The following is a 141358-nucleotide window of genomic DNA, read 5'->3' on the forward strand; positions in this document are numbered from 1 at the left end:
AGCATGGGGAGAGGAAGGGCTCTGGCCCCAGGGGGTTTCCAAGCACTCCCACTCCACCCCCCAGGAGCAAAGCCAGGTGAGTTGAGATTCAAACCCTTTGCCCCCAAGCTCTTACCTGGGATGGGGTCAGCACAAGAGGAAACACCTCCATCCTCTGGGTACTGGACCCTCAGTGCTGGGCTAACAGGAAGCCAACATTCCTTCCTTAACAACCTGCTTCCCCAAAGGCTGGGGGGGGGGGGGGGGACGGAGGTGCCAAAGCACAGGACTCCTGGGTTCCACTCCCAGCTCTGGGAGGAGAGTGGGGTCGAGTGGGGAGGGGGGCAGTTGGAAGTCAGGATTCCTAGGTTCTATGCTACTGATCTAACACTGAACATCCCCGCTCTAAAGTGGGAATAATCTTGCTAGATTTCACTCCCCTCCCAGAGCTGGGGACAGATTCCAGGAGCCCTGACCCCAAACCCTCGCCCTAACCACTAGCCCACATTCCCCTCCCAGAGCCAGGCACAGCACCCAGAAGTCCTGACTCCCAGCCTCCTCCCAAAAGCACTACTCATCTCTCGGCTGTCCTAAGCTCTGCCCTCCCCCTCCCATCCTGAAAGGGTCCAGAAATATGAACCGATTGGTGTTTCTCTTGTTTTTAAGCTTTTTTTTTTTATTTTAAAAAAAAGGAAGGTGGGGGGAGGGGAGGGTGCGATATTAAAAAGCGACTGACTCTGGGTAGCAACCATTGATATGTGTAAAAAAAAAAAATTCTTTTTACCCCACCCCCCACCCCAACCAGAGAATAAAAAGGATCCCCTGTTAAAACCTTCCCCTGATGCAGGGCACCCCCCAGTGCCCCACCCACCCCCAAAAAATCCCTCACCCACCCCATCCAGACGGCAGGGAGACCAGATGTTGGGGGGGGGAGGGGAGATCAAACCAGAGTGCCATGTCCTGAGTCGGGGGTGGGGGGTGGGGGGCAGAGCTAAAAGAGGCCCTCACCAAAGTCCACAGACATCTCCTGGGCATGAAATGAGCGAAAAATCCACCTCTCCCACCTGCCCCCAGCTTGAAATGGCCAACGCTGCTACGATGTGAGACTAACCAAGCGAATAAACACACAGTGGAGGAGCCAGGGGGGCAGTGTTGGGCACTGATTCCCCCCTCCCCCCCAAAAACACCCCTGTAAACCCCTCCTCCGAATCCTATGCCTTCACTCCCTCCCCACCACAGTTTTTTCTACCCCTCCCCAACCACTTGGGGGTTAATCACGAGAGGTGGGAGGACGCAGCTAGGATGCCAGGGTCATTTCCATCTCCTCCCCCCTGCACCAAAAGCCCCAGGCTGATTGACACCCCCCCATTCATCTGTTTCTATGCAGACAGAGGGACGCTGGGAGGGCTGATTCCCAAGGCACCCGGGGAAGGGGTGCAGCAGGCAGGGAGGGGACCGGCAGGAGGCAGTGGCTGCTGGCACAGTCCCGCTCGGCCCCAGCTGCGACCCTCCTCTCCCTGCTCAGCCCAGGAAGGAATCCACCTCGTCCTCCTCGAAGTGGCTTTGCTGCAGCACCTTGATGTGGTACTCGTAGATCTTCAGCGCGGGGCCCAGGCGGATGGACAGTCCGGTCAGGACGTCTGTGCGCTGCATGAGCAGCAGGGACTTCCCGTCTATCTCCTGCAAGGGGCGACAGAGGAAGGGTTAACAGGGATGACGGGCTGGGGAATGGGACATGGGGCCTTTCTCCTCTCGGGGACTGGTTCTCTCCACACATTGCTCCCTGCCTCTGAGATGGCAGCTGCCCCCACCCCTGAGCACTAACCCAGGGGTGCCAGAACAGGAGGGGCCAAGGCCCGTCCACTTTTCACCACAGGCCCGGCTCCCTGCCCCTCCTCTTCCCTGAGGCCCTGCCCCCTGACCAGGCCAGGAGCTAGAGCCCAGCCAGGTAAGAGCGGCCCCGGGGCAACTGTGAGGAACCTGGGCCCCTCCACCTGCCCAGAGTGGGGGGGCCAAGAGGAGCACCCGACCCGTGTCCCCATCCCCCGGGCCCCCCGCCCAGAGCAAATGGAGGGTCCGTGCCCAGACAGCTGTTATCAAGGCCCAGCTGCAGCTCTTCAGCCCCCGAGGCGCCACCCCCAAGCCAGGCCTGAAGCCAGGGGCTCAGGCTTCCCGGCCCGGCTCCAGCTTCTGGCTTGGCTGGGGGGTGGGTCCTCAGGGGGAAGGGGAGGGGCCATGGAGGGGATGGGGCCACAAGCCCCCCCACACTCCCACACACTTTTAGGAAGAATCCATCAGCCCTGCACTGACCTGCTCCTGAAAGGCAGATGCCTGCTCTGCAAATCCAGCCTCCGTGAAATAATCCACCACGTCCGTCACTGTCCACTCCACGGGGTCTGAGGGCTTCTCCTTCTTCACCGAGCTGGGCAGGGGAAGGGGAACAGAGTGATCAGGGTCCCGGCCACAACCCTCACCTCCCAGGCAGACACAGCCCCCGACCTGCCTTCATCACCAGGCCTGAGCTCCCCGGCCCCATCCCCTCCCACACCCGCACCAAGGGGAGTCCCCTGACATCTCGAGGGGAGGGGGCTGAGAGCCAGTCCCTCTCTGCAACAGGGGTCCTCAGGCAGCCAAGGGCTAATGGAGGCAGGAAGGGAATGGGGGAGCTGCCAAAGCATGGAGGGCCTCGGCCCTGCCATGGGGGTGGCAGGCCCTGAAGGCTCCCACTGGGGTGGGGGCACTGGTGCAGCCAGGAGTCGCTGGGGCTGGCGGAAGCAGCAGGGAAACATGTCACATGTGGAGATTTAAGGACCCAGCCGCGGGGGGTGGGGTGGGGTGGGGGGGGCTGATAACCAGGGGGACGGGGACATCTTAGAGTCTGACCTGCTCACACAGGGCTCACAGATTAAGTACCAGCCCCAGCACTGGGCAGAAGGAGCACCCCCTGGTTGCAGCGAGGGGGACGGGCAGGCAAGAAGCCAGTGAGCGCAGGACTTACACGCAGCTGAACAGTGTCCCATCCGCTGCCTGGACGCCGGGCCGCCCGGGGGACAAGGGCACAGGGGGGTCCGCGCCCGCAACGGCTGGAGAGACTGCAAGCAGGAGAGAATGAGAGAGAGATGTCAGGCATGGCACAATCACAGACAGGGCTTTCACCTCCCCATGGAACACGAGGAAACTGGCCCACCGCAGCCCTTGGCTCCCCTGATCTCCTCCAGCCCGACTGATGCCCCTCAATCTTGTCCCATAGTCCTGGTTTTCCTCCCGCCCCTAAGGTTCTGCTGATGCTCCTCAATGCTGACCTGCAAGTCTCTGCTATCCCAGCCCTGGGCTCCCCCTTCCCAGTTCTTCCAATGCCCCTCAATCCCATCTTGCAGCCCCCTGGATATTCCAGTTCCAGAGTTGTCCCCAAATGCAGACAACCAGCCCAGCTGAGCAGAATTTCGCAACATCCCCAAGGCTGAGACCTGCCAAACTCATTTCATGAGTGACCTCAGCCACTGCACCTCATCAGCCTCACCCCACCACAACAGACCCTTGGGTCACTCTTACCCCCTTTCCCTAAGAGAAATTCCAGCCCCTGGCGTCCCCCCACTCCAATACCTGCTCTGTCTGGCTGCCCGTAGGAGCCCCCTTCCTTCTTGCCCATCCCGAACTGCTGGCAGGCGCTCTCCCCAGGGGAGCAGGCCTTGGCATGACGCCTCTCGCTGCCTTCGCGGTGGGGGCGCTCGGAGCCCTTGTCCGGGGAGTGCTCTTCCGGGGGGTGCAAGTCCCTGGCGTGGCCACCCCCCATGGGACAGTCCTTCCCACCACGCCTGCTGTCCTTACAGTCCCCGTTCATCTGGCTCTGCTCAGCGGGGGCTGCTTTGCCGTCACTCTCCAACCCAGCCCCGGCGCCCGCCCCCTCGTAGTCCGGAGCCTCGGAGCCCTCCGACATGGTGGAAGCCTCGTCATCCTCCTCTTCCTCCTCCCCCTTCTCCTCCGATGGCTCCTCCCCGGCCTTCTGCGGGCACCAAGAATCCAGAGTTAGAGACCCCAGGAAGCTGCTCCCCTGTGCCCTGCACAGGGCATCTTCTGGGCACAGCTGGGGCTCCTGGTTTTACCCACCATTGGGCCCCATCTAGCCACTTTTCCTGACTCGGGACCCCCTGGTAACCCAGCCCTGGGCTCCCCACCTCCATCAGCTCTGCTGATGCCCCTCAGTCTCGACCCACAGCCCCCTGATATCCCAACCATGGGGTTCCCCCCGCCACAGCTCTGCCAATGCCCCTCAATCCTGCCTGCAGCCCCCTGCTAGTCCAAATCTGGGTCCCCCCCAGCTCTGGAGGTGCTCCTTGATCCCAACCCCCACAGCCCTCCACCCCCACTATTCCAGTCCCCATACTCCCTTCTCTAGCACTCTGCCTGCTCTAGTGTTAGGCAACTCTTAGACAGGGCCGGTTCCAGGCACCAGCTGAGCAAGCAGGTGCTTGGGGCGGCCAAGGGGAAGGGGTGGCACGTCGGGCTCTTCGGCGGCGGGTCCCTGTCCCTCTCGGAGGGAAGGACCTGCCACCGAATTGCTGCTGAAGAAGAAAGCGGTGCGCTGGAGCTGCCGCCGATCGCGGCTTTCCCCACCCCCCGCCGCTTGGGGCGGCAAAAACCCTGGAGCCGGCCCTGCTCTTAGGGTACAGGGCTAAGCATCTAACCACAGCGAGTTGGTGACAGCATAAAAATCGACCCTCAAACAGGAAGCTGCTGGGCTAACAAACTACCTCATCAGAAGAGACTTCCTCCTGGAGAGTGCCAGCTGCCACGGCAACCCCTCTGCTGGAGCAGACTACCGGGCGCATGTCCAGCTGGACCCATTCTTAGAAGCACCAGGACCACTTTGACTGTGGCAGCACTGGACTGAGGGAAGAGTTTGTTGTAAACAAAGAACTTAACATGAGCTTTGGGGGTAGAGATAGGTCAGAGGCAGCATGGTCCAGTGGATGTGGCACCAGCCTAGGAGTCAGGAGACCTGGGCTCTAGTCCCAACTCTGAAACTGGCCTGCCAGGTGGCCTTGGGCAAGTCACTGCCCTGCGCCTCAGTTTCCCCAGCTGTAAAACAGGGATAATCCTTCCTTTGTCTGTCTAGATTATAAATTCTCGGGGGCAGGAACTCTCTCCCCCCACAGGCCTGTGCAGCACTCTGCACAATGGTGGCTCCCTAATCTCAGATGGGGGCCTGTGCAGCACCCAGCCTGAAGGAGCCCACTCCCCCCGCCCATCTCAGCTGAGGCATCTAGGCGCTAATCTAACTCCAACAAAAAATGTCTGAAGCAAAATCAGGAGCTCCCAATTTAGTTTTAACAGAGCCTGTTAAAATAGCTCGTTAGGATTTAGAAGATAATTACACCCCCACGCCCCTCTGCTTTTAAAAGGAGCAAAAATATATTTTTTTTTAAATAGAAAATAAACCTCCCCCCGCTTTGTTCTTTTACAACCATCGCGGCAAAAACAGAGCGAAAGTCCAAGTTCTTCAGCAAAATCTGTCTCTCCTTTCATCAGGGGCCTCCCCCCCGCACATTGCCTGCACAAGGAGGCCATGCCAGAGATGCCTGGTTTGTTATTGCCGGGCTGCCAGCCAGGCCCGTGCGGAGTGCTCTCATTATAGTTATATTATGGTAGTGCCCAAAGGTCCCAGTTAGAACTGGGCTGGGCACTGCACAAAGAGAACACAGCCACCCCCAAAACACAGACAGAGATTTTAGGGTTGCCTGGCAGGGCTGCATCAGGGGCCCTGGATTGTTAAAAGATGGGAAGCAAAGGATAGGATCAGATGGTCAGTTTTCACGGTGGAGAGTGGTAAATAGCGGGGTCCCCCACGCATCTGTACTGGGACCCGTTCTGTTCAACATATTCAGAAATGATCTGAAAAAGGGGGCAAACAGTGAGCTGGCAAAGTTTGCAGATGATACAAAATTACTCAAGGTCCAAAGTTGACTGGAAAGAGTTTCAAAGGGATCCCACAAAACTGGGTGACTTGGCAACAAAATGGCAGATGAAATTCAATGTTGATAAATGTAAAGTAACACATTGGAAATCAATCCCAACTGTACAGATACAAAATGATGGGGTCTAAATTAGCTGTTACCACTCAAGAAAGATCTTGGAGACATCATGGATAGTTCTCTGAAAACATCCACTCAATGTGCAGGGCTGTCAAAAAACTAACAGGTTAGGAACCATTAGCAAAGAGAAAGATAGTAAGAGAGGAAATATCACAACGCCGCTATATGAATCCATGGTGCACCCACACCTGGAATACGGCATGCAGTTTTGGTTGCCCCATCTCAAAAAAGATTCGTTAGCATGGAGAAGTGCAACAAAAATGATTAGTGACGAAGAGTCCTGTGGCACCTTATAGACTAACAGACGTATTGGAGCATAAGCTTTCGTGGGTGAATACCCACTGCGTCTGACGAAGTGGGTATTCACCCACAAAAGCTTATGCTCCAATACGTCTGTTAGTCTATAAGGTGCCACAGGACTCTTTGTTGCTTTTTACAGATCCAGACTAACAAGCTACCCCTCTGAAAAATGATTAGGGGGCTGAAACAGCTTCTGTATGACAGATTAAAACACCCGGGACGGTTCGGTTTAGAAAAGAGACTAAGGGGGAGGGGAGATATGATAGAGGTCTATACAATCAGGAGTGGTGTGGAGAAAGTGAATGCAGAAGTATTATCAACTTCTTCACATAATGCAAGAACCAGGGGTCACCCAAAGAAATTAACAGGGAGCAGCTTTAAAACAAACCCAAGGAAGTACTTCACACAACACACAGCCAACCTGTGGAACTCGTGGTCAGGGAATGTTGTGGTGGCCGAAAGTGTAACTGGGCTTAGAAAAGAATGAGATAAGTCCATAGAGGATAGGTCCAGCAATGGCTATTAGCCAAGATGGTTAAGGAGGCAGCCCCATGCTCTGGGTGTCCCTAAGCCTCTGACTGCCAGAAGCTGGGACTGGCAGACAAGGGATGGATCACTCGCTAATTGCCCTGTTCCGTTCAGACAGGTTACTGGGCTAGATGGACCACTGGGCTGACCCAGGAAAGCTGTTCTTATGGTAAGGCTGTGCTGGGCCCCTCATTGGTTGCCAGGGGGCTGGGCCCGGCGCCCATGAGCGGTTGCCGGGAAGCTGCTTGCAGGTGGGTTGTTCCTGGATGCTTTGCTGTGAGAGTAGCACTCCTGGAGGCTGTATGAACAGACCCATCCATCACACAGACCATCCAGCCCAACGCGTCGCAGCCAGGGCGGGCGTCACCACCCGGGATCTCGCTGGGACAGGAGGCCCCAGCAGATCAGAAGCTACAGCAGCGCTCGCACCCTAAACTGGAACAATCCTGGACCTCACCCAACTCGCTTCCCACAGCAGCTTTCATTCTAAGCTCCTTTGACTGGTACTGCCCATGGTCCCTCCCACCCCAGATGCCCCATGGTGTGCCAGGCAGTCCTGCCTCTCGATACCTTGCATGTCCTGTGACTCCCCAGGCATGTGCCTGTACAGGAGTAAAAGAGGCAGCCCCAGGGCCTAGTCATTGGTGCCTTCCCTGGAAACAAGCACCAGAGTACTGCCTGACCCCTAACTCCCAGGCATCCCTGCCCCAAGCAGCCCTGATCCCTTTACTCCATGTGCAGCCCCTTCCTATGTACCCCACCCCCGCCCAGCCATCATTATCTTGGGCAGCCCTTTCCACCCCACCCTCAGGTCCTATCCCAAGCACCCAAAGCCAACCCTTTTCTGAGCTAAACCTGCCGTGGGGCCCAGGGCACTGCCCCCTGCTCACTGCCCCTCCCCCCCCTCCGGGACCAGAGCACCGCTCACTCCCCCACCCCAGACACAGCCCCTCCCACACGGGGAACCGCTCACTCCCCCCGCCCCTCCCAGACATTGCCCCTCCCCCCACCAGGGCATCGCTCACTCCCCCCGCCCCCAGACACTGCCCCTCCCCCCCGGGCCAGGGCACCGCTCACTCCCCCCCCCACCCCCAGACACTGCTCCTCCCCCTCCGGGGCACCGCACCCCCTCGCCCCACCCTGGTACTCGCGTGCGACTTGCCCCAGGCTTCCCGCCCCAGCCACTGCCCCTCCTCCCGGGTCACCGCTCACCCTCCAACTCCTGCCCGTCCCTCCGGGGGTCGGGGCGCCGCTCACCCCCACCCCGACACTCGTGCCACCTGCCCCAGGCCCTCCCCCCGTGCTCACCTTGCTCCGGTGCGCCCTGGCGTGGGGGGCGCGGCCCTGGGGCCCCCTTTCCGCCCGGGCCAGGGCGATGCTGCCGAAGCGGGTCCTTTCCAGCCTCCCGCGGGCCACTTCCTCCTCTAGCAGCCCCTGGACTCGGCCCCGGGTCACCCGGCCGCCCCCGGCCGCGCTCCCATCCCCGCCCAGGTAGCGCACAATCTCCCGCAGGCTGACCGGGGAGCTGCGCTCGGGGGCCTCCTCTTCTGGGGCCGGGGGCGCAGGGGGCGGCGGCCGCTCCCGGCCGGTCCTACGAGGCGGCGCGGCCGGCTCGGCGCGGGGCGCTACCCGGTGGGAGCGGGGCGCGGCGGGGACCGGTGCCCGCGGGGAGCGGGGCGCTGCAGGGGACGCTCCGGGCGGGGAAGCGCGGTGGGGGCGGGATGCGCCCCCGGGGCGCTGGGCCGGGGCCGGGGCCCCCCGGCGGGGCGGCTGGACGCGGGCGGCGTTGCGGTAGGAGATGCTGCCTTTGTAGCTGACTCTCAGCACCGCTCGCTGCTGGATCAGCTTCTCCAGCTCGGCCCGGGTGCGCTCGGGCTCCGGCCCGTGTCTCCGCCGCACCATGCGGCAGATGCGCTCCAGGTCCGGCCGCGCCTTGCGGGAGCGCAGCGAGTCGATGGTGTCCAGGATCCACTCCTGGTAGCGGGGCGCCTCCTGCCCCGGCGGGGGCGGCGGGGGCCCGGCCATGCCGCCGCCTCCTTGTTCGCCCGGCCGGGGCCGCTACCGCCTCGCTGCCTCCCCTCCCCCGGGGGCTGCGTCCGCTGCACCGGCTCCTTCCGCGGGCCTTCTAGGAGCGGCTGCACGGTCCCGGCTCCTCTGGCGCTCCCCGCTGCACCGGCTCGGCGCGCCGCCCCCTGCCCGCGCGGGGTCGCTACTCCTCCCCCGGGCGCGATCCCACGGCCGGGCTCCCCGGGCGCTGCCGCGGCTGCAGCTGGAGTCGGTGGCGCGCGGGCTGGTCCCAGGCAGGCAGCGCGAGCCCCTCCCTCCCCGCCGCACGCGCCGCCGCCCGGGACCCGCAGCCCCTCGCGCGGCTTAAGGAGGCGCCGCTGCCCGCAACCTCCCTTCCCCCGGCCGCTTAAGGTGGAGCCGGCGAGTTCTGAGTCCTGCGTGTGTCTCGGCACTCCGCCCTCCAGGCCGGCCCCTCACCCCGCCTTTCTGACCTCCAACAACAGTCCCCACCGCTCACCCATCCCCCTCTTCAACCCCCCCCAGCATTCATCCCCACCACGTCCCCTCACCCCGACCGACAGCAAACTCTTCCCCATCCCCTTCCTGCTCCCTTCCCCACACCTGCCTCCATCGCACCGCAGTCCCTGCCCCCTTTGCCCCCTCCCGGGGAGCTGAGCTAGTCCCCATCACCCCACTTCCCACACGGGGGAGCTGGGCCCATGTCCCTCCTTGCAACTGGCTTTGGTGGCGCTGCAGAGCGGCACTGGTGGAGGCTTCGTCACCCCTTTAGGGTATGGGGGAGTCATGGGGTGCTTCCACTCCCCCCCCCCAACAACCCAGGGCTCAGGCGAAGTAACCCTGGGTCCATCTAGCGGGGGTGCAGCTAAGCAAGGCTGGCTCAGAAGGGTGGGGAACAGAGCACAGAGGTGCTCTATTCCTCTAGGGGGTGCCCATCAGGTGGGGGGCAGGAATGGGACACAGGAGCCTTTCTCCCCTAGGGGGCACTACTGGTAGCAATTGAACTCTTACCCGCTGCCCCCCATTCTGCTCCCTCAGGGGCCCCCTTGCTGCAATTCATTCTGGCTCCCAGCAGATGAACCACCATAGCCTCGGATGCAAGCAACTCACATTAGCTCTCTTGGTTACGACCTGGTTAGTCACACACAGGCTCAAATGAGCCAGGGAGCCTGAACTCCTAAGCGCGGGGGGTGGGGGGGAACCCTTCTGGTGAGACACAGGACCACACGGCCCAAGTCCCAGACAGCTGCCAGGGCCCAGGACTGTAGCAGCAAAAGCCTGAAAGCCCTTGCAGGGCCCTTGCTGCTTGCCCGCTCCCCTGGTGGCAGGATTTTGCAGCACAGCTGGCAGACCAGCATCAGTCGCTTTGCCTCTCTGCACGGCTGGCCGGCGACAGCTGAAAACGCCACGGAGCCCTTCACCATGAGGGTGCAGCCCCATGGCTGTTGGGTTGGATTTGCAGATCTGGAGCTACCTGGCAGTCAGACCTGGCTCTCAGATAGCCGGGGCCTAGATTCCCAATTGACATCATGCCATTGGCATCACCTTGTGTCAATCGGCACCACTCCATTAGAGTCAACAGAGATGAAAGACTGATGCCAGCTGAGGATCTAGTTTCTTATCTGGCTACCAGCCCCAACCAACGGCCCGTGGCCTGAGGGATGGTGCCAGGCACAGCTCTGTGCGGGACATCTTGGGGTATGAGGCTCCAGCCAGGCACAATGGAAGTGGGGGGCTGGGGTGAGAACAGCAGCCTTGGTTATCATCACTTTATAGATGGGGAAATGAGGCAGAGAGAAGGGCTCAGGTCACACAGTTGGTGGCACAGAACCCGGGAGTCCTGACTTCCAAGCCCCACCTGACCCTAACTCCCAGAGCCCACTCCCCTCCCAGAGCCAGGACTAGAACCCAGGAGTCCTGACTCCCAGCTCCAGTTGCCCTGGCCTTACTCAGTAGATCCCATCACAGAGCTGGGAATAGAACCCAGGAGTCCCAGCAGTCCCAGCACACAACCCCACCTCCACACTCATGCACCCCACTTTAACCACTAGAACATGGGCCCTTGGCATTGCTGGAAATAGTAGCCAGTCACATGATCAGTTCTATGCCCTCTGACATGGGGGGTGGATTAAGGAGCGGCCATGCTTGAAGCTGCCCTGCTGGGCTAATCATGGAAGGCATCCAAAATGGTGGACAGGGACAGTCTGCAGAGATGTAGCTGACGTAGACGGGGTGGAGAAAAGGACTTGGAGAATCTAGACTCCTGGGTTCTATTTCCAGCAGCAGGAGAGGAGTTGTGTCTAGTGGTTTGGGGAGGGGCTGGAAGCCAGGACGCCTGGGTTGTGTGTGTGCTCCACTCTGTAAGAGGGGGATAATACCTGACACACACATTAAAGACAGTCAACGTGCAATCTCTCTGATTTTTAAAAAAGGAACTATAAGTAGTTTAGGCCCAATGCCCGCCCCCACCCCAAAATCCTCTGTCAATTTTTACAGCCATGTTTCCCTTTTTAGGCACCCCCCACTCATTCAAGACCCACACCAGACAAACAGGGGGAATCTGCCCATAGACGGACAACAACAGAGACCAGAGAAAATGCTGCAAAGCATAAACTGGGCAAACTAGGAAGGCTATTTGCCTTGCTCCCATAGTTGCAGTGATGCCAACCCCAACTGGTGAAAAATAATGATGGGCCTCAAACCAAGTCTTGAGATTGGCGTCAAAATCATGAGATTTTATAAATACCTGGCAGGGTGTTTTTATTCACTTTCTGCTATGGGGACTTTTAAAAGGTCACCTGGTTCAAGCTTTTCTCTGCAGTGAAGAGGGTGAGACAGGGAGGGTTTTTCCACTTGAGAAAATTAACTGAAAGAGCTACAGTAGCACATAGCGACTCCAGTCAAATTTCCCCATGCAGACAAGCCCTAATTGCTTTTTAATCAAACTTTCCTGATTTGGTGACTGGTACTTTAAGAAAAAAAAAAATCCCCACACACAAATAGTGTCAGCCTAGTGCCCAAAGCACAAAGGTTGCTACGAGTAACAATATGAAGGTTACATTAAAAAATTGCAGCCGTGCTCCTTTGTACAGGCAGTGGCGGCTCGAGGCAGAGCTGGGCGGGAGTTTTATGCCAGAAAATGCGGATTTATAGACAACAAAACTTTTCAAGGACAGATTGGTTTCAATGAAAGGTTTCTCAGGTCAAAACGAGACCCTGCCCAGTATCCCAGTGATTTGTGTACTCACCTCTGCTGTAGAAGACCCAGGTTCAAGGTCCTGCTCTGACTCACTCCAACGTAGAATAGGAACAAATTTGAAACCCTCCAATTCTTTCACAAAACACAATCGGTTTTCAGCCCCATCGCACTTGGAACCCCCTTGTGCAAGGGGTTGTACAGAAGGGCTCATCACTTACATTTTATTCCTGATAAACTGCCTTTAATTAACAGGGGTTTCCTCTCTTCCCCCCCCCCAGGAATTAGCTGGTGTCTCATTACCTGATCCCCTTTGGAAGCAGATTCACACACATGGAAGGAGTTTCCCTGCAATAAGGAAGGTGCGCACATATCCACATTTAGTTGGAAGTATTCTGCTTCTGGCAATCCCCCCGCTGCTAGCGCACTGCATTCCTGCACACCGGGGTCGGCCTGCCTGTTCAACTCTCCTGCACCGGCCTCAGAAATGGCTAGATTATCGATTCAGACAGGACCACTGCGAGCACCTCGTCTGACCTGCGTAACACAGGCCACAGGACTTCTCTGAATCAACTCCTGTTGGAATTGGAGCAGATCGTTTAGAAAAACCTCCCATCTCGATTTAAACAACGTCAGTGATGAAAAATCCACCACTATGCTTGGTGAATTGTTCCAATGGCTAATTACACCCCGGTTAAAAATCTGCCCTTTTTCCCAGTCTGAATGTTTTTAGTTTCAGCTTCCAGCCATGGGCTCTCCTTAGACCTTTGTCTGCTAGCGGGACTGGCCCATTATCACAGAGTTATTCCCCTAGGTACTTCGAGACAGGGATCACGGCACCCCTTAACCTTCGCTTTAAGAAGCTCCTTGTGTCTCAGCATAAGGCAGGTTTCCCCCACATTTAATCATTCTCATGGCAACTCTCTGCCCCTCTCCAATTTTTCACCTTCCTTCTCGAATTGTGGGCACCACTGACCTGGCCATGGCATTCCAGCAGCTATCGCCTCCCCACCAGACACAGCGATAAAATAACCTCTCCGCTGCTGCCTGCGATGCCCGTTTATCCATCGACCAGATGCCACCTCCCCATTTAAGCGCGGATGCTCATCCCTTTGGGCTGCCAACTCAAGGCAAGTTCAGGTACCACTAATGGCAGCCGCCAGCCCCCCACCCCCGCCACATCCCTGAACTCCTTGGGCCTCCGGGGAGAGGAACAGCTCCCGGCTCATCATAGCAACAACAACTGTCCCCTAGAGCCGAACAGCCCACACTCCAGTCTGATTTTATTTTTTTTAAACAAAACTTTATTGGTAATTTTCAGAGTAGCAGCCGTGTTAGTCTGTATCCGCAAAAATAACAGGAGTACTTGTGGCACCTTAGAGACTAACAAATTTATTAGAGCATAAGCTTTCGTGGGCTACAACCCACTTCTTCGGATGCATATATGCATCCGAAGAAGTGGGTTGTAGCCCACGAAAGCTTATGCTCTAATAAATTTGTTAGTCTCTAAGGTGCCACAAGTACTCCTGTTATTTTTATTGGTAATTGTTTCAAATATGTTTACAACAAAGCACACTGTTAAAGAGGAAGTGGGGGCTGGGGGGGGTTGTTTTGTTTTTTCCAGTGAAACAAGGTTTGTCGGAGGACACAGACGTGTTTCCCGGGGCAGGGCGGATGATCCCCACCCTCTAGATGGGACTCTCAAGCTTCTTTGTGGGAAAGGGGGATTTTTGGGGGAGGGCTAGCCACAGGGCTCCCCCCCCTGCTCCTGACAGCGCTCATGTATTTATAATATATATAATTTATCTATTAAACCAAAAGAAGCTCACACACCTCCGCCCCGGAGAGAAACAAAAAATTCAACCAGCTGGTGAATACACACAGTGGGAGACAGGCTAGGGGGTTAGAAGAGGACCACCACACTGATGCACTGCATTGGGGGCGGGGAGGATAAGTAAAGAATCAGACAGGAGGAAAAGTAAATGAATAGAACAAGAGCCCCCTTCCCCCTCAAATAAAGCAGGATCATGGCTAGGTATCAGCACCCCCCTCCCAGCTGATCTCTCATTGGAGGGGCTAATCATGGCTTAACACCCCTCCAACCTGACCACAGATCTAATAGGGTCACTCCCTGGGGGGGCCAGTTCAGAGTCCGGTGTGTGTGTGGGGGAGGGGGGAAAGAGAGATCAGGGCCTAGTTGGTATCCTGTGTTCCTTGCCTCCTCCCCATTTTCTGGTTTCTCCTCCCGCCTTGTCATCTTAAAATGTAAATCGACTGCATAAAATCAGAGGTGCAGAATGGAGCCCCAGGAGGATTGTGGGTAAAGGGAACCCTCCCCCCCCACCAAAAAAATCCGTTAAGGTTATTTCTGCAGGGCACCATTTGGCCTACGGGGGGAGGGAGGGAGAAGAGTGTATAAGCCCCCACTGACCTGGGGGGAAATAACCAAGTGCCCCAGAACCAGAGCCTACCTGCAACCCCCACCCCAACACACAAGAGGACAGACCAAAGAAGGGGTGGGGGTGGGGGGCTGCTCACATTCACAGCCTAGATTCAAAAGGCAGCATTTTATTTCCAAAGGGAGCTAAAAATCCAAAACCCACCAGCGAGATTCCCTCTCCCAGCACCTCCATTCCACCCCATAACCGACCCCCAGATCTTCCCCCGCCGGCCCCGCAGAGAGCAGCGGGGGTGGGGAAATACCATCAGTTTCTACCTGAAAAAAACAGCTCTCTCTTTTTTTCCTTGCTAAAACCTGGACACATTCAAAGCTTGGAGAGTTAGAATTCCTGGCGGGGGAGGAGGAGAAGGGAGGTGTCACCATGGATGGTGGGGGCTGATGTAGGGTAAGTTAGCCCAGCCCAGCCCCACGTCTGGATTTTTAAAACCTCCCCCCCACACACACACATCCCCAAACGGAAAATAAGGTTTAATGTACTTTATTTTTTAATAATAAATAATAATAAAAAAAGCCCAACCCCCACGTTTATAAAATGAGAAGATTTCCCTCCTTCTTCCTCTTTCCAGAGTGGAAGTGGGGGGGGGGGGCGCGGAATTTTGTCTCCCCCTTGGGAGGTGGGGGGATTCAAAGCTATTCCGGAAGCCAGGATGTTGATCTGCCATGTTGGTGGGTGTTGAGGCAGCTTTGCTCCACACCCTGCTCACAGAAGCCTTTGCAAATAGCCATGAAGATCTGGGGGGGGATTTGATGGCAAAATACGCCCCCCGCACCCCCTTCAAAAACTAAAAGCCACCAATAAAGCCAGCCAGGATGGTGGGGGTGCAGCACGTGTGGATTGAGAGGCAGTGTGGGGGTAACCGGATCAGTGTGAGGGGGTGGATAGTAACCAGTGGGAGCAGTGTGTGTGTGTGTGTGTGTGTGGGGGGGGAAATCTGTTTAAACCCCAGGTGACAGGGGGGATGAGGAGAGCTGCTGGGGGGGGGGGGGGGGGGCTGCAGGCTTGTGATGGTGGGAGGGGGGGAAGCATGTGCAAGTGTGTGTGTGGGGGAAGATATGGGGTGCACGTGGGATAAATTAGACTCCTGCCCTTCTCTACTATCATTTAGTTAGTACAGGTTTAGAATAAGGGGTGTCCTGCTCCCCCCTGTAGCGAGGTGAGACTCACCCCTGCGGCGCCTCCTGCTGGTCGTCTCGGGAATTAGCTTTTCCAGCGGTCAGAGCGCCCTTTGCAGGCTGATGTCCTGCTTGCCACTGGGCCCCCGTGCCCCTCCTGGACCCCAGTACCCCTTTCTCTTGGAGGCTTCCCCCTAGCAGTACCCCACTGTCTCGCTAGATCTCCCCTCCACTATTCCCACCTCGCCTCAGTATATGGCTACTGCCAGTCACCATCTAGCCCCTGCTCACTGGGGCAGACAGCAGTATAATTGCCACTCATCACCGGCAAGGAAGGTTTGGACCTGCTGCCTCCGCCTACCCTGGAACTGCCCCTGCAACCCCAGTACCTATTTGGCCTAACACTAGGCCTGCAGCCGGGGGGGGTTTCCAGGCCGGAGATCCCCATCTCCTATGACCTTCCCCCAGCCCTGCTCCAGTCTAAGTACCTGCTCAGCTCCTAGCAGCCAGGTCTCTCCCTCTCAACAGGCTAGAGAGAGTCTCTGGCCCACTGCCCTCTTATAAGGGCCAGCTGGGCCCTCATTAAGCCAGCCACAGCTGTGGTCAGCTACCCACTCAGCCTCCCCAGCTGTTCTTAATCCCTTTTACCCTGCTGCAGCCCTGTCCAGGGCTGCTTTTACCCTTTCAGGGCCAGAGTGGGGTGATCACCCTGCTACACCCCCAAACCAGATCCAGGCAAATCCCTACCCCCCACCCACAAAAATAAGACACACAGGCAAGGAACTCTGGTCTTTCCGCTGATCAACTCCAACCCCGCCCCCACCTGCTCCGCGCGCGCCCTCCTGGGGGGCACTGGCCCTAGAACTCCGCAAACTCCTTGGCGCACTTCTCAGTGATCGAGACCCAGATCACCTCTTCCTCGTAGTCGAAGTTACTCGTGTCGCCGGGGCCTTTGCACTTTGGTATAAAGGGAGCTTCCACCTGCAAAGGGAGGGGAGGGAGAGGTTGGGGACGAGGTGAGGGATCAATTTGTATCCCCCCCACTCCTGGATCTGCTGGGGGGCACGATCAGGCCCCAACTTTATAACAAGGCAGAGAAGGATCAGCCCCCCCCCCAATCCAGCCAGAAACCCTCACACTTTGCAATCATCGAAGGGGAGCCCATGACCCCGCTTAGGAGCCCAGGATCAGGGCCCCCAGCACTCTTAAGGGATACAGGATCGGGACCCTTAGCAACCAGATGAGGGACGCAGGATCAGCGTCTCCTCAAGCCCCCTTTTATCTAGCCTGAATCCCCTCCTCTCACTTTGCAATCAGGGAAGGGCAAGGGGTCATGAGCCCCTTGGATCCCCGTAAGAGCCCCCACTTGCATCATCAGTAGGGTTTTAATCAGGACCTTCAGCACAGCCGTCTCCCACCTGAGCTAGAAGAATAACACCATTAGCTGGCAGCAGCAGTAGTAGGCTGTTATCCTCAGGGGGTGTGGACAGGACCATGCTTTTGACACCATGTTACAAACAGGTGACTGAGGGCTCCCTACTTTAAATCAATGCTGGGTAAGCATATCTCCCCCTAGTGGTTGGACCCAGCCACAACACCCTGCTACAGAGTCCCAGTAACCAATGCGCTCCTAGAGGCCTGGGCACTGATAATCCCAGGTTCAATTCCTGCTGATGAAGGCTGCATGCATGTGGAAGTTATACAGGCTCTCCTCTGCCCACCGCCACCCTCCTACCTTCCTCTGGTAGTCGGTGGTAGCAAACAACTCGTGGTTCTTGATGTCATTGACTCCGTTCTTGAGGATGCCAAAGCGTTTGGTGAGGTCCACCTACAGCAGGTTCTGGAGCAGGTCCTTCAGGTCCGAGCTGAAGTGAGAAGGGAACGGGACCCAGGGTGGGGAGGAGAAACAGAGGTCTGGCTTTTACCTGCCCTGCCCTCATGGCTAGATTCATAGATACACCTAATAATGTACAGTCCCTAGCAGAGGGAGATCATGGGCTACACCTGGGCACCTAGGCACTACCGTAATACACCTAGTAATGTACAGTCCCATAGCACAGGGGGGCCCTGGGCTACCCCTGGGCACCTAGGCACTACCATAATACACGTAATACGTACATCACCTAGCACAATGGGGTCCTAACCCATGACTGGGGCTTGTAGGCACTATTGTAATACACCTAATAATAAATAACAAGCCCTTTAAAAACACTCCAGGACAACGAGTGGACAAGAAGTGGGGGCGCTACTGAGGACTGACACAGGAGCTGAAATGGTTAATTAGCAGCCGCCCCCCAGCTCTTATTGAGTATTTTTCCTCCACAGATCTCAAAGCAGGGCTGCCGCATCACTATCCTCGTTTTACATAAGGGGAAACTGAGGCACAGAGAGAAGTGACTTGCCTAAGGTCACTCAGCAGGCTGGTAGGAGAACCAGGAACAGAACCCACTAGACCACACAACTTTGTTTTTTTAAACCCCACTAGGTTTAAAGCTGACCGTGTCCAACATGAGTGCTTGGAGATCCTTGGCAAGAAGGCGCTGGGGTGGGCAGAGGAATATTATGGGCTCTTGGTTACTATGGCGATGAGTGCTCTACCAGTGCCTGGAGATGACTGATGTGTCTAAGGAATGTTTAGTCTTGCAACGTAGCAGGGTTGTGGAGGGTTTTGCAACTCACAACAGTGTATAAGAAAACCAAAGACACCTGTTCTAGGAGTCCCCATGAGAGTTACAGGGAGCACAATGGTGGTGGGGTGGGGGATGGAGTCCATGTGTTGGGGAAATAGGGGTACGTGGTGAGGGAGGGTCTATGTGTGGGGGACACAATGGGGAGGATGTCCATGTGTTGGAGAATAGGGGTACGTGGCAAGGGTGGGTCTATGTGTGGGGTGCAGGGGGAATGGGGTACATGACAGGGAGGATGCCCGGACGCCCAGGGCACACCAGTCCACTGCCTCGTTATAACCCTGCTTGGGGAAAGCAGGCCAGGGTCACGCACCGAACACTTGGGGGGCGGGAGGAACGACCTGGTGGCCAGGGATCAGCTAGAGATCAGGCAGTGGACAGGCTAGGGTGACCAGATGTCCCGATTTTATAGGGACAGTCCTGATTTTTGGCTCTTTTTCTTACATAGGCACCTATTACCCCCCACCCCCTGTCCAGATTTTTGACATTTGCTATCTGGTCATCCTAAGACAGGCCCTCCCCAGCTCACCTTGCTGAGGATGATCTCGGGAGCCAGGTATTCCGGGGCCCCACACAGAGTCCAGATCCGGTCTTTCACCCGCTTGGCAAAACCAAAATCCGTCACCTGCAGCCAAAACAGAGAGGGGAGAAGCTGGATCAGCCCGGAGGCTGTGACAGCAGGAGGGGAAGGGGGCGGAGCAGATGATTGATGTATTCTGGCCGTGTTACGTTTCTGGGGGTGTCTTGGCTTTGGCAAGGGGATGGCAGCAGAGAGAGACTTGGGCAGGGAGGAAGTCACTGCAGGGAGCCAGGAGCCAGCTCTGGGATGGGAAGGGAAGGAGTGGGGGAGGGGCGGCAGCGTCACCTTGATATAGCCCTGCTGGTCTATCAGGAGATTCTTTGGCTTCAGGTTTCGGTAGATGAGATCCATTGAGTGCAGATACTCAAAGGTCAGGATGATCTGAGCAATGTAGAACCGGGCGTGAGATTAACTGCAATGAGGTGGGAGGAGAACGTGGGCATCCCGGGCCAGATCTGCCCCTCAGCCAGCCCAGCACCCTCAGCCCCCTGCCGCCCCCACCTTCACCTTCCTTATAGATTAGGGTTACCATTCGTCCGGATTCCCCCGGACATGTCCGGCTTTTAGAGTTAAAAATAGCGTCGGGGGGAATTTGTAAATGTCCGGACTTCCCTCCCCCCCATGCAGAGCACGCGCTGCTGACAGGGCAGCCGGCCGGATGGTGCCACTTACATGGGGCTCCGACAGCCAGAGAGAGCCCCTCCTCCCCCCTGCAGCAGAGATCACTCCCTCCCTCCCTCCCTCCCTGCATTCGCAGATCACCAGCCGGCCGTTCGCACCGGCAGTCTGGAGCTCCTCCCCCTTCTCCTCCTCCCCGGCACGCTGGTCTGAGCGGCAGAGTAAGGGGGACAGGTGGTCGGAGAAGGGGCAGGGAGGTTCTGGAGGGGGCAGTCAAGAGACGGGGGGGGGGGGGGGGTTGGGTGTTCGGGGGGGCTTTCTGGGGGTGGGGGTGTGGATAAGGTTTTGGGCAGTCAGGGTACAGGTAGGGGGTAGGGTCCTGGGGGGGGCAGTTAGGGTGGGGGGTCTCAGGAGGGGGCAGTTAGGGGACAAGGAACAGGGAGGCTTAGGTAGGGAGTGGGGTTCTGGGGGGCAGTTAGGAGCAGGGGTCCCAGGAGGGGGCAGTCAGGGGACAAGGAGCGGGGGGGGGTTGGGAGTTCTGGGGGGGCTGTCAGGGGGCAGGGGTGCGGAGAGGGATCGGAGCAGTCAGGGGACAGGGAGCAGAGGGGTATAGATGGGTCGGGAGTTCTGGGGGGGCTGTCAGGGGGTGGGGAGTGGTTGGATGGGGCGTGGGAGTCCTGGGGGTCTGTCTGGGGGTGGGGGTGTGGATAAGGGTTGGGGCAGTCAGGGGACAGGTAGGGGGGTAGGGTTCTAGGGGGCCAGTTAGGATGGGGGGAGGGTCTCAGGAGGGGGCAGTCAGGGAACAAGGAGCAGGGAGGCTTAGGTAGGGGGTGGAGTCCTGGGGGGCAGTTAGGGGCAGGGGTCCCAGGAGGGGGCAGTCAGGGGACAAGGAGCAGGGGGAGGGTTGGGGGTCCTGAGGGGGGCGGGAAGTGGGAGGGAGTGGCAGGGGCAGGGCTAGCGCAGGACAGGGGTGGGGCTCCTCCCATCCTCTTTTTTGCTTGCTGAAATATGGTAACCCTATTATAGATCCCTGACTCCATCTACCCTGGCAACCCCAGGCAAGATGCCCCAACACTTCTAGGCCTGGTGGCCCCATCTGCCCAAGCCAGACCACTAGCCCTAGCACACACATCCTAACCACCATTGCTAGACCCCTAACTCCATCCAGCCTGGCAACCCAGGGGAAGCCCCTCCCAGACCAGCATCTCCCCCTAGCCTCAACACACACACCCATGGACCCCCAGCTCCATCCAGCCTGACTCCATCTAGCCCTGGCATTCCTGGCCACTGACTGTGGCTAGTACTGGCAGAAGACCTCAGCAGCCCTCCCCATGGGGAATCCCTTCCTGACCAGCCCAGCTGGGGATCAGGTCACGCCCTGCAGCATGAGGATCAAAGCCAGCGTCGCTGCAGATGCTGCTAGTGGATAAAAGGTCTAGTTCTCTACTGAACTAAATCCCAAATTCACAGCTGTGGAAACTGAGGCACAGAGTGAGTCTCCCCCCTTCCCACAAGGAGTGAATGGCAGAGGCAGGAATAGGACCCAGGAGTCCCGACTCCTAGTCCCTCTGCTCTAAGTGCTAGATCCCACTGTCCTCCCTGAGCCAGGGATACAACCCAGGAGTCTAACCGCCACCCAGCTCTAACCATTAGCGACACTGTCCCCAACATTGGCTCCCGTGGCAACACTCACCTGAACCTCCCGATCCACCATAGGTGGGAGAACATCTCCCTGCCCGGGATATATTCCATCGCCATGTACAGATTGGAGTTATCCTACAAGGAAATGCAGCAGCAACGGAGTGCAAAGGACAGAGCCACTCCGACCCCTCGTCAGTGCCTGCGACACCGGGATGAAGCTGCTCACCACACCCCTGGTCCTTTATTAGTCCCATCCCTTTCAGGACGCTAACCCCACACGTCTCCAGGGAGCCTGATGCACTGGCCTGGCTTCCACATAGCACACAATGCACTGCACCCGCTGCCTGCGAGATAACAGCCTACTACTGCCGCCAGCTGCTGCTGTTACTCTTTTAGCTCAAGGGCCAGAGGGGCTGCGCTGTGGTGCCGAAGGTCCCAGGCACACACCTGCAGTGGGAGTTGCTGCACAGATGCGGCTGGGGAATAGACTCACTAATGAGAGGACGCGATCTTTATTTGCTTGGAGTATTTAGCGCTAGAGCCCTAGGAAATCCAACCCCTCCCCACGCCTCTGGTCTAGGGGCAGGGACGGGCAGGCCCAAGAGGGATTTCCCAGCTGCGACGTCTATGATCAAAGGGGAAACCCAACCTGCCGCCAGGTCCGACACCCCAGAGGAGCAGAAGCAGGAAGTGAAACTTCTCAAAAGCAGAGTGTGAAATTGACCAGGCTGGCTTCATCCTCCCTCGCGTCTGCAAAGTCAAAGAGCAGCCTCCGAAGTAACTCCGCTAGTGAGACCCTACCTGACTCAGCACCCGCGCACGCACCAGTGGAGACCACTGCCCCTGCCCTCGAGCCCAGGGTCAATTTCCAGCTAGCCCTGGAGAGAGGGTCCAGGCGGGGCATGGGCTGAGCACCCCATGCTGTATGGCCGGAGGCCTTTTTTTGCAGCCAGATTAGGAGAGCAGGAGCCAAGAAGCAGAAAGTCACATCCTCACATTCCATCTAAATTATATCAGAACAATGTCATACCGGGCTGGTAAGAAGGCTCCTGTCCTAATAGTGCCCAGCATCACCAGGCAAAGAAACAGATCTTAGGATGCTCAAAGGAATCACTTAGCAGCAGTGTGGGTGTGAAATCTCTACCTCTTGATTTTTTCCCCTTGCTGGTCCCCACTTCTCTATTGTTTATCTGTCTGGTTCTTTGATAGTTTCTGTTACATAACTAATTTTGCCAGGTGTACATCAGCTAAGGTGGTGGCGTACGACTGGGTAAAGAATTGTTTCACACTACGTTAGGATTGGTCAGAGAATTATTTTGTAATACTTGATGGGTTAAGGTAGAGCTAAACAGGACTCAAGTTTCACTATATAAATTGGGGTCCAAAAGGAAGTTCTTGGGAACCAACTCCAGGACACAGCCCAAGACCAGAGCTGTGTGACCTCAACACTCTGCCAATGACACCATGCAGAAGCTGGAGTACCAGGACGACCTGATCCTGACTGGCCAGCAGGGAAAATTCATCTGCCTTATTGGGAGTGATGGGCATTGTATGCACAGCGTGTGTATTCTGTTCTGGTAACTGTGATGAAGTGGGGGGTTTTCTTGGGTTTTTCAATGGTTTGCATGTAGAGGGGGTGGGACTCAGTTTCCCCGGGTGTTACTGGTTTAACGAGGTGATGGGAGAGGGAGTTTGTTGTTACAGAGGACCAGGGACAGAACTTGGGACCCCAGCCTATGGCCTGGAGAATGGATACCCCAGCGACTGGTGACCAGGAGTCCCAGCTCGGGAGTTCTGGTTCTGGCCAGTGGGAAGATAATGGGCCGTGAAGAGAGGACCCCAGTGACCTGACCAGGCGGTTCCAGCCACAGGACAGCTGAAAGGAGAGGAGACCCAGGCGACCATGTTTACCAGGACAGAAGACAAAGGACAGAGGCGGAACTTGGGGGAGGTGATATCAGATGCCCAGCTGGGAAGCAGGGGGGCTCTGGGCTGGAGAGGGAGAGCAGGCAGAGCCCACCTGGATGCAGGGGAGACTTGGATGTGCTGTGCTGAGGGAGGGCAGGCCCGAGGGCCCTGAGAGTTTCCTATGCCGTGTTCAGACGCTCAGTAAACCCTCCTGTTTTACGCTGGCTGAGAGTCACTCTGGTCTAGAGAACAGGGTTGCATTATTCCCTCTGGGAGTGGAGGCCCTGGGGGTTCAGAGCGAGTGGACTCCCTGAGGGGGCCCACGGCGAGAGACAGGTGTGCTAAGGCTCAGAGAGGTGCGGTTCCAGGAGCTGGAGGGGCTTAACCCCTGAGAGAGACTGGACCACCGAGAAGGGCTGTCACACTGAAGGGGGTTCCCCCAGGGACTGCACGGGGCCAAGAGTGGGCACAATCTGTGAGTCCGTGACAGTAACTGTTAATAAACAGAGGTTAAGGATATTTCTGTGTGAGGCTCTTTCCCTGGGAAAAGACCCTGCAAACCCGCAGAGTGTGAGGTGATGCCCTGAGCCCACGAACGGTGAGGCTAGGAGCCTAAATTAAGAGGGTTACACCTTGAGCCCCAGGAGCAGGGTAAAGGTGGGTGCCCTAGAGCAGTGGTCATCCCAGGGGGTGCGCAAGAGAATCCTTGGGGGTGCGTGTCAGGAGGAGTGCTTCTTTTTTTTTTTTTTGGCTTCGGCGCCGTAGGGGGTGCGCGATCAGAAAAGTTTGGAGACCACTGCCCTAGAGCGTATGGGGAACAATGCCTGAACCCTGCTGTCTCTAAGAGGATGAAGGGAGCTCAGACTTGGCAGAGTGGCCCGTCCCTGGTCTCCCTGCTCAGGCAGTTCTGGTCTGTGTGACATGGACCTTCCTGACCCTCTACCAACTAAACAGGCCCCAACACCCTAGTGGTACCTTCATGGGGCCCAGTCAGCACGTACCAGGCCAGACTCCTAGCTCAGCGGGGTAAATCCAGCGCAGTCGCATTGATTTCAACAAAATTCTCCCACATTTACACCCGCGGATTCAGGGATTTATTTTACGCTGTCGTAGGAGAATCGATTGGCTCAGCGAGCCAGCCTGTGTAACAGAGGCCGCTGGCCCCACTGCTACTGTGTCACCCGAGAGCTACATGGCACGGAGCAGGGGTGACATTTCCTTTGTAGCAGCTTCTGCGGACAAGGGTCCAGAGATCAAAGCTATTTAACCCTAGAACGATGAGGGGCCCCAAGAAAACGACTCTGCCAGCACTGCCTGCTGCTAACACGCCCATCACCCTAGCCTCCGGGCTCCCGCAGGGGCTGCGATTTACCCTGCAGCCTTCTCTGAGCTGACGACTCTTCGTCGCTACAACCCATTAACCTCAGGCTGACAGACAGGAGACAGGTCTCTCTTCAGAGCCAGCCCCTCTTTAATCAGGCCGGCCACAGGGGGTGCTGTGGAGCTCGAAGGCACAACTATCTTTGCTCTCCCCCCTACACACAGGGTGTAGCTCACAGGCCCAAAGATCCAGGTTCAGAGAAGAGGGTCCAAGCCACATTGCTGGGGCCTGAATTTTAGCTGTCACAGAAACTCCATCAGGAGGAAATGATCCCACGTGATGGTTTCAAAGTCTCCACAAAGCCAATTGTGTGTGAAGTTAGGACTTCCTCTGAGATTCCCCCCTGCAAGCCAGAGCTCATGCCCTAGGGCCAGCGCAAGGGAGGCAGAAACTGAAACTGACTAGGAGCGAAAGCAAAACTGACCAGGTTGCGGGGGAGGGAGGGGAGAGAAGTATCACTGTTCAAAACCTAGAGTCAAAAGCAGAACAGAAGAGACTGAAAAAGGGGAATGATCCAAACTGATTTTTCTTAGCTCCAAACCTGATCCCAGACGTCACGCCAGGAACGTTTGTTCTCAGGATACAAGAGATGCATACTGTGCCCTTCGACCCCTTCAGCACAGCTTTGGTTTTAAATCAGAAGAGAATCGAGGGGATTGTGGGAGGCGGGGGGGAGACACACAACTCAGGGCCGGGCTGGCAAGCAAAGGACACCTATCTTGAAAGAATACTCTAGCTTGACGAGGAATTCAAAGTTGACGACCTGGAGGATGCATTTCTCGTTGAGGGTGTGCTCAATTTGTTTCAGCTTCACTACCTGGGAGAGAAAAGGAAATAGCAACATCAGATCTTCCTCTGCTGGCGCAGCACCCCCTGCGCCTCCCACACACTCCCCCTCTCCTGCATCCCCACGCAGGGTTCAGCTCCAAATCCCTCCCCCGCACTGGGGATTCCACGGCCCCAGGCCAGATCTCCATGGCAGCCCCCAGCATCTCACCTTCTGTTTATCCAGAATCTTCATGGCATAGTGATTCCCGGTCTCTTTGTGTTTCACCAGCATCACCCTCCCAAATGAGCCCGTGCCCAAGTTCTTGATTTGTTCAAACTGATCCAAACTGGCTGTGTTCTGGAAGGGGAAAAACAAACCTGATGGGGGCCCAGACTGGTCCTGGGGGCATCAGGAAGGAACCTGCCTGTGACAGTGGGATTTGCACTGCAAGACTGGACGGGTCTTTAATGACCATGAGGGGTCAGAGCTTCGGATTTTATAGCTCACCAGAAATGCAGCCCCTCCAGGGTCAGCACTGAGTGTGACGAGAGAGCGCCCCCTACTGAGCCCCCCACTCCCTGCAGCACAGCACCCCCTAGCATCGCACTGGGGTTGTTCTTGAGAACATTGATATGAAGTAGATGTCACATTTCACCACCAGAGGGCACCACAGGAAACCACTACGTTTTTAATGAGACACAGAAAAGGGATTCTCTGCTCCTTGGGCAGAACCAAAATCCAGTTCCAGACAGGCGACCAGCCCAACTCCATTCAGAGGGGGCTGGTGCACGTTAGAGGCAGGGGAGGGAATGGGAGTCAGGACTCCTGGGTTCTAGCCCTCGATCTGTGAGGAGAGGGAGTGAAGTGTATTGGTCAGAGGGCAGGAGACTAGGAGTCAAAAGATCACTTCCTAGTTCTGCCACCAACTTCCTATACCCTTGACCCTCTGGGCCTCAGTTTCCGCATCTGTGCCATGGCGTTAATGACAGAGGGTGTGCAGGAGGACTAGCAAAGTGACAGTGCTGCAGAACCACCCCAGGCAGCATTTCCAGTGGGGACAGACCAAGGGCTGACCCCAAAAGCTTTTCCGGCACCTACAAACTGAGGCACTGCGCTCAAGCGCAGGCAGCAAATGGAGGCCCTTTGAACAGGGTCCTGTTAACACAACCCCTAAGAGCCAATCTGGGGCTGGGCTGGACGACCACGCTGGGGCCTTGGGAGGAGGATGGGGGAGGGGGAGACAGGCTGGATCAGGAGTCCCACATGGTTAGTGTCCCCCTTCCCCAGCAGAGTGGAGTTGAACCTACAGAGTTCTTGGCCCTCCAGTTACCAGAGGGAAGATTTGGGGGAGGGGGGGGGAAAGAGCAACATGGTCCACTCCGCCCCGCCCCCCAGGAGCAAAAATAACCCCAGACCCTCAGCGGAGGCTGTGTGGCAAGGAGGCTCAGTGATGGGGAAAGAGATCCAGGGGGGTGACTGCAGAGTAATCAGCCTGGGGCTGCAGAGGCCTTGATTGGGGGGGTGAGGGGTGATCTGGGTTGGGGTACAGTACCTGGGAGGGGTTCTCCCATTTCTTGAGGAAGTCTTCTTTGGCTTTGGCTAGGAACTCCTGCATTGTAAGGGAAACAGAGAGGGAGCAGCATGAGGCGCCAGGAGGGGTGGGGCACCCAGTCTGGTGGACAGAGCTCCCCTTTCAGCCCCCCCTGCCACGCCCCGCTCAGCAAAGAGGCATGCAGGCACAAAGGGGGTGGGGATTTTAAGCGTATCAGAAGGATGGCGGTGCCTGATTGGCCACAAAGGGCGGCTCAGCTGGGGAATGGCTAGAGAGAGGTCCATGTGGGGGCACTCCCGCAACACCCCCACCCCCACCCCCAGGCCTGCCCCTGGACACACCGAACAGCCCCGTTAGGGAGGGGTAATGCAGCCCCCAGTGCCTACCAAAGGGGGCGCACTTGTGCCTCTACCCCCCCGCTGAACATACCACTCGGGGGTGCCTGTTCCACGCCCGCAACACACAACCTGCACCCCACAAGGACACACTCGTAAAACCCTCCAGTCACATGACGTTAAGAGGCGTGGATCACGTTGCCCTAATGGGAGGATACGGGATCTACTACTGCTGCCAGCAAAAGGGGTGAAGGGGGAGGAGATTCCCCCTTAGCTCAAAGGGCAGAGGCCTGTGTGTAGCCTTTTCTCAACCATGCAGGCAGCACCCACCAATGACACCAACAGCCCACAAGGGGGCGCTACACACACACACACACACACACACACACCCACCCCCTGCAGAAAGCAGCCAGGAAAAATCGCAAACCCCAGTTGGGCTTTGCCCACAAAGGGGTTAAAACAACCAGCCACAGCCTCCACAGCAGCAGCCTGGGAACAACAAGTGCCCAGCTCTCTGACATCCAACCAGGTGATCCCTCCTTCGCCAGCCGGGCTCCCTGTCCTTGTGGCCAGATCCCAGAACCATGGGAGGGGGGATGGGGATTGGAGCAATCTGCAGCATCTGGAGGGATATTTGGTACCGAGAGCCCCTTGTATCTTCACTGCTTCCTGCTGCTCCCGACAGGGACAAGTCCCGCAGCTCTTAATAGTGCAAGAGATGCCCAAGGGGTTTGAATGGCTGCAGCAGGGAGGCCAAGCAGGGAGCAGCAGCAGGAAGTGGCTTTGAACCCAGAGCTCACCCCTGCCCCCACCATCACAGGCAAGTCTCCCCCACACCAGAGGTGTATAAAGTTAATTTCCTCCCCCGGGGATCACTGGTGCTCAAGACGCCAGGGAGGGGACAAGCTAAAAGCCTAGATCCAGATCTGGGTGGTGCAGTTCTTGGGGTCACAGATGCACAACCCTGGAATCAACTCCCTGCCACCCCACTCTCACCACGACAACTCACTCCCTTCCCAGAGCTGGGGAGAGAACCCCAGGCGCCCTAGCTCCCAGCCCCCCACTTGAATCACTAAATAGCAACACTTCTGTGGAAACCCGGCACCACCATGCTCCAGTCCTGTCCCTGCCCTAAAGAAAGGGCTGAGAAATAGGCCAGGCGAGGCCCTGAAATGCACCAGCAAAGCAGGACAACATCCTACAGACGTGACTGATTCACTGCCGGAGGGAAGGAGACCAAGATTTTGGGGATTCCCCTGATCCCACAGGATAGGGCAGGGCAGCCCTGAAAGGGTTCCGGGGACCAGCTATTTGCTGGCTAACTACCCCTGCCCACACCCCCCTTCGCCCTGTCGCCCCCACACCCAATCTCCCGTGGAGCCCCACAGAGGGGGGCTGAATTCACATCTGCGTCTCCCAGCCACGCGCAGGAGACGCAGCTCAGTCTGTCTGACCGACTTTCACTTTGTCTCCTACTCTCTCTGGATTATTTACAGAAACAGGCTTAGCTCACCAGCCACTGTCTCCCGCCATCGAGCCCAGCCCTGGGGGGGAGGAGGGGGGAAGCAGGGCCTTTAAAAAGTTTTGTCAAACTAGCCCCCCCTCCCCCAAATAGGGGGAAAATGGTGTTACATTTTGTAACCCCGGCCTTCGTGCAACACAGTTGTTTTTCATAGGGACTTGGCCCTGATCCTGCAACGGGCTTTCAGAAACAAGGCTATTCTGTTCTCGCTAGGTTCTTATTCTGCTCTTATCACCCCAGTATCTGAATGCCTTCCAGTCGTGCATTAAGCGATGTGACTGCACATCTGTCACGTGGTTTGTTCTCTCATCTTCTCCCTGGAAGGAGAAGTGGGGTGTCTTGTTGTTTGAGAGGTTCTGGTAGGTCAAAGAAAGGTGTCTGGATTTGGGATGGTCCCTGGTTCATGTGGCAGGTAGTTCCACAGTCTATAACCAGACCCTGCACAGATGAACTTCACCATGGAGGTAGGTGCCATTGTACCAAGGAAAAAACGGTTACCTACCTTATGTAACTGTTGTTCTTTGAGATGTGTTGTTAAAGTCCATTACACATTAGGTGTGCGTGCGTCGCGTGCACGGACGTCGGAAACTTTTTCCCTCAGCGGCTCCCGTCGGGCCGGCAGGGTCCCCTCCCTCCCGCCAGAGTGGCGCCCCGCTCTAGCGTATATATAACCCTGTGGGCCCGACCCTCCCTCGGTTCCTTCTTGCCGGTGACTCTCACAGAGGGGAAGGAGGGTGGGAAGTGTAATGGACGTAAACAACACATCTCGAAGAACAACAGTTACAGAAGGTAGGTAACTGTTTTTTCTTGAACAATCTCTCGAAGAAGAAAAACAGTTACCTACCTTCTGTAACTGTTGTTCTTCGAGATGTGTTGTTCACGTCCATTACACATTAGGTGACTCACAAGCTTACCATTGGAGGAGGGTAGGAGTCAAGGAACAATTGATTGAAGCACAGCCCTGCCGACCACCGCGTCCTCTCTGGTCTGATGATGGATTGCGTAATGGGCTGTGAACGTATGTACCGATGACCAGGTGGCCGCTTTACAGATTTCCTGGAGTGGAACCTGCGCCAAGAAAGCCGCCGAGGACGCTTGGGCCCTAGTCGAGTGAGCCCTGATCGCCGGGGCTGGTACGTTGGCGAGCTCATAGCACGTGCGGATGCAAAGCACAATCCATGCTGACAAGCGTTGAGCCGAGATAGGCTGGCCTTTCATTCTCTCCGCAATGGCAATGAACAGTTGTGTCGACTTGCGGAATGGTCTGGTCCGTTCCAGATAGAATGCCAAGGCTCTACGGACATCGAGGGTATGCAGACTGCAGTGGCTTGGGCCCGTATGGGGCTTGGGGAAGAACACCAGTAAACAAACGTCCTGCCCCATATGAAATTGCGTGACCACCTTAGGAAGGAATTTGGGGTGCGGCCTCAGTTGCACCTTATCCTTATAAAAAACTGTATAAGGGGGTTCCGATACCCTCCTAGCTGATGTGATGGCCACTAGAAACGCTACCTTCCATGAGAGGTGCATGAGGGAGCAAGAGGCTAGGGGTTCAAAGGGCGGTCCCATGAGTTTAGTTAGGACCAGGTTAAGGTTCCATGCAGGGACCGGCGGGCGCGAGTAGGGAAACACCCTCTCCAGCCCCTTGAGGAATCGAACTACTGTGGGGTTGGAGAATACCGAAAACCCCAACTCTCCCGGGTGGAACACCGATATGGCGGCCAGATGCACTTTAATTGAGGCGGGGGTGAGCCCTTGATGCTTGAGGTGCAGCAAGTAGTCCAGTATTGATGGGACGGAGGCCCGGAGAGGCTGTATGAGATTATGCTCGCACCAGAGAGAGAATCTCTTCCATTTGGCAAGGTAGGTCGCTCTTGTGGAGGGCTTCCTACTACCAAGAAGAATTTGCTGGACCTGCTGAGAGCACCTATGCTCCGTATCATTTAGCCAGAGAGATACCACGCCATGAGATGTAGCGACGGTAGGTTCGGGTGGAGTAGGCGACCCCGGTCCTGCGTGACGAGGTCACGATGGAGGGATAGGGTAATCGGGGCGGTCAAGGACAGTTCCAGCAGGGTCGTGAACCAATGCTGGCGTGGCCACGCCGGTGCGATGAGGATGACTGTCGCCTTGTCCCTGCAGGTCTTGAGCAGGACCCTATGAATGATCGGGAATGGTGGGAAGGCATACCTCAGGCTCCCGCCCCACTGAATCGCGAAGGCATCTGCCAATGAGCCCGGGCTGAGGTTCTGGAATGAACAAAACTGAGGGCATTGGCTGTTGTCCTTGGTGGCGAAGAGATCCACCTGGGGAAACCCCCACCTCTGGAAGATAGAATGCAGGACGTCCTTTCTCAGCGTCCATTCGTGCATGTGGTACGACCTGCTGAGGCGGTCTGCTAACCCGTTTTGGACCCCTGGGAGATATGCTGCCAGTAGTTGGACTGAATGGGCTATACAGAAGTCCCATAGGAGGAGCGCCTCGTGACAGAGGGGAGAGGATCGGGACCCGCCCTGCTTGTTTATGTAGAACATGGCGGTAGTGTTGTCCGTCAGAACTGACACGCTGTGGCCTTCTATGGTAGCGTGAAAGGTCTGGCAGGCGAGGCGAACTGCCCTCAACTCCTTCAGATTGATGTGGAGCAACTTTTCTTCCCTGGACCATAAGCCCTGGGTCCGCAGGTCCCCTAGGTGCGCCCCCCAGCCCAGGTCCGACGCATCTGTCACTAACGTCAGGGTGGGTTGTGGTGTGGCGAAAGGGACCCCTTCGCAAACTTGCTGCTGATCGAGCCACCAGCGGAGGGAGTTCGACACCCGAGCTGGGATTGTCACTACTAGGTCCAAGGGGTTTCTGTTGGGGCGATACGATTGGGCTAGCCACAACTGTAACGGTCTGAGTCTTAGGCGGGCATGTCTGACTACGTGTGTGCAAGCCGCCATGTGCCCCAGGAGTTGCATACAGCATCTGGCCGTGGTCGTGGGAAATTGTTGGATGGAGCTTACGACCCTTTGAATGGCCAGGAATCTGGAAACTGGAAGACTTGCCCGTGCCACCACCGAGTCCAGGACTGCTCCTATGAAATCCAGTCTCTGCGTGGGGATCAGTGAGGACTTGGGTACATTGACCAGTAGACCGAGCTTGTGGAACACCTGTAACACCAGTGCCACGTGGGAGCAGACCTCGTCCTCTGACCTGCCCGCGAGGAGCCAGTCGTCCAAGTACGGGTATACCCGCATCTTTCTTTTTCGAAGAAAGGCTGCCACCACGGACATGCATTTCGTGAACACTTGCGGGGCCGTTGCTAGGCCGAACGGTAAGACCGCAAATTGGAAATGGTGTTGGTTGATGGTGAAGCGCAGGAACCGCCAGTGGGCAGGGCGGATGGCGATGTGAAAGTACGCATCTTTCATATCGAGGGCAGCATACCAATCCCCCGGATCCAGGGATGGGATAATAGCGCCAAGGGAGACCATACGAAAACGTGCCTTGACCAAAAATTTGTTTAGTTTGCGGAGGTCCAAGATAGGACGGAGGCCCCCTTTTGCTTTGGGAATAAGGAAATATCTGGAGTAAAACACTTTCCCCCTTAGGTCCGGAGGGACCTCTTCCACCGTTCCTACTTTGAGGAGGGCCCGCACCTCCTGCATAAGGAGTTGCTCGTGAGAGGGGTCCCTGAAGAGGGACGGGGAGGGGGGTGAGAGGGAGGGGGCGAGGAGAACTGAAGGGTGTATCCCGCCTCCACCGTGCGAAGGACCCAGCGGTCCGATGTTATACGGGACCAAGCACGGTAAAAATGGGACAAGCGATCCCTGAAACATAGGGGAGGATCCGGTATAAGGGTCGGTACGCTGTCCTCGATTGCAGCTTCAAAACCCTTGCTTATTTCCCGGCTGCGGCTTGCCTTGGCCTTGGCTTTGGCCCTGGTTAGGCGTGTTGTTCCGTCTACGCCTGTTATCCCTGCCCCTTCTGCGGTACGGTTCCTGTCTAGGACGAGGGTGGTATTGCCTCTGCGGTGGTTGGGGCTTAAAGGGTTTCCTCTGTGTCACTGGGGTGTGCATTCCCAACGACTTGAGGGTTGCTCAAGAGTCTTTGAGGCTGTGTAATCTGGCATCCGTCTGGTCTGAGAACAAGCCTGACCCCTCGAACGGGAGGTCTTGCAAGGTGTTTTGCACCTCTGGGGGAAGGCCGGAAGCCTGTAGCCATGCTGAGCGCCTCATCATCACTCCTGACGTGATTGTCCTGGCAGCTGCGTCCGCGGAGTCAAGGGAGGCCTGCAGAGAGGATTTGGCTACTGCCTTCCCTTCGTCCACTAAGGCAGCGAACTCGGGTTGTGAACCCTGGGGCAGGGAGTCCTTAAACTTGGAGACTGATGCCCAAGAATTGAAATTGTGTCTGTTCAGAATCGCTTGTTGGTTAGCGATCCTCAACTGGAGGCCCCCGGACGAGTAGACCTTCCTACCAAATAAGTCCAAGCGCTTTGCCTCCTTGGCCTTGGGGGCCGAGGCTTGCTGGCCATGCCGCTCTCGTTCGTTGACCGCAGAAATGACCAGCGAACAGGGTGTTGTGTGAGAAAAGAAGAAGTCGAACCCCTTGGAGGGGGTGAAGTACTTCCTCTCTACGCCTTTCGCAGTTGGTGCACTGGAGGCCGGTGTTTGCCATACTGTCTTATAGTTAGACTGTACTGTTTCTATGAGCGGGAGTGCGATCCTGGAGGGGCCTTCCGGGCTTAGGATGTCAACCATGGGGTCCTCCTGCTCTACCGTCTCCTCCGCCTGCAACCCCAGATTGAGGGCTACTCAGCGGAGCAGTTCCTGGTGCGCCCGATGGTCAATCGGGGGAGGGCCGGACACTGTCGTGCCCGCCACGGCTTCATCTGGTGAGGAGGAAGAGGTTAGGGCCTTCTGTGCATACTCCTCTTCCTGCAACTCCTCACCGACTGGGCGCTCCTCTGGGGTCTGTCCTATAGTGTGGGTCTGAGTCGGCTCTTTCTCGCTCCGGTGGTCTGGAGACCGTGGCCTCCTTGCGAGAGGAGGGGCGCCCCTGCGGGGAGCGGGTCCGGTGTCCCGAGGGGCCAGATCTCGAGGTCCTGGACGGGGGGCCTTGCTGGTGGTAGGCCCAAGGGGTCCAGAATGGCCATTGTCCTGGCTGGCCCCACTGTGGGTGCCAAGCGGCTTCGTGTTCCCTCCCTTACCCTGTGGGTAAATCTGCTGGACTGGCCCGAGTCTGCCTCCGAAACCACGGACGGTGACCTGGATGGCCACGGTGGTGCCGTGGGACGGTGCCGGTCCGGGGTCGAAGAGTAGTACCTCCGTGACCGGGCCCGGGAGTAGCGTCTTGCCGACCTGGACCTGGACCGGTACCGGTGACCTCGGGACCAGGAACGACTGCGAGTGGTCAGTCTTGGGGATCGCGTGGCTGACACATCCCGGTGCCTACTCAAGTAGGGCTGCTGGGTCGGTGCCGGGCGCTTATTGGGGCCCGACGGCTGTGCGGCCCTCTGCGCCGAGGGTAGCCGGGAGTCCACCGAGGCGGAGCTCGACCGGGATCGGCGCCGTGAATGGTGCCGAGATGGTGACCGTGATGGGCGCACCATTGCCGGCTTGCCTCTGGATGGCAGTCTTGGCAGATTATCTTTGGCTTGGAGGGGGCCCTCAGCGGACAATTCGATGAGGTCCTTTGCTGCCTCAAATGTGTCCGGGGTGGAGGGCTGTTCCAAAAGCTCCTCCAGTCCTTCCTCCTCACTCAATGCACCTATCCCGGGGCTCGACGGGCCTTTCGGCGCCGGAGCCACTGGCACCGGGATCTGTCCTGGGGCCGCCACGCTCTTAGGCGCACTCGAGGTCTTTGCGGGCGCTACCCTCTTATGTGGGGAGCGTCCTCGGGCCTTGGGTTGGCCCTTCGATTTTGCCGGCGAAGATGACCGGTGCCGGGGGCGGTCCTGCTGTGTCGGTGCTGTAGGCTTAGGGTGCCCCGCCGGTGCCGGATCACAAACCGATGCCGGGGCACTCCGCACCGAAGTTGACGGTGCCGCGGCCTGATGCGTCGAAGTGGAGGGCTGTAATGCAGCCTCCATGAGCAGCTGCCTAAGGCGAAAGTCTCTTTCTTAGTCCTGGGCTTGAAGGCCTTACAGATCTTGCAGCGCTCTTTTTGGTGTGCTTCCCCCAGGCAACGGAGGCACGAGTCGTGGGGATCGCTTATCGGCATAGGCTTGCGGCACGTGGCACAAGCCTTGAAGCCTTGGGCGTGCGGCATCCCCGCCGCCCAGGGCCGGTGTCGGGATTGACCAAACACCTAAAACAAAGGAGCTTAACTACTACTAAAGAACTGATAACTGCCTAAGAGTAACACTAACTACTAATGCTAAGGGACACTCTCAAGCGAGAGACAGAGTTGTTCCAACGCCGTCACAGATGGTAAGAAGGAACTGAGGGAGGGTCGGGCCCGCAGGGTTATATATACGCTAGAGCGGGGCGCCGCTCTGGCGGGAGGGAGGGGACCCTGCCGGCCCGACGGGAGCCGCTGAGGGAAAAAGTTTCCGACGTCCGTGCACACGACGTGCGCACACCTAATGTGTAATGGACGTGAACAATCACTCGAAGAAGAAGTAGAGTTGTCAGCCATTATCTTTCTGCTAAAGTCGTACGCTCATTTAGATCCCCCTTGGCGCAGGCCACGGAGTGGCTTGAAGATGGGGACCGAGAACTTGAACTTGCTTTGAAAGGCAGAGGCTCTGAGGTGAAGCATGAGGTTGGAAACTGCTACTCAGAAGCTGGTGTGCATTAGGTTTCTGTAATCACAAAAGTTGGGCCTAAAACTTGTCATGTCTCTTTAAGAGCAGTCTGCCCTCTGATTAGGAGACTCAGCTTTCTTCACCAAGGCAACAGACCAGCGTGCTTTGCCACCTGCGGGTGAGGAAAGAGGCGATCGCAGGCAGCAAGGGGTTGCCAAGAAGCAGAGTCTCAGTTACCCAAGGTCAGAGAGGAGCCAGCTCTGTTTCAGATCGTTAAAACTCCTCCTCTCAGCTAGAGTCCTGTGAGCTTTCTCCCCCCCCCCACAGCGCCACCTAGCTGCAGCGGGTAAACAGAGCGCAGACCAGGAGGGTCAGCTCGTGGGGGGAGCGAGGGGGTTGCACATCTTTGCGACACGGATCCTAGGTGGGAATCAGGCTCCAGGTCGGCAGAGCAATTTAGTCTAACTCACAGCACTTTGAGATGCCAACTGGTTTCACGCAGGGGCTGCTGGCCTGGTTCCTAATGGGAATTGCCCCGATTTCTAGTGCCAGTCCAGTAGCAGCCTCAGATGAGGAGGAAGCAGGGTCTGGCACCAGGGGCCCCTCGCCCCAGCCACCGGGAGGGTCCCTCCAGGGCAGACAGCGCACGGATGGCAGACCTGCTGGGGTTCTCGGCTGGGAGAGCCAGGGCTGCTGATCTAGTGTGAAATTAACCAAGGGCAACAATACAAAGCCTGGATGTCTGAGACAAAGAGGTGGGTGGGAACCAGCAGAGGGAGATTTGGTTGCTACTGGGCAGTGATTTATGAGGAGTCTGCTCACCTCCAGCCAGTCAACAGTTACTCCAGATCACAGCTGGATGGGCGGCTGTGGTGTAACTAACACACAGAGGGTCCGTCCCCTTTAACAGGCAGCAGCTAGCAAAGAAGGCAACACCCCCATAGGCCCCTCCTACTCCCTCCTGACAGTTTCCAGACCCAGCATGGGTTTGCTAACTGCTGATGCTCCACCCAGGAGCTTCTGCAGCGGTGCCCGCAATGCAAAGCAGAGCAAACCCCCGATGCCCTGCCCGGTATCAGTGCCTTGCTCTGCTGGGTCAGAGAAGTGGGCAGAAGCAGCGTTAACCAGTGGATCAGACCCTGGCCTGGGAATCAGGAGACCTGGGTTCTAGTCCTGGCTCTGACACTGACTTGCCATGAGACCCTGGCGAGGTCCCTTTGTGCCTCAGTTTCCCCATTCGTACACCGGGGATGATAGCCCTGCCTCACAGGCAGGTTGTAAGGATAAATGCATTGACTGAGGTGCTCAGATGCTACAGTGATGGGCCCTCAGAAGTACCTTAGATCAAGAGAATAAACCCATGAGTCCTGGTTCCTAGCCCCCCTGCTCTAACCACTAGACCCCACTCCCCTCCCAGAGCCAGGGAGGAAAACCCAGGAGTCCCGACTCCTGGTGCTACCAAACTGTGGCACGTGGTCCTCCCTCACTAGGCTATCAAGAAGTCAAAGCTTCCCCCCCACGCCATGCCCGCTTGATCTGGAGGCAGCCCTCGGAAGGCCGAGACAGCAGAGGGTTAAAGGTGCCAGAGAAGCCGCTGGCACCAGGTGCTTTACAATCTGCTATTTTAATCCTGGCTGCCCTGGCAAGGCACTATTGTTATAACCTTGTTTGAACATCCAGCCCAGGGCCTGGGATTGGCGGGCGGGTCAGAGATAGCTCATCCCTGCATCCTCCCTCCCCTCCCCCGCCGAGCTATCCCAGAGCCCCCAGTACAGACGGCAGAGCCACTTAGTGTCGCGTGGGGACTTTCAAATCCCCCATGGGAATCCCACACACCCAAAACTATGGCCAGGGCCACCGAGTCGGGATGTGACCTCGACCCAAGCGGCTGTGCAGTTAATTCAAGAGTATGAACTGATCAACGCCCAGGTAACACTTGACAGGCTGCAAATAGGGAGGGGGGGGGATAAAAGAAGGGAATGAGGGAAAGAAAGAGGGAGCGTGAAAGAGAAGGAGGAAGTGAAAGTGGATGAGAAGGAAAGAGTGAGACAGGATGTCAGAGAGGAAGTGTAAGTGACACATGAGAGGGCACAAATATGTCCCAGCAGCACAGGGAAGTAGCCATGACTATCCCACGGAGGGGAGCCAGTGGGTCCTTGTCCCACTCAGGGCAAAGAGATCCGAGCGCCCAGCCTCCCACCCACACCAAAGATCTGCAGCGATCAAGGACCAGGCGTTTGGCCTGCAGCTTCCCGGGCGCCGTGGGAGGAACGGGAGGTGCCATACACCAGGGACTGGCCTTTGGAATGGAAGGAGAGTGGGAATAGAGAGGGGAAGAAAGACAGAGAGGGAGTAATGAGGAAGAGAAGAATCCATAGACCCCACTCCCTTCCCAGAGCTGGGGACAGAACCCAGGAGTCCTGACGCCCAGGCCCCTGCTCTAACCGTTAAACCAGTATGGAAGACTGGGAGCCAGGACTCCTGGGTTCCATAGCCAGCTCCGCCCCCAATCCTGCGAGACTTTAGACACAGACCCCCCTCTGTGCGCATCAGTTTCCCCCCCATCACAAAACAAAGACAATCTCTCCCTTCAGAGGGGTTGTCTGTGTGGGGAGATTAACTACCATCGGCAGAACAGCGAGAGCCAATGGAGCAGCGCATGCCGCAGAAACTGATTTGGACGCCCGGCGCAGACACTCAGCGAGGAGAGAAGTCACACTCAGCTTGGCGGGTTTAGCCCTCCTGACATAAGAGCTGCCATCTCCAGACCCCACATCCCACCCCGTGCCTCCACAGCGCCACCATCAGCTCAGCATGGCAAGAGGCTCGCGTGGCCAGCGCAACACGGCCAATGGCTCAGGAGTGGCAGGAAGACGAGCCCCTTGACGTCAAGCTGCTGCCAGCAGTGACTGGGAACCGAGAGCTCCTAAGGCCTCATCTGCTGGGTGAGCTTCCCCCTCATCTCGACCGTGCCCCACAGGGAACCTCTCCGGGGGGAGCTGGGCAGACCAGACTCAATCCGTGGTCTCCCCACAGAAGCCACCACAAACTTCAATGGCGCCTACATCACAGGAGACCCCCTCCACCCGCATCCCCACTAGGACTCAGACGCTGCATCTCTTTTCCCCAGCACCGAATCACAGCAGCCCAACCCCCGGGGATCTGGGGCTGCATGTGGTCCTACCTACCCCCAGGGCTCCCATCCCAACTCACTCTGCTCATTCCAGGCGGCAGTGTGCTCGGACACATGGGCCGTCTCGCTGCGCGGGCCCCCAGTAGAAGATCCGCCCAGCCAGACTCTCCAGCTTCTGAAGCGGTGACATCTTAGCGCCTTTGTTCCTACTGGGGTTGGGGCAGGTCATTTCTGCTCCATGGCTCATGTTTCCCTTCATTTATTTATCTCCCTCTCTCCCCGGCCCTCACAACCAGAGTCGACGCGAAGCTTGGCCCCGATCCAGGAATCCTCCAGCCTTGGCCATTTCCCAGCAGCGGAGAAGACAGCAGGATCAGGTACTAGAGGAACAGCCCCAAGCCTCAGCAAAACTCCTCCACTCCCGACAGAGACAGGGGGCTTGAGCTGATTGCTCTTGACTTCTAACCGGGAGAGAGAATTTCCATCCAACAGCTCCCCCGCCCTGCAGCAGCCCCAGAGCGTGGCTGTCAACTCAGAGACCGGCACGCGACTCTTCAGGGCCGGCCAGTCACATCCATGCACACTCCTCCCTGCCTCTCGCTCGAGGCGGGGAAGATCCAGGGACTTGGAAACGGTTTCTTCTCTCCCACATCTGTCCGGAGAGCTGGCTTCCCTGGTGGAGGGAATGGAGCCGGAGTAGGGGAGTCTAGTCACTTACGCAGCCAGCCAAGTCAGTTTCACTTCCTGGAGGGTGAGGGGAGGACAAATTCTGCTTCAGAACTGATGGGATGGGTTTGCCAGAACAATGGCCAGTGGCAAGGGAAAAACACCCACACAGCAGGGCTTAAAACAGCGCCCTGGCTCTCCGCTCCTCTCAAATCCTTCGGCCGAAAGCAGCGGGAGAGGCTCCCTCTGGCTTCACTGCCGATCCTGCATGCATTGGGGGGCAGACCCCTGGAAAAAACACCATTCTACAAGTACAGTGCCCCCCGGGCCAAGCCACTAGGGCTGCAAAGGAAATCGGGGAGGTGGGGGGGTGGGCTTGTGGCTCATGTGAGGCCTGAGTCAGAGGGGTGTAGGTCCTTAAATCCACTGCTGGGGTCCTGCTCGCAGAGACGAACAGCAGGGGGTTGCAGCGCATCGAAGGGGGCTCTCCAAGCGGCGTTCAAAGAGACCCACATTCGGAAACCCTCGGCCCTCAAAGGCACCCTACAGCAGCACCCCAGGGAGGAGATCTCGAAGCACCACGGGGTTTGACTCTCGTGTCGTGCAGTCCCAGGTGGTACCGACCGCCAGCAGGGGAGGGACCCAGGGCTAGTCTCCTGGAGGTTTCTTTACTTTGCCTTTCCCAAACAAGCGCTGCTGCGCTCCTTGACCTTGGGAGCGGGAAGCTACTTTCAGCAGAAGCCAGGGAGGGATAGCTCAGTGGTTTGAGCATTGGCCTGCTAAACCCACGGTTGTGAGTTCAATCCTTGAGGGGGCCACTTAGGGATCTGGGGCAAAATCAGTACTTGGGCCTGCTAGTGGAGGCAGGGGGCTGGACTCGATGACCTTTCAAGGTCCTTTCCAGTTCTAGGAGATAGGATGTCTCCATTAAAGAAGCCAGAGAGAGCCGGATAGCGCTCTGGGGGAGAAGCAAGAGGGTGGGATGGGGAAGGAGGAGACCCTTCCTTGCGAGTCAATTTCCAAACAGCCGGGGTCTGCAGAGACCGGGACTCCACAGGCAGGAGGGAATCTGGAAAGGAAACTGCTCACTATGGGTGCAACGGACGAGGGGGCTACTGTGTCAGCCCCCCAAAGGCATGGAGGAGGTAATGGACCAGCCGGCCGAACAAGTTCACCCAGAGGAAGAGCTGGATCCAGAACTGGAAGTCAAAATCTGAGCCTTCCTCAATCCCACGAAGGTCGCTGGGTCTGTCTGAGCTCCATGCCGCCGCCCCCGGTGACGCAGACTTCGGCTCCTGGCTGCCGGGATCCTGACTCAGGCTCCCCTCCTTATCTATGCCACCCGAGGCTCATCCATGGCTGCACGGCTTCCAACCAGACCTCCGGGACCCTTTTTTGGGGGGGAGAAAGGGGATGGGGGACGGGACCGGACCGGGCGCGGGGGGAGAAATGTCTGGACAGTAGCAGGGTGGGAAGCAGCCAGTTTCACTCCTGTCGCTTCCCAGGCTCAGGGCTCAGCCTGCCCCGGTGAGGAGCGCGCTAGGTATTGTTTCAGCAAGCGCCCCATGGGAGCAGCCTCAAAGGGGGAGGGAGAGCAGAGCCAGGGCTGGGCACGCCGCCAGGCATCGGCTCCCTGCTCCACATCTGCTCTCAGCTGCTCCATCAGCTGCTGCAGACCAGCGCTCCCCGGGAATCTCAGCACATGGGCCCATGCGGCAGGACAGGAGGGTGGAATCCCATGAAACCTGGCCTGGCAGCTCCCTCATCTCAGGAGGGGTTTGTGTGTGTGTGTGATCTACAGCATCTCTAGGGCAGCAGATCAAACCCAGTCCAATGTGAAATTAATTTGGCAGGTCTCAATCCAACTCCCAGAGGGAGAGACCTCGCCGTCACAGAATCATCCCAGACAGACAGGACTCCTGGGTTCATTCTCATCATTAGACCATGCTGCATCCCCAAGCCAGGACTAGAACCCAGGAGTCCTGACTCCCAGCCCCCATTCTAAACACACACAAACACACACGCCCCATCCCAGCCCCCACTCACTGCATAAGAGGAAAGGCCATGTTAGCTGCTCCTATCCCTTTTGGAGAGAGAGGCTGGTAAGGGGCAGATTAGTTTCCGGGCTCCCATTCCAGCCCCTTTCAGGCCTTACCGTCATGGGATTAGGGGTGGGGTGGGGTCTCCCCACACAGTTCCCACATGGGAGGGAGATGGTTTTGTGATGGGGAGGCCCCTCCCTCGGGGAATTGGACTGACACCTGTCAAACACCTTTCACATTGCAGTGGGTTTGAGCGGGGCTACTAGGAGTCAGGACTCCCGGGTTGGAGGGCTGAGAGTCTGATCTTACCGGCTCATCTGGTCTTCGTCAATACAGCCAGTTGGGGGCAGCTGAGGTCAGTGCTGCTCACGCGTGCAACAGGATCGGCTTCTTTGAGCTGTGTCTGGGTGAACGGAAGCCTTGACGTTGACCGGCCAACAAGAGCAGATCAGCTAAACTGCTGGGCGGGAAGGTCTGCGCCAGCTGCTGCACGCTCAGCACCCCCGGGGTGGGTCTTGAGACAGCCCCTCCCATCTGGGACCTGTGCTGGAGCTTCCCCCCTCCCTCGCCCCCCCATCACTATAAGGCCTAAAAGGGGGTTGATTGGAAGCCACTCTCCATGGAAGGGACTGGAGCAGGCCATCAGTGCCCTTCCTCGAGAGCTGGAGCCTAAACCCCTTTCCATGTAACCTGGGGTGCTCAAGGTGTTCAGGTCAGAACAATTCCATTGCCAGCCCTGTCTGAAGGCACCAGCAGAGGGAATTAACTGGTTGATCGGGGTGGGGGTAACAGATATGTAGCTGAGTCCGCACTCCCGAAGGGCTGCCTCCCCCATGCCAATCCGACAGGCTGGCGAGAGCGGCGCCCAAAGGGTTAACCTTGTGCAGGTGCAGCTTTGGCAGGACCAGGGGAATTTTCTGCCATCTCAGGTGGTGGGTCCCGCAGGCGCAGCACGAAAGGTTTACAATATTCCAGCGTGAGCATTAAAAATCATCCACCTGCAGCCAGCAACGAGCAGCAGCAGGAGGGACAAACGGACCCAGCAGATGGCATTTTGCCCTCCTCAGCAATCAGAGCACCATGGCCCGGCCACAGATGGTGACCCCAGGGCAGTCAGCCTCATAGTGCAGCACCAGTGAGAGCCCCACTTGGTACACCCGGTCTAACCAAGGGCTTGTCTGCTCTGGCAGCCTGAGGCTCATTAGTCGTTCATTTCAGCAGTGGAATCCCTGCTCCACCCCAGAAGTGGGCGAATCAGGGAAGTGTTGAATGTTCATTGCCTGAACAGCCCTGTGCACCCAAGGAGGCACCACTGGGAGTACAGGCCATTTAACCCAGACAGGTTCATTTTGGCCTAGCAGGCAAGCCAACCCGCTTCAGAAGCCACCGCAGGGACTCATGATCTTTGAACAACTGAAGCCCACCCACGCAGTTGCAAGTGGAGAATATACACATCTCGCCCCCCTTAACCCTGCTTCTGCTCCCCCAACAGCAGCCAGCTGGGTCTGTGAACAGCAGGGAGAAGGGAAGATGTAACACACCAAGGGGGGGGGCGGGGAGGCAAGAGACAGCATGAAATATAGATCTAGGCTCTGCACAGAACCCTCCACTCCCTACGTTACAGCCAGCTTTCTGTCACCATTTACCAGGGGCTGGGGCGGATTCTCCAGCACAGGCAATTTTCAAAACAAACGTGGATGCTTTTCTAAGAGATCTGCTCTAAGTCAAACGGGCAAGTCCTATGGCCTGTGCCACGCTGGAGGTCAGACTAGCACAGTGGTTTTCAACCTTTTTTATTTGCGGACCCCTAAACAATTTCAAATGGAGGTGCAGACCCCTTGGAAATCTTAGACACTGTCTGCAGACCCCCAGGAGTCTGCCGACTACAGGCTGAAAACCACCGGACGAGATGAACACGGTGGTCTCTGCTGGCTTTGGAATCGCTGACAGACGGCCTTGTGCTAAAGGCAGGGGACTGGGATTCAGGAGATTTGGGTTCCATTCCCAGTTTGGACACTGACTTCAGGCAACCTTGGGTGAGTCATTTCAACTCAGCTCCCTGTCTGTAAAATGGGGCTATGAATCCCTCCATTGTCTCTTTAGAGTCAAAGCTCTTTAGGGCAGAGACTCTTTCTAGGTGTCTGAGGGCCTCGGATCGGGTCATCACGTGCTACTGTAATACAAACCCATCCAATTCTTAACCAGGTAAAGACTAACCAGAAGGAACGCAGGAGCTTCTGTTCTTCCTGTCTCATCCCACAAGAGCCAAGGGACACTCAAATAGAATTAAAAGGTAGGGAATTCAAAACCAATAAGAGGAAACACTTTTCAATTAGCCTGTGGAACTCACCACCACATGAACTTGAGACCAAAACCAGCCTGGACAGTCACATGGATAAAGACTATCCAGGGCTAGAATTTAAATTACAACAATAATTCTGGAATGGATATTAAACCTTGTGCTTCAGGGTTTAAGCTGAACTACTAGACATCAGGATGAGACCTATGGCGGTGGAAAGTTACCCCCCCACCCCCAACTGTTACTGTGGGGTTCTTTACCCTTCCTCTGCAGCCTCTACTGCGGATGCTACATGGACCTCAGGGCTGACCCAGTCTGGCAATTGCTACATTCAGGTTATTTTTCCACATTGGCTGTCACTGCCCCGGGACATTAGGGGATCATGAAGGAGAAGCTGCTTGATGGGATGGCACAATGGGAACAGAGGGCCCATGGGAATCTCCTCAACCCCACACTATCAAAAGTCTGAGGTAACACTGAGCTCTTAATTAGCACTTTTCATCCGCAGCTCTCAAAGTGCTTCATAAAGGAGGCTCAGTATCACAAGCCCCATTTTACAGATGGGGAAACTGAGGCACGGGGAAGGGACTTGCCAAAGGTCATAGCTGGGAATAGAACCCAAGTCTCCCAAGTCCCCTATGCACTAGGCAGCACTGCCTGCCAAAGCAGCTTGCAAGGTCACAATGCTGCACTGTTTGGTTTGCAGGGGAAGGTTTAAAAAACAAACTGTTCTCTTTGGAATTTCTTAATTTCTAGGGACTTTGGGGTATGTAACAACCTTGTTTTACAGCCCCTAAATTCAAGGTCTAAATCAACCCCAGCCCTGTCTACACAGGGATATGTCCCTTCCTCTACCCCACCCAAAAAATTCTAACCAGTTTTAAAACCAGCTGGAGCCAGAGCATTGACCAGGCTCTGACAGCTCCAACCATTGGTTAAGGTGGGCCTGGGCAGCCTGGGCCGTGCCAGGACTCCAGCCACTTTTCAGAACCAGTGAAAAGTTTGGGGGGAGGGGGAATTTTCACTGGTCTTCAAATAAATCTCTCTAAAATCTTTCCGTGCAGCGAGACAATTCATAGGTGCACTGAGTTTAGCGATCCCTTCTGGCCTTAATGACCATCATCATTCTAGACTGACCTCCTGCAGAACCCAGGCCAGGGCGTTCCACCCAGTCACACCTGAATCCAGCCCAACAAATTGTAGTGGAATAAGAGCAGATCTTTTAGAAAGAAACATCTAGCCTGGATTTAAAGACTCCAAGTGATGGAAGGTTCACTGCATCCCTTGGTAAGCTGTTTCCATGGTCAATTCCACTCTGTTAAAAATTTGCTCTTTATTATTCCCAGTTTGAATTTCTCAAGCATCAACTTCCAAAGGATGAATTGAATTGCCTTCATCTACTAGATGAAAGAGCCCCTGCTATCAGAAATCTTCTCCTATTGTATTTATCGATAGTGATCAAGCCACCTTCTCTTTGTTAGACTGAACAGATTGAGCCTCTTACCTCTCTCACTCAGACCTAGTAGATCTTTTCTGAGCCCACTCTACTCCTCACCCCACATCTGATTTAAAGCACACACACCAGAATGGGACACAGTTCGATGGTGAAAGGCTAGAAACAGATTGTGCAACTGGCCAGATGAATTTCCCTGTCCCACGCTCAGTCAGATGCAAGAGAACATTAACCAAACAGCATCAACTGTGACCATCGGTAACATTTTTAGACACTAGGACACATGTATATGAGTTTTATCTTGACAGAGTCCCTTGACTTTCCTCAGCATGCCTGTCACAAGAGACAGAGGATCCAGAATCCTCTTACACTGGGGCTGGAAAAATGATCTTAAGTAATAGCATAACATGCTTGTGAAAAGGGTATCACATCTAGCATGTGGCCCGCATAGAGGATGACAGCTTACTAGTGCTACCAGCTAATAGCTATCACCCCTTCAGGTGACATGGTAGAGGACCTCACTTGAACACTGAGAATCCTGGGTTCAAACCCTGCCAGGACGGGGTTTGCTATAACATCACCCCTGCTGAGAACTAAAGGACTGTCCCAGAAATCAGAATTCTCGCACTGGAGTAGTTACAGGGGACAGATTCTCCGACAGGTCATGCTGGTGTAACCGCCAAGGTACCAGGGCAATAGAGGCACCCCCCAGCAGAGTTACACAGGTGCCACAAAAGAATTTGAACCCACAGTTTTGATATTTACTAACGGAGACCAGATCATGAAGCAAACCCCTCCGGGAGGCAACATAACTAAGAGCTGCACTCATCTCCTCTAGACAATTCAGTCTCTTGTCCCTTTTCCCTTCCGCCTCCCCCCCAAATCAGTCAGTTCCGTGTTCCTGCCCCTGACTCCACACATCTCATACACTTCCCCTCACATCCTGCTCGCCCCTGAGGAGGGAGCAGCTGGGGGTGGTTGAGTCCCAGGGAGGATGGGACCTGGATTGTGACTCAAGAGACTGAAGTTCAATTCCCAGCTCTGCCTACAGCTCCTTGTGTGACCTAGGGAGAGTCACTTCCCCCGCCCTGCTCCGTGCTTCAGTGTCCAGATCTGTGAAATAGGGATAATACTCTCTTGCCTCACTGCAAGGATCAAGTCTGTTAATGACCGTGAGGGGCTCAGATCCTATGTCAATGGGAGCCAGACAAACCCCTAGATCAGTCCACACACACACCTTCCCAACCCCCAATACAGACCATCGGCACTTAACAATCCCATTGGAAGGCACTGCCCTCAAGATCATGGTTCAAATCACTGGAGGAAAGAAGAGACCATTCCTGCCCCACCCCCAGCCATGTACCCCTGACCCATCCCGAGCCGCAAAATTCATTTGAAGACTCACCACCCTCCATCAAGAAATTCAGTCTCAAGGCCCCACCCCTTTCTGGGAGGCTCCTCCCACAACCCTACGCCAGGACATCACAGAGATGAAAGCATGTTCTCATGGCAACCACCAATTCCAATTTTTTTAAATCCAAACCACTTAATTTTCCTCCTTTTAATTATTTAGTGGATTTAGTGCTGGGATTGGGGCCTGACTCCCAGCCCTGGAGAATGAGGCTTCTGGGTCCCCCCTAAAACAGGGGTAGGAGGGCATCCCACCACCCCCGCACACAGATGAGGGCTCGGTCCCAAGGGGCCCATCCAATCCTTGGTCTCTCTGCCAGCCAGGGGCCCAGTCAGTGCCGATGGGGTGGTGACACTGGACATCCATGCCACTCGGACTGACCCGAGACCCAAACCCTTTCCAGGGGCCAGTGAACGGGGCATCATAGGGGACCTCGGGCCAGCCCTGACCTGCCAACACAGGGTACGAGTGACGGAAGCGACCCATATCCTATGGGGCAGAACAGGGCCTGGGGCATGGGAATAACCAGCGCCCCCTAGAGGGGAAAGGCCCTGTGTCCGCATATGTGTCCCATTCCCCACCCCGGCAGGACCTTGGCCCCTACCCCGGCTCACCTCTAGCCTCCATCTTGCTGGCCCAGCCTGTGGCCTCCTCTGCACTTGGCCTATGGCTCCTCGGCAGGGCCAGTCCACCCGGGCCCTGTGCCTGCCACTGCAGGGGGCGAGAGAGGCACTCGCTCTCAGCCAGGGTTCCCGGCACTGCCAAGCGTGGGGCAGACTGACCCCACCAGGGAGCCGTAGCTGGGGGACGAGGGTGGGGGCCACCCAGGATCTGAGCCCTCTGGGATTCCATACACGGGTGTGGGCAGGCCAGGGGAGCCAATGGGGGGTGGGGGTAAGGGCTTGGCCCCATGTGGCCTGGAGGGCCGAGGCCAGGGGATCTGCCCCTGCACAGGGCTGGGAGGGCGACAGATTTAAAGCAGAGGAAACTCCAAGCGATACGAGGGGCAAGCAGACACCCCTTGGAAGCGACACAAACCTCATGGGCTGCAGTTCGGGGCAGGGGCAGCAAGTGGCGTAAAAAAATCCTTTCCCCTCCCCTCCAGACAGTGTGTTTGTGTTTGTCCTACCAATGGACGGGCCATTGCTGTCAGACAGACGGCAGCAGCAATCTCACGTGATGCGGGTTTGCCACAGGGCGATCGCTGCTCTCTGCCTCAGGAAGATCGGTGCCAGGCTGGCATTCTTCCCCTGCCTTTCAACCAAACTCCCTCCAAGAACCGAGTGCTTCACTCAAGCCAGCCGATTTCTCTCTCTAGCATCCACTTACCCCTCAAGTTTTATTTAACCAGATCTTTCGTGTCATAGAGGGAGGCTGGTGCAATGGTTAGCGTGCTAGCCTGGGACTTGGGAGATCCTGGCTCAATTCCCTGCTCTGCCCCAGACTAACTTTGGGCAAGTCACTTAGTCTGTGCCTCAATTTCCCCATGCTACAGAGGGGGATGATAGCACTTCCTTGCCTCACTGGGAAGGCTGGAAGATAAATATATTTCCAGTTGTGAGGCGCTCGGATACTATAACAACCGGAGCCAGATAAGGACCTTAGACAGAAAGATAACACACTTCCTTATTGTCCAGACATTTTTATCCCCTCATTTCTTCTTCGACAGCATTAAAGAAAAAGCAGCTCAGCAGCTCTTAGTCATTTTAAGATCATTAATTTTATCTCCCTGTCCATCAACGAGACTTAATGCACCTCTGCTACGTACCTATTTTACTCCTGAGGTCTGCAAAAGCCCCGTTTTCCCTTAACCCTTTTTGTGATTATCTGCTCCGGCTGCCTCTCCAGAGATCTCCTCAACCTTTCCTCATCACTCAAGAGTCAGAGTTAAACCCTGGTGTGATTCCATTCTGCCTCACTGAAATACCCACCACAATTCAACTGGGATTTCTTCATCTTCACTTCCTGTCCTAAATTCCTAGGCCCGCACCCTCCCATCCCGTTACACTGTAGCTGCTCACAGCGAGGAAGCGAGAGGGTGCAGGGGGAAGGTGCAGTGCAGGCAAAGGGGAGGGGTCGCCAGTTTGATCCCTCCTGGGACTCACTCAGGCATGTCCCGAGAGGTCAGAGGCCCTGGTGGCTCAGTTTGCCCAATGCCAGCAATCGCCTCAAGGCTCACACAGACCCTGATTCATCCCAACAGAGCCAGAGTAGGGTGGGCAGCCATTTATATACTAATCCTGCACCACACCCAGGGGGCAGATTGTCCAATTGCCACCCCAGGCAGAGCGACTCCCAGCTCAGCCACACCCTCAGGCAGCCAAAGGGGAGGAGACAAGCACCCACTGCCCTTGCACTGTTGCTCAATGCAAGCATCTTTGATCTATGCCCAATATGGCCCAGTTTGCCCAGCTGAAAGCAACTGCTCCAAGATGGGGAGAGCTTAGATACATGCTCAGGGCTGGTCTTCACTGCACGGTTAACTCAGGTGCAGCCCTTAACTTGAGTTGCCTCCAGTCCACCCACAAGTCGGCTGGCCCGAGAGAGGCTATGGGCTACAGTGCGAGTTAGCCCAACTCATCAGCTGCAAAGACAACTGCTCTGTAGGGTAGACACAGGCCAACCTCCCTCGAGTGCCACTAGTCCTCCAACGGCGTCCCACGATTCCCTCCTGCCAGAGGGACAGAGGTGGCCAGAGAGGACAGACGAGTTCTCCAAGAAGTCACTGGGAAAATCCATCCAGCGGCTCAGTTTACTGCAGTTCTAAGAGCCACGGAAGGTGCTCACAGGAGTCCTAGAGACGCACACGAGCGAGGATGCAGAAGCTCGCTTGTTCGACTGCAGCAGGGCCGCTCGCACTCGAACAAATGAATGCTGTCGCTGAGACAGCCCCTCGACGGGTCTGAGCCAGAGCACCCTCCCCATCCCACCAGCACACAACCCAGCAGCGAGCCCGGCGGGTTTTCCATTACATACAGACGCCCCATCGAGAGCTGCGGAAGGTCCCCATTTAACCCCAGAACAGGGACATTGCAGGCAGCGCAGACCTCCCCACACCCCAGCCTCCTCCAACATGCATCAAACCCTGCAAGGATTGCAGGCCAGCTCCCCTCGAGGGCCCCAAGGCCTCCCCACATGTCCCCCACGTGTGCCCAGAACACACTTCACTAGGAAAGAAGCTTCCCCCACACACCCTGCTCAATCCCTAATGAAAGGCTCAGATGATCCTAGAAATTAGAGTCACTTCGTGCCAGATCTGCCCCTGCATCTCAGCTCCTAAGATCTCCAGCTGATGTTCACAGTGTTGCTTATGGCCTAAAAAGCCCTCCATGGCCTGGAACCAGCTTTCCTGTGTGGGCCTCCCCCACTCCATACTGCTCCAGCTGCTGGCAGTAGTGTACCCAAACTATCAGGAAGGGGGTGGCTGACAGGGAGTTCTTTTCTACGTCACCAAGACTGTGGAAAGTGCTCCCCACCCCAATGACCATCTGGAAAAGTGAGAGCCTCCCCCCTCCCCCCCCAGCCAAGATGAGAGGGTCTGGGGAGTGGGGTGGCCACCTCTGAGGTACAAGAAATGGGACACCCAGTATGACCCTGAGCCCATAAAATTGGCCAGCTGGCCCTGCATACTGGACCGATTTCCCAGGACAGCTACTTCAAAAAAATGGGGAAACCTGGACCAGTGGCAACCCCAGCAGGGAGAGGGCTGAGGGTTTGCTTCCTAGATGAAAGGGCAGAAGGGAGCCCTGGGCAGCAGCTGCCAGGCTCAGTTCCGGCTGGACCGATCATGTAACGCTGCCGCGTTTGAAGCTGTAATGTTGATGGTGTAGTACGGCCTAGAACCTTGGACAGGTGTCTTTTTAAAAGTGAAATATGTAAGGGCGGCGCCGGCCCTGTCCCAGGCACATTTAATAATTAACTTGTGAGAGGAAATGCCCGTCTCCCCGGGGAATCGCTCGGTGGGAGCCAGCCGATGGCAGGAGCACACGCACGCTGGGAGATCAGCTCCCTGGGCATCGCTCTATGGGCGATCGGGGGGTGAAAATTCCACTGTGCAAATCCCAGAGGCGGCTGCCTCAGGCGAGCCCAACGCTGAGGCTCCAGCAGATTTCCAAATTTGGGAGTTTCTGATCCCAAAGCGCCCCCTACAGGCTAAGGCCTGCAACCAGCATAGGAAGGCACTCAGCGGGGTAAGCTGCTCCGGGCAGAAAGACATGGCCACATGGTAGATGCCTCCCGGGTTCACACTATGATGTGGCTGCCGAGAGCTTGTTTGCCACGGGAAGGACCCTGCCAGCCCTGTGCAGACGCCAAGGAGAAGAGCCTGGCGTGATGCAGGGGGCTCCACGGGGAGCACAGCAGCGTCAGGGGAGGCAGTAGCCATTTCTCAGCTGTGGTGAGCAGTGCTGAACACCAGGGGGGAAATTCAGGGCTCCTGGGTTCTATCCCCAGCTCTGGATCTAGTGGGGCAGCCTGACCCCGCACACCCAACAAAACAAGGCTCACCAGTCAGAAACCAGCCTGGGAACTGACCTCCAAGCCCAGTGCAAAGAGGCCCACAGGTGGCAGTGCTACAGCCCGTCTGCCACAGCACAGGGAACCCCACAATCACCTCCTTACCACTGCCCGCCCCCTCCACTGGGAGCTGGTTAGAACCAGGCTTCTGCTGCAGACCTGGCTGCCAGGCGAAACTGAGCAGCGGTGGCAGGAAACAGACATTTTCAGCAGATGCTGCTCAGTTCTCTTGGGACGGTGGCTGCCCATGGTCGGGGAGACGGACAAGTCACCCCCCTCCACCAACAGTGACATCTCAATGGACACAGGAACCCCCTAATCCCAGACTGGCAGAGGCTAGACTCAGAGAACGTCACTAAGGGGTTACTGCACCTGCCTCTGAGCCAGCTGGGAGATAGGCGACTGGCACATGCACAGTGGTATACTGGGCAATCCAGCGTGGCACTGCCCGCAGCCCTGACTCTGCAAACCCTTATGCCACATGTGGAGCATTACTCATGGGAGGAGAGTTACGCCCCTGTGTCCTTGCAGGATCGGAGCCCAAGTTCCTCTCAGAAAATGGATATAAAACAACATAAAAAGCTCAGACGGTGCTTTCACCGAGTCAATGGGCCAGAGGCGCAGGTAGCGTGAATCGCATGGCTGTATTGTCTTGAAAACTGCATTACACCAGCCGAAGATCTGGTCCCATTGACTCCAATGGACCGAGGGTGATTTGCACCAGCCGGGGAGCCGGCCCTGTATCTCCAAGGCTTAACTTTGTTTTCTTAAGTACCACCAGGCCCAAGGGAGCAGCCGACTGTGGCCCAGCAGCCCTGGTGCAGGCCATCGCCCAGGGGTGCTGAGAGGAGCATCCAGCTCGTGCCAAGGTCACCATTCGCCGCACACTAATCCCAGCGTGCTCTGCCTTAGGGGGGAAACTCCGACCCGTCCAGGCCTTGTCCCAGCCCTTCTGCTTCTAAACTTCACCTTTTCTATTTTGGCTGTCAAGAGGAGGAAGCCAGGAACACCTGTGCTCACAGGGCAGGTTAGCAAGGCAGTCCAGGGGTCGGCTCAGCCAGCGGAGAGGTTAATCGACCTTCATTACATGGAGAGTCTTTAAACCACAGGGACTGGCTCAGCCCCAAGGTCCATCTAGCCCAGGATCTTCTGACAGCTGCCAGCACCAGCTGCTTTGGAGAAGGTGCAAGACCCCTGTCGAGATGAGATCACCTGCCAGAGGGGAGATGCCTCCTTGCCTCTGTCAGAGGGCAGCTCATGCTCTGAAGAGAGAAGGTCAATAGCCTTTCCAGCCACCTTGGTTAGTTTTCTTACCCCTCACTATCATCACTCTGTCCACCTAAATGTCGTATTGGGTTCAGAATCCTGGTCTCTCTCAGAAACACAACATGGTATGACAGTCAGGTGGCAGTGAGTTCCACAGGTTAATAGCACAACAGGACATCCCCTTTGCTCAGTTTTCAATTCGCTGACATTTTGGCAAATGCTTGTGCCTCACAAGGCAGGCTGAGCAGAGGAAGGGTGGTCCAGTGGTTAGAGCGCTTATCCTGCCTGACCTGGGTTTGAATCTCAGCTCCCGCCAGACTCCCTGAGGGTGTGTCTACACTGCAATAAAAGACGTGTGGCTCAGCCGCAGCTGGCTCAGGGGCTAAAAACTGCACTGTAGACATTCGGGCTGGAGCCGGGCTCTGAACCCCAGCGAGCAGGGAGAGGTTCAGGGAGCGAGGCCTCTCACTGCACCTGTGCAGTACCTGGGACTGATCTCAGCATGGTGCTACCACAATTCAAAAATCACCGCTGGGCACAGAGTGGGGTCTAGTGGGTTAGAACAGGGGGTGAGGCGGAGGGTCAGAATTTCTGGGTTCTGTTCCCAACCACAGGAGGGCAGTGGGGTCCAAGGGTTAGAGAAGCACAGAACTAGGAGCCAACTGGGACTGGCCTCTGCCACCAACTTGCTCTTTGACCTCAGGCAAATCACTGCACCTGGGAGCCTCAGTCTTCCCCACCCTCCTCCCCCGTTTGTGAACAGCCACTGACCCCCTCCCCCCCCCCCCCCCCCCCCCCGCCTATGCACACTGGGGCCTAACGCTGACAGACGCTGCCGGGCGCGGGGACAGCTCCAGGTCCGATCGCAACAGATGCCCTCTTCCCCTCACAGACACCACTGGATGGTCCCATTTTATACTGCCAGCCTGCTCCTCCCCTTTACAGCACCAGCCCCCGATCAGCAAACATTCATTTACTAGCAAATTTTGGGGAGCCAAGACCACGACCCCTAGGGCTGGTGCTCCCTGAACCAGCCGGACAAGTTGCAGGCAGCGCTACCAGTGGGACTTGCATCCAGGCAATGCAAAGGGAGACGGGATCAGCTAACTGTTCTCAGCTTATGGCTAGAGAGGGGTGAGGGGAAACAGCAATTAAGAGGGGATGTGTAGGAGTGGGAAGATGAAGGAAGATGGGGGACCCCAACAAAACCACCCCTGCAAATGCGTCCAACACCTGGTTGGAGAGATCAGGCTGCAATACCCCAGGGCAGTGGGCCTCAACCTTTTTTCATTTACAGACCCCTAAACATTTTTGAATGGCGGTGCAGGCCCCTTTGGAAATTTTAGCCCATGGGGCTCCGCAGACCACAGGTTGAAAACCACTGCCCTAGGGTCCCCACAGCCCCAACCTGCCCCCTCCCCCTGGGGCATAGGGCCAGAAAGAGACAACTCAAATGTGAATGGAGAAGGGTATCCTAGATCAGTGGTTCTCAAACTCGGGTCACTGCTTGCTCAGGGAAAGCCCCTGGCGGACCAGTTTACCTGCTGCGTCCGCAGGTTTAGCGGATCGCAGCTCCCAGCGGCTGCGGTTCGCTGCTCCAGGCCAATGGGAGCTGCTGGAAGCGGTGCAGGCCGAGGGACTTACTGGCCGCCGCTTCCTGCAGCCCCCATTGGCCTGGAGCGGCAAACCGCGGCCACTGGGAGCTGCAATCAGCCGAACCTGCGGACGCGGCAGGTAAACAAACCAACCCCACCTGCCAGGGGCTTTCCCTGAACAGCTGGAGTTTGAGAATCACTGGTCTAGACAGACCCCTCCAGACACACGATGAGGTGCGGTGGGTGGGGGCACAGGCAACAGCAAAGTGCAGCAGTGTGGGGCATGGAGGAATAGGGCAGGGGTACACCGGTGGGAAAGCGGCTCTAGGGCTATGGGCTCACGGGGCGGGGGGGAATGCAGCCAGGCCAGCACAGAGCTGCTGGGTGTCCCAGGCAGGGTGAAAGGGGGGGGTGTCCCCACAACAGCCTGTCCTCTCCACACTCACCCTGCCTGGATTCACCAGGCCTTTCTCTAGGGTTACCATATTTCCACAAGCAAAAAAGAGGACACGGGGGGGGGGAGGGGGAAGAGAGGAGCCCCGCTCTAGCCCTGCCCCGCCCCATCCACTTCCTCCCACTTCCCACTCCCTGATTGCCCCCCTCAGAACCCCCAACCCCCCCTCCTGGGACCCCTGCCACTAACTGCCCCCTAGGACCCCACCCCCTATCTAAGCCGCCCTGCTTCTTGTCCCCTGATTGCCCCCTCCTGAGAACCCCCTACGACCCTACCTGTCCCCTGACTGCCCCGACCCTTATCCACACCCCCACCCCATATTCACACCCCCGCCCCCAGACAGACCCCCGGGGACTCCCATGCCCTATCCAACTGCTCCCCGCCCCCTGACAGGACCCTCAGAACTCCTGACCCATCCAACCCCCTCTGCTACCTGCCTGCCTCGACCCCTCTCCACACCCCTGGCCCCCTGACAGCCCCCCCAGAACCCCAGACCCATCTAACCCCCCCTGCTCCCTGTCCCTGACTGTCCCAACCCCTCTCCACACCCCTGTCCCCCTGATAGCCCCCCCACAAACTCCCAACCCATCCAACACCCCCTGCTCCGTCCCTGACTGTCCCAACCCCTCTCCACACCCCTGCCCCCCTGACAGCCCCCCCAGAACCCCAGACCCATCTAACCCCCCTGCTCCCTGTCCCTGACTGTCCCAACCCCTCTCCACACCCCTGCCCCCCTGATAGCCCCCCCACAAACTCCCAACCCATCCAACACCCCCTGCTCCCTGTCCCTGACTGTCCCAACCCCTCTCCACACCCCTGCCCCCCTGACAGCCCCCCCAGAACCCCATACCCATCTAACCCCCTCCTGCTCCCTGTCCCTGACTGTCCCAACCCCTCTCCACACCCCTGCCCCCTTGACAGCCCCCCCCAAACTCCTGACCCATCCAACCCCCCCCTCCCTGTCCCCTGACCAGGGCCGGCTTTAAAGAGCCCAGGAATTGGGCTGCACTCCGGCCGGGGTTGCGGGGCTTGGGGCCATAAGAACATAAGAAAGGACGTACTGGGTCAGACCAAAGGTCCATCTAGCCCAGTATCTGTCTACCGACAGTGGCCAATGCCAGGTGCCCCAGAGGGAGTGAACCTAACAGGCAATGATCAAGTGATCTCTCTCCTGCCATCCATCTCCATCCTCTGACGAACAGAGGCTAGGGACACCATTCTTACCCATCCTGGCTAATAGCCATTTATGGACTTAGCCACCATGAATTTATCCAGTCCCCTTTTAAACATTGTTATAGTCCTAGCCTTCACAACCTCCTCAGGTAAGGAGTTCCACAAGTTGACTGTGCACTGTGTGAAGAAGAACTTCCTTTTATTTGTTTTAAACCTGCCGGAGGTGCTCGGCCGGGGCTGGGCCGGCGCTGCTGGGGCCCGAGCCGGGCCGGGGGTGCTCGGCCGGCGCGCTCGGCCGGAACCAGGGCTGGCGCTGCTGGGGCCCGAACCTGGCCGGGCCGGCACCGCTGGGGCCCGAGCCGGGCCGGGGGTGCTCGGCCGGGGCTAGTCCGGCGCGCTCGGCCGGAACCAGGGCTGGTGCTGCTGGGGCCCGAGCCGGGCCGGGGGTGCTCGGCCGGAACCGGGGTCGCCGCCCTGGGGCCGGAACCTGGGCCGGAGCCGCTGGGGCCGCCGCTCGGCCTGCTTCTTTTCAGACTTCCCGGGAAGATCTGATTCGCGGGAAGCAGGGGAGGGGGAGGAGCAGGTGGGCGGAGCGTTCAGGGGAGTGGAGGAGGGGGAAGACAGCTGCGGGGCCGGACAGCGTGGTAAGGCTGCAGGGGATGGGGGGAGCCGGGAAGCAGCTTTGGGTGCCCAGCGGCGCTTGGCCGCTGCTTTTCTGTCTATAAATAGCCGACTGGGGGAAATCCCGGTCATTTGTAGATTTTTAAAAATTCCCCCCCCCCCCACCCCACGGCTATTTATAGACGAAAAGCTGGACATGTCCGGGGAAATCCGGACATATGGTAGCCCTACTTTCTCCAGAGCTGCTAAGACCTGCTCCCCCAGGCCCGGGCACACTGCTCTCCCCAGCCCAGTACCGCCTAACGCAGGGCGGGTCCCGTATTCACCACTACCACCCCTCGATCCCCGATCCCCCGCCCTCACTGTTTCCCCCCCCCCCGCACTCCTCCCCCCAGGCCCCGCGCTCTCCCCCCCCCCCCGACCCCGAACTCTCTCCATCCCTCCCAGGGCCCCCCGATCCCCCCACCAGGCCTCCCATTCCCGGCTCCCCCCGGATCCTGCACTCCCCCCACTCCCCGCTCCCCCCGGGGCCCCAATCCCCGCACCAGGCCTCCCATTCCCTGCTCCCCCCCTCGCGTCCCGCACTCCCCCCACTCCCTGCTCCCCCCGGGGGTCCCGATCCTCCCGCCGAGTCCCGCGCTCTCCCCACTCCCTGCTCCCCCCGGGGGTCCCGATCCCCCCGCCGAGTCCCGCGCTCTCCCCACTCCCTGCTCTCCCCGGGGGCCCCGATCCCCCCGCTGGGTCCCGCGCTCTCCCCACTCCCTGCTCCCCCCGGGGGTCCCGATCCCCCCGCCGAGTCCCGCGCTCTCCCCACTCCCTGCTCTCCCCGGGGGCCCCGATCCCCCCGCTGGGTCCCGCGCTCTCCCCACTCCCTGCTCTCCCCGGGGGCCCCGATCCCCCCGCTGGGTCCCGCGCTCTCCCCACTCCCTGCTCCCCCCGGGGGTCCCGATCCCCCCGCCGAGTCCCGCGCTCTCCCCACTCCCTGCTCTCCCCGGGGGCCCCGATCCCCCCGCTGGGTCCCGCGCTCTCCCCCCCCCCGACCCCGAACCCCCCGCCAGGCCCCGCGCTCTCCCCACCCCCCACTCACCGCTCTCCAGTTCGCCGCCCTTCTTGGCCGTGGCCGCGTTGCCCGCAGGAGGCTAGACTGGAGCCGCCGAGACCGGTATCGCCTCCCCTCCCCCAGCGGCGGTGGTTGTGGTTGTGGTTGTTCCTCGGACTCAGGACCCCGCCCCAGCCCAGCGCCCATTGGCCGAGCAAGGCAACCTGGCGCACCAATGGCCGACTGCCGCCACCACAGGCGCCAACTTTTGTTGGCACGGGTGGGTGCTCGCGCCCCCCCCGCCCCGGCTCCGCCCCCTCCCTGCCCCTTTGGATCCCTCCCCAAATCCCCGCCCTGGCCCCGCCTCTTCCCCAAGCGCTGCATTCCCCCCCCCCCCCCACAGCTGTTTCCCGGCGCAAGCGCTCGGAGTGAAGCAGGACGCTGCAGCCCGCTCATGGGAGGAGGCGGAGGTGAGCTGGGGTGGGGAGGGAATGGACCAAGGGGTGTGGATGGAGGGACGGGGAGGGTGGAGGGATGGATAATGGGAGCTTCCACCTGAAAAGGGAGGGGAGGGGAAGGGGGGTTGGGGACGAGGTGAGGGGTCAACATTTGTATACCCCCTCCCCCACACACACACTCCTGGGTCTGCCAGGGGAGCACGATTAGGCCCCACCTTTATAACCAGGCCAGGATCAGCCCCTCCCCCCCCGCCACTATCCAGCCAGAACCCTCAGTGTTTGCAATCATGGAAGCGGGAGCCCATGACCATGCTTAGAGCCCAGAATCAGGGCCCCCAGCATCCTCCTTAAGAGCCCAGAATCAGCGCCCCCAGCACTCTTAAGGGAAACAGGTTCAGGCCCCTTAGCAACCAAGTGAGGGATGCAGAATCAGCGCCTCCTCAAGCCCTCTTTTATCTAGCCAGAACTCCCTCCTCTCACTTTCCAATCAGGGAAGGGCAGGGGGTCATGAGCCCCTTGGATCTCCATAAGAGCCCCCACTTGCATCATCAGTAGGGTTTTAATCAGGACCTTCAGCACAGCCCTCTCCCACCTGAGCTAGAAGAATAATGCCATAAGCTGGCAACAGCAGTAGTAGGCTGTTATCCTCAGGGGGTGGGGACAGGACCATGCTTTTGACACCATGTTACAAACAGGTGACTGAGGGCTCCATACTTTAAACCAGTGGTCTCCAAACTTTTTTGATCACGCGCCCCTATCAATAAAATTTTTTTGAGCACGTATCCCCTGCCGTGCCGAAGCAAAAAAAAAAAAAAAAAAAAAACCCGCTTGGACTCCTGCCTGATGCACTCCTCCTGCCACGCACCCCCAAGGATCCTCTTGCATAACCCCTGGGGTGTGCATCCCCTACTTTGGAGACAACTGCTTTAAACAAACGCTGGGTGAGCAAATCTCCCCCTGGTGGTTGGACCCAGCCACAACACCCTGCTACAGAGTCCCAGTAACCAATGCGCTCCTAGAGGCCTGGGCACTGATGATCCCACGTTCAATTCCTGCTGACGGAGGCTGCATGCATGTGGAAGTTACCCAGGCTCTCCTCTGCCCGCCGCCAACTGCCACCGCCCTCCTACCTTCCTCTGGTAGATGGCGATCCAATCAGTGGTAGCAAACCACTTGTGGTTCTTGATGTCGTTGACCCCGTTCTTGAGGTTGCCAAAGCGTTTGGTGAGGTCCACCTGCAGCAGGTTCCGGAGCAGGTCCTTCAGGTCCGAGCTGAAGTGAGATGGGAACTGGACCTGCAGTGGGGAGGAGAGACAGAGGTCTGGCTTTTACCTGCCCTGCCCTCGTGGCTAGATTCATAGATACACCTAATAATGTACAGCCCCTAGCACAGAGGGGTCCTGGGCTATGCCTGGGTGCTGAGGCACTACTGTAATACACCTAGTAATGTACAGCCCCTAGCACAGGGGGTCCTGGGCTACGCCTGGGGCGCCTAGGCACTACCAAAATACACCTAATATGTACATCACCTAGCACAATGTGGTCCTGACCCATGACTGGGGCTTGTAGGCACTATCGTAATACACCTAATAATAAATAACAAGCCCTTTAAAAACACTCCAGGACAATTAGTGGACGAGAAGTGGGGGTGCTACTGAGGACTGACGCAGGAGCTGAAATGGTTAATTAGCAGCTGCCCCCCAGCTCTTATTGACCATTTTTCCTCCACAGATCTCAAAGCAGGGCTGCCGCTTCACTATCCTCATTTTATATAAGGGGAAACTGAGGCACAGGGAGACGTGACTTGCCCAAGGTCACTGAGCAGGCTGGTAGGAGAACCAGGAACAGAACCCAGGCCTGTTGAGTTCCCCACTAGCTTTAAAGCTGACCGTGTCCGACACGAGTGCTTGGAGATCCTTGGCGAGAAGGCGCTGGGGTGGGCAGAGGAATATTATGGGCTCTTGGTTACTATGGTGATGAGTGCTCTACCAGTGCCTGGAGATGACTGATGTTGTTTAAGGAATGTTTAGTCTTGCAACGTAGCAGGGTTGTGGAGGGTTTTGCAACTCACAACAGTGTATAAGAAAACCAAAGGCACCTGTTCCAGGAGTCCCCATGAGAGTTACAGGGAGCATAATGGTGGTGAGGTGGGGGATGGAGTCCATGTATTGGGGAAATAGGGGGATGTGGTGAGAGAGGGTCCATGTGTGGGGGACACAATGGGGAGGATGTCCATGTGTTGGAGAACAGGGGTATGTGGCAAGGGAGGGTCTATGTGTTGGGATGCAGGGGGAATGGGGTACATGACAGGGAGGATGCCCACGTGTTGGGGATTGGGGGAGCATGGGAGGACGTGAGCATGTCGGGGGCGCAGCGTGTGAGCATCTCTCTGATCAGTCACTGAGACTTGGCACCCCCCCTTTAGCTGGCGAAACCCCCCCCCCAAAAAAATCACACAAGTGTCCCCTCCCCCAGCCCAAATACTTTGCCACAGACAATCTTCTTGTAGAGCTGAATGGGTTGGTCCGCGAAGAATGGGGGGTAACCAGCTGCCATCTCGTAGATGAGGACACCGAGGGCCCACCAGTCCACAGCCCTGTTATAACCCTGCCCATGGAAAGCAGGCCAGGATCACGCACCGAACATTTGGGGGGTGGGGGGAACCACCTGGTGGCCATGGATCAGCTAGAGATCAGGCAGGGGACAGGCCCTCCCCAGCTCACTTTGCCGAGGATGATCTCAGGGGCCAGGTATTCCGGGGTCCCACACAGAGTCCAGGTTTGGCCTTTCACCCGCTTGGCAAAACCAAAATCCATCACCTGGAGCCAAAACACAGAGAGGGGAGAAGCTGGATCAGACTGGAGGCTATGACAGCAGGAGGGGAAGGGGAGGGAGCAGATGATTGATGTATTCTGGCCATGTTACATTTCTGGGGGTGTCTTGGCTTTGGGAAGGGGATGGCAGCAGAGAGAGACTTGGGCAGGGAGCAGATCACTGCAGGGAGCCAGGAGCCAGCGTTGGGATGGGGAAGGGAAGGAGTGGGGGTGGGGGGCGGTGGGGGCAGCCTCACCTCGATGTAGCCCTGCTGGTCTATCAGGAGATTCTCTGGCTTCAGGTCTCGGTAGATGAGATCCAGCGAGTGCAGATACTCAAAGGTCAGGACGATCTGAGCAGCGTAGAACCTGGCGTGAGGTTCACTGCAATGAGGTGGGAGGAGAACGTGGGCATCCCGGGCCAGATCCGCCCCCTCTCAGCCAGCTCAGCACCCTCGGCCCCCTGCTACCCCCACCTTCACCTTCCTTATAGATCCCTGCCTCCATCTACCCTGGCAACCCCAGGCAAGATGCCCCAACTCTTCTAGGCCTGGTGGCACCATCTGCCCTAGCCAGACCACTAGCCCTAGCACACACATCCCACCCAGCATTGCTAGACCCCTGACTCCATCCAGCCTGGCAACCCAGGGCAAGCCCCTCCCTGACCAGCATCTCCCCCCTAGCCCCAACACAGGCACCCATGGACCCCCAGCTCCATCCAGCCTGGCCACATCTAGCCCTGGCATCCCTGGCCACTGACTGTGGCTAGTGCTGGCAGAAGACCTCAGCAGCCCTCCCCATGGGGAATCCCTTCCTGACCAGACCAGCTGGGGATCAGGTCACGCCCTGCAGCATGAGGATCAAAGCCAGCGTCATTGCAAATGCTGCTAGTGGATAAAAGGTCTAGTTCTCTACTGAACTAAATCCCAAATTCACAGCTGTGGAAACAGTGGCACAGAGTGATTCTCCCCCCTTCCCACAAGGAGTGAATGGCAGAGGCAGGAATAGGACCCAGGAGTCCCGATTCCCAGTCCCTCTGCTCTAAGTGCTAGATCCCATTGTCCTCCCTGAGCCAGGGAGACAACCCAGGAGTCTAAGCGTCACCCAGCTCTAACCATTAGGGACACTGTCCCCAACATCGGCTCCCATGGCAATGCTCACCTGAACCTCCCGATCCGCCATAGGTGGGAGAACATCTCCCCGCCCGGGATGTATTCCATCACCATGTACAGATTGGAGTTATCCTAGAAGGAAATGCAGCAGCAATGGAGTGCAAGGGGCAGGGCCGGCTCCAGGGTTTTGGCCGCCCCAAGCAGCCAGACAAACAAACAAACAAACAAAAAAGCCGCGATCGGGATCGCGATCTGCGGCGGCAATTCGGCGGGAGGTCCTTCGCTCCAAGCAGGAGTGAGGGACCGTCCGCCGAATTGCCGCCGAACAGCTGGACGTGCCGCCTCTCTCAGAAGTGGGCACCCCAAGCATCTGCTTGGTAAGCTGGTGCCTGGAGCCGGCCCTGGCAAGGGGGCCCCCCGTCAGCGCCTGTGACACCAGGATGAAACTGTTCCCCACACCCCTGCTCCGTTATTAGCCCCATCCCTTTCAAGGCGCTAACTACACACGTCTCAAGGGAGCCTGATGCACTGGCCTGGCTTCCACATAGCACACAATGCAGTACACCCTCTGTCTGGGAGATAACAGCCTACTACTGCCGCCAGCTGCTGCTGTTACTCCTTTAGCTCAAGGGCCAGAGGGGCTGAGCTGTGGTGCCGAAGGTCCCAGGCACACACCTGCAGAGGGAGTTGCTGCACAGACACGGCTGGGGAATAGACTCACTAATGAGAGGGCGCGAGCTTTATTTGCTTGGAGTATTTAGTGCTAGAGCCCTAGAAAATCCAACCCCTCCCCACACCTCTGGTCTAGGGGCAGGGACGGGCAGGCCCAAGAGGGATTTCCCAGCTGCGACGTCTATGATCAAAGGGGAAACCCAACCTGCCGCCAGGTTGGACACCCCAAAGGAGCAAAAGCAGGAAGTTAAACTTCTCAAAAGCAGAGTGTGAAATTGACCAGGCTGGCTTCATCCTCCCTCGCGGCTGCAAAGTCAAAGAGCAGCCTCCGAAGTAACTCCGCTGAGCCCAACAAAGCCATTCCACTAGTGAGACCCTACCAGGCTCAGTGGTGAGAACATGAGCACTAAGCACCCGCGCACGTGCCAGCGGAGACCACTGCCCCTGCCCTCGAGCCCAGGGTCAATTTCCAGCTAGCCCTGGAGAGAGGGTCCAGGCGGGGCATGGGCTGAGCACCCCATGCTGTATGGTCGGAGGCCTTTTTCTGTAGCCAGATTAGGAGAGCAGGAGCCAAGAAGCAGAATGTCACATCCTCACATTCCATCTAAATTATATCAGAACAATGTAATACCGGGCTGGTAAGAAGGCTCCTGTCCTAATAGTGCCCAGCATCACCAGGCAAAGAAACAGATCTTAGGATGCTCAAAGGAATCACTTTGCAGCAGTGTGAGTGTGAAATCTCTACCTCTTGATTGTTTTCCCTTGCTGGTCCCCACTTCTCTATTGTTTATCTGTCTGGTTCTTTGATAGTTTCTGTTACATAACTAATTTTGCCAGGTGTACATCAGCTAAGGTGGTGGTGTACGACTGGGTAAAGAATTGTTTCACACTATGTTCGGATTGGTCAGAGAATTATTTTGTAATACTTCAGTAAAATGATTGGTTAAGGTAGAGCTAAGCAGGACTCAAGTTTCACTATATAAACTGGGGTCCAAAAGGAAGTTCTGGGGAACCAACTCCAGGACACAGCCCAGCATCAGCACTGCCAGACCTCAACACCCTGCCAATGACACCATGCAGAAGCTGGAGTCCCAGGATGACCTGATCCTGACTGGCCAGCAGGAAAAGTTCGTCTGCCTTATTGGGAGTGATGGGCATTGTATGAGTAGTGTGTGTATTCTGTTCTGGTAACTGTGACGAAGTGGGGGGGGGGGGTTCTTGTTTTTTTTCAATGGTTTGCATGCAGAGGGGGTGGGACACAATTTCCCTGGGTGTTACTGGTTTAAGGAGGTGATGGGAGAGGGAGTTTGTTGTTACAGAGGACTGGGGACGAAACATGGGACCCCGGCCAATGGCCTGGAGAATGGATACCCCAGCGACTGGTGACCAGGAGTCCCAGCTTGGGAGTCACAGCTGATTCTGGCCAGTGGGAAGACAATGGGCTGTGAAGAGAGGACCCCGGGACCTGAACAAGTGGTTCCAGCCAGAGGACAGAAGAAAGGAGAGGCGGCCCAAGCGACCCTGTTTACCTGGAGAGAAGACAATGGACAGAGGCGGGGCTTGGAGGAGGTGATATCGGATGCCCAGCTGGGAAGCAGGGGGGCTCGGGACTGGAGAGGGAGAGCAGGCAGAGCCCACCTGGATGCAGGGGAGACTTGGATGTGCTGTGCTGAGGGAGGGCAGGCCCGAGGGCCCTGAGAGTTTCCTATGCTGTGTTCAGACGCTCAGTAAACCCTCCTGTTTTACACTGGCTGAGAGTGGCTCCAGTCTAGAGAACAGGGTTGCATTATTCCCTCTGGGAGGGGAGGCCTTGGGGGTCCAGAGCAAGTGGACTCCCTGAGGGGGTCCACGGCGAGAGACAGGTGTGCTAAAGCTCAGAGAGGCGCGGTTCCAGGGGCTGGAGGGGCTTAACCCCCAAGAGAAAGTGGACCCCCGAGAAGGGCTGTCACACTGAAGGGGGTTTCCCCCAGGGACTGCACGGACCAAGAGTGGGCAGGACCTGTGAGTCCATGACAGTAACTGTTAATAAACAGAGGTTAAGGATATTTCTGTGTGAGGCTCTTTCACTGGGAAAGACCCTGCAAACCCGCAGAGTGTGAGGTGACGCCCTGAGCCCACGAAGGGTGAAGCTAGGTGCCTAAATTAAGAGGGTTACGCCTTGAGCCCCAGGAGCAGGGTAAAGGTGGGTGCCCTAGAGCGTGAGGGGAACGAAGCCTGAACCCTGCTGTCTCTAAGGGGACGAAGGAAGCTCAGCCCATCCTGGTCTCCCTGCTCAGGCAGTTCTGGTCTGCGTGACATGGGCCTTCCTGACCCTCTACCAACTAAACAGGCCCCAACACCCTAGTGGTACCTTGATGGGGCCCAGTCAGCACGTACCAGGCCAGATTCCTAGCTCAGCGGGGTAAATCCAGAGCAGTCACATTGATTTCAACAAAGTTCTCCCACATTTACATCCGCGGATTCAGGTATTTATTTTACGCTGTCATAGGAGAATCGATTGGCTCAGCGAGCCAGCCTGTGTAACAGAAGCCGCTGGGTCCACTGCTACTGTGTCACCCAAGAGCTACACAGCTCAGTCCCAGGCAGCCGGCACGGAGCAGGGGTGACATTTCCATTGTAGCAGCTTCTACAGACAAGGGGCTAGAGATCAAAGCTATTTAACCCTACAACGATGAGGGCCCCCAAGAAAACGACTCTGCCAGCACTGCCTGCTGCTAACACGCCCATCACCCTAGCCTCCGGGCTCCCGCAGCCTCCTCTGAGCTGACGACAGTTCATTGCTACAACCCATTAACCTCAGGCTGACAGACGGGTCTCCCTTCAGAGCCAGCCCCTCTTTAATCAAGCCAGCCACAGGGGGTGCTGTGGAGCTCAAAGGCACAACTATCTTTGCTCTCCCCCCTACACACAGGGTGTAGCTCACAGGCCCCAAGATCCAGGTTCAGAGAAGAGGGTCCAAGCCCCATCGCCGGGCATAGGCACCAACTCAGTGGGTGCTCTGGGACTGGAGCACCCACGGGGAAAAATTAGTGGGTGCTCTGCACCCACTGGCAGCAGTCAACTGTTGAAAAGGCCCGTGGGGGCCAGCGGGCCCCATCAGCTGTTCGGTGGGGCTCGGGGGGGACCGATCAGCAGTTTTTTGCAGAGCAGGGAGCAGCTGCCGATCAGGTGTTTCCGGCTCTGATCTGCTGTGCTGATCAGCTGTGGCCAAAACAGCTCTTTGCGGCAGGGCTGTTTAGCTGTTTTTTTGGCCACCAGCCAATCAGTAATGGGGACTCTCCTCCTGGGGCAGGGGCTGAATGACCCCACCCCCACGGGTGCCGCCCCCCCTAAGATGAATCCTGAAAATAGTGCCCTGGTGTGATGGTCACTCTGTGCTGTTCATGTGAATCCTGCATTTTTGTATGCTGTGTTGTTGTAGCCCTGTTCCCAGGAAATTAGAGACAAGGTGAGTGAGGTAATATCTTTTATTGGAGGAACTTTTGTTGGTGAGAGAGAGAGAGAGAGACAAGTTTTGGAGCTTTCACAGAGTTCTTATTCCTGAAAAAGAGTTCTGTGAAAGCTCCAAAGCTTGTCTCTCTCACCAACAGAAGCTGGTCCAATAAAAGATATTACCTCATCCACCTTTTTTCTCTAATGTGAATAGCCTCCCTCCAAAACTGGCAGAGGTGCTTGGAGGAGGGGGCGGAGAGGAGCGAGCAGTGGGCAGGCGGGAAAAGGGGCAGAGCGGGGGTGGGGCCTAGGGAGGGGGTGGAGCAGGGGTGGGGTCTTGGGAGGGGGGCCTCGGGAGGGCACCCACCTGCAAACCCAAAAGTCAGCACCTATGTCGCCGGGGCCTGAATTTTAGCTTTCACAGAAACTCCATCAGGAGGAAATGATCCCACGAGATGGTCTCAAAGTCTCCACAAAGCCAATTGTGCGTGAAGTTAGGACTTCCCCTGAGACTCCCCTGCAAGCCAGACCCAGGGCCGGCTCCAGGCACCAGGCAACCAAGCTGGTGCTTGGGGCGGCACCTGGAGGGGGGCGGCGCGGCGCTCGGGCTGCCGGGGAGAGCGGGGCCACAGCCGGGCTCGCCGCCCTCCCCCCGGCGCTCTGGCCGCCCTCCCCCCCCCCGCGCCCTCCCCCCGGCTGCCGGGGGGAGAGCGGTGAGCCCCTGCTGGGGCTCGCCGCCCTGCGCTCTGGCCGCTGGGGGGAGAGCCGAGCCCCGGCCGGGGCTCGCCGCCCTCCCCCCCGGCGCCCTCCCCCCGGCCGCCAGGGGGAGAGCGGAGCCCCCGCCGGGGATCACCGCCCTCCTCCCAGGGCTCCGGTCACCCTCCCCCCCGGCACCCTCCCGCCGGGGGGAGAGCAGAGCCCTCGCCGGGGCTCGCCGCCCTCCTCCCAGGGCTCCGGCTGCCCTCCCCCCCGGCGACCTCCCCCCCGGCGACCTCCCCCCGGCCGCCGCGGGGAGAGCAGAGCCCCCGCCGGGGCTCGCCGCCCTCCCCCTGGGGCTCCGGCCGCCCTCCCCTCCCCCCCCGCGGGGGGGTGGGGGGGGGGGGCGGCCGGAGGCTTTTTTGCCTGGGGCGGCAAAAAAGCTAGAGCCGGCCCTGGCCAGACCTCATGCCCTAGGGCCAGCGCAAGGGAGCTGGAAACTGAAACTGACTAGGAACGAAAGCAAAACTGAGTGTGGGGGGGGAAGTATCACTGTTCAAAACCTGGAGTCAAAAGCAGAACAGAAGAGACTGAAAAAGGGGATTTCAAAGAAGCAGCCGTGTTAGTCTGTGTAGCGGGGTGGTTACCCTGCTCCTGCCCTGAACGGCTTAAGACAGCCCTGGGAGTGGGCTGTGGCAGGGGAAAGGCTGGGCTGATTGGAAAGCAGCCACAGCTGTGGCTGGCTTAATGAGGGCCCAGCTGGCCCTTATAAGAGGGCTGGGACCAGCAGCCAAGACACACTCTCTCTAACTTCATTGAGAGAGAAGGATCTGGCTGCCTGGGAAGCTGAGGTGGGTACCTAGGGCAGAGGGAGCTGGGGAGCTCCAGCCTAGCAGAGCTGCAGGCCAAGATGAGGTCCACGAAAGGGTACTAGGGCTGCAGAGGGGCAGCCCAGACCTAGGCAGAGTCAGCTGGTCTGACCCCCCTTGCTGATGATGAGTGGTACAGACTGCAGTCTGCCCCAGTAAGCAGAGGCTAGATGATGACTGACAGTTGCCACTGAGGCAAGGGAGGGATAGGGGGTGGGGGTTCCCTGGGGAGGGGAGACCCAGACTAAGGGAGTACTGCCAGGGGGCAGAACCCTCATGTAGAAGGGCACCAGGGTCCAGGAGGGACATGGGGCCAGCGGCAGGCGAGACGGCAGCTGGCAGAGGGGGCTCCTAGCTGAAAAGAGCTAATTCCCTGGACAACCAGCAGGAGGCGCCACAGCGGTGAGTAACGCGCACTGTCAGTCTGTATTTGCAAAAAGAACAGGAGTACTTGTGGCACCTTAGAGACTAATAAATTTATTAGTCTCTAAGGTGCCACAAGTACTCCTGTGTGGGGTGTGTGTGGCGCTTTTTTTTTTTTTTTTTTTTTTTTTTTTTTAAAGGGGAATGATCCAAACTGATTTTTTTCTTAGCTCCAAACCTGATCCCAGACGTCACGCCAGGAATGTTTGTTCTCAAGATACAAGAGACTCAGACTGTGCCCTTCGACCCCTTCAGCACAGTTTTGGTTTTAAATAAGAAATGAATCAAGGGGATTTGGGGGGGGGGGGGGGGGAGACATAACCCAGGGCCGGGGTGGCAAGCAAAGGACACCTACCTTGAAAGAATACTCTCATTTGATGAGTAATGGAAAGTTGATGGCCTGGAGGATCTGCTTCTTGTTGAAGGTGTGCTCAATTTGTTTGAGCTTCACTACCTGGGAGAGAAAAGGAAATAGCAACATCAGATCTTCCTCTGCTGGCGCAGCACCCCCTGCGCCTCCCACACACTCCCCTCTCCTGCATCCCCACACAGGGTTCAGCTCCAAATCCCTCCCCCGCACTGGGGATTCCATGGCCTCAAGCCAGGTCTCCGTGGCAGCCCCCAGCGTCTCACCTTCTGTTTATCCAGGATCTTCATGGCATAGTGATTCCCAGTCTCTTTGTGTTTCACCAGCCTCGCCCTCCCAAATGAGCCCGTGCCCAGGGTCTTGATTCGATCAAACTGGCCTTGTTCTGGAAGGGGGAAATAAATGTGATGGGGGGGCCTAGACTGGTCCTGGGGGCATCGGGAAGGAACCTGCCCAGGACAGTAGGATTTGCACTGCAAGACTGGAGGGGTCTTTAATGACCATGAGGGGTCAGAGCTTCTGTTTTTATAGCTCACCAGAAAGGCAGCCCCTCCAGGGTCAGCACTGACTGACAGGAGAGTGCCTCTTACTGAGCCCCCCACTCCCTGCAGCACAGCACCCCCTAGCACAGCACGGGGGTTGTTCTTGAGAACATTGATATGAAGAATTGGCCCTGTCAACACTGGTTCTCCACCCTTCTCTTCATGTGTCATTATATAATGCCTGCATCTGTAACTTTCACTCTGAAGAAGTGAGGTTTTTTAGCCACAAAAGCGTATGTCCAAATAAATCTGTTAGTCTTTAAAGTGCCACCAGATTCCTTTTGTTTTTGTGGATACAGACTAACACGGCTACCCCCAATTGATATGAAGAAGTAGATGTCACATTTCACCACCAGAGGGCGCCAAAGGAAACCACTACATTTTTAATGAGACTTACAGTGGATTTGGGGCACAGTGTATAACCCGGTATCTTATGTCAGCCAGCAGGTGGCGCTGAGAGCCACATGTCCCCCGTCACTCATAGACTCTGTCATCACGTTCTGTGTTGTCTTCTCCGGAGCGCAGTGCGGCCAGTTCCACACGCTGCAGCAGGACCGCCACAGCTGACCCCACCTACCCCTTGTCTCTGCTGTCCCAGAGGGAGTTGCTGTTCAGAGGGCGTTGAAATGGAGACTCACTTCCTGGGGACAGGAAAGGAAAAGCCCTGGGAGTGAGGAGTCTGGGGGTTTAGGTGCCATGTCCCGTGTGTTCCCAGGGGGCATCAGGCGTGTCAACCTCTCCCAGGTCAGGGGGCTGCAGTACTCTCAGAGGGGGAGTCCTTTACAAAGGGCATCCACTGAGGCCGACTCGGACAAACTGGAGAAGTGATCTGAAGTAAATAGGATGAAATTCAAGAACGACAAATGCAAAGTACTCCACTTAGGAAGGAACAATCAGGTGCACACATACAAAATGGGAAATGAATGCGGAAAGGGATCTGAGGGTCATAGTGGACCACAAGCTAAATATGAGCGAACAGTGTAACACTGTTGCAAAAAAAAAAAAAAAAAAAAAAAAAAAAAATTATTATGGGATGTATTAGCAGAAGTATTGTAAGCAAGACAAGAAATATTTTTTCTGCTCTCCTCCATGCTGATTAGGCCTCAACTGGAGTATTGTGTCCAGTTCTGGCACCACATTTCAGGAAAGATGTGGACAAATTAGAGAGAGTCCAGAGGGGAGCAACAAAAATGATTAAAGATCTAGAAACATGAGCTATGAGGGAAGATTGAAAAAATTAGGTTTGTTTAGTCTGGAGAAGAGAAGACTGAGAGGGGACATGATAACAGTTTCCAAGTAGATAAAAGGTTGTTGCTAGGAGGAGGGAGAAAAATTGTTCTTCTTAACCTCTGAGGATAGGACAAGAAGCAAGGGGCTTAAACTGCAGCAAGAGCAGTTTAGGGTGGGCATTAGGAAAAACTTCTTAACTGTCAGGGTGGTTAAGCATTGGAATAAATTGCCTAGGGAGGTTGTGGAATCTCCATCACTGGGAGATTTTTAAGCGCAGGTTGGATAAACACCTGTCAGGGATGGTCTAGATAATACTTAGTCCTGCCATGAGTGCAGGGGACTGGACTAGATGGCCTCTCAGGAAAACGATGAACTCAACAACAAACTTTTCAGCAGACTGGGAAAGGCCTGGAGTAAAGGGAGAGAAGCGAGGGAGTTCTCTGCGATAGGAGAACACCTGTCAAACAGAAAAGTAAGATCTAGAAGCCGGTGATCAGGCCTGCACTTTTGTATGGCTCTGAAAGCCAGGACTGAGGAAGAGCCAGGAGCTATTCTTGAAGACGGAGGAAGTGAAAAATGTTAAGATGGATGCTTGGAGTTACAAGGACGGACCATGTTTGAAACGAGCGAATTAGGGCAAGAGTGAAAGTAGGACCAATTATAGAAAAGTTGAGGGAACCAGGCTCAGATGGTGTGGGCATGTGACAAGAAGGTCAGAAGAACAAACAAGAAACAAGGTGCTAAACATAGATGCAGAAGATAAGAGGAGTGGGAGACCCCAAACTAGATGGGTGGCTGTCATACAAAAGGATCTGATGAGCTGTGGAGTTTCCGAGGAACTGCTTCAAGACAAACTGGAATGGAGAAGGACTTGAACAGCTGATTGCATGTAGATGGGATGAGCCTAGAAGGATGAGGAGGATTGAGTCCCAGCAATGAAAGGAACAAACACAGTATTGCCCTGATCTTGGATGGGGTTTACAGGGGTCACCGTAATACCAACAGCAAAGGTTTTTGTCTGGGAATTTCCATATTGGTGGTAAAAACAGAGGGCAAAATCCCCAACAAATGAATGATGGGTTCAAATGTACCTGCAGAGAGAAATTCCTGCACGTCTCTTTGATTCCCTCAAACTCAGCACTGGAGTTAAAGCTTGGGACTTGGAGCGATGGGAAGAGAGGAGCAGACGTTAGAGCTTTCATATCAGATTTTCATATCAACTCACTCCTGCCTGGGGGAAAATCCCCTTCTCTTCCCCGCCCCGATGGCTGCTCTCTGTCCACTTGCCAGTCCTGCGCTGCCAATAGTTTAACATGCGACTGCTACAAAACTCCCTCCCTTCCTCCCTGTCTCACTTTGTGTCTCTCTCCCCTCCATTTACACTCCGCTTTCGTGTCCCTCCTGCTCCTGTCTCTGAGATTTCTTCACGTGAGAGACCTGCTAGGTACAGACGCCTCTGCCCACTGGGGAGAACCCACCTTTACACGTGGTTTGGTTCTGGATGCAGGTCCCGGTGGAAGGGATTTGGCCGGCTGGGCAGGCACACTGGTATCTCCCTTCAGTGTTGTTGCACTGGGCTCTCTCTGTCCCCCTCACTCCATCCCTGCAGCAGCAGGCCTGGAAGGGGGGCAATGAGCCCCTGGGGCTGCCCCCCCCACACCTAGGAGACGGGGGTGAAGAACTGAGATTCCCAGAGGTGGGGGGGTCAGGGGCAGATGTGCAGGCTGCAAGGAGCAGAACTGATTGCTGGGCTGGGTGAGGGGCACAGAATTAATTCACGCGAATGTGGGGCGGTTGGTGGAGAAGCTGGAGGCTCCACGCCATCAGCAGCCAGAGAGCTCCTGCTGCGGGACCAGAACCACTGTATCCTACCCAGGGGAGAGCGGGCAGCGTGGGAACCGCCACCAGCACACGGGGGAGGGGGGCTTCATAAGTCAAAAGACAGACCAGAAACATGAGATCATCTTTTTAGAAGAAAAAAAAAATCCCATAATTTTTGGGCCAATCTATTGATTGTGGGGGTCTGACTCGTGATCTCTGAACTCCTGGGATTGGTGACACTGAGATTCCCACCCAGAGGACTTGGCCGCCACCCTCTCTGCTCCCTGCCAGCCAGCCCCTGCCTGTGCAGACCCTCCCACACTCTATGAGCAGGAGGGTGAATGACCCTGGAGGCACCCCCTACCGATTGCAGGGGGCGTGGTCTGTCGGTCAGTCTGTCTGCTCCATCTAACCCCCCCATTCTATTCTCCTTTCTTCCCTGCTACGTGCAGTGCCCCAATCCCTGTGGCACAACCCCTCCCCCACCCCCAGATCAGGGGGGCCCAACCTTTTCCAGACCAGGACCCTGCGATCCCCTCCCTGCAGCAGCCCTGACACAGCAGGGTTAAGGCGGGGGCCCGATCAGCCAGTTAAGCTGCAAAGGGGAAGTGACTTAGGCTGCGTGCAGGGCTCTAGCTAGAAGGAAGCTCGCCTGGGAGGGGACAGGGCCCAAGGGCTGGGCCCAGTGGTGGGGGCCTGAGGCGAGGGGGGCTAGGAAGGCCCAAGGTGGGGCTAGGAGCCCCAGAGGAAGGGTTTCGCTAGCAGGCATAGGAGAGAGGGGTCTGACTTTGAAAGGCTCCCCCAGAATGGGGATCACAGCGTGACCTGGCCGGATGGCCGAGACACGGGGCAGCCGCGACTCCGGGAACTGCAATGGTGGAAGAGAAGAAAGGGGGCGCTGAACTGGAGCTAATTGCCAGAAGGGGGCACCACGCTCAGCGTTACAGACCCCAGCCCGATGGGTCCCCTCCCCGTCCGGGATACACCCAGCACTGCCCCTCCCAAGGAACACTAGGAGAAGGGTGGGTGGGCTGCGCCCAGGGGAGTGCAGGGGAATTGGGTGGTGTCCCTTTAAACTAGTTTGTTTGCCTCTGGCGGCCCTCAGGGGGGTCTATGGCAGAAGCCCGCAGACCCCGACATGCGGCCAGTGCACCCACCTGTACTGACCTGGGCAACGGGAGTCCCAGGACCCAGGTGACCGGTGTCCTGAGTATTCAACAGTCAAAGGCTGGATTCACAGCTACACTGAGGCCCTGCTGGGCCATTCTGGCAGCGTAATGGTCTCTGACAATCCCCCGATCCTGTGCAGGGGCCTCCCCAGCCAGCCTGGAGCTGGTGTAAGGGCCCTGCACCCACCCTCCCACCAGCCTGTCATAGAGGGTGGATCGGGGCATGGCCGTAGTACCCTGCGCTGTAGCTATTCTCAGCACCCTGGGGCCCATAGGGGGCAGATCAGGGGCATGGCTGGGGCACCCGACGCTTTGACTATTCCCTGCTCCCCAGGGCCAATAGGGGGCAGAGTGCACTGTGCTATATCTATGTATTTTATCAATACATTAGAAGCAAGAGGAAAACCAAAGACAGGGTAGGCCCACTGCTTAGTGAAGAGGGAGAAACAGTAACAGGAAACTTGGAAATGGCAGAGATGCTTAATGACTTCTTTGTTTCGGTCTTCACCGAGAAGTCTGAAGGAATGCCTAACATAGTGAATGCTAATGGGAAGGGGGTAGGTTTAGCAGATAAAATAAAAAAAAGAACAAGTTAAAAATCACTTAGAAAAGTTAGATGCCTGCAAGTCACCAGGGCCTGATGAAATGCATCCTAGAATACTCAAGGAGCTAATAGAGGAGGTATCTGAGCCTCTAGCTATTATCTTTGGAAAATCATGGGAGACGGGAGAAATTCCAGAAGACTGGAAAAGGGCAAATATAGTGCCCATCTATAAAAAGGGAAATAAAAACAACCCAGGAAACTACAGACCAGTTAGTTTAACTTCTGTGCCAGGGAAGATAATGGAGCAAGTAATTAAGGAAATCATCTGCAAACACTTGGAAGGTGGTAAGGTGATAGGGAACAGCCAGCATGGATTTGTAAAGAACAAATCATGTCAAACCAATCTGATAGCTTTCTTTGATAGGATAACGAGTCTTGTGGATAAGGGAGAAGCTGTGGATGTGGTATACCTAGACTTTAGTAAGGCATTTGATACGGTCTCGCATGATATTCTTATCGACAAACTTGGCAAATACAATTTAGATGGGGCTACTATAAGGTGGGTGCATAACTGGCTGGATAACCGTACTCAGAGAGTTGTTATTAATGGTTCCCAATCCTGCTGGAAAGGTATAACGAGTGGGGTTCCGCAGGGGTCTGTTTTGGGACCGGCTCTGTTCAATATCTTCATTAACGACTTAGATATTGGCATAGAAAGTACGCTTATTAAGTTTGCGGATGATACCAAACTGGGAGGGATTGCAACTGCTTTGGAGGACAGGGTCATAATTCAAAATGATCTGGACAAATTGGAGAAATGGTCTGAGTTAAACAGGATGAAGTTTAACAAAGACAAATGCAAAGTGCTCCACTTAGGAAGAAAAAATCAGTTTCACACATACAGAATGGGAAGAGACTGTCTAGGAAGGAGTACGGCAGAAAGGGATCTAGGGGTTATAGTGGACCACAAGCTAAATATGAGTCAACAGTGTGATGCTGTTGCAAAAAAAGCAAACATGATTCTGGGATGTATTAACAGGTGTGTTGTGAGCAAGACACGAGAAGTCATTCTTCCGCTCTACTCTGCTCTGGTTAGGCCTCAGCTGGAGTATTGTGTCCAGTTCTGGGCACCGCATTTCAAGAAAGATGTGGAGAAATTGGAAAGGGTCCAGAGAAGAGCAACAAGAATGATTAACGGTCTTGAGAACATGACCTGTGAAGGAAGGCTGAAAGAATTGGGTTTGTTTAGTTTGGAAAAGAGAAGACTGAGAGGGGACATGATAGCAGTTTTCAGGTATCTAAAAGGGTGTCATAAGGAGGAGGGAGAAAACTTGTTCACCTTAGCCTCTGAGGATAGAACAAGAAGCAATGAGCTTAAACTGCAGCAAGGGAGGTCTAGGTTGGACATTAGGAAAAAGTTCCTAACTGTCAGGGTGGTTAAACACTGGAATAAATTGCCTAGGGAGGTTGTGGAATCTCCATCTCTGGAGATATTTAAGAGTAGGTTAGATAAATGTCTATCAGGGATGGTCTAGACAGTATTTGGTCCTGCCATGCGGGCAGGGGACTGGACTCGATGACCTCTCGAGGTCCCTTCCAGTCCTAGAGTCTATGAATCTATGAATCATACATGAGGCCCCTTCCCAGGCTCAGGGGGCACTAGCAGCCCAGATGCTGCATCCTGGGGACTCATAGCCTTTAAGGTCAGAAGGGACCATTATGATCATCTAGTCTGACCTCCTGCACAACGCAGGCCACAGAATCTCACCCACCCACTCCCGTAACAAACCCCTAACCTATGCCTGAGTTATTGAAGTCCTCAAATCATGGTTTAAAGACCTCAAGGTGCAGAGAATCCTCCAGCAAGTGACCCATGCCCCACGCTGCAGAGGAAGGCGAAAAACCTCCAGGGCCTCTGCCAATCAGCCCTGGAGGAAAATTCCTTCCTGACCCCAAATATGGCGATCAGCTAAACCCTGAGCATGTGGGCAAGACTCACCAGCCAGCACCCAGGAAAAAACGGTTACTCACCTTTTTGTAACTGTTGTTCTTCGAGATGTGTTGTTCATGTCCATTCCAAGCAGGTGTGTGCGCGCCGCGTGCACGCCAGCCGGAAGATTTTACCATAGCAGTGTCCGTAGGGTCAGCTTCGGCGCCCTCTGGAGTGACGCCTTTATGGCGCTGTATATAGGGGCCAGCCGACCCCCCACCGCCTCAGTTCCTTCTTGCTGGCACTCCGACAGAGGGGCAGGAGGGTGGGACATGAACAACACATCTCGAAGAACAATAGTTACAAAAAGGTGAGTAACCGTTTTTTCTTCTTTGAGTGATTGTTCATGTCCATTCCAAGCAGGTGACTCACAAGCCTGAACCTAGGCGGTGGGGTCAGAGGTCACTGCCCACTGGAGTACTGCGCGGCCAAAGGCTGCATCATCTCTGGCCTGGCGCATGATGGCATAGTGCGCCGTAAAAGTGTGGATTGAGGACCACGTGGCCACTCTACAAATTTCCTGCGTCGGGACCTGTGCCAGGAACGCAGCGGAGGAGGCCTGCGCTCTTGTTGAGTGGGCCGTGATAGGCGGGGCCGGTATGTTAGCCCGACGGTAGCATTCTCAGATGCAGGTTTTGATTCAAGAGGCGATCCGCTGTGACGAGACCGGGAGCCCTTTCATCCTGTCAGCCACAGCAACAAAAAGTTGGGTTGATTTCCTCAAGGGTTTAGTCCTTTCAGTGTAGAATGCCAGGGCCCTGCGAACGTCCAGGGAGTGCATCCTATGCTCCTTAGTGGAGGAGTGTGGCTTCGGATAGAAGACCGGGAGAAAAATGTCTTGACACATGTGAAACTGGGAGACCACCTTCGGAAGAAACGCAGGGTGCGGCCTGAGTTGGACCTTGTCTTTGTAGAAGACCGTGTATGGAGGCTCTGATGTCAGTGCTCTGAGATCCGAGACTCTCCTGGCCAATGTGATAGCCACTAGAAACGCGACCTTATACGAAAGATATAACAGCGAGCACGAAGCCAGAGGCTTGAAAGGTGGCCCTGTGAGGGTGGACAGGACCAAATTGAGGTCCCAAGCCGGGACTGGTTGACGAGTATGCGGGAACAGTCTGTCCAGGCCCTTGAGGAAGCGACCAACCAATGGGTTTGCAAAGACTGAGCTACCTCCCTCTCCAGGGTGGAACGCTGAGATAGCCGCCAAGTGGACTCGAACCGAAGAGCGGGAGAGTCCTAGTTGTCTCAGATGAAGCAAATAGTCCAGTATGAGAGGGATCGGGGCGAGCAAAGGAGCCTGTCCCTGCTGTTCGGCCCAGATGGAGAAGCGCTTCCACTTGGACATGTACGTGGTCCTGGTGGAGGGTTTTCTACTACTGAGAAGGACCTGCCTCACCTGATGAGAGCATTGCATCTCCACAGGGTTTAGCCATGGAGCATCCAGGCTGTGAGGTGGAGCGACTCTAGGTTCGGGTGACGTAGGCGACCCCGATCCTGTGTGATCAAGTCTGGGAGCAGGGGCAGCCTGAGGGGCGCCCGTATGGGCATGTGCAGGAGCAACGTGTACCAGTGTTGGCGCGGCCAGGCTGGCGCTATCAGGATGACACGAGCATGATCCCTGCGAGCCTTGAGGATTACCCTGTGAACCATGGGAATCGGGGGAAAAGCGTAAAGTAGGCCGTCCTCCCAGGAGAGGAGGAAGGCATCCGTCAGGGACCCCGGACTGTGTCCCATGAGGGAGCAGAATTGCTGACACTTCCTGTTCTCTCTCGAGGCAAACAGGTCTATCTGGGGATGGCCCCAGAGCCGGAAAATTGAGAGTACTACATCCCGGCGGATAGACCACTCGTGACCGTCGAACAAGCGGCTGAGAGCGTCCGCCAGCCCGTTCTGCTTCCCCGGTAGGTAAGATGCTGTCAGGTGAATTGCATTCTGTACACAAAAGTCCCATAACTCGAGGGCTTCCTGGCACAGGGGAGAGGAGCGTGCACCACCCTGTTTGTTGATATAGAACATCGCTGGTGTGTTGTCCGTAAGGACAGAAACACACCTGCCTGCTAGGTGGGGTTTGAAGGTCATGCATGCCAGACGCACCGCTCGTAACTCCCTGACGTTGATGTGTAAAGAAAGGTCCTCTCGTGACCAAAGACCTTGGGTTCTGAGGTTCCCCAGATGCGCTCCCCACCCCAGATCCAACGCGTCCGTTACCAGGGATAGAGAAGGCTGGGGGCTGAGAAAGGGTACTCCCGCGCAGACCTCCCGTGGGTCGAGCCACCAGTGGAGGGAATCCATCACCGGTCGAGGGAGCGTTACTACTGAGTCTAGGGAGTCCCTGGCCGGCCGGTACACCTTCGCCAACCAGGACTGGAGCGGGCGCAGTCTGAGCCTGGCGTGGCCCACCACATAGGTACACGCCGCCATGTGACCCATTAACTTGAGGCAATTTCTTGCTGTAGTGGTAGGGTAACATTGGAGACCGAGAATAATGTTGGACATGGTCTGGAACCTGGTCTCTGGGAGGTACGCTTTGGCGTGTGTCGAGTCCAGAACCGCCCCTATAAATTCTATTCTTTGGGTTGGAGATAGTGTGGACTTGGCCTCGTTCAGTAGGAGGCCGAGCTCGAGAAAAGTCTTCCTGATGAAGACCACCTGAGCCTACACCTGTTCCTTGGCATGGCCCTTGATGAGCCAATCGTCCAGGTAGGGAAACACCTGAATTCCCTGCTTGCGCAGGAAGGTTGCCATGACTGCCATGCACTTTGTGAAGACCCTTGGGGCTGCTGACAGTCCGAAGGGTAGAACTATAAACTGAAGATGGGTGTTGCCTATGACGAATCTGAGGTAATGCCTGTGCTGAAGGATTATTGCGATATGAAAGTATGCGTCCTTTAAGTCGAGGGCGGCATACCAGTTTCCTGGATCCATGGAAGGTATGATGGAGGATAGGGAGACCATGCGGAACTTGAGCTTTTTTACAAACTTGTTTAGACGCCGCATGTCCAGAATAGGTCTGAGGCCCCCTTTCGCTTTCGGTATTAGGAAATAGCGGGAATAGAAGCCCCTGCCCCTGGACTCCTGAGGAACTTCCTCCACTGCCCCTGCTGCGAAGAGGGACTGCACTTCCTGAATTAGAAGTTGCTCGTGAGAGGGGTCCCTGAAGAGGGACAGGGAGGGGGGCTGGTGGGGCGGGAGGGAGGAGAACTGGATAGAATATCCCCTCTCTACCGTGCGGAGTACCCAAATGTCCGATGTGATTCGGGCCCAAGCACGATAGAAAGGGGACAGACGTGACAAAAAGGTAGGGTTGGACGGATCCAGAGTTGTGACCGGTAGGTCGTCCCTGACCGTCCCATCAAAATGGGGGCCTAGGCCCCGGTGGTGGCCTTGGTTGGGCAGATGACGGGCCGGAGGGCTGTTGTTGCTGCCTCCTTCTGCCGGTCTTGGCCCGCCTGCGCAATGCGTCCGTGCGGTTCTGAGGTTGGTACAGCCGCGGGGCCTGAGGCGGCCTGAACTGCCTATGTTGGGTAACTGGGGTGTGTAAGCCCAGCGATGGAAGGGTAGCCCTCGAGTCCTTTAGGCTATGCAGCCTCTTATCTGTCTTTTCAGAGAAGAGCAGGGGGAGGACGTGGATGGTCTGTTGGACCTCATGTGGAAGGCCTGAGAGCTGAAGCCAGGCTCCCCGCCTCATGACCAGCCCAGTTGCCAATGTACGAGAGGCTGCATCCGCCTGGAGGGACGCTCGGGTAATTAATTTCCCTTCTTCAACTAGGGCTGAGAACTCGGTTCGCGATTCCTGAGGAAGGAGTTCAGTGAACCTAGACAGTGCCGAGCATGTGTTGTGACCATACCGGCTCACTATAGCCTGTTGGTTGGCTATACGCAACTGGAGCCCCCCTGTGGAATACACCTTTCTCCCAAACAGGTCCAACTTCTTGGCCTCCCTGTTTTTTGGTGTAGCCCCTGGGAACCCCTGACGCTCCCTTTGGTTGGCCGCATCGACCACTAGGGAGTCCAGGGGAGGGTGGGCATAAAGGTATTCATGGCCCTTGGAGGGGACAAAATAAATATCGCCTCTCTGTCCTCTTGGCTGTGGGGGCTAATGAGGCTGGGGCGTCTGCCACAAGGTGCGGGATGTGTCCGCAATAGTTTTTATCAGTGGTAGGGCTACACTGGACGGGCCCGACGGGGCCAGGATGTCGACCTCTGGATCCGTATCCACGTCGATCTCCTCAGCTTGGATCGAGAGGCTCTGGGCTGCACGTGTAAGTAACTGTTGGAGGATCCTGTTGTCCCCTAGGGCCGGTGCCGCTGAAGTTCCCGCGACCGCCTCATCCGAAGAGGAAGAGGAGGAGATCACCTGCAAAGGGCCTTCCTCTATACCCTCGGCCCCCATGGGGGCCTGCGGCACACGGTACTCTGGTTGCGTGGCCGGTGCGGGTGCAGGATGCGGCACCGCGGCCGGTACCGGGGTCGACACCAAACGACGAGGCGTGCTGGGCGGTGCCTGCGGCGTCGGAACCATGGTCCCTGCTGGTGCCGGTGTGTGACTAGGCGGTGCCGGGTTCTGTTGTGGCACAATCCTGTCAGACGGCGGTGCCGGTGGTGGAGGCATTTGAGCCGGAGCCACCGCCGTCGATGAGACCGATGCGGACCTTGAGCGGGGGCCGTACGCCTGTCCCACGGACTGATGGTAGGCCCAGGGAGTCCAGAACGGCCACTGGGAGGGCGGTTGCCACTGCTGTTGCCACTGCGGCGGATAAGGCTGGAGGCTTGCCCGCGAGGTCGACTGCCTGCTCCTCGATCTACTGGAGCGGTACGACTCCTCCTCCAAGTCTGAGGTCTCCGAATAGGAGGACCTAGGGGGAGCAGTACCCACTGTCGCTGGGGAGCGGTGCCACTGGGCTGGAGAACGTTCTCTCTGCTCCGGTGCCGCTGGGGTGGAGCAGTGCGGGGACCGCAGCGATAACATAGCCGGCTTGCCCCGTGATTGTATAGGGGCTCGGGCCATGGTCGGAGGCTCTTTCCACCGGCGCGGCGACGCCGGCACCGGGAGGCTTAGTAGGTCAGAGGCTGCCTCGAATGCCTTCGGCATCGATGGGAGGCGCACTTCCTCAACGAGGTCCGGGGATGTCGGCCTGTCTGGACTCGACCATACCCTCTCCGGGGTGAGAGTCAACGGAGTAGCAGGATGAGTCTGTGGCATGGCCTGTCCCGCAGCACACGTGGATGGCGCCAGTCCTTTAGGGTCCTGGTGGGGTGATCGTCCCCTCACCGGCCTTTCTTTTTAATCGGCACCAGGGATGGTGAACGGTGCCTCCCGGAGGCCAATTTCCTATATGCCGACTCTCTCCGGTGCCGGGGTTTGGAGGTTTTGGCCTCATGACGAATTACCAGTGCCGGGGCGCTGCGCACCGAGGATGAAGTGCTGGGCATCGGGTCGGCCGGCCCAGGGTCCGAATGTGGCCGCAGGGCCGCTTCCATTAGTAACACTTTGAGCCTCTGCTCTTTGTCTTTGAGAGTCCTGGGGCGAAATGCCCTGCAGATAGCCACCAAAGAGACAGGTGCACTTTCTCCGAGGCATCGTAAGCAGGAAGAGTGCGGGTCACTCTTTGGCATGAACTTCCCGCAGTCCTTGCAGAGTTTAAACCCTGGGGACCCGGGCATGCCCCAGCGGGGCGGCGAGTATGTTGGGGGAAACCCCCCAACAACTATCTATCTATACTAACTCTAAACTAACTAAACTATTTACAAGGAAGAAAACGGGACACTGCAAAGATTGCTGAAGAGCAAGCGAAGTTCCAACTAGCTGTCACCGGCGGTAAGAAGGAACTGAGCGGGTGGAGGGTCGGCGGGCCCCTATATACGGCGCCATGAAGGCGCCACTCCAGGGGGCGCCGAAGCCAACCCTACGGACACTGCTATGGTAAAATCTTCCGGCTGGCGTGCACGCAGCGCGCACACACCTGCTTGGAATGGACATGAACAATCACTCGAAGAAGAAAGAATTCTCTTTAGTAACTCAGATCTCACCCCATCTAACATCCCATCACAGACCATTGGGCATATTTACCTGCTAATAATCAAAGATCAATTAATTGCCAAAATTAGGCTATCCGATCATACCATCCCCTCCATAAACTTATCAAGCTTAGTCTTGAAGCCAGATATGTCTTTTGCCCCCAAAAGGGTTCCCTCCCAACTCCCCAGTGCCTCCTTGAAAACCTAATGGTTTATTCCCAATCCAAACACTGAGGCAGCGGTGATCCTGGCCCCCACGCGCTGGGGCAGCAGTTAGGGTCACAGCTGATCACAGCCCTGGTGAGTGGATCGGGTGCAGCACCAGGCCTGGAATGAGCCCAGAGGTCTGGGGGACTGAGCAGGGAGTGGTGGCGGCAAGGGGAGAGCTCACCCAGACAGGTGTTCTCACTCGCATTCGTGAAGTTGGCTTTCCCAGACCCGGACTCATATCCATTGATGCAGCTGCAGGAGGAATTCCCAGTCACATTGGTGCAGTTGGTGTTGGGTCCACAGTTTACTCCAGTGAGCCCCAGACACTCGTTAATATCTGCAATGCAAGAGGGGTCCCAGCACAGAGTCATTCCCCTTCACCGCCCGCCTGAACTGACCTGGGAGATGGAACCCAGGTGTCCGGAGCCCTGAGAAGTCAGTGAGAAAGGGGCTTTGCCTGGGCTGGAGACAATGACACTTGCTGGAAACACATCTCACCCTGCCCTGACACTAAACAAACTCCCTCATGAGGTCACAGTAGAACCCTTCATGGGTCACTAATTATCCCTGACTGGTGTGAGATATTGACAATTTGGTCGTTATTTACAATCACTCCCCACATGGTTCCTGTGAACAAATTTTAGCTCAAAGCAGTAAGACCAGGCTATAACATGATTAGACTATAGCAAGGTTCAAAGGATAATTAGATAAGTTCATGGAGGATAAGTCCATCAATGGCTATTAGCCAGGATTGGCAGGGATGCAAAACCATGCTCTGAAGTGTCCCTAGCTTCTGTTTGCCAGAAGTTGGGAATGGGCGACATGGGATGGATCACCAGAACATTTCCTGTTCTGTTCATTCCCTCTGGGACACTTGGCACTAGCCACTGTTGGAAGAGAGGACACTGAGCTAGATGGACCATTGGTCTGACCCAGTATGGCCGTTCTTATGGCCTTATGTTCAGGCAATTTGTCACTTAGTCATACAGTGTCATTCCTGTTGCCTGATTGGATGACCTACTCTATGTCACTACGAATCCTCCCGAAGTATCCAGCACAGGGGCTGACTTTTATTTTTCCCAAACAGCTGATCCGTGGTGCCTTCAGAGGTTCCGCTGAACAGCTGATCGGTGCCGCCACCGATCAGCTGTGGCTGGATGCTGAGCACCCACTGCTTATTTTCTGTAGGAACGCGGCCTCCCTCTCCCCAATGTTCCTTAATAACCGGGGAAAGTGAGGTGAGGATATTGCAGGGGGATTTGGATGTGCCTCTGAGACTAGAACAGCTTCAGCAGGAGACAGTGAGCGAGAGCCACCCCTGACTACTCTGCTCCTGCAGTGTGGGAGACCCCTGCTCCAACTCAGGTAGAGGGGGAGTTGAACCAGGCTCTCCCACATCCCAGCTAAGTGCTTGAAAACCAGAGCTACAGAGTGTGGGGGTGGGGGAGAAACAGCACCGCCTCACAGTGTTTCCACGTTGCTTTTAATTAATAAGCACTCAAAAGTGGCCAAAATAGAAACAAAAGTTCATTTGACCTGAAACCATTTTTTCCTGATTTTCTCTTTTGCTGAGAAAATTGAAAAATTTTGATTTCAGGTGGATCTGAAATAATTTCCTTCTCAATTTGGCCAGCGCCCCAAACACTCTGCTGTGCGCACAGCTCTCCTCCGAAGTCACCGAGGCAGTTTGAAAGCCACATCCTAGTTAGGCAATGTTTTTGGTTGTATTGCCCGGCACTGCCCTACTCCTGCAAGGTGCCGATCACCTCCAGGGAGTGCTGGCAACCAACCTCGATTCCCATTGCAGGACAGCTCTGCTAATGGTCTGTATCCTGACCCACAGCCCCACTCCCACATTTCTGTCCTGGGCTTTCTCTTTTCCACAGCTCTGCTGATGCCCCTCAATCCTGACCCACAACCCCAGCTATTCTAGCCCTGGGATCCCCCCAACCACCATCACTGTGGTGCCCCTCAATCTCAATCCCAGCCCTGAGCTCCGCACCCAGGCAGAGTTGTGCCAATGCATCTCAATTCCACCCCACCCCTACTAGGCCAGCCTGCTAGTCCTCCAGTTACCGCTGTCTGTGCCACCAACCCTTGAGTAGAGGGCGAGGCCTAGCGACACCATTCGGAGGCGTCTCAGTCACACGGCAGAATGAGGAATCATGTAAAAGACTGTGTGTCTAGTGGCAAACTAGAACCCCATGAACAGAGGAAATGAGACTGAATGGACAAATGAACATACAGGGACTAAACCTCACACACGGAGAGGGCCAGATCCTCAGTGGGTGTAAACTGGCATCACTCTTTTAACTTCAATGGAGCGCTGCCCATAAACCTTTCTAGTTCTGAAGATTCTGGGTTTTCCCTTTGGTTGGTAAACCGTATGGTCAATTGCTCGACCACACTATGCACGAGAGACCAAATAACCAATATCGGTCCAGTTTATTGCTAAAAGTCAATAACAGTATATTACAGGAACAAAAGTTCAATACAACTCCAATTTCCGGGAACCCATCTCCTGCAGCAGTGCTGAATTCGCTTTACAAAGAAGGCTTGCGTCCAAAGTCAGACCCCTAAAGCTGTCCTTTTTATACCCAACCTGTTTACAAGGAAAGAGGTACTGTATGCATCCTCTGAGGCTAGTCTTAACCTATCATCTTTCTACCATGTTTTTCTGGTACCTTACGATACCCCTTAGCTCTTTGTTCTGAACTCAGGAATTCCAGGTACCAAGAGCATGATGCACCTCCTAGGCTTGTCCCGTATATATTGTCCTTATCTTTGGGACATTCATGGGATACTTAGCATAGGTGAACAAGACTATAGAAAGACACAGACCACCATTCCAGGCCATGTAACTGCTAGAGGTGTATATACAATAGAATGTTATATGCATTAAGCACATACTAGCCATATTAATATATGTAATTTGAATCATACCTATTGATCATGTGATATATTAGCCAGGCATATATGGGTGAACACTTCAGAAATAGCTTTAACCAGACTGATCCGCAGTTATCCCCTGAGATTCAGTAGCTGTGAAAGTGGTGGAAAGCCATCTTTGACCCCTCCACGCTCTGGTCTCATAGTGAGCCCATCTCAGCCAGCCCCAGGAATCTGGCCCAGTAAATCTAAGGGTGTTTCAGTGAGTCTGGATGGAGTCTCAGTTGGTGCAACGTGAGCATTGGAGGGAGCAGAGGAAATTACACGTTACACCATATAACATTCTATTGTATATACCCCGCTAACAGTTACATGTCCTAGGTGGTAAATTCTAGTTCAAGGAGACATACCCGGGCTTGCTCTGACCCAGCTGGCATGTTAAAAATAGAAGTGTGGCTGCATTTGGGCAAATAACAGGAGAGGCTACCTGCCCCGACTATGATCCCATCCAAGACCATAACATTTGTGAAGGGAAGGGTGAAAGATTCACTCAGGCATGGAACTCGGAGTTTCAACACCTGGAGGCTGAATTTGAACAGCCAGAGAGTAGGGCTATTAGAGGGGCCCAGCGCGGGGCTGCAAGGGTTAGGAATGCCTTGAGGGAGCAATTTGAGGCTGAAAGCCACCAGTAATGTCTGGTGCCCTGCACGGGAGTGAAGTGCAGTGGTTCCAATGTTAGTAGGAATCTGTGTTTGCTACGTTGACTTGCAGTGCCTGTTTCTTTCCTGGGCTAAGATATCTTTTACTTTATGCAACAATAAAGAATGTTTTCAAAGCCAAAAAATCCATTTATGGAAAAGAAAATTCATTTATTGAAAAGAGACACAACTGCTTGGGAAACAGAAAGGGCAAGGGGGTGGGGAACGGTACAATCACAGATTTGCGTATGTCCTGTCTGGAGTGCTATGCAATGAGTGCTGCACTTCAGGATGGCTATACTGCATGGTGATGGGGGCTGAGTGCAGTGGCTAAGGGTCATAGTTTTCAGGGCTGGGCGGTGAAGCTACAGGTGTTGGAGGCAGCTGGTGGCGGTAAGAACCGGGATATTGGGGAAAGTGGGTTGGAGGTGACATGGGAGCACAAGGGAAAGAGTTTTGGGACAAGGGCTGCAGGGAGCGGCGGGTGCGGTAGTGCTCCACCTGCATTGCTACGAGCGCCTGTATCGAGTACGCTTGGAGCTCCATGATGCTTAGCAGCCACTCCGTGCTTTGGTGCCGGCGATCCGCATTCTGCTGGCGGACCCTCCTTTCACTCTCCCGCCACTCCTGCACTTTTTGATTTTCATTACTTTAATGCTGCATTACTTCATGCAACATGTCTTCCTTGCTTCTACGTGGCCTCTTTCTGATTCTTTGGAGTCTTTCGGCCAGTGATAACACGGACAGCTGAGATCTCAAGGTTGCAGCTGTAAAGGCAAAATGCAACACTTAACAGAGGCAGCATTGTTCACACCAGACAGAGCAATGATTTCCCCGCACTTAAGGGCAAGCACAGTCTACACAATAGCATAATTTGCCCGTCCCAAAGTGAGCGCACATAACCCACAGGAGCCCCAAAATGGTGAGTAAGCACAGGGTCAAGCGTGACGAATTGTTTCACGACTGTACTGTCCCCTGGGTTTCTGTGCCTTGGGAAGAGCCAACAGTGGCAGGGGGCCCCTATACTGAACACTGTCCCCACATTTTCCACAGGAGTTCATCCTGGAAGATATCTCGCTGCTGAGGGTGATCTGGGAAGCAAGGGAGGGTCTTCTACTGCAATGCGGCTTCCGCCCTGGCCTATATGCAGCTCGCCTGTGTGCAGCAATGGTCCCCCCGCCCCTCAGTTAGCCTGACTGGGACAAGGACCCCAGTGGCTCTCCCGAGAAACCTGTGCAAGCGCATTGCCCAAGTTCTGGATGAGACCTTTGAAGAGATCACTGAGGTCGATTACCGCGATGTGAGAGAGCACATCAACGCCCTATTCCGCATCTAGGCATGCATGCAGCCCTAACCCTCCTCGCCCCAAGAGCCTGCAGCGAATAACTTCCTTCCCAAAATAAAAGCCGCTTACCGGGAACCTCTTCTGGTGTTTGTCGACTGGCTACTTTCCTCCTGGCTTGAGAACAGCTCCTGGCTGCATGCATCTAGGGATTCCAGGGTGTCTTCCTCCGCCTCAGCACCCTCGCTCCCACTTTGCTCCTCCTCCTGTCTTGTTGCGCTGGGCTCTGAAGTGTCCCCGGTGGTCCCCGGAGTGGAGGTGGGGTCACCCCCAAGTATTGCGTCCAGCTCTTTGTAGAAACGGCAGGTCGCGGGGGCAGCACCAGAGCGGCGGTTTGCCTTGTGGGTTTTGTGGTAGGCATTCCGCAGCTCCTTCACTTTAATCCTGCACTGCAGTGTGTCCCGGTCATGGCCCCTTTCCATCATGTCCCTTGATATCTGCCCGAAGGTATCGTAATTCCTACGGCTGGAGCACAGCTGGGACTGGACAGCCTTGCAAGTGGAGGCATGGTCACCTGGAAAGATTCGCTGAGAGCACTCCACGCCTGGCTGAGCAAACAGGAAGGGATTTTTCAAAATTCCCAGAGAATTTAAAGGGCGGGTCTGACAGTTGGTCACCTGAGGGCAGGGCAGTAGAGTGCAAAGTGATGACCAGAGTGGCTAGCACAGGCATTGTGGGACACTTCTGGAGGCCGATCAGAGCGCACTATAGGACCAGGGTGTCCACACTGGCGCCACAGCGCTCCAGCGGGGGTGCAGCAAACGTTATTCCATTCGCCGAGGTGGAGTACCAGCAGCGCTGTAGCGGCAGAGTCAGAGCGCTCTACGTGCCTTGCCGGTGTGGACGGGTAGTGAGCTAGGGCGCCGGGGGCTCCTTTATTGTGCTGTAACTCACAAGTGTAGCCAAGGCCGCACAATAATAAGACCTGGTCTGCTCTGGTAGTGGATGTGTACAGCATTTTGGAGCAAGCAGGAGCGAGCCTCCCAGCCCAGGATGATACACTCGGGCTAGCAGGACTCATGGTTGTGCTCTAGAAATAGCTGTATAGACAACACCATGAAACAAACTGTTGCTTTCTCCATACAGTGATTTACTCTGAGTTAATCCAATCAAATCACTTCCACACCCATCAGTTGCAGCAAACTGCTTGCAAAAACTACCATCAAGAAACACTTAACTGACAATGGACTTTGGGAGACGCCAATCCATATCTGAGCTGACCAAATGCTTAACTGAGGCTACTTAGAATCAAACACATTGATATACAAGTACATAGGCAATATTCATAACTTCAAAACAAAAATGATACACACTTACAGACAGCATAATCATAACTAGCAAACTACAACCTTTCCATAGACACCCCCACTTGACCTCCTCTGTACAAAACCTGGTGCAACCATAGGACCCTGGTTGCAACAATGATCTATACAGTCACAGTTCAGGTCAATAACGTCACACCATGGTTAAAGGGTTAGAGGCACTCTCTTTCCCTCTGCAGGGTTCCTCACTGGCAATATGCAGGTTAGCACACAAGAACCACCTCTGGGACCACTGACACATCCTCAACCAGCTTGAGCTGAGAGGCACCTTCTTGTTTCTCCACAGACAAAGGACTAGAGGTACACTTTCCTTCTCCAACAGGCACGCTGCTATTGGACAATTGTTTGCCAATTTGAGATTTTCTTTCCCTTCTCCCAGCACACATGGCTGTTCGTAGACAAATACGGGGAGAGTGGGGTGGCTTCCTTAACAGGCAGGTTGCCATTCCCCACAGGCAAACAACTGGAGACATTTTCTCCCTCAACAGATAAACTGCTGTTTTCCACAAGCTGTGGCTCATCACACTGTGCTACTTTAAGCAAAACAATTCTACTTTGTTCAGGCTCACTTTCACAAACTTCACTTGCCAGCAGTCCATCACCCACCAAAAATCTGCCCTTCCCTTCCTCAGTTAGGGCTTTAACCTGGTTAAACACAGAAAACTGCTTAGTGTCACCTCTTCCCCCACCCCCCCTTCACAATCTCCCTGTTAGTTACAGATAACATAGAAGATTCACATTCATACTCTCTCTGGAACTGGGTTATGACATTACCCTGATTACACATATTTGTCATGTCATTATTAAACAACATACCAACATTGTAATGAATGGAACAGAATCGATCTTCCTCTCTTCTGTAGAGAGGAGCTGGGCTTCCAGGATTACACAGTTTCTGTTGTTCTTTCGTCATTTAGATTTTCCGTTTAAGTCTGGCAAATTCTGTCTCAGTTTGCAGCAGCTCCATTTGCCTCCTGTGAGATTCTTTGTCTCTCTCTTCAGCTCACTTGGTTCTCTCCTCAGCTTCTTTTCCCAACTGGGCCAAGACTTGCTTCTCTTGCATTTGAAGTTCTGCCATTTCCCTCTCACACTGACCATGCTGGGTCTCTCTCGGGGCTTTGCTGTTTTGATTGGGGATCACATTGTGACTAACTTTAACCTTTAACACTGTCAGGATCAAATTTCAAATTTGGAATAGCGTGGGGTTCTGATCCAAACCCAAACGATCTGCTTCTGTGGATCCTGCCCAAATTACGCCAATGTGATCCCTGGTGCAGCCCTCACTTGAAATGCCAAGGTCAGGGCAGGCTGCAAAAGGGAGAGGAGATTCTCCCAAAGACTGGTGGTTAACACTGATGTTACAGCATGGAGTTGGGGAGTGTAACATCAGCTTTAGCAGTTTGCCCAGAGCCAGGCTGCACGTCCTGGGGCTAGAACGGCATCACCCTCTAGTGGCCCAGGGACAGGGGCAGAGAGCTGCTGCAGCCAAGGCAGCTCATTCCCCTGGAGGCTTTCTGGGGCTCCTGGCTCAGGGAAACCCCTTTAGTAAAAGGTGGCAGCACTTAGGGATCCAAAGCCTGTAGTGGCTCTTTGTGGAGGGCAATTTATTGCAGGGGCCGGGTTGGGCTGGAAATGGCTCTCGGTGCATGGGAGCAGGGACACTCTGGTGTGCAGCTCACAACGATGACAGGGGACCTGCATTGCTTCCAGCAGAGAGATCTCCTGCATCTCAGTGGCTAGGGGCATGGCGGGTGAGGGTCTGGAGCTGACAGACCAAAGGTTTCCTCAGTGGTTAGGGGCATGGGAGGTGGGGGTTAGAGCTGACAGACCAAAGGTCTATTCCCCCCAACGGAGTGATTTCTCTAGTAGCTGGGTCAGGTGCCTGCAGCTCCTGGGCTTCTTCCAAGGGGAATCCAAACTGCAACGTGACCTGGACACAGAGACTCAGTCCCCACCACACAGACCGCCTGTGAACCTTTTGTTTTGGGACAGCAGTTCAACTTGTGGGAGGGAAGATAAGCTCACAGCCTCTCTCACCTGGCATCTGCAGAGCAGCATTCTGTAGATGCACCTGTAGGTCCAAGAGCCATTCCAAGGCCTCCTCTGTGATGTGGAGATCCCGCATTTCACCTTGGACTCCAATTCCGGGACACTGTGTTATGGTGTGTTCGAGGGTTTGGATGTTCTCACCGCAGTCGTGCGAAGGGGAGTCTTTGATATTCTACTTGTGCATGAAGTCGCTGCAACTTGGGTCAGTGACAATGGGCTTCTTTGGAACAGTGGCTGAGGTCCAGACACTCTGCCATTCCCTGGCCAGTACTGGAGACGTGAGGTGGGTGCACATGATCCAAAGTGGTTTCAGAGCTCACTGTGTCCCCTACCCAGTTCCCAGGTTGGGGCGTTCTGCTTCCTGACTGGCGATGGCATTGGGCAAACCCCACCTCCTTTCTCTGCTTCTCCAGGGAGCAGGGAATCTAGCAAGGGTCTGGCCAGGCAATAGTGACTCTCAGACCCAGTGCTCTCCTCTCAGACCCTCGGGTATCAGCCAGGGAAACAAGGAGTAGAGAGACACCCAGAGACACAATCCTACATGAACTCACCCACCTGGAGATTCTCCTTATACCATGTAACAATGGATCCGTATCAGACACACAAATCACGGCAACTAGCGAGGTTCCAACGTGGGACCTTTAGTACCAGCCTCTCCCACTGGGGGCTGGATAGGGAACTCTGAGCTGGAAATAAGGAGGGGGCTCTTGTCCTGTCTCCAGGAGGCAGCCGCTGCAGGGAACCCAGCCAGCCCCACTCCCTGAGCCGTGTCATGCCCTGGCAGAGTGTCCTTACCTCCCCCACCCTGGCTGTGTTCCTGTAGCCCAGGAGCCTGCGGTCCTGGTGCCAGTCCCAGCACCACAGATCTTCCGCCTCACGGATGGGAGAGAGACACACACACACACACTTGTCATTCTGGTTTCAGTATCTATGTCCTTCCAATCCCATTGGTGGCTGCACAGTGGGCAGCATCCTTGCTGTGTCCCTGGCCCAATAGAATTGCAGGGGGCGGTGTAGAACAGAGAAAGAGACAGAGAGAGACTCATCCTCCAGCTGGGGTCAGTCAGAGAAATTGGCTGGGGTCCCATTACCCAGCTGCAGTCACTCTCAGTCTCCTATTGGGTCCCATTTTCCAGCTGGGTTCCTTACCCCTCTGGTGCAGCAGCAGCTGGTAGAGCCAGTAAATCCCCTCCCTGGCCTGCCGGCTGATGACCTTGGCTGGGTCACTGATGAACAGAGCCAGCTGTGCCACATGGTGACCCATCCTAGGGAGCTGTGCTGAGATCTATGGAAGGGAGAGGAGAGGGGACTCCATCCGCATTTTCCTGTCAGCTCCCAGCCCCCCGGGCCAGGAGTCTCCTTCCCCTCAGCAGGAGATGCTGGGGGAGAGAAGCTAGAGTGAGACCCTTCATTTTCTCTCCCGCCAAGGTAGCCTAGAGCTGCTCCAGGTGCCAAGAAGGGACCCAAGGCCAGGCACGAGCCTGATTGGGGCAGGGGCTGGAGCTTGGTCCCCTTAAAGGCCCAGGGTCACCATTTAACCAGGAATAGAAGAACTTGACTCAAGCCGCGCTCATTCCCTGCTCTGACTCTGCCTTCCCAAGGGCAACACTCCTAACCCACAGCCCCTGCACAGCAGATCCTACAGCCCGTCTGTCAGGGTTCCCTCCCCACTCTGAACTCTGGGATACAGATGTGGGGATCCGCATCTTATATTTTACCAGTTTAGGTTAAAAACTTCCCCAAGGCACAAATTCATTTTCTTGTCCTTGGACGGTATCGCTGCCACCACCAAGTGATTCACACAAAAATTCAGGAAAGGGTCACTTGGAATCCCTATTCCCCCAAAATATCCCTCCAAGCTCCTTCACCCCCTTTCCTGGGGAGGCTTGAGAATAATATACCAACCAATAGGTTAACAAAGTGAGCACAGACCAAATCCCTGGCTTTTAGGACACTGAAAATCAACCAGGTTCTTAAAAGAAGAATTTTATTAAAAAAAAAAAAAAAGTAAAAGACTCACACCTGCAAAATTAGGATGGAAGGTAACTTTACAGGGTAAGTAAAAATATTTAAAACACAGAGGATTCCCCTCTGACTCTGTTTCCAGTTACAAAACAGGAATAAAATTACCTCTTAGCATAGGGAACATTCACAAGCTAAAACAAAAGGTAATCTAACACATTTTCTTGCTATTACTTACAATTTCTGTAATTTTAGAAGTATTCTTTCAGGATCTTTTTAGGAGCTGGGTTACCTGCTTGGTCTCTCTCTTTGTCCCGAGAGGGAACCAAAACAAAGAGCACAAACAAAAGCCTCCATCCCCCAGATTTTAAAGTATTTTCTTTCCCCATTGGTCCTTCTGGTCATGTGCCAACTAGGTTAATTGAACTGATTAACCACTTCCAGGTAAGTGATTCTGTATCTCTGGCCAGGAGGGATTTGATGTTACTGCATACATAAAGGTTGTTACCCTTCCCTTTATATTTATGACAGAAGGTAACTTTACAGGGTAAATAAAAAGATTTAAAACACAGAGGATTCCCCTCTGACTCTGCTTCCCAGTTACAAAACAGGAATGAAACTACCTCTTAGCATAGGGAAAATTCACAAGCTAAAACAAAAGGTAATGTAACGTATTTCCTTGCCTTACTTACAATTTTTGTAATCTTAGATTAATCATTTCAGGAATGTTTTCAGGAGCTAGGTTACCTGCTTGGTCTCTCTCTCTCTCCAGAGAGGGAATGAAAACAAAGAGCACAACCCCCGCCCCACCCCCAGATTTGAAAGCATCTTCTTTCCCCATTGGTCCTTTTGGTCAGGTGCCAACTAGGTTATTTGAGCTTCTTAACCCCTTACAGGTAAAGTGATTCAGAACATCTGGCCAGGAGGGATTTGATATTACTGCATACATAAAGGTTGTTACCCGCCCCTTTATATTTATGACACCGTTGGAGCCAGCCTGCCTACGCCTGGGGTCAGAGGTCACTTACGTCAAACTCAGGGAGGGTGATGGTGAATCTGAGCAGGGCTATGCTGCTCCTAATGGCTCTGGCTCTCTCCTGGGACATCCTGGATACAAGCCAGAAGTTTGATGTGCTGTGGGGGAAGGAAGCAGGTGAGGATCAATGAGCAGGTGCACATACTGTGCAAATGAGCCTCTTCCCATCCCCACGGGGCTGAGACATTGTGCACAGGGGGGAATAGCTGAGTCATTAATCACAGAGCTTTAGAAGGGGATTGCTGCTCCCAGGACGATGCTTGTAACCTGCAGGTCACAACATGTCAGTGTCTTTCTAGATTGGGACAATGTTTGGTGTCGGGGCTGGTCCCGTCCTCCCTGAACTCCTGATTCCTGAACAGCTCACCATGAAGGAGACAGACCCCTCACCCCTCCCTGGCTCTAAAGTCTTTGGTGGGATGAAGGGAGTGACTGTGAGCACAATCCCCCCAGGAATCTCAGGGCCTGTCGGAGAGAAGGGCTGATTCCCTGCGGCCCTCCTATTTCTCTAGGAAGGAGCCTGTGCCTCTTCTCCGAGGACCAGCTCCTGGACCTCACAGGAGGGGTTCAGACTCTCACTCCCCAAGCCAGCCAGGGCCCCTGTGGTTAGTTCTGAACAGAACCAGGCAGAGCTCTGCCTTGAAGTCCCAGCTCCTTCCTCTGTCCTTCAAGGAGGAAGGGCCTGACACTGCATTGCACCGACTGCCCCGACCCAGGACTGCCCACTGGGGGCCCAGCTAGGAGGACAGACTGGAAAATGGATCTTCCAGTCTCTCCTTACCAGTCCTCCTAAGAGTTCAGGTAAAATTGCCCCCCGCCCCTCCACATGGGGCTCACCTCCAAGATGTAGTGGAGCCTGTCTGTGTCTGGGGACTCTGCCAGCAGGTTCCCCAGCATGGCATCCAGGAGCTCTGGCAATACCTTGTGCAGAGCCTGCAAAGCAAGGGAGAGCCATGGGTCAGAGTTAGGGAAACTGGGGCTACACCTGCCACAGGATGGGAAGAGGGGTCTCTGGGAAGCACTGCTGAGACCCCCAGATACATATCCTGGCCGTTCTCATTCACATCCCATTGCAGGCAATTAGCAAGGGTTCATGGCAGGATTTCAGCTGGCTCTTCAATCCGTGACCTTAGCAGGTCTCTGCAGAGGGCCTCGTAGGCAGCAGAGTATGGAACAGCCAAGCTGCTGTGGATGGAAGCTGGGCTGCTGGGTGGAACACAGCATGTGCAAGGAAGGAAGGAAGGAATCCCCCAGGGAGGGGTAACGTGATCCCCCCTGGAGGGAAGGATCCAACTCTGCAGCTTGTTCCATCTCTGCCCACCCCACCCCATCTCTGGAGCTCCAGCGAATCAAGGGAGCAGAGAAAAGAGGCCACTCCTGCTCCTGGCAGGGAGGAGTAGGAGGATGATCTACCTGGACTTGGGTGATTCCTTCTCCGTGCCCAGGGTGAAGACGGCATGCAGGGCAGCTTGCAGGAGGTCGGTCTCCAGCTCCAGCTCCAGGGCAGGTTTCATTGTGCTGGCAAGAGAGAGGAGCCCCTATTAGACTGTGCAGTGCGGAGATGGGATTGGCACCAACATGGACATGAAACTGCAGGGAAATAGGCACAGGCTGGCGAGAATGGAAACTGAGGCACTGAGCCAGGGAATGAAAAAGCCAAGACCTCACAGACCGACAGTGGCAGGGCAGGAATAGCCCCTGTTCCCTGGGTCCTGCTTCCCCTCTATATCTGACCCCCGGAGTGAGCCTCTCCCCAAGGCCCCTGTAATGTTACTGAAGTGAAAAGAACAGCCCAGCCAGGAGAGAGTAAACCTCCCACACCACCTCTGCCAGAGGAGCCACCCTTGGGAGGTGACTGGGGATGGGGAGGAGCAGTGACTCCCAGCCCTGGGCCTGAGCAGCACTGGGGTTAGTAGAGCCGGGCGGGGGGGGGAGGGTGTCTCGGTACCTGAGGTTGCCCACAGCGATCAGGGAGTTGGCAAGGACGGTGTCGGATGGAGAGTCATCAGGCAGCTCCTGAAACTCAAAGGAGACAAAGGAGCGTGTGAGATTCAGGCCCCACTGACACTTCCCAGTGAGGCGATTATACAGCCAGTGCCCCACACGGCCAGCAGGATCACCCCACCTGCCTCCCGCTCCTCCGATTCCTTCCTGCCCATCAAACTTGGCCCTCTCCCAGGATTCCTGCCCAGCTTGGTCCCATTCCCCTTCTTCCCTTCTCCCTGTCAAAACTGCCCCCATCCAACACCCTCCCGACTACCGAGCTGGGACCATCTGATTCCTTGTCCCCCAGCCTCAGCTGCCCCTCTAGCCCCACGATTCCCCATTGCCCACTAGTGACCAATCTCAGAATTTCTCCCTTCTCTTCTCCCCAATCCTCAGGTCCAGCTATCCCTACCCTCTGCTGCCCCCTCCAGCACCACCCAGCTCCCATCCATTGGACAGAGAGACCCCTGCCCGTCCCGTGTCTCTCTCCTCACTCCAGCTGCTGGGCACCGTGTCTCACTCACCACAATCCTCTCCACCACAGCCGCCTTGCAGCAGTGTGGCTCCAGTGTGTCCTGCCTTCTCTGCTGTGCAGCGAGACAGGCTGGATGGCGTGAAGGAACATGAGCTGCTGGGCCTCATCCTGCACCCACCAGGAGAGGGGTTAGGGGAGAGAGAGCCTGTTAGCCAGGGACCTCCCTGCCCCACCCACACCAGCTGCATGGCTCAGGCCTCCATGAAGGATAGTGGGGATCCGCCCATTGTCCAAATCACCCACGACTCCTACACAAGCAGGGCCAGGATCTGGGACAGTGCCTGTGGGGGGAGGAGACCCCAGCTGGTGTGTGACAAACACCCCCATCTTGGGGGTCCCAGAGCATGCAGGAGAAAGGTCCCCATTAGGGGTGGTGGATCATCAGGGACAAGACCCTCTGCAGGGGGTCGGGTGCTGGGAAGGGGCAGGACAATCTCGGTCCCAGCCCAGTTTGGGAACGTTTGTACCTTTTCTCTGCCCTGGAGCTGCTCTTGCATGCCCTTGAGAGCAGCCTCCTCTGTGGCCACGTCCACCCATTCCTCCTCCTCCTCCTGTCCTCTGAGTCCCTGTGGGTCCCTGCACCAGGGAGAGAAGGGGACAGGGTGACTCCTGCTGCCATTCGGGGGAAGGACAGGGGCATGGTGGGGTGAGCAGGGTTAATGTCCCCCCTCCCCCCCTCAGGGACCCAGGGCGGATTGGGCCCCACACTTCCCCTGCTCAGGGATGTGTCTTCAGCCCCCAACAGCTTCAGGAGCCCCTAGGAGAGAGCCCCCCGACTGTTCTGGACTCCCTGGGAGGTGCCTGCCCCCCCGGAGCATCAGAGATCCAAGTGGCAGCAGCTCCCGCTGCCCCCATTCCCAGGTCCCCTTGCTGCTGGGGCAGCTGTGTGCCTGCTGCTGGTGTCAGTGGGGTTTGCGTGGCTCAGGCCCCCCAAAGCACTGGTAGAGCGCCTGGGCCCAGGGTGTTCACAGCCCCGTCTTCACCAGGGATTTCCCTACACCCCCCCTGAATTTCCCCAACTCCCCCCTCCCCCCCAGTTTTGTGAACTAGTTACATGCAGTGTTGCCATTTTACTGATTGTTTGGAAATTTGAATTGAAATTGAAACATTAATACACACTTTAAAAGCATATAAGGTGTATGATGAAAATACGTGTATCTGAAAAAAGTATAATAGATTTGAAAAGTATGAACATAGACTAGTTTCCTTGTACAGCTGTTGTTTTTTATGACAATGTCAGTGCATTCATTTCGGTGATGTTGGCCAACCTAATAATTTCAAATTATGATTTGTAAGCAAAGCCTAATTGAGCTCTCCCTGACAGCTAGTGATGAGCTGGGGCCTGGGGGGAAAGGCTTCAGGACCAGATTGTATTTACATTCACACCTAATCTACCTAGGTATCCAGCAAACGGAGCTGTGTTGCCCAAGTGATAGATTTTGGCTGGGGTTGGGTTACAAATAACTTGAATGGGGGGGGGGAATGAAATTTTGTTATTCTTATTGTATGAGTAAAGGGCAGTAGAACTGTACTTAGCCTGTGCTGATTGAGGGCATCAAGAGAGAGGGTGGGGACAGGTGTTTTGCTTGATGGTCTACCTGAGTCACAAGTACTATTTGATCTGCCCCTCCACTGTTTAAAGACAGAGCTGATTAGGCTCCATATATCAGGCGTGGGCAAACTACCCCTTGGAGGCTGCATCCGGCCCTTCAGACATTTTAATCTGTCCCTAGAGCTCCTGCCGGGCAGCAGGGTTGGGGGCTTGCTCAGCACAGCTCCCGGAAGCAGCGGCACATCCTCTCTCCAGCTCCTACACATAGGGTCAGCCAGGGGGCTCTGCACACTGCCCCCCAGCACAAGCACTGCCCCCGCAGCTCCCATTGGCCAGCAAACGGTGCCAATGGGAGGTGCAGGGGCAGTAGAGTTATATTCCCACGTGGTGCCCGGGCAGCAGCAATATTCAGAGCCCAGGAGCCCAGCTCCACCAATATTTGGGGCCGGGTGTCTGCCCCAGCCCCACCTGCCGCCCCTCTGCGCCTTCCCCTAGTGTCCCCCAGCCCCCTCTTGCTGCCCCCGCTCGCCTTTCCGGGGCCCTGGAGCAGAGCCACTGTCTCTTCTGTGCAGCTCCATGCTGCCTCCCTGCAGCAACTGCTGCCGCCGGGTCCTAGTGCCCCCCCTCTCGACTGCCAGGGCAGACTGACTCTGAGCCTGCCCTTCCACCTCAGACCCTTCCCTTTTCCAGCAGGACCCTCCAGCAGCACAGAAGGCCCTCCCCCCACACAGTCACCGCTCCTGCCCCATGCTGGGCAAGGAGGCAGCCCCATCCCTCACCCCCAGTGAGACTACAGTCAGAGGCAACAGCAGGGGAGGAGGCGCACGCAGCACCCCCCGGCACCCACCACAGGGGAGGCGAGGGAGATTCGTGGACCTGAGAGGGGCCCTAGGAGCACATGCAGTGACAGTGGTGGGGGTGAGTGTGCTGCTGGGGGGGCGGGAAAGGGGGCTCCTCCCCCAGAGCTTGCCAGGGCCGCCCAGAGGATTCAGGGGGCCTGGGGTCTTCGGCGGCAGGGGGCCCCCGCCGCTGAATTGCCGCCGAAGACCCGGCACTTCGGCGGCGGATCCCGGGGCGGAAGGACCCCCCGCCGCGGGTCTTCAGGGCACTTTGGCGGCGGGTCCCGGAGCGGAAGAAGCTCCGGGGGCCTGGGCCCCGCGAGAGTTTTCTGAGTTTTCCAGAGCGAGTGAAGGACCCTGCTCCAGGGGTCCCGAAAAACTCTCATGGGGGCCCCTGCGGTGCCCGGGGCAAATTGCCCCACTTGCCCCCCCCCCCCGGCGGCCCTGGAGCTTGCTGCTGCTGGCAGGGAAAAGGCTGGGGGGAGTCCTCTCTGGCCCCTGTCCCGGAGCAGCCTGCCTACACCCCAAACTCATCCCTAGCCCTGCCCCACCCCAGAGCCCACACCCCCAGCCAGAGCTTTCACCCCCCCACCACACCCTTAACCCTCTACCCTAGTCCTGAGCCCCTCCAACACCTTATCCCCAGTCCCAGCCAGAGCCCTCATCCCCCTGCACTCCAACCCTCTGCCCCAGCTCTGAGCCTCTCTAACATCCCAAAGCACCCAGCCCCAGACAGAGCCCTCACCCGATACTCCTACTCTCACCCTGAGCCCCTCCCACACCCCAAACCCCTCATCTGCAGACACACCCCACAGCCCTCACCTCTGCACCCCCTCCCTCCGCACCCCCTCCCATCCCCAAACTCCCTCCCAGAGCCTGCACCCCAATCCCCTGCCCCAGCCTAGGGCCTGCACCCCAGACCTCCCCCGCCCAAACTCCCTCCCAGAGCATTGGGCAGGTGGGGGGCGGAGTTTGGGTGGGGTCGGGTTCTGGGCACTACCAAAATTTCTACAAACCTGCCACCCCTACCTGCAGATGGGGCAGTGCGCTAAGGTAACCAGATGTCCCGATTTTATAGGGACAGTCCCAATATTTGGGACTTTTTCTTATATAGGCTCCTATTACCCCCCACCCCCGTCCCGATTTTTCACACTTGCTGTCTGGTCACTCTACAGTGCGCAGAGCCAGCTGGCTGCACCTCCACATAGGAGCCAGAGGGGGGACATGCCGCTGCTTCCGGGAGCTGCTTGAGGTAAGTGCCGCCCAGAGCCTGCACCCCGACCCCCTCCCACACCCCAACCCCCTGCCCCGACCCTGATCCCCCTCCCGCCTTCCGAACCCCTCAGTCCCACCCTCTTGCACCCCAGAGCCCTCACCCCACAACTGCTCCCCAACTCCCTGCCCCAGCCTGGAGCCCCCTCCCGCACCCATAACTCCTAATTTCTGGCCCCACCCCAGAGCCTGTAGCCCCAGCCAGAGCCCTCACTCCCTCCCGCACCCCAACCCCCAATTTTGTGAGCATTCATGGCCCACCATACAATTTGTGGCCCTCGGGCCAAAAAGTTTGCCCACCCCTGCCATAGATAGTCTTTTGGTTTGTTAAATGACCCCTACAGCTGAAATCACTGATAATCAGGTCTAAGTGTTTAGACCTGCTGTGGGACAGTGTTTCTGTGGAAGAGACGGCCCATCTGCACTAGCACCAAGATTCCCCCACTGAGAGCTCAGCTGAAATCACTGAAAGCTGGGTGGAACCTCAAGAGACCAACTCGCAGAGGTCACAGTGGCAGCAGAAGGTGACAGCGCAGGGCCATTGGCAACAGAGCGATGGAGTGAACGGTGGCACAATGAAGAACAGTGGCCACAGCGAACAGTGAGCAGCTGGAGGAACGAGCAAGATGCCTTCTTGCCCCCCACCTGGGAGGTGAACTCATGTGAAAGCACCTCTGAGTCTCCATTGACCAAGGACAACACCGGTGAGTGTTAATGAGGCTGTTAAGAATGCTGGAGACACAACACAGTTCATGCGAACAAACATGGTTGTGGCATCGTACTTTCTATTTAAGCAAGAGATACAACACACTACAAACTGGAGGCCAATGTTAAGTGCATTGTCACTTGTTCATCCTGAAGTTGAACACTAGTTCTGAACAAGACCAGCAAATGCTCACTATCTTTCTGCAAGAAACTCAACTGTCTGGCTAGAAGCATGTGGTGCAACAGTAAAAGATTCAACAGTTGAAAAAGTGAAGAACTCTCTCACTACATTCCAAAAATTTGCATACATGGCTGATGAATGCACCGATGCAAATGGGCATCAAGTATTAAGTCATTGTGTACGTTATCTTGATGTCAGTGGTAGGCCAGTAGATGCATTTCTAGATGTTCAAGTTATAGAAGACACATTGGCTGCATCTGTGTCAACCACATCTTAGAAGAGTTAAATGCTTGTCAATTGGACCCTAAACAGATGGCTGCTTATGCATTTGATGGAGCTGCAGACTTCCCTGGAAGACATGGTGGAGAACAAGCTTTGCTCAGAGAAAAGTGTAACCCTAATCCCTCCTATACACACTGCAGAGGCCATCTACTCCAACTAGCACTAGTACGAGCTGCAGACTTTTCAAAAGACATTTTAAAAGCTATAAATTTAATGTCTTCATAATATTCTTTTTTCAGCAAGAGTCCCAAAAGACTGACTATCTTGGAAAATATAGAAGATACACTGGGACTGAAGTACAAATTAGTGCAACCTGGGAAAACCCTCTGGCTTTCTCATGACTGATCCTTGGCTGTTGTCTTCAAATTACTCCGGCCATTATTACTGGCTTTGGAAAGTATCTACCAAGATGGGATGGATCTAAGTAGTGAGGCTGATGGATTACTTTTGCTACTACGTTCAGAGAAGACTATTGCCATTCTCTCTCTTGTAAGTCTTCTATTGAAACCACTTGGGTCATTAAACAATGCCATCCAGGCATCTGCTACAACAGTAGTAGATCTTTGTCCAGCAATAGAAGCTACATTTGGATCAATCAGAGAGCTATCCATTGAAAAAGTACTGGAAGAAACAAAGATTTCAGTCCAGAAGTTGACTAATGAAGGCATTTATACTGAATCCTTAACTGAAGAGGACAAGAAGTGTTTGTTAAGACAACTGAAAAAGTACACAGACTTGATTCTTAAAAATCTACGACAGCGACTTCTAGATTCTACTCAACCTCTACATAGCTTTTACAGATCCCTGTTCTATAAAACACCGACAGTTGAGCGGAGTGAGGCACTACCAGCAATGGGGCTGCCATGTACTCAGGACAGAATAGAGAATTTGAACACAGAGTGGAATATCATATGACAAATGAATGAAGATTTGACTTCAACTTCTTTTTTATCATCACTAGTGGCTCGAACTGAACTCTGTGTTTTGTTTCCTGGGATGAAAGAAGTAGGAATTCATCTCTTGCTACTCCCAGTCACAACAGCTACAGTTGAGCATTCTTTTTCATCATTGAATAGAATTTTGTGTTCTGAAAGAAGTCGCCTTCTGCCTGATCATGTGAATGAACTAATGAGCATATCAATTGAAGGAATGGAAGTACCGGACACACGAGAAGCCACCGAAGATGAACGCACTGCATTCAAGAAGTTCATTAACAGAGTTGTGCAAAATTATAACAAGAAACCAAGAAAGATGTAGATGTAGTGCTTCATAGAAGGCTTGAGTAGCGAACTTTAATTTGTGTGATGATTTTAAAACATGAGTTAAATCTAATAAAATGGTCATGAAACATTTTCCAGTTTTTACTATGGTACCATACAGCCCACCTTCACCCTCACAGTCTCACCCCTCATCGGCCCTGACCCCCCTCCTGGTAAATTCAAACACACACCCCTAATTTCAATTTCTGGGGAAAACACTGGTCTTCACCCCTCCCTGAGCCCAACCCAGCTCCCCACCTGGAACAAAGCAGCGGTGCCCATTGGCCTTGCTGCTGCCAGAGTCCCAGGAGCTGCTGCTGTCCACGGGGAGCAAACCAAGCTGCTGGTGCTGGGACAGGGATCTCCCACCTCCTGGCATGGGGAGGCTGGAAGGTCTGCAGTGCTTGCGCAGGGCGATGACTCCTGCTGGGAATCACGGCTGGGCTCCTGGGGTCCGTGCATCCCACACAAGAGGCCCCAGAGCCATCCTGCCCGGCTTCCCTCCTGGGCTGGGTCCCGCCTGCCCAGACGCATCTTGGGACAGCTCCATTTGGGCCTGGCACCTGCTCTGGGAGCGGGTTTCCTCTGCCAGAAGGTTGGGCACTTCCACTTCCTGACCTGGCTGGGAGCTGCTTCCCTGCCAGCAGGGACGGAGGGGCCACTCTGCTCCTGGGGAAGATGGCGGCTGCTTCCCTCAGGCTCTGGGGCCACCTGCAAAGCCTTCTTCCTGAACATCCCCAGGAGCCTGGCCATCCTGGAACCGAGCAGGGAGCAGGTGTGAGTCTGGGGTCAAGCCCCTCCCCATCCCTGCCCCAGCCAGAGCAGCTCCTCCTCCCGCACAGGGGTGCAGGGAGTGCAAGCTGCACACTGACAGGAGCTCAGTGCATGATCTGCTCCCAATGTTCCCCCTGGGGCTGCAATACCCGGGGAGTCTCCTCCTTTTAGAGCAGTGAGGTCAGTCACAAAGACCATTGGTCACTTTGGAGAGGCAGCCCCCTCCTCCCCTCCCAGGCCACACTCCCGCCCAGGCAAGAGAAGGAACAGAACCCAGGAGTCCGGACGTCTCCTGGCAAACCATTCCCCAGGTCAAAGTCACAAAGTCCCGAGCACAGAAAGCCCAGGGCCCCCTCGTTTCCTCCTGATGGGTCCAGTCTCTTTTGGGGGTTAAGCCCCTCTGCCTCCTGGAACCGCACCTCTCTGAGCCTTAGCACACCTGTCTCTCGCCGTGGGCCCCCTCAGGGAGTCCACTTGCTCTGGACCCCCGGGGCCTCCACTCCCAGAGGAAATAGTGCAACCCTGTTCTCTAGACCAGTGGCAGCAGATTTGTATAATTTTTGGTGGTGCCCAGAATAGGTCTAGTCCCCTCCACCCCCCGGCCGCCTACCCGACCTGTAAGCCGATATATATTTTATTAAATAACGTAAAAATGGACTGGAAACTGTAAGCGTTTAACTGTTTCCCTTTATTGCACAATATCACTATCATAAGAAAAAATTATTTAACTAATAATATCAACGTTATTTATACACTTTTGAATATGGAAACAACCAAGCACTTTTTGATCAATAACCCTCAAAAGCAAATACTTTCTAAAATTAAAACAAATATAGCCCCTTCTTTTGCAATGTTCTTCAGGAGGCAGCAAACACTTTTCGTCGTTGTTGGTTCTTGAAATGAAGTCATCTAGGAGACTTGCAATGTCTAATTCAGAGGTAGAGTTCTTATGAACGTGCAGAAATGCCAAGTGATTTAGACGTTCTTGGCCCATTGTTGTTCGCAAATAATTTTTCAGTCGGCGCAAGCAACTGAGTGATCGCTCAGTGGTGTAGGTTATAGTCTGAATTGTGTAAAATCATTTCAGGAGAATTGTAACTTCTGACATGTCAGTCAAGCCTTCGTTTTGTTTTAGAAATTGCTTCACTTCGCTCACCGAATTAAGCTGGCAATTTCTCGATCTGCAAATATCACTCAACATTTCTAAATGAAGAAATAGCTTCTCCGTGTTAATGTCACCATGGAAAGCTTCATTTATTGGGACAATGTCCTGTTTCGAGCCATTTGCTGCCTCAGTTATAAGCTTCTCCAATTTTACTGTGAATGTAAAGCTTTCTGTTGAAAACTTCTGTTCAATGGCAACTTTGCAAGAATCAATGATCCCAACATATATTTGATGAAAATACTCTTTGGGGTCACTGAAGGTGTGAGGAAGGCTTCCATGGTTGAACCATCTCGGTGGCTTGCGTTTTCTCAGGAGTGTAGGATCATCTAAATAAAGATTTCTTGCCTTCTCTACTGTTGTTTCCCAGAAGTGATTGTATGAAGAGTCGGTGCGCATCCCACTCAACACCTCTTGCAACAGGCCAACTTTCTTCATAATGCTTGCCAATGACACATTTTGGCTTTGAATTTTTACATTAGCTTCTTCTACAGGACCCATGGCTTTCACAAGAACTGTTAGTGTAAAGTACGTTGAAAAAGATTGAAGTTGCTTCGAGAATCCACTACATTTTAAGCCAAATTCATCGGAAGAGTAACTAAGTTAATCTAGGCAGTTCATCATGGTCTTGTAGTTGTGGAGCAGTGATTTAATGCAACTGATCCTTAGTGTCCATCTTGTTGGGCACAAGGGTCGTAAAGAAGGTTCCCCTTCACTCTGAAACTCTCTGAATGATGCCATACCTTTTGGTGACTCCCTGAACGCATTGGTGAGATCTTTCACCATCAAAAACATATGACGACATTATTGAATATTATGCAGGGCATTCTGCGTGGCAAGGTTAAGGGAATGTGCAGCACAGTGCACAAATTCCGCTCTCGGCTCTCGATCCTTCACTCTGGCTTGGACCCCAGTAAATCTGCCGGACACATTACTGGCTTCGTCGTAACACCGCCCCCTGCAATCAGAGAAGGGCAAATTACACCTGAGAAGTGTATCTTCCACAATTTTGAAAAGAGAAGCAGCATCCATTGCGTCAGTTTGGTAAAACCCAATAAACTCCTCATAAATTTCCCAGCCTTCACTAGAAAAGAACCTTAAAGAAAAACTTACATGTTCTTTTCTTGACAAATCGGTAGTGTCATCCATTACAATGGCATAAAACGTAGAAGCCTTTATCTTTTGCACAATTTTTCTTAGCGCCATCATTGCCATCATTTTATTTCATTAATAACCTCATGTGACAGCCACTTGTATTTTGTGCGATTAAGCCACTGTCTCAGTTCCTCAGAATCTGTACTGCATAGCAACAAGAGCTGCATCAAATTTGAATCACTCTCATTATGTCCACTGTGACAAAGTTCCTCCTCTATCTTGGTGGGTCCTGCGCTTATTGGCGGATTTTCTTGCCTCAGAGATTCACCATGTGGGTTGGGGAACAGCCCAGAGACCTTCCCCTCTGGAAGAACCCACAGTCCAGGTCAATTGGGAGGTTTGGGGGGAACCCGGGCCCGCCCTCTACTCCGGGTTCCAGCCCATGGCCCTGTGGACTGCAGCTGTCTATAGTGCCTCCTGTAACAGCTGCATGACAGCTACAACTCCCTGGGCTACTTCCCCATGGCCTCCTCCAAACACCTTCCTTAGTCTCACCACAGGACCTTCCTCCTGGTGTCTGATAACGCTTGTGCTCCTCAATCCTCCAGCAGCATACCCTCTCACTCTCAGCTCCTTGCGCCTCTTGCTCCCAGCTCCTCACTCGCACCACAAACTGAAGTGAGCTCCTTTTAAAACCCAGGTGCCCTGATTAGCCTGCCTTAATTGATTCTAGCAGTTTCTTCTTAATTGGCTCCAGGTGTCCTAATTAGCCTGCCTGCCTTAACTGGTTCTAGCAGGGTCCTGATTACTCTAGTGCAGCCCCCGCTCTGGTCACTCAGGGAACAGAAATCTACTCATCCAGTGACCAGTATATTTGCCCTCTACCAGACTCCTGTACCCCACTGGTCTGGGTCTGTCACATATCCCTCCCCCCTGCTCAACGCCAAGGGGTTGGGCAGCTTGGGACGCCAGACAGTGCACACGTGACAAGCCATCGGCGTTGCCATGACGGCTCCCTGCTCTGTGTTGCACATGGAACTGGAAAGGTTGGAGGGATAAGAACCATCTGGTCACCCTTGTGTTCTTCTCCTTGTTCCGCTGCATCCATTGAAAAGGGGCATGGTTGGTCACGAGGACAAATCTGCGCCCGAGCAGGTAGTAGCGCAATGTTTCCATGGCCCATTTTACAGCAAGGCATTCTCTCTCCACCACTGCATATTTTTGTTCCCTTGGAAGGAGTTTCCGACTGAGGTAGAGAATTGTGTGTTCCTCCTCCCCGACCATCTGTGATAGAACGGCCCCCAACCCTACTTCCTATGCATCCGTCTGCAGGATAAACTCCTTGGTGAAATCAGGGGCTATCAGTACGAGGTTACTGCAGAGGGCAGTCCGTAGGTCTGTGAATGCCTCCTCTGCTGCGTCAGACCATCTCACCAGATCAGGTCCACGGGCTTTCACTAGATCTGTCAGGGGGCTTGCCCTTGTGGCAAAATGGGGGATAAATTGTCGGTAATACCCCACCACACCTAGGAACGCCCGGACTTTTTTCTTGCAACTTGGTCGGGGCCGATTTTGGATGGCCTCTAACTTGTTCACTTGGGGTTTTACCAGACCTTTTCCCACAATGTAGCCAAGATATTTGGCCTCCGTAAATCCTACAGCGCACTTGGCAGGGTTTGCTGTAAGGCCAGCTCGCATGAAGGTATCGAGGACTGCCTCCACCTTCTCCAGGTGGGTTTCCCAGTCTGGGGTATGAATGACCACATCGTCCAAGTAGGCAGCAGCATAACTGTTATGCGGGCATAATAGCTTGTTCATGAGGCACTGGAAGGTAGCTGGGGCCCCATGTAGTCCAAAAGGGAGGACAGTATATTGAAAAAGACCCTCTGGTGTAGAGAACACAGTCTTTTCCTTTGCGTCTTCCGCAAGGGGAATCTGCAAGTACCCCTTTGTCAAGTCTAGGGTAGTCAAGTACCGGGCATTACCTAGACGGTCCACTAGCTCATCTATGCGAGGTATGGGGTACGCGTCGAACTGGGATACTTCGTTTAGTCGCCGGAAGTCGTTGCAAAATCTTGTGGTGCCATCAGGTTTTGGCACCAGCACAATCTGGCTGGACCACTGACTGTGGGATTCTTCGATGATCCCCAACTCCAGCATTTTTTTTACTTCTGCTTTTATTTCCTCCCTTTTTGCCGCTGGCACCCGATAGGGCCTCATTGTTACTCTGGCCCCAGGGTTCGTGACGATGTGGTGATATGTCTCGGTTGTTCGACCCGGTTTTGTCGAGAACACATCTTGGTTCCGGAAGATCATCTCAGACACCTCATTCTTCTGGTCTGGTGTTAAATCGGGAGATACTCTCACCTGTTTGGAAGGCTTGTTTTCCTGGGTTAGGTCTTTTTGGACCATTGTGCATGCCTCTTGTGCATGCCAGGGTTTCAGAAGGTTGACGTGATAAATCTGTTCTTGTTTTCTGCGTCCTGGCTGCCGCACCTTGTAGGTTACTTCCCCCACGGGTTCAACCACCTCATAGGGCCCCTGCCATTGGGCCAGAAGCTTGCTTTCTGCCGTGGGTACCAACACCATAACCCGATCCCATGGTTGGAACTGTCACACTTTTGCCTGGTGATTGTAATGGGTTCGCTGGGCCTCCTGTGCCTTCTCCAAATGTTCCCGTACAATAGGGGTGACCCGGGCTATCCGGTCTCACATCTGCATTACATGCTCTATTATATTTCTCCCCTCATTGGGTTCCTCTTCCCAGATTTCTTTGGCGATATCTAGTATGCCACGGGGGTGATGCCCGTATAACTCCTCAAAGGGGGAAAACCCAGTTGAGGCCTGAGGTACCTCCCGGATAGCGAATATAAGGTAGGGTAGTAGGGTGTCCCAATCCTTCCAGTCCCGACTTATCACCTTCCTTATCATAGCCTTGAGGGTTCGGTTAAACCTTTCTACCAACCCATCAGTCTGCGGATGGTAGACCGAAGTTCTCAGGGTATGTATATGGAGCAGCGTACAGAGGTCCTTCATTAGCTTCGACATAAATGGGGTTCCTTGGTCGGTTAATATCTCCTTCGGTAGCCCCATTCGGGCAAAGATCCCCACCAGCTCTTTGGCTATAGTTTTAGAGGCCGTGTTCCGCACGGGGACGGCTTCTGGGTAGCGAGTAGCGTAGTCCAAAACAACAAGTATATATTGGTGGCCCCGAGCCGTCTTCTCCAGGGGTCCCACTAGGTCCATGGCTATTCGCTCGAAGGGGACCTCTATGATGGGAAGGGGTACTAAAGGTGCCCTCAAGTGGGGATGGGGACTGTGCAGCTGACACTCCGGGCAGGAGGCAGAGTACCTCCACACTTCTTCATGTACTCCAGGCCAGAAGAACCGTAGTAGGACTCGTGCCAGGGTCTTCTCTACCCCCAAATGCCCCCCCAAAAGATGACTATGAGCAAGACTTAATACAGCGTTCTGGTGTTTTTGAGGTACTAGGATCTGCTGTACCTTCTGCCCCTGTACTGGTGCAACCCGGTATAAGAGATCCTTCTTCATTATGAAGTAGGGTCCTGGTCCCTGGGTTTTCCTTTCCACTGGAACCCCATCTATTTCAGTCACCTCTTTCCTAATGTTGTCATACCTTGGGTCTTCTGCCTGGTCCCGTCCAAAATTTCCTCTCCCAGGGCTAATCTGCCCAAGATCTAGGGGCCCAGTCTCTGTTGCCTCTACTGGTTCAGAAGCATTAGGGTGGGGGTCAGACTCAGGTGCTTCTCCCTCCTGCGTGGCCTCCTTTTCAGCTGCGCGGGTCCACCTACCTACTAGAGCGACCCTCTGGCTTTGGGTCAGTATTTGGGTTCCCAAGGCCTTAGCTGCCTTCTTTCCCTTTTTGTCTTTCTACCTTGTCTGGGAGTGGAGAACAAATCTGGGGATATTTCAGAGAAGATTGGGGGTTGACAGTCTGCTGTGGATGCCTCACCAATTTTAGGGTCCCCATCTTTCTCCAATCCCCCTACTGGGAGTAAGTTTTCAAACCCTGGGAAGTCCCTCCCTATGAGCACCGGGTATGGGAGTTTAGGGACTACACCTGCTGCTACCTCAGTAGTGGTCCCTTGGATCTCGATTTTTACTGGGATGGTGGGGTAGTAACTAACTGTCCCATTGACACATGTTATCCCTGTACGTTTAGCCTGCAGCAGCTGACTACGCTTCATGAGTTTCCCTGAGATAAGTGTGATAGCACTCCCCGAATCAACCAGTGCCGTGGTCTCTACCCCATTTAGTTTCACTGGTCTGGTATACATATGTGGGGTTAGTGAGACCCCCCACAAGGTGGATTAGGGAGCATGGGTCTGCCCAGTTCCCCTGGTAACACTGCATAGGCTCCTCGGCATTGGGACACTGTGCAGCTATGTGTCCCCACTCCCCGCAGGCATAACATCTGTATGGAGCCCTAGGCGTTCCCCGGTCTCTTGGTTTGGGCAGTCTAACATCACGATCCTCTTCTCCCTCAGTGCTCGGACTCTTTGTGGCCTCTGATGGGCCTTCAGCCTTTCTTTTTCCACCTGGGCCCTCCTGGTGGCCCAGTCACCCGAACTTTAGAGCTTGGTGCTGCTAGTTTAACCCGGGGTGCCTCTTCCTTAACTGGTCGGGTCAGCTCCCTCGCTGTCCTTCGCCTCTCTACCAGGGCGACAACCTCGTCATAGGTGGAAGGTTCGTTCTGGCTTACCCAGGCACGAAGGTCTGGCAGTAGTCCCCTAATGTATCGGTCGATATCCAGAACCGCTAGTATCTCTTCCGGACTCTGGGACTCTGTTTGCAACCACTTTCGTGCGAGATGGATGAGGTCATACAATTGGGACCGCGGGGTTTTGTCTTCCTGGTACCTCCAACCGTGATACTGCTGGGCCCATACTGCTGTCGTTACCCCAGATCTAGCCAGGATCTCTGCTTTCAGCTGGGGGTAGTCTGCCGCAGCCTCTTCAGGCAGATCATGGTAGGCCTTCTGGGCCTCCCCACACAGGAATGGGGCAAGGATGCCAGACCACTGATCTCGAGGCCAGGCCTCCCGTAGGGCTGTCCTCTCAAAGGCCAGAAGGTATGCCTCTACATCATCCTCCCATGTCATTTTCTGCAGCCAATGGCTGGCCCGTATGAGCCGCGTCCCATCATGGCCGCGATTCAGCTCTGTAAGGGACTTTACCTGGTTTACCAGTTCCCGCAACATAGCTCGGTCTTGAGCAGCCTGGTCCATCAGCAGGTGATTAGTCTTTTGCTGCAGCCGCACTGCCTCCTGTTGGGCGGCTGCCTGGACACGGGTAGCCTCCTGCTGGGCCGCCGTAGCTTGTATCAGTGCCCGTACTACGTCATCCATTGTGGTGGGGAAAAAAATAAACCTTCTCCCTTTTTTTTTGTTTTTTGTTTTTTGAAATCATCCTCCTTCTTCCGCCACGCTGTGCACACCAAATCCCCCCCCCCCCAACACCAGTTGTGACAAAGTTCCTCCTCTATCTTGGTGGGTCCTGCGCTTATTGGCGGATTTTCTTGCCTCAGAGATTCACCATGTGGGTTGGGGAACAGCCCAGAGAGCTTCCCCTCTGGAAGAACCCACAGTCCAGGTCAATTGGGAGGTTTGGGGGGAACCCAGGCCCGCCCTCTACTGCGGGTTCCAGCCCAGGGCCCTGTGGATTGCAGCTGTCTATAGTGCCTCCTGTAACAGCTGCATGACAGCTACAACTCCCTGGGCTACTTCCCCATGGCCTCCTCCAAACACCTTCCTTATTCTCACCACAGGACCTTCCTCCTGGTGTCTGATAACGCTTGTACTCATCAGTCCTCCAGCAGCACACCCTCTCACTCTCAGCTCCTTGCGCCTCTTGCTCCCAGCTCCTCACACTCGCACCACAAACTGAAGTGAGCTCCTTTTAAAACCCAGCTGCCCTGATTAGCCTGCCTTAATTGATTCTAGCAGCTTCTTCTTAATTGGCTCCAGGTGTCCTAATTAGCCTGCCTGCCTTAACTGGTTCTAGCAGGTTCCTGATTACTCTAGTGCAGCCCCTGCTCTGGTCACTCAGGGAACAGAAAACTACTCATCCAGTGAACAATATATTTGCCCTCTACCAGACTCCTGTACCCCATTGGTCTGGGTCTGTCACACCACGTAATGCTATTCCTTGTTGAGCTAGGTACTGAACACTGGTGAAAATGTTGTGCAGTGCAATCCTACCTGATTGTGATTCTTTTCCGTAACTGGCCGACATTAGTGCAGAAACATTGACCTGTGATTGCAGAGCAGCAATCATTACTTCATTACCGCTTCTTTGTGACAGGAAGATTTTTTGTGTGTGACATAAAACCACGCCATGCATGTCTCCAATCTTGAAATCCAGACGAAATAAATGTTGGTTCAGCCTTCGTAGAAAATATTAAGAACTTATCCCACCACCTAGATCCTTAAGAAATGTATAGGGGAAACTGAGGCACCCACACAGTAGTCAGAGAAAACATTAAGAACATTTCTACTTCGTAACACCTGTATACAACCAATTCTATACTTTAAAGGGTGTAAAATAATCAAGTATTGTGCTAAACACGATCATACCCCAAACTGACCGCCAAATTTAAGTTGCGTGTTTTTCCCCTTAGGTGAGGGCTCTGGGGTGAGGCTGGGGATGAGGGGTTCACAATGCAGGAGGGGGCTCAGGGCTGGGACTCAGGGTTGGGGTGCTGGGGTTGCAGGCTCTGGGGTGGGGCAGGGCCGGGGATGAGGAGCCCAGGGTGCAGACAAGCTGCCCCAGGCAGCAGCGAGCTCCAGGTGAGGGACCCCTCCTCTTCCCTCCTCCCTTGCCCCGCAGCACACTCACTCTGTACCACTGTCACTGTACATGCTCCTAGGGCCCCTCTCAGGTACAGGAAGCCCCCTTGCTTCCCCTATGCTGGGGGGGGGGGGCTGCCATTATATGTGGCCTCCCCTGCTACTGCCCCTCACCGTAGCCTCACTGGGGATGGGGCTTCCCCTTGCTCAGCATGGGGCAGGAGTGGTGGGTGGGGGAGAGGGCAGGGTGTCACAAAATTCAACCAAGCCCCAGCTGCTTAGGTCCAGGAAGCCCCCCACCCTGTCTCCCCTGCAGTGGGTGGGTGCTCGGGGGGAGGGGACTGACATCACATGTGGCTTCCTTCCTCCCCTGCTTTCCCTCACCGTAGCCTCACTGGGGGTGGGGGATGGGGCTGCCCCTTGCCCAGCGTGCGGCAGGCATGGTGGCTGCGGGGAGGGACAGATTACAGGGTCAAACACTCACCGAAGCCCCAGCAGCTGCTCAGGTGAGTGAGGTCCACTGCAGATAATCAGGTCTCCTGTGGGAAGTCCCCTCGCGTCTCTTCCTGGTGAGTGCCAGGGAAGGGAAGGGCTGCCAAGCACGTGTGTGCTCCTCCCGCTCCTGAGTGCAGCAGCCAGGTGCCTCAGCCTGCTGCTGGCGTCTCTTGTTGCCATAGGCAGCAGCAGCTGGCAGCGTGTGCAGGCAGGCAAGTGAGAGCCATGCGCAGCTTTCATTCCAGCAGGGACGCTCGGGCGGGGGACGCTCAGGCGGGGGGGGGGGGGGGGGGGACCCGCTCCAGGCAGGGCCGGGGGAGAGACCCAGCTCCAAATATTGGTGGAGCAGGGCCCCCGGCCCTGAATATTCCTGGAGCATGGGCACCATGAGCCCATATAACTTGCCGCCTATGCTCTAGACCGGAGCGACTCTCAGCCAGCGTAAAACAGGAGGGTTTATTGAGCATTTGAGCACAGCATAGGAAACTCTCAGGGCCCTCAGGCCTGGCCTCCCTCCGACACCACCCAATTCCCCTGCACTCCCCTGGGCGCACAGCCCACCCAGCCTTGTCCTAGTGCTCCACGGGAGGGGCGGTGCTGGGTGTATTCCGAACGGGGAGGGGACCCATCGGGCTGGGGTCTGTAATGCTGTGTGTGGTGCCCACTTCTGGTGACTAGCTCCAGTTCAGCGCCCCCTTTCTTCTCTTCCACCATTGCAGCTCCCGGAGTTGCAGCTGCCCCGGGTCTCAGCCGTCCGGCCAGGTCACGCTGTGAAACCCCATTCTCGGGGAGCCTTTCAAAGTCAGACCCCTCTCTCCTATGCCTGCAGGCTCCAGCCGGGTGGCGCTTAACTCAGGCGGCTCCTGGTCGGCAGCGCAACGGGGCTAAGGCAGGCTCCCTGCCTGTTCTGGCCCCACGCTGCTCCCAGAAGCAGCCACTGGGGAGTGGGGCAGAGGGGTCTGCGCACTGCCTCTGCCTGCAGGCACTGCCCCCGCAGCTCCCATTGGCCGCAGTTCCCGAGCATCTCCAGATTTACTCCAGTGTGAGAGCAGAATCTGGACCCACCAGGAGAGGGCCTAGGCGGTGGGGGGCCCTCGCATGTGAACTTAAGACACCAAGAAAGCTGTGGCGCTCGAAGGCACAACTATCTTTGCTCTCCCCCCTACACAAACGGTGTAGTTCACAGGCCCCAAGATCTAGGTTCAGAGAAGAGGGTCCAAGCCACATTGCCGGAGCCTGAATTTTAGCTTTCACAGAAACTCCATCAGGAGGAAACGATCCTAAGTGATGATTTCAAAGTCCCCACAAAGCCAATTGTGCATGAAGGCCAGCGCATGGGAACCGGAAACTGAAACTGACTAGCAGGGCCGGATCCAGGGTTTTGGCCGCCCCAAGCAGCCAAAAAAAAAAAAAGCCGCGATCATGATCTGCGGTGGCACTTCGGCAGGAGGTCCTTCGCTCCGAGTGGGAGTGAGGGACCGTCCGCCTAATTGCCGCCGAATAGCTGGACATGCCACCCCTCTCCGGAGTGGCCGCCCCAAGCACCTGCTTGCCAAGCTGGTGCCTGGAGCCGGCCATGCTGATTAGGAACGAAAGCAAAACTGACCAGGTTCGGAGGGAGGAGGGGAAGAATCATTGTTCAAAATATGGAGTCAAAAGCAGAACAGAAGAGAGTGAAAAAGGAGAATCATCCAAACTGATTTTTCTTAGCTCCAAACCTGATCCCAGACGTCACGCCAGGAACGTTTGTTCTCAGGATACAAGAGACGCCGACTGTGCCCTTCGACCCCTTCAGCACAGCTTTGGTTTTAAATAGGAAACAAATTGAGGGGATTGTGGGAGTCGGGGGGGAGACACAGCCTAGCGCCAGGCTGGCAAGCAAAGGACATCTACCTTGAAAGAATACTCTAGCTTGACGAGGAATTCAAAGTTGACGACCTGGAGGATGCATTTCTCGTTGAGGGTGTGCTCAATTTCTTTCAGCTTCACTACCTGGGAGAGAAAAGGAAATAGCAACATCAGATCTTCCTCTGCTGGCGCAGCACCCCTTGCGCCTCCCATGCACTCCCCTCTCCTACATCCCCACGCAGGGTTCAGCTCCAAATCCCTGCCCCGCACTGGGGATTCCACGGTCCCAGGGCAGATCTCCGCGGCAGCCCCCAGCATCTCACCTTCTGTTTATCCAGGATCTTCATGGCATAGTGATTCCCAGTCTCTTTGTCTTTCACCAGCATCACCCTCCCAAATGAGCCCATCCCCAAGGTCTTGATTCGATCAAACTGATACAAATTGGCCATGTTCTGGAAGGGGGGGAAAAACAAACCTGATGGGGGGCCAGACTGTCCTGGGGGCATCAGGAAGGAACCTGCCCAGGACAGTGGGATTTGCACTGCAAGACTGGACGCGTCTTTAATGACCATGAGTGGGTCAGATCTTCGGTTTTTATAGCTCACCGGAAAGGCAGCCCCTCCAGGGTCAGCACTGACTGTGACAGGAGAGCGCCCCGTACTGAGCCCCCAAACCCCGCCCCCCAGGAGCAAAAATAACCCCAGACCCTCAGCGGAGGCTGTGTGGCAAGGTGGCTCAGTGATGGGGAAAGAGATCCAGGGAGTGATTGCAGAGTAATCAGCCTGGGGCTGCAGAGGTCTTGATTGTGGGGGTGAGGGGTGATCTGGGTTGGGAGCACAGTACCTGGGAGGGGTTCTCCCATTTCTTGAGGAAGTTTTCTTTGGCTAGGAACTCCTGCATTGTAAGGGAAACAGAAAGGGAGCAGCGTGAGGAGCCAGGAGGGGTGGGGCACCCAGCCTGGTGGATAGAGCTCCCCTTTCAGCCCCCTCACCCTCCACTCAGTGAAGAGGCATGCAGGCACAAAGGGGGTGGGGATTTTAAGCGTATCAGTGAGATGGCGGTGCCTGATTGGCCACAAAGGGCGGCTCAGCTGGGGATTGGCTAGAGAGAGGTCCATGTGGGGGCGCTCCCGCAACACCCCCACCGCCGAGCCTGTCCCTCGACACACCGAACAGCCCCATCAGGGAGGGCTAATGCAGCCCCCAGCGCCTACAAAAGGGGGCGCACTTGTGCCTCTACCCCCCTGCTGAACATACCACTCGGGGGTGCCTGTTCCACGCCCTGCAACAGATAACCTGCACTCCACAAGGAGACACTCATACAACCCTCCAGTCAAATGACGTTAAAAGGCATGGATCACGTTGCCCTAATGGGAGGATACGGGATCTACTACTGCTGCCAGCAAAGGGGATGAAGGGGGAGGAGATTCCCCCTTAGCTCAAAAGGCAGAGACCTGTATGTAGCCTTCTCTCAACCATGCAGGCAGCATGCACCAATGACACTAACAGCCCACAAGGGGGTGCTCCGCACACACACAGACACAGGTGTAGAAGGCAGCCGTGAAAGTCGCAAACCCCAGTTGGGCTTTGCCCACAAAGGGGTTAAAACGACCAGCTGCAGCCTCCACAGCAGCAGCCTGGGAACAAACAGTGCCCCGCTCTCTGGCATCCAACCAGGTGATCCTTCCTTCGCCAGCCAGGCTCCCTGTCCTTGCGGCCAGATCCCAGAACCATGGGAGGGGGGATGGGGATTGGAGCAATCTGCAGCAGCTGGAGGGATATTTGGTACCGAGAGCCCCTTGTATCTTTCCCTCCCTCCCACTGCTCCCAAGAGGGGCAAGTCCCGCAGCTCTTAATAGTGCAAGAGATGTCCATGGGATTTGAATGGCTGCAGCCCTGAGGCCAAGCACAGAGCAGCAGCAGGGGGTGGCTTTGAACCCAGAGCTCACCCCTGCCCCCACCATCACATGCAAGTCTCCCTCACACCAGAGGTGTATAAAGTTAATTTCCTCCCCCGGGGATCACTGGTGCTCAGACGCCAGGGAGGGGACAAGCTAAAAACCTAGATCCAGATCTGGGTGCTGCGGTTCTTGGGGTCACGGATGCACAACACAGGAGTCAATTCCCTGCCACCCCACTCTCATCACTACAACCCACTCCCTTCCCAGAGCTAGGGAGAGAACCCCAGGAGCCCTAGCTACCAGCCCCCCACTTGAATCACTAAATAGCAACACTTCTGTGGAAACCCGGCACCACCGTGTTCCAGTCCTGTCCCTGCCCTAAAGAAAGGGCTGAGAAATAGGCCAGGCGAGGGCCTGAAATGCACCAGCGAAGCAGGACAACATCCTACAGACATGACTGATTCACTGCCGGAGGGAAGGAGACCAAGATTACGGGGATTCCCCTGATCCCACAGAATAGGGCAGGGCAGCCCTGAAAGGGTTCCGGGGACCAGCTATTTGCTGGCTAACTACCCCCGCTCACACCCCCTTCACCCTCTCGTCCCCACACTCCATCTCCCATGGAGCCCCACAGAGGGGGGCTGAATTCACATCTGATTCCCCCAGACGCGCGCAGGAGCCGCGGCTCAGTCTGTGTGACCTACTTTCACTTTGTCTCCTACTCTCTCTGGATTATTTATAGAAACAGGCTTGGCTCACCAGCCACTGTCTCCCGCCATCGATCCCAGCCCTGGGGGAGGGGTGGGGGAATCATTGCCTGGACACAGGACAGATAAGACAATTTCCTGCACTATCCTGGCCATACCTTACAGAACTAAGTTTAAGTAGCTTAGCAGTTTATTGCATTACAAAGGCAGGCGGTTATGTTTTATTGTGGGACTGTATGCGACATCTCCGATGGAAACCCAGGGAAGGGTTATGGGCTTTGAGGGACCATCTGAAACTATGGGGCCTTTTAAAGTTAAGTACGTTTCCCAGGAAATCTCTAGGGGGAGGGGTATGCAAATGTAACGCCTCTGGTTATGCAGAACCTCAGCTGCTGGAAGCTGCTCCCCCAGGAGAAACCCACTGCCTGTGAGTTACCTGGCTGGAAGCAGGGTGATCTCTGGAAAGCTTATTAGCAGGCGTGTTGGTTCTTTGCTGGGTTTTAAGAGGGTTTCCCTGCAATGCTTTTACCTTAAGAATCCATGTGCTTGCTAACAGCTGTGTGGTACCTTATACCCATGGGAGACTGGGCTGTTTGGAGCCTCTGAGGAAGGAGAGCAAAGCAGGCCGGCTGAGGCCAGTGGCGTAGCCAGGTGGAGGGAACAGGGGGAGCGATCAAAAAAAAAAAAGGTGCCACCCGCTGCGGCGCTTTTACTCACCCGGCGGCGCTCCAGGTCTTTGGCGGCACTGAAGGATCCGCCGCCGAAATGCCGCCGAAGACCCGGTGCCCATCGGCCTCCCTGCTGCCAGAGTCCCAGGAGCTGCTGCTGTCCCACGGGGAGCAAGCCGAGCTGCTGGTGCTGGGACAGGGATCCCCCACCTCCTGGCATGGGGAGGCTGGAAGGTCTGCAGTGCTTGCACAGGGCTATGACTCCTGCTGGGAATCACGGCTGGGCTCCTGGGGTCCGTGCATCCCACACAAGAGGCCCCAGAACCATCCTGCCTGGCTCCCCTCCTGGGCTGGGTCCCGCCTGCCCAGACGCATCTTGGGACAGCTCCATTTGGGCCTGGCACCTGCTCTGGGAGCGGGTTTCCTCTGCCAGAAGGTTGGGCACTTCCACTTCCTGACCTGGCTGGGAGCTGCTTCCCTGCCAGCAGGGACGGAGGGGCCACTCTGCTCCTGGGGAAGATGGCGGCTGCTTCCCTCAGGCTCTGGGGCCACCTGCAGAGCCTTCTTCCTGAACATCCTCAGGAGCCTGGCCATCCTGGAACCGAGCAGGGAGCAGGTGTGAGTCTGGGGTCAAGCCCCTCCCCATCCCTGCCCCAGCCAGAGCAGCTCCTCCTCCCGCACAGGGGTGCAGGGAGTGCAAGCTGCACACTGACAGGAGCTTAGTGCATGATCTGCTCCCAATGTTCCCCCTGGGGCTGCAATACCCGGGGAGTCTCCTCCTTTTAGAGCAGTGAGGTCAGTCACAAAGACCATTGGTCACTTTGGAGAGGCAGCCCCCTCCTCCCCTCCCAGGCCACACTCCCGCCCAGGCAAGAGAAGGAACAGAACCCAGGAGTCCGGACGTCTCCTGGCAAACCATTCCCCAGGTGAAAGTCACAAAGTCCCGAGCATAGAAAGCCCAGGGCCCCCTCGTTTCCTCCTGATGGGTCCAGTCTCTTTCGGGGGTTAAGCCCCTCTGCCTCCTGGAACCGCACCTCTCTGAGCCTTAGCACACCTGTCTCTCGCCGTGGGCCCCCTCAGGGAGTCCACTTGCTCTGGACCCCCGGGGCCTCCACTCCCAGAGGGAATAGTGCAACCCTGTTCTCTAAACCGGTGACCTGTTCTCTAAACCGGAGTGACTCTCAGCCAGCGTAAAACAGGAGGGTTTATTGCAGGGGTCTCAAACTCAAATGACCACGAGGGCTGCATGAGGACTACTGCATTAGCCCGAGGGCCGCATCACTGACACCCACCCCTTGCTGCCCCCGGCCCTGCCCCCACTCCACCCCTTCCATGAGGCCCCGCCCCTGCCCCATCTCTTCCCTGCCCCCATTCCAATCCCTTCCCCGAAGTCCTCACCCCAACTCTGCCCCCTCTCAGGGCAGGGAGTTGAGGTGCAGGAGGTGTGCAGCAGGGGGCTCAGGGCAGGGAATTGGGGTGTGGGGTGCAGGAGGGGTGCGGGGTGCGGCAGGGGGTCGGGGTGCAGGGTGTGGCAGGGGGCTCAGGGCAGGGAGTTGGGGTGCAGGAGAGGTGAGAGGTGCAGCAGGGGGTTGGGGTGCAGGGTATGGCAGGGGGCTCAGGACAGGGAGTTGGGGTGCGGGAGAGTGTGGGATGTGGCAGGAGGCTCCGGACAGGGGATTGGGGTGCGGGGTGCGGGCTCCGGCCTGGCGCCGCTTACCTAGAGCGACTCCAGGGTGGCAGCACCTCACTGAAGAGAGAGGCTCAGGACTAGGGCAGAAGGGCAGGGGAAGGGCAGCCTGCCCTGGCCCTAGTGAAGAGGGACACTAGGACCTGCCGGAAGCCGGCAGCCTGCAGAGCAGAGCGGATTCAAGGTGTGCTGCAGGCTCCTGAGTCAACGTGTGCTGCAGGCTCCAGGGCAGTGAGGAGGCAGCAAGTGGGTGCCGGGAGACACTCCGGGGGGGGGGCGCGTGAGGGTGGCAGGTGCCCCAAACATTGGGGAGCAGCGCACGGGGAGCTTAACAGGCACAGAAAATAACTCGGGGGAGCGGGGGTGAGGGGAGTTTGGCGGCGACAGGAAGTAATGGGGGGGGGGGGGGGCGTGGGGAGCTCCATGGGCCGCAGAGAAGAGCTCCACGGGCCGCATGTTTGAGACCCCTGGTTTATTGAGTATTTGAACACAGCATAGGAAACTCTCAGGGCCCTCAGGCCTGGCCTCCCTCCGACACCACCCAATTCCCCTGCACTCCCCTGGGCGCACAGCCCACCCAGCCTTGTCCTGGTGCTCCACGGGAGGGGCGGTGCTGGGTGTATTCCGAACGGGGAGGGGACCCATCGGGCTGGGGTCTGTAACGCTGTGTGTGGTGCCCACTTCTGGTGACTAGCTCCAGTTCAGCGCCCCCTTTCTTCTCTTCCACCATTGCAGCTCCCGGAGTTGCGGCTGCCCCGGGTCTCAGCCGTCCGGCCAGGTCACACTGTGAAACCCCATTCTCGGGGAGCCTTTCAAAGTCAGACCCCTCTCTCCTATGCCTGCAGGCTCCAGCCGGGTGGCGCTTAACTCGGGCGGCTCCTGGTTGGCAGCGCAACGGGGCTAAGGCAGGCTCCCTGCCTGCTCTGGCCCCACGCTGCTCCCAGAAGCAGCCACTGGGGAGTGGGGCAGAGGGGTCTGCGCACTGCCTCTGCCTGCAGGCACCGCCCCCGCAGCTCCCATTGGCCGCAGTTCCCGAGCATCTCCAGATTTACTCCAGTGTAAGAGCAGAATCTGGACCCACCAGGAGGGGGCCTAGGCTGTGGGGGTCCCTCGCATGTGAACTTAAGACACCAAGAAAGCTGTGGAGCTAAAAGGCACAACTATCTTTGCTCTCCCCCCTACACAAAGGGTGTAGTTCACAGGCCCCAAGATCCAGGTTCAGAGAAGAGGGTCCAAGCCACATTGCCGGGGCCTGAACTTTAGCTTTCACAGAAACTCCATCAGGAAGAAACGATCGCAAGTGATGGTTTCAAAGTCTTCACAAAGCCAATTGTGCATGAAGGCCAGCGCATGAGAGCCGGAAACTGAAACTGACTAGGAACGAAAGCAAAACTGACCAGGTTGGAGGGGGGCGGAAGTATCACTGTTCAAAACCTGGAGTTAAAAGCAGAACAGAAGAGAGTGAAAAAGGAGAATGATCCAAACTGATTTTTCTTAGCTCCAAACCTGATCCCAGACGTCACGCCAGGAACTTTTGTTCTCAGGATACAAGAGACGCCGACTGTGCCCTTCGACCCCTTCAGCAGAGCTTTGGTTTTAAATAGGAAACAAATAGAGGGGATTGTGGGAGTCGGGGGGGGGGGGGGGGGACAGCCTAGGGCCGGGCTGGCAAGCAAAGGACAGCTACCTTGAAAGAATACTCTAGCTTGACGAGGAATTCAAAGTTGACGACCTGGAGGATGCATTTCTCGTTGAGGGTGTGCTCAATTTCTTTCAGCTTCACTACCTGGGAGAGAAAAGGAAATAGCAACATCAGATCTTCCTCTGCTGGCGCAGCACCTCCTGCGCCTCCCACACACTCCCCTCTCCTGCATCCCCATGCAGGGTTCAGCTCCAAATCCCTCCCCCGCACTGGGGATTGGCTACAGAGAGGTCCACATGGGGGCGCTCCCACAACACTCCCACCGCCGGGCCTGCCCCTCGACACACCAAACAGCCCCGTCAGGGAGGGCTAATGAAGCCCCCAGCGCCTACAAAAGGGGGCCCACTTATGCCTCTACCCCTCCGCTGAACATACCATTCGGGGGTGCCTGTTCCACGCCCTGCAACACACAACCTGCACCCCACAAGGAGACACTCATACAACCCTCCAGTCAAATTACGTTAAGAAACATGGATCATATTGCCCTAATGGCAGGATACGGGATCTACTACTGCTGCCAGCAAAGGGGATGAAGGGGAGGAGATTCCCCCTTAGCTCAATAGGCAGAGGCCTGTGTGTAGCCTTCTCTCAACCATGCAGGCAGCACGCACCAATGACACCAACACCAGCCCACAAGGGGGTGCTCCGCACACACACAGACACAGGTGTAGAAGGCAGCCGTGAAAGTCGCAAACCCCAGTTGGGCTTTGCCCACAAAGGGGTTAAAACGACCAGCTGCAGCCTCCACAGCAGCAGCCTGGGAACAACAAGTGCCCCGCTCTCTGGCATCCAACCAGGTGATCCTTCCTTCGCCAGCCAGGCTCCCTGTCCTTGCTGCCAGATCCCAGAACCATGGGAGCAATCTGCAGCAGCTGGAGGGATATTTGGCACCGAGAGCCTCTTGTATCTTCGCTGCCTCCCGCTGCTCCCGACAGGGACAAGTCCCGCAGCTCTTAATAGTGCAAGAGATGCCCATGGGATTTGAATGGCTGCAGCATCGAGGCCAAACACAGAGCAGCAGCAGGGGGTGGCTTTGAACCCAGAGCTCACCCCTGCCGCCACCATCACATGCAGGGCCGGCTCTGTCTTTTTGGCCGCCCCAAGCAAAAAAAAAAAAAACAAAAACCCACGGCGGCCAGAACAGCAAAGAAAAAAAGAAAAAAGAAAAAAAAAAAACCCTGCAGCGCGGCCGGAGCGCGGGTGGAGGGGGACTCCCTGCGTTGCAGATGTGCCCCAGCTAGCGGTGGGAAGGGGAGGGAGCGGGGGGGAGAGAGAGAAGGGGGGCGGCCAGGGCTTCAGCGGGGCGCTGCCACGCGGCCCCTCCCGCCGTGCCCCCTGCAGGTAGGGCTCCGCACCGCTCCGGTGCGGCTGGGAGGGAAGGACGCGGGCTGCCCTGCCGGGCTTGCTGCAGGGAGCTCCCGTCCTCTGCCGCCGACCCCTACAGGGCGGCGGGAGCGTAACAACACACACACACACACACACACACACACACACACACACACACACACACACACACACACACACACACACACAGCGGCCGTGCCACCCTAGGATTGGGCGGAATGCCGCCTCGTTCAATCTGCCGCCCCAAGCACCAGCTTGCTCGGATGGTGACTGGAGCCGGCCCTGATCACATGCAAGTCTCCCCCACACCGGAGGTCATAGGCGTGCGCAGCACATTTCATTAGGGTGTGCACCTAGAGAGCCGTGCCCTAGCCCCGCCCCCGCTCGGATGGTGACTGGAGCCGGCCCTGATCACATGCAAGTCTCCCCCACACCGGAGGTCATAGGCGTGCGCAGCACATTTCATTAGGGTGTGCACCTAGAGAGCCGTGCCCTAGCCCCGCCCCTGCCCTGCCCCAATCCACTCCCTCCTACTTCCCGCCCCCTGACTGCCCCCCTCAAAACTCCCAACCCCCCCACTCCTTGTCCCCTGACTACCCCTTCCTGGGACCCCTGCCACTAACGGCCCCCCAGGACTCCACCCCCTATCTAAGCCTCCCTGCTCCTTGTCCCCTGACTGCCCCCCAGGACCCTACCTCCTACCTGTCCCCAGACTGCCCCGACCCTTATCCACACCCCCGCCCCCAGCCAGACCCCCGGGACTCCCACGCCTATCCAACTGCTCCCCGCCTCCTGACAGGACCCCCAGAACTCCCAACCCATACAACCCCCCCTGCTCCCTGCCTGCCCCAACCTCTCTCCACACCCCTGCCTCCTGACAGGCCCCCCCCAGAACTCCTGACTCATCCAACCCCCCCCAGCTCCTTGTCCCCTGACCACCCCCTCCAGAGACCCCCCCCCACCCTAACTGCCCCCCCAGGACCCTCCTTGCTCCCTGTCCCCTGACTGCCCTGACCCCTATCCACCCCCTGCCCCCTGACAGACCCTGGGACTCCCATGCCCCATCCAACCCCCCCTGCTCCCTGATTGCCCCCTCCAGAGACCCCCGCCCCAACCACCCCCCCGGGATCCCACCCCCTATCCAATCCACCCTGCTCCCTGTCCCCTGACTGCCCCCACCCCTTATCCAACACCCCCGGCCCCGGACTCCTTACCATGAGGCTCCTAGCACCATGTTTGGCTCTGCGCAGAGCCAGACACGCTGCCCCGTGGGAGAGGGCAGCTCTGCCCCTCAGAACGCGCGCAGCGGAATGGCTCCGGATGAGCAGGGAGCGTGTCTGCCTCCCCGTGGAGCCAAACACTGCCCCGCGGGAGCGCGCAGCCCCGGCCCCCAGAGCGCTGCGCGCGTGGCAGGATGGCTCCAGGGGAGGGGAGAAGGCGGGGGAGGAGCCGGCGGCTTGCTGTGCTCGGCCAGGTGCTCCGGTCTGGGAGTGCGGACCTCGTGGCTTGCCACGCCGGGAGAGTGGGGCCATTTGCCCACCCCTGCATTAGGGTGTGCCTGGGAAGACCTGGAACACACCGTGTGCACGCCTATGCCGGAGGTATATAAAGTTAATTTCCTTCCCGGGGATCACTGGTGCTCAGACGCCAGGGAGGGGACAAACTAAAAGCCTAGATCCAGATCTGGGTGCTGCAGTTCTTGGGGTCACGGATGCACAACCCAAGAGTCAACTCCCTGCCGCCCCACTCTCAGCACTGCAACCCACTCCCTTCCCAGAGTTGGGGAGAGAACCCCAGGAGTCCTAGCTCCCAGACCCCCACTTGAATCACTAAATAGCAACACTTCTGTGGAAACCCGGCACCACCGCATTCCAGTCCTGTCCCTGCCCTAAAGAAAGGGCTGAGAAATAGGCCAGGCGAGGGCCTGAAATGCACCAGCGAAGCAGGACAACATGCTACAGATGTGACTGATTCACTGCCGGAGGGAAGGAGACCGAGATTACGGGGATTCCCCTGATCCCACAGGATAGGGCAGGGCAACCCTGAAAGGGTTCCGGGGACCAGCTATTTGCTGGCTAACTACCCCCGCCCACACCCCCTTCACCCTCTCGTCCCCACACTCCATCTCCCATGGAGCCACACAGAGGGGGGCTGAATTCACATCTGATTCCTCCAGACGCGCGCATGAGCTGCGGCTTAGTCTGTCTGACCTACTTTCACTTTATCTCCTACTCTTTCTGGATTATTTATAGAAACAGGCTTGGCTCACCAGCCACTGTCTCCCGCCATCGATCCCAGTCCCGGGGGGGTGGGGGGATCCTTGCATGGACACAGGACAGATAAGACAATTTCCTGCACTATCCTGGCCATACCTTACAGAACCAAGTTTAAGTAGCTTAGCAGTTTATTGCATTACAAAGGCAGGCGGTTATGTTTTATTGTGGGACTGTATGCGACATCTCCGATGGAAACCCAAAGAAGGGTTATGGGCTTTGAGGGACCATCTGAAACTATGGGGCCTTTTAAAGTTAAGTACGTTTCCCAGGAAATCTCTAGGGGGAGGGGTATGCAAATGTAACGCCTCTGGTTATGCAGAACCTCAGCTGCTGGAAGCTGCTCCCCAAGGAGAAACCCACTGCCTGTGAGTTACCTGGCTGGAAGCAGGGTGATCTCTGGAAAGCTTATTAGCAGGCGTGTTGGTTCTTTGCTGGGTTTTAAGAGGGTTTCCCTGCAATGCTTTTACCTTAAGAATCCATGTGCTTGCTAACAGCTGTGTGGTACCTTATACCCGTGGGAGACTGGGCTGTTTGTGGCTTCTCAGGAAGGAGAGCAAAGCAGGCCGGCTGAGTCCAGTGGCGTAGCCAGGTGGAGGGAACAGGGGGAGCGATCAAAAAAAAAGGCGCCACCCGCTGCAGCGCTTTTACTCACCCGGCGGCGCTCCAGGTCTTCGGCGGCACTGAAGGATCCGCCGCCGAAATGCCGCCGAAGACCCAGTGCGCCGCCCAGTGAGTAAAAGCGCCGTAGCGGATGGCGCCTTTTTTTTTTGATCGCTCCCCGTTCCCTCCGGGTGAGTAAAAATTAAAAACGCGCCAGGAAATTGACAAGGCACCACTTGAATCACTAAATAGCAACACTTCTGTGGAAACCCAGCACCACCGCATTCCAGTCCTGTCCCTGCCCTAAAGAAAGGGCTGAGAAATAGGCCAGGCGAGGGCCTGAAATGCACCAGCGAAGCAGGACAACATGCTACAGATGTGACTGATTCACTGCCGGAGGGAAGGAGACCGAGATTACGGGGATTCCCCTGATCCCACAGGATAGGGCAGGGCAACCCTGAAAGGGTTCCGGGGACCAGCTATTTGCTGGCTAACTACCCCCGCCCACACCCCCTTCACCCTCTCGTCCCCACACTCCATCTCCCATGGAGCCACACAGAGGGGGGCTGAATTCACATCTGATTCCTCCAGACGCGCGCATGAGCTGCGGCTTAGTCTGTCTGACCTACTTTCACTTTATCTCCTACTCTTTCTGGATTATTTATAGAAACAGGCTTGGCTCACCAGCCACTGTCTCCCGCCATCGATCCCAGTCCCGGGGGGGTGGGGGGATCCTTGCATGGACACAGGACAGATAAGACAATTTCCTGCACTATCCTGGCCATACCTTACAGAACCAAGTTTAAGTAGCTTAGCAGTTTATTGCATTACAAAGGCAGGCGGTTATGTTTTATTGTGGGACTGTATGCGACATCTCCGATGGAAACCCAAAGAAGGGTTATGGGCTTTGAGGGACCATCTGAAACTATGGGGCCTTTTAAAGTTAAGTACGTTTCCCAGGAAATCTCTAGGGGGAGGGGTATGCAAATGTAACGCCTCTGGTTATGCAGAACCTCAGCTGCTGGAAGCTGCTCCCCAAGGAGAAACCCACTGCCTGTGAGTTACCTGGCTGGAAGCAGGGTGATCTCTGGAAAGCTTATTAGCAGGCGTGTTGGTTCTTTGCTGGGTTTTAAGAGGGTTTCCCTGCAATGCTTTTACCTTAAGAATCCATGTGCTTGCTAACAGCTGTGTGGTACCTTATACCCGTGGGAGACTGGGCTGTTTGTAGCTTCTCAGGAAGGAGAGCAAAGCAGGCCGGCTGAGTCCAGTGGCGTAGCCAGGTGGAGGGAACAGGGGGAGCGATCAAAAAAAAAGGCGCCACCCGCTGCAGCGCTTTTACTCACCCGGCGGCGCTCCAGGTCTTCGGCGGCACTGAAGGATCCGCCGCCGAAATGCCGCCGAAGACCCAGTGCGCCGCCCAGTGAGTAAAAGCGCCGTAGCGGATGGCGCCTTTTTTTTTTGATCGCTCCCCGTTCCCTCCGGGTGAGTAAAAATTAAAAACGCGCCAGGAAATTGACAAGGCACCACTTGTGCTCAGTGGGGGAGCGGCCGCTGCCATGCTCCCCCCAGCTACGTTACTGGCTGAAGCAGTCTGTGAGTTCCCCAGCAAGTCAGTGTAGGCAGGGAGCTGTGCAGCCTGGAAATCCCCCAGGCAGGGAGGAGAGAGATGCAGGTATCCGCCCAAGAGAGGTGATGACTGGGAGCCAGAAGCTTAAGTGGTTTCCCTGGCTGGACCATGAGGGGCAAATACAGGGGCAGTTCCCCTGACCTGCGACACCCCTCCCCCACTGTTCTTCCCTGGCATCATCCACACCAGATCAATGCCTTGGGAGGGGCGATCAGCCATTCTGCCTTCTTCTGGAGGTCAAGGAAGACTTGTGAGGCTCTGCTAATCAATTACATAAACTGGGGGCAGCCCCAGACAGCAATAGAGGAATCTTCCCTGCACCACCAGCCTCTAATTCACTTGGCCCAACACCGATAATTTGTTCCCTTTTTGGGCCTGTCTCATCTTAGAGTCTCGTTCTTTCTCTTCAAGGCCCTGGGCCTGGACCCAGGACCCCTAGAGCCGAAAGCTCTGGGATGGGGATTGTGGCTGACAGCCCCACTCCTCCAGTCCCATGGCACTTTCTATCACCCAGGTGAAGCTCGTCTGTGAGAGAGACAGAACTGCTTTGGGGACCCGTCCAAGACGGTGGAACTGCCTGCCACAGGATCTAAGGATCATCTTGAACTTTCCCATGTCCTGCTCCTAGTGCTATGTGACCTCCTCTGACCAGCCTTCTCCACTATAAACACAGCCCAGCAAAGGAATATAAAAACAGACCCTACCAAAACCAACACCTCCACTGCACACACAGCTCTCCTCCCTGGTGAGAGAATGAACCACAGGGGACAGATGGGAGTGTCACGGAGTAAGGGGGAGTCAGGGCCCCGCACCCCTCTTCCTGAGATCGACTGTGACTCTCAACCAGCCAGTAAAACAGAAGGTTTATTAGGAGACAGGAATACAGTCTCAAGCAGAGCATGTAGGTACGACCAGAACCCCTCAATTAGGCCCTTCTGGGAGGTTCAGGGAGCTTAGACCCCAGCTTGGGGTTCCCTGCGTTGCACCACCCAGCCTAGCCCTCCGAAGACCAAACTCCTTTCTTCCCTAGCAGCCCCTCCCTCCTTTGTTCAGTCTCCCAGGCAGAAGGTGTTACTCCTCCCAACCCCCCTCCTGGCTCAGGTTACAGCTCAGGTAGCTTCCTTCCAGGGAAGTCCCCCATCCCCAATGCAACCCCCCTGCAACATTCCCAGGTCAAATCTGCCCCACTCCCTGCTCCATCACATCTCTCCCCCCTTCGAGACTGAACTGAGCGGGATCACTCTGCCCAGTGACCTGGGGAAGTTCAGGGCCCCCTCTCCGGGACAACGCATCCGCTATTAGGTTGGCACTTCCCTTCACATGGACCACGTCCATGTCATAATCCTGCAGGAGCAGGCTCCACCTCAGGAGCTTGGCGTTGGCTCCTTTCATCTGGTGCAGCCAGGTCAGGGGAGAGTGGTCGGTGTACATGGTGAAGTGTCGCCCAAAGAGATATGGCTCTAGCTTCTTGAGGGCCCACACCATGGCCAGGCATTCCTTCTCGATAGCCGCGTAGTTCTGCTCCCGAGGTAACAACTTCTTGCTCAGGTACACGATGGGGTGTCTCTCCCCCTTTTCATCCTCCTGCATTAACACCGCCCCCAGTCCCGTGTCTGAGGCATCGGTGAACACCATAAAGGGCTTGTCAAAGTCGGGGTTTGCTAGAACTGGGCCACTGACCAGAGCCTCCTTCAGCTCCTGGAGAGCCCCCTGGCACTCCCCGGTCCAGACCACCTTGTCTGGCTTCCCCTTCTTGCACAGCTCAGTGATGGGGGCTGCTATGGAGCTAAAGTGGGGCACGAACCTTCGATAGTATCCCGCCATCCCAATAAAGGCTTGGACCTGCTTTTTGGTTTGCGGGGCAGGCCAGTCTCTGATCACCTCCACTTTGGCCGGTTCTGGCTTTAGGCAGCCGCTCCCCACCCGGTGGCCTAGGTAGGATACCTCAGCCATCCCCACCTTGCACTTCTCCGGTTTTATGGTCAGCCCAGCCTCCTGGAGTCGGTGCAGCACTTGTCTAACCTGGGACACATGGTCCTCCCAGGTCTGGCTAAAGACACAGATGTCGTCAATATACGCCACGGCAAAACTCTCCATCCCCCTCAGTAGCTGATCCACCAGGCGCTGGAAGGTGGCCGGCGCTCCCTTGAGGCCGAAAGGCAGGGTCAGGAACTCATAGAGCCCCAGAGGGGTGATAAAGGCCGATTTCAGCCTGGCATCTGCATCCAGCGGCACTTGCCAGTAGCCCTTTGTAAGATCCATGGTGGTAAGGTACCGAGCACCTCCCAGCTTGTCTAGGAGCTCGTCAGGCCTGGGCATGGGGTAGGCATCGGCTACAGTGATGGCATTGAGCTTGCGATAGTCCACACAGAACCGGATCGACCCGTCCTTTTTGGGGACCAGCACCACCGGCGAGGCCCAAGGGCTGGAAGACGGCTGGATCACCCCCAAAGCCAGCATGTCATTGACCTCTCTTTCCAGGTCCTGAGCCGTTTTCCCTGTGACCCGGAAGGGGGGGCATTTTATAGGCGGGTGCGATCCTGTCTGCACCCGGTGGACAGTCAGATTAGTGCATCCAGGCTGGCTGGAAAACAGCTGTTGGTACAGATGCAGCACCCCTCCGATCTCAGCTTGCTGGGCCGGGGTCAGCTGATCAGAGAGGGGAATTGTTTCCAGGGGGGAGCCAGCTCTTGTCCCAGGGAATAGATCTACTAAAGGGTCATCTCCCTGCCCCTCCCAGTGTCCACACACAGCCAATACCACATTCCCCCTGTCGTAATATGGCTTCATCATATTCACATGGTACACCCGGTGGTGGTGTGCCCGGTTCGACAGCTCCACCACATAGTTTACCTCGTTTAGTTGCTTGACGACCTTGAAGGGCCCTTCCCAGGCGGCCTGGAGTTTGTTTTTCCTCACGGGGATGAGGACCATCACCTGGTCCCCAGTGGCGAAGGCGCGGGCCCGTGCTGTGCGGTCATACCAGACCTTCTGCTTCCTCTGGGCTCTGGCCAGATTCTCCCTGGCCAGGCCCATGAGCTTGGCAAGTCGTTCCCGGAAGGTCAGGACATACTCCACCACCGACTCTCCATCGGAAGTGGCCTTCCCCTCCCATTCGGCTCTCATCAGGTCCAGGGGCCCCCTTACCCGCCTTCCATATAACAGTTCGAAAGGTGAAAACCCGGTAGACTCCTGGGGTACCTCCCGGTACGCGAACAGCAGGTGAGGTAAATACTTGTCCCAGTCCTGCGGGTGCTGATTCATAAATGTTTTCAGCATCATTTTTAGCGTCCCATTGAACCTCTCCACCAGCCCGTTGGATTGGGGGTGATACGCCGAGGCCCAGTTGTGCCGAACCCCACATTTCTCCCACAAGCACCGGAGTAGGGCCGACATGAAGTTGGACCCTTGGTCCGTCAGGACTTCCTTGGGGAACCCCACTCGGCTGAAAATGGTCAGCAACGCATCTGCCACAGTGTCTGCCTCGATGGACGATAAGGGCACTGCCTCGGGGTAGCGGGTGGCGAAATCTACCACCACCAGAATGTATTTCTTCCCTGACCGGGTCGTCTTGCTGAGAGGTCCCACTATGTCCATGGCCACCTTCTGGAAAGGCTCCTCTATGATGGGCAAAGGTCTCAACGCTGCTTTCCCCTTGTCCCGGGCCTTCCCCACCCTCTGACAGGGGTCACAGGATCGGCAGTACTGTCGGACGTTGGTAAAGACCCCAGGCCAGTAAAAGTTCTGTAGCAGCCTCTGCCTGGTGCGCCGGATTCCCTGGTGCCCTGCGAGAGGGATGTCATGGGCCAGGTGCAGTAGCTGGTGGCGAAACTTCTGGGGAACAACCAGCTGCCTCCTGACCCCCCAGGACTCCACTTCCCCTGGGGGAGCCCACTCTCGGTATAGGAATCCCTTCTCCCACAGGAACCTCTCCTTGCAACCTCTCATCATGGTCTGTACCACGCTGAGGTCAGCCAGGTCCCTTAGCTTCCGCAGGGAGGGGTCCTTCTGCAACTCGGCCTGGAACTCGGCAGCTGGGGAAGGGACAGGAACCTGCTCCCTCTCGTCGGCTGGGTCAGAAGCCACAGCCACCCCGAGCCTTGTCCTTGGGTGTTCCCTCCCCACCAGGGTAGGGTTCTGTGCCTCCGATGTGACATCCTTCCCAAGGTCAGGGCGTAGTGCCCCTCGCCGGCTCTGGCTACGGGTCACGACTAAGGCGGTCTGGGGGTTGCTTGGCCAGTCCTCTAGGTCCCCCCCCATCAACACCTCAGTGGGCAAATGGTGGTGCACTCCCACGTCCTTGGGGCCCTCCTTGGCCCCCCATTTCAGGTGTACCCTCGCCACGGGAACCTTGAATGGGGTCCCGCCCACCCCTATCAGGGTCAGGAAGGCGTTGGGCACCACCCGATCTGGGGCCACCACCTCGGGCCGGGCCAGTGTCACCTCTGCGCCTGTGTCCCAGTATCCATAAACTTCCTTCCCATCCACCTCCAGGGGGACAAGGCACTCGCTCCGCAGGGGCAGCCCCGCGCCCACCCTGTAAACGGAGAACTTTGAGTCCGGAGCATCCGGCCCCCCAGAGAAGCTGGCCTGAGGCCCTTCTCTCTCTTGAGCAGTTGATAAGCTGCCAGCCCCCCTTGCCTGGAAAGCCGGCCCCTCGTCCGTCTGGGCCTCTACCAAGTTAATCCGGTGTGGGTTCGGTCTGCTCAGTCTGTCCTTGAGCTTGGGGCACTGGGCCCGAATGTGGCCTCTTCGGCCGCAGTAATAGCAGCTCATGTCCCGTGGGTCCCCTCGAGCCGGTCGGTTGTCCCTGACGCTGGGCATTCCTTTTGGGAGGGGATTCCCCATATTCCCCCTTTGGGAGGTACCCGGGTGACTCTCTCTCTGCATCGCGGCGGGTCTGCTCCTTTGGGACTCCTCCCTGCCAGCCCCTGACCGGCTCTTCACAAACTCATCGGCCAGCCGGCCTGCATGTCGCGGGTTCTCTGTTTTTTTGTCCCTCAACCACAGCCTCAGGTCGGATGGGCACCGCTCATACAGTTGCTCCAGTACCAGCAGTTTAACCAGGTCCTCCTTTGTCTGGGCCCCAGCAGCCCACTTGCTGGCGTATCCTTCCATGCGGACGGCTAGTTGCAGATATGAGATCTCCGGGGTTTTATCCTGACTCCGGAACCTTTCCCGGTACATCTCAGAAGTCAGCCCAAACTCACGTAGCAGGGCCTTTTTGAATAGTTCATAGTCCCCTTTTTCCGCCTCTTCCAGTTGGCGGTACAAGGCCAAGGCTTTGGGGTCCAGTAAGGGGGTGAGAACCCGGAGTTTGTCTGCAGGATCAACCTGGTGCAGCTCGCAGGCCGTCTCAAAGGCATCCAGGAAGTCATCCATGTCCTCCCCCTCCTTACGTGGGGCCAGGATGCACTTATCAAAGCTTCGTGCAGTCCTGGGTCCCCCCTCATTCACCGCAGCCGGGGGCTCGCGGCCCTTCAGCCTCGCCAGCTCCAGTTCATGATGCCTCTGTCTCTCATTCTCCTCCCGTTCATGCTGCCTCAGTTTCTCTTTCTCCTCCCGTTCATGCTGTCTCTGGTGTTCACGATCCTCCAGCTCTCTCAGTTTTAGCTCTATCTCCCATCCCAGCCCATTCCGCTCCACGGATGCTGCGCGTGGCCGGGAGGATCCCCTGCTGGCCGGGGGGGGGTCACGGCGCCCTCGGTATTTGCTGGGCTCCTCCCCACCCTTCCCCTAGGCATAGGAAGGAGGGGTCTTGGGAAGCCCTCTGCAGCCGGCTGACCACTCCCAGCTGGGACAGACACTGGGGCCTGCGCTGCATCTGCCAGGCTGCTTCCCTCAGAGACAGGGATCAGTTCATTCGCGCGATCTCCCTTCTCCAGCTGGGCAATGAGCTGTTCTTTGGTGAGCTTCCCAATGCGCATCCCCCTCTGCTTGCACAGCTCCACCAGGTCGCTCTTAAGCCGCTTGGCATACATCTTCCTGCTGGCCACTCACAGGCCTGTGTGCTCACCGCTCCCCACGGTTTCCAGGGAGACCCCTAGTGTGCCAGCCCTTCTCGAGGTCACCACCTCTCTGCCAGGGTCGAGCTGCAGACTCCTCCGCCCCTGGGACCACTCGCTGCGATCCCCCGGGGGACCCTGTTACTGCAAAAGTCCTCCTCGCTGGTCACACACTCCCAGGGGTGATAACCGTCTCTCTCTGACTCCTCAGCACGCCTGGTCCCCGTCAATCCCCCTTCGTTTTACTGCTCCCCAGTCACTTACTGCAGGAAGCGCCGTCCACGGGGTGCAGTAGATCCCGCCGCTGCCACCAGTTGTCACGGAGTAAGGGGGAGTCAGGGCCCCGCACCCCTCTTCCTGAGATCGACTGTGACTCTCAACCAGCCAGTAAAACAGAAGGTTTATTAGGAGACAGGAATACAGTCTCAAGCAGAGCGTGTAGGTACGACCAGAACCCCTCAATTAGGCCCTTCTGGGAGGTTCAGGGAGCTTAGACCCCAGCTTGGGGTTCCCTGCGTTGCACCACCCAGCCTAGCCCTCCGAAGACCAAACTCCTTTCTTCCCTAGCAGCCCCTCCCTCCTTTGTTCAGTCTCCCAGGCAGAAGGTGTTACTCCTCCCAACCCCCCTCCTGGCTCAGGTTACAGCTCAGGTAGCTTCCTTCCAGGGAAGTCCCCCATCCCCAATGCAACCCCCCTGCAACATTCCCAGGTCAAATCTGCCCCACTCCCTGCTCCATCACATCAGGGGACAGATGGGAGTCACCTTGCTTATGGCATGGATTGAAAAGTGCCCAAACACTGTGGTAGTGAGGGCAGGTAGGAACGTACACAGTGCCTCTGCACTGGTCAGTTTCACTCCTTCGCCAGCAGGGGTAAGACGCCATCCTGCAGGTTCTCAGCACTGAGGCAGGATGAAGGGTTAACTGAGGCTCCAATCCCGCAGTTGAGTGTATGGACAGACCCCGGCACTAAGCCCCATTGATTTCCAGGGGGATCCCCCCCGTATAATCAATTGCAAGCTCTGGGACTTCCATTGTAAGCTCTTTGGGGCAGACACTGGCTCATTTCAGGTCTGTACAGAACGCAGGCACAAGGAGTCCTCGGTTGCAATCAATATCTCTGGGGGCTACTGTAATTAAAAGACCATTTAACAAGCAGCAAATTCAAATTTGGCCTCCAAGTTTTGGTGAAGCCCCCCAACGCTTTCTAAAAACAAATCTTGAAATAGTCCAACTATTTTTAAACTAAGTCACACTTGAAACAGAGGAAGGGTCCCCCACCCTTCTTGCAGCTCAGAGAACCCTAGAGTGAAACGGACTATAAGCGGGAGTGATATTGATACCACTGAGATTTCCTTTGCTCAGCAGACAGACCTACCTATCTCAGGGGTTTATATGGATGCCCAGCTCCCTAGTATCAGAGCACCTTCTATGCAAAAGCAATAGCGGGAACAGGGTAACATTTTCCACAGGGCTTATAGGCTTTAGGAGGCTGCATGCCATTGACAGTAACTCGTAAATAGTGAACGGCAAACTGGATTTTTAGAATCCTCTCGTTCTAATAACCCTGAGGTTTTGCAGCCGTTCCTTTCCAGCTCAGTGGCTTTTCAGCTGAGAGAGCCCCTTTAAAGACCCATGAACACATTTCTATTCATGTCAGTTTTGTCAGATGGCATGAATCTGGCATATGAAACTAATTGACTGGGTCTAATTACACAATAGACTAACACACTGACCTGCACCAGGATAAACACCAGAGGATAGTTGGCTAATGGAGATGTTTTCATACCGCTAATCTTTTATACCACCTTTCAAAGAACTGAGCGAAACCTTAAACTCCTTAATCCTTCTGGGAGGCAGGTACTTTTTTATGGGCAGGGAAACTGAGGCAGGGAGCCATGAACTTGCCCACTGTTGCACAGGAAGTGGAAGAATTGAGAAGAGCAACAAGAGTCCTGACTCTCAGCCTCCGCCCCCTCTAACCATTAGACCCCACTCCTCTCTCAGAGCTGGGAATAGAACCCAGGAATTCTGATTCTCAGGCCCCTGCTCTAACCACTAGATTCCACTCTCCATCCCAGAGCCAGGAATCCCAACTCCCATTCCTTACTCTGACCGCTACACTGCACTCTTGCTTATCACAATGCATCCAGTTCCCTCGAGGTATTATTCGAATACCTGGGACAGGGATCAACCCCAATACACAGAAAGGAAAATACATGAGAAGGTCGGATCACTTAGGACCACAGATCTGGTTAACAAAGCTATTCTCTGCAGAAGGGAAATCAGCGCCTGATTCAAAGCCCAGCAGGGCCCAGTACCAGGGCTATAGGGACCTGTAATTAGGAGAGATCGGAGTTATCTGGAAGAGATCTGAGTCTCCTAATCAGAGGGCAGACTGCTCTTAAAGAGACATGACAAGTTTTAGGCCCAACTTTTGTGATTACAGAAACCTAATGCACACCAGCTTCTGAGTAGCAGTTTCCAACCTCATGCTTCACCTTAGAGCCTCTGGAAACTTTCAAACCAAGTTCAAGTTCTCGGTCCCCATCTTCAAGGCACTCCATGGCCTGCGCCAAGGGGGATCTAAATGAGCATACGACTTTGGCAGAAAGATAATGGCTGACAACTCTACTTTCTTGGTAAAATGGCACCTACCACCATGGTGAAGTTCATCTGTGCAGGGTCTGGTTGTAGACTGTAGAACTACCTGCCACATGAACCAGAGACCATCCCAAATCCAGACGCCTTTCTTTGACCTACCAGAACCTCTCAAACAACAAGACACTCCACTTCTCCTTCCAGGGAGAAGATGAGAGAACAAGCCACATAACTGATGTGCAGTCACATCGCTTAATGCACGACTGGAAGGCATTCAGATACTGGGATGATAAGAGCAGAATAAGAACCTAGAGAGAACAGAATAGCCTTGTTTCTGAAAGCCCGTTGCAGGATCAGGGCCAGGTCTGTAAGAAAAACAACTGTGTTGCATGAAGGCTGGGGTTACAAAACGTAACACCATTTTCCCCCAATTTGGGGGGGAGGTGGGGCTAGTTTGACAAAACTTTAAAGCCCCTGCTCCCAAAACCAGTGTTGGGACCCCAGCCTTGCAAATAAACACAGGAGAAATCAGAAACAAAGTGAAATTGACTAATCTAATTTTACCACGCCCCAGAGGCACAAAGGGCATTAATGGTGAAGAGCAGATTAGAGGTTTACAGGGACCGTCACCTTGGAATGCAGCCAGAATTTAAAGGCAGGCTCATTCCTCCTGCCATTTGGAGTGTAACTGACAGGGGGTCAGGGCTCCTGAAGCAAAAGCTTCCACAGCAGCCAATACTAAGTGCTTTAAAAATGGTCACTAAAAGGATCATTTCATCCACCACCAAAATGCAGCCACCTCTGGGGTGAAACAGGGCAGCTGTTTAAGGACACTGTACAACAGCAAAGAGATCCTGAAGCTACAGGCGAAAACTGAGGGAAGGAGAATGGCACCGGGGTTAACACCCACACAGATTCCGTCCTTGCGTGCCCCACGCCCCAGCGACGATTGTCCAATAGGAACAAACGTGCTGACAGCTCCTCCATGAGCTTGTTCCACTCACCTCCTTCTTCCCCCTTAGCCCAGCATCATCACCTGCCAGCATCAATTTAGATTTTAAGCCCTGTGAGGCCCGTTCCCCCAGGCCACTAGATGCACGTTAGCAACCTGCTTCAGCCCCACTAGCTTTCTGCATTGGACCCCATTTCTGGCCATCGGAGGGTTTCCACTGGGATGACGCCTGACCAGGATGGAGGGAGGGGCGGGGCAAGCTGCAATACCACGTGAAAGAACCGTCTCTAGTGCAGCCCTGGGCCTTATTCCGATTCCAGCTACGTCCCGCCCATCTCATGCCCCCAGCTGCTCCAGATCCCGATCTCCAGCAGTGTAAACTCCATCTTCCCTGGGTGGAACCGAGGAGAATCCACTTCCTCCCTGCCCCATCCCTCCAGTGCTGGTGGCTGAAGGGTTAAAGCCAGCTCTTCCCTGCCACTGGGGACCCACTGTCTCTCTCTGGTGAGCACCAAGCAGGTTTCCAAAACAAACTGTTTTATTTCCTTTAATGAGCCCAGTGGGGAAAGAGGCCCAAGGGGGCACGTGATGGGGCTAGAGCGTAAGCGATCCAGGGCCGTCTCCTGATGCGAAGGATCTAATACAACCCGGTCTGGCGCCCGCGGCCTGCGTTACACCCAGCACCCTGCTAACGATTGCAGGGGCCAGTGCACGACCGTCCTGCCACTCGCACCGGCTGGGGAAGAGAGCTGAGTACTGAGACCTTCACTGCAGTGACCCGGGTGGACAGGCCAGGTGGCTGTGGGAGCCAGGGATACGGAGCCCTGAACCCTGACATCCTCCTGCTGGATGGCTGCCGGGCGCAACGAGCTGCCAGGGTTTCACCTCCCATGGGGATTGGTTACAATGATGTCAAGCCTATGATTCGATGGCGTCGACAGGTCCCCACCAGGCCCCGCCCCATTGAGCTAGGCGCTGTACAGACAGAAGCCACGCTCCTTGCCCCAAAGAGACCACAGGCTGCTAGTAGAAACTGGCATAGATAGGCAGCGCGGCCTGGCGGCTAGGGTTCTAACCTTGGGCAAGTCACTGCCTCGCTCCAGGCCTCAGTTTCCCCTCCCCACTCAGGTCTATTTAGACTCTGCGCTCTTCAGGGTAAGGACTGTCTCTCACTAGGAGTATGTACAGCGCCCTGCACAGTGGGGCCTTGAGCTCAGTCAGGGCCTAAGAGCTACCGTAATGTAACCAGATGCAGGTAGAGGTGAGGGTTTGGGTCTCAGGGAGAAAAACTCACAGATGGGTTAAGCAGATCTCAAAGGAGCCGACCACTGACCAGAACTGGCTTGTGCCTTGCGATTTCCCTGAGCCACAACCCAGGAGGGCAGGGAAAATCTGGGTGACACCAGTAATTTACCTCCTGCCTCTAAAAGACATGGGTTGAATTGTGGCTCAGGTGGCAGAGCCAGTGCGAAGCCTAACACAAGCCACTGGTCTCTGCTGGGGAGAGGCCCTGGGCCCAGAATAGCAGGGGGACAGTGGGTTGGGAGGAAGGGGGCACGGCAGAGCTGTATGGGGGGGTCAGGATCACCATGTGCCTGCGGGGAGTCATCAGCTCCCCTTTGCAGAGAGGAAGGAAGGGACGGACGCTGGCACTTCAAGCCATCAGGGATACTAAGGGAGGGGAGATGACCACACGTCCTGCCTGGGATCCTCTCCCCAAAAGCCCCCCCTTAACATGCATGCTGTGGCCCATGTAGGCCGCCGGCTGCTGTTAGGAGGTTATGGCAGGCGGAGAGGGAGGTCTGGCCTGGCGGCTCATGGGGGACTTTGTCCCAGGCAGCAGGAGCAAACACGACCTCTGCTTCAACCCCGGCTTCTCCGGTGAGCAGAGGAGAGACCCGAGCCAGCACAGGGCCCAGTGCAGCTCCAGGGCGTGTCTGTGGCCTATTGCCCCTGGATACAGCAGTGTCAGCCCCCCAGGTCAGCCTTGCCCTGGACTCCTGGGTTCCTGTTTGCCGCTAGAGGTGGATCTGTCAGCGCCGCCAATCCCACCTGCCTGGGGATGGAGGCAGCAACGAGGCGAGGGCAAACCCCCGAAGTGTCCCTTCACTGCCCCGGTAAGTGGGGCAGCTGGTTCCGGAAAGCAGCGCCTGCCCCCAGCCCTTCCGTGGGTTCTGAGCTCTCGATGCGAGGACTCGCACAAGGGAGGTGGTTGGGGAGGACAGGGACAGAGCCAATCGTGTGGTGGCAGTGCAAATAAAGCGAGACAAAATTCACGCAGCGATGCTCCAGGGGTCTATTTATACACAACAACTGCAGCTCCCCCCCCCACACGCTGCTCCAACTGGGTTCTTACCCCATCACCCATAACCCCTTGGGGCATCTGGACACTGCCCTGATCCACTACTGGAGGAGGAAGAGAGGATCCCCCAACTCCTCTTCCCGCCCATTTCAGCCGCCTCATTGTAACTCCTTATCCCCCCCATGACCTATGGAAGCCCTTCTCTATCCTCCCATCCTGAGGATCTCAAAGCACGTTAGGACCCCTAATGGCAAGCGACCAATCCCAGTTTACAGGTGAGGAAACTGAGGCAGAGAGAAGGAAAGGAATCTTGCTGAAGGCCCATGGCAGGACAGTGGCAAAAGGGGAACAGAACCCAGGAATCCTGGTTCTCCGCACCTCCTTTGCTAAGCAATACACCACCCCTCCCTGCCTCGTGCTGGGAATAGAGCCTAGGAGTCCTGTCTCCAAGCCCCCTGCCCCTTTCCTGCTCTAACTCACTAGATCATGCCCCACAAAGCAGAGATGCTAAACAGGGATCCTTCATCCAGGCTACTGGACACAGACACACCCTGGGGTTCTCTCTGGCTTGCCACTGCCAACCCGGCAATACCTGGAGTCACCACTAGGGGGTCTCCCCTAAGTTCTGGCCTGGAGTGGCATGGAAGGCACCTGACGTAACCCTGCTACTGTCCACACACAAACGCCTCTGACCCCAGTTGGGAGGTGCTAGCCGGCCTAGCTGGGGGTAGGCTCTACTTTTACTCCGGCTGGAACCCACCCACTTTGCAGAGGCTAAACCCTTGTGTGCCGACAGTCCCCCAATGCCTTCCCACAATTCCCCTGCAGGGCAGACAAGTTCTCCCGCGGTTGCCAGGGAAAGAATCTGAGCGTCTCAGCACAAAAGAGCCCTGTGATTTCCCCCCAGAAGAAGCACAGAGCCAGTGAGGACACAGTTACTCAAACGGGTGGCTGCTCAGACCCAGACTAGGCTACCAGGGGGCTGATCAGCCTGCCTGGCTAACTCTGGAGCAAAGACCCACCCATAGGCTCCCAGGAGCTGGCTTAGCCCTGAGAAACTTGTCATTGACCAGTGCAAGACCAAAGCTAGCCAGGTCCAGAGGGAGTCCAAGGGGTTAAGACAGCCACTGTTTCGGTCAACACCAAGGATTGAACCGGGGACCTGCGCAGAGCTAAAGGCCAGAGTATTTACAGCTTTTCATCACAGCCAGGCTCTGTAGCTGGGGTGGAAACAGACTCGCAGCGTTTATGAGTCAGGGACACACAACGCACACTAGGTTACACTCGCCCCTCCTCCCCCAAGGGAGCATGGGCCAGGGTGGTTAAAAGCTCCAGAGGACGCCAAGAAAGCCAAATGCCTCCTGCTGCCTGGCCATCCCCGGGCATGTAACTGTACCCTCATGCCAAGAGAGAAGGTCAAAAACATGACTTGAAATCCCTTCCTGTCCCCTATCCTTCATACACTGGCTCATCCCTAAGCACGTTCATTATATACACATGGGACTTATGGCAGCCACCTCAGGGGCGGGTCATGGCAGCTGGTCAACACCGCACAGCAATGCTGCATGGGGACTGCTCACCCAGCTCCCAAATGCAGCTGCTTCTGGGGTGGGGACAGCAGCTGGTTAACAGGCACATTGCGATGCAGAAGAGTGAAGGATCCAAGACACTGGGAGGTGGACTTCGGAGGAGGAGGCGAACCCTTAACCACGCTGGGATTTGCTCAGGGTTATTGTGGGACCTGCTCCAATGCCCAGTTTGGTAACGGGGCGTCTTGACGTTGCTTTGGATAAGCCAGGAGCGCTCAGGAGGCCTGACTGACTGTGTGAGTTCAGCCAAGTCATTTTCCAGCTCTGTAAACTGGGGCTGAGGACTGTGCTGGGGGGCGGAGTTCATTCACAAAAGTGCTGACAAGTTCCTTGGCTAGAGGCTGGCGAACATCATGAAGGATGAGCTGGCCACTGTGGCCACCTGGACTAGTCAATCCGAGGGCTGGCAATCCCAGCGCTGGGCATCCTGCCCCCTCCCCCACTCCTGCATTTCTGACGAGAAGCCTGACTTTCTCAACTCTGGGATATTGCCAGGATTTCCCCCTCCTTGGCAAACGCCGCCCGGATCCCCCCATCCAGAGAGCGCCAGGCTACAGCCGGATCCTGTACGGGGCTCCTGGAGTTTCCGATCCTGATGCCAGCACGCTGCCCCACCCCCACCGCCCACTATCGGAACATATGAAGGACAGAACTTTTGCCCCAGGCCTGGAAAGCTGACGGAGCAGCAGCCCCGATCGATTTCCCAGTGGCCAGATTTAATGCCACACTCAATAAACACAGCTCTGGAGCCGATCCATGTGTGTGAGGGGAGGGGCCAAAGCTAAAAGCAGGAGAGCGCCCCGCCCTCTTTGATCAATCCCTCGCCCAGCTGTACCTCAGCTGCAGATCAGCTGGGAGACGTGTCAGGCTGGCTTAGTTTCCAAGGAGGGGAAGCTGCTTTCTGCTGCTCTGAGACAAGGGAAGCAGCAGCAGCAGCAGCAATGGCTCTGCCAGGGGAAGTGGGGACTGGAATAGCATAAGGGGAAATTTGTCTGCCGCCAGCCAGAGATCTGTTAGCTAGAAGGATCTTCTCCCACAAGGGAAAGACTGGAAGTTCCCTCCCCGTGGATGCTTAATACCAGAACAATCCTGTACTACCCCTCAGCACAGATACCCCTGCTCTGACCACTAGACTGTGCTCTCCCCGAGCTGGAACAGAACCTAGGAGTCCTGATTCCTTCAGCCCTATTCTAACCATTAGACAACACACCTCCCATAACCAGGGACAGAGCGCAGGAGCCCTGCCTCCCAGCCTCTCACCACTACGTCCAATGCAGGAGCAGGTGGGTGAAATTCTCTAGCTTTAGAATCCGGGCCAGCACTCCCCTTGCAGAGTTGGGAGCGGAACCCAGGAGTCCTGGCTCTCAGGCTATGGCTCGAGGGAACACTCTCAATGTCCCTAGCCAGCTGTTGTGAGGACCCAATGTCATCTACATAGTGGGCCCACCACACCCTACTTCTGTGGCACCTCTGTACCCCCCAGCCAAGCCACCAGCGCACGTGCAAGACCTCTGCTATTTGCTGATGCGCTGGCTGGCGCACAGGGGACAGAACCAGAGACCGCCCCAGTTTGAGCTAAAGAGTCCAGGCTCCCTGGCTATGCCAGTAAGATTCAGATCCTCAGCACATGAGACACAGAAGGGGAACCCCTCACACATGCTCAGCAGTCAATTACACAGGCCCTGCGGAAGAGAATGCAGCCAGGCAGGAAGATACAAGGGCCTTCCCTCTCTCTCCCCGCCCCAAGACTGGCTCCACTGATCCTGGCTAGCACCCCCTCCCGGTGACATGCAGCAAAGCAGCGATCATTTATATTCACACAGCATCCGGCCTCCCAGCCCATCACAAAGCTAGC

At 55.9% G+C, this 141358-nt stretch overlaps 2 protein-coding genes and 1 pseudogene across 2 annotated transcripts; all 3 read right to left on the bottom strand.

The window, feature by feature from the left end:
- Positions 1-1500: 1500 nt before the first annotated feature.
- On the bottom strand, positions 1501-8924 carry LOC135892080 (sterile alpha motif domain-containing protein 1-like). The gene is made up of 5 exons (XM_065419774.1): positions 8208-8924; positions 3583-3982; positions 2978-3071; positions 2290-2401; positions 1501-1659 (listed from the first exon to the last, which is right to left on the bottom strand). Exons 1-5 carry the CDS (start codon positions 8922-8924, stop codon positions 1501-1503), a joined length of 1482 nt encoding a protein of 493 aa, XP_065275846.1.
- Positions 8925-16552: 7628 nt separating this feature from the next.
- On the bottom strand, positions 16553-114444 carry LOC135891736 (cAMP-dependent protein kinase catalytic subunit alpha-like). Its single transcript, XM_065419375.1, has 9 exons — positions 114388-114444; positions 113868-113996; positions 113590-113688; positions 61517-61599; positions 60613-60739; positions 60266-60361; positions 60027-60149; positions 58673-58837; positions 16553-16675 (listed from the first exon to the last, which is right to left on the bottom strand). The coding sequence occupies exons 1-9, from the start codon at positions 114442-114444 to the stop codon at positions 16553-16555; spliced, it is 1002 nt and encodes a 333-aa protein (XP_065275447.1).
- Positions 17355-38809, bottom strand: LOC135891914 (cAMP-dependent protein kinase catalytic subunit gamma-like; annotated as a pseudogene).
- Positions 114445-141358: the final 26914 nt, after the last annotated feature.

Source organism: Emys orbicularis, chromosome 19 (assembly GCF_028017835.1).
Source record: "Emys orbicularis isolate rEmyOrb1 chromosome 19, rEmyOrb1.hap1, whole genome shotgun sequence".
Taxonomy (NCBI): domain Eukaryota; kingdom Metazoa; phylum Chordata; order Testudines; family Emydidae; genus Emys; species Emys orbicularis.

Bases quoted from the DNA above. Each gene is read 5' to 3' on its own strand.
- LOC135892080 (XM_065419774.1), bottom strand. From the start codon at position 8,924: ATGGCCGGGCCCCCGCCGCCCCCGCCGGGGCAGGAGGCGCCCCGCTAC. The intron at 3,983-8,207 runs GTGAGCACGGGG...TGGTGCCCGCAG, and splicing joins CCAGGGCGCACCGGAGCAAG to AAGGCCGGGGAGGAGCCATC. The intron at 1,660-2,289 runs GTCAGTGCAGGG...CGCCCCTTGCAG, and splicing joins CATCTGCCTTTCAGGAGCAG to GAGATAGACGGGAAGTCCCT.
- LOC135891736 (XM_065419375.1), bottom strand. From the start codon at position 114,444: ATGCAGGAGTTCCTAGCCAAAGAAAACTTCCTCAAGAAATGGGAGAAC. The intron at 113,689-113,867 runs GTGAGATGCTGG...TTTCTCTCCCAG, and splicing joins AGATCCTGGATAAACAGAAG to GTAGTGAAGCTGAAAGAAAT. The intron at 60,150-60,265 runs GTGAGCTGGGGA...TTCCATGGGCAG, and splicing joins CTGAGATCATCCTCGGCAAA to GGTTATAACAGGGCTGTGGA.